General features: G+C 43.8%; 4 protein-coding genes across 7 annotated transcripts in view; 3 read left to right on the top strand and 1 right to left on the bottom strand.

Moving 5' to 3' along the window:
* The first annotated feature begins 64,889 nt into the window (after positions 1-64,889).
* gchfr (GTP cyclohydrolase I feedback regulator) lies at positions 64,890-67,558 on the top strand. Its single transcript, XM_076300043.1, has 3 exons — positions 64,890-65,043; positions 65,903-65,997; positions 66,341-67,558. The coding sequence occupies exons 1-3, from the start codon at positions 65,008-65,010 to the stop codon at positions 66,480-66,482; spliced, it is 273 nt and encodes a 90-aa protein (XP_076156158.1). The 5' UTR covers positions 64,890-65,007; the 3' UTR covers positions 66,483-67,558.
* Positions 67,559-70,656: 3,098 nt separating this feature from the next.
* On the bottom strand, positions 70,657-125,098 carry dnajc17 (DnaJ (Hsp40) homolog, subfamily C, member 17). The gene is made up of 11 exons (XM_076299738.1): positions 124,955-125,098; positions 114,718-114,787; positions 110,305-110,363; positions 109,962-110,049; positions 109,721-109,797; positions 107,219-107,333; positions 103,234-103,283; positions 100,291-100,368; positions 97,895-97,975; positions 96,588-96,719; positions 70,657-71,087 (listed from the first exon to the last, which is right to left on the bottom strand). The coding sequence occupies exons 1-11, from the start codon at positions 125,030-125,032 to the stop codon at positions 70,938-70,940; spliced, it is 978 nt and encodes a 325-aa protein (XP_076155853.1). The 5' UTR covers positions 125,033-125,098; the 3' UTR covers positions 70,657-70,937.
* On the top strand, positions 83,955-87,291 carry LOC143139141 (cdc42 effector protein 2). Its single transcript, XM_076299739.1, has 3 exons — positions 83,955-84,162; positions 84,598-84,728; positions 86,555-87,291. Exon 3 carries the CDS (start codon positions 86,678-86,680, stop codon positions 87,275-87,277), a length of 600 nt encoding a protein of 199 aa, XP_076155854.1. The 5' UTR covers positions 83,955-84,162; positions 84,598-84,728; positions 86,555-86,677; the 3' UTR covers positions 87,278-87,291.
* A 12,375-nt stretch (positions 125,099-137,473) lies between the features above and the next one.
* Positions 137,474-144,179, top strand: part of LOC143139139 (inverted formin-2-like) — an 18,015-nt gene continuing 11,309 nt past the window's right edge. For 3 of the 4 annotated variants that reach the window (XM_076299735.1, XM_076299733.1, XM_076299736.1), the window contains exons 1-4: positions 137,478-137,666; positions 142,568-142,992; positions 143,476-143,591; positions 143,947-144,106. In XM_076299735.1, the coding sequence (XP_076155850.1) occupies positions 142,593-142,992; positions 143,476-143,591; positions 143,947-144,106 (676 nt within the window). In that variant the 5' untranslated portion in view covers positions 137,478-137,666; positions 142,568-142,592. Of the gene's footprint in view, positions 137,667-142,567; positions 142,993-143,475; positions 143,592-143,946; positions 144,107-144,179 lie in introns of all 4 variants that reach the window. The other variant, XM_076299737.1, reaches the window with a different exon arrangement.

The raw sequence follows: 144,179 nt of genomic DNA, 5'->3' as shown, positions 1-144,179 counted from the left end.
CTTCTCACTGAAATAAAGAGTGAAAGACTACATACTAAAACACCACAAATGCATTCTTCAAGTTGCAGTTGCAGTAATGTGTATAGTAATTAACTGATGACTACAAATGCATACATTATGCCTTTACATACTAATTTCATTGTGTAACTTCACACTTCTTTTGCCACAATCCCCGCCAACCCTATATGGCCTCAAAAATGGCCAGCGTTTTTCCACACAGATACAAGCGGTCTCAGTACTTTATCAAAATAGCAGACTGAGGTATGCATCACTATGTAGCTGAGGCGGAATCACAAGGGGACCTATCTGATAAGGAGTGCAGGGGAAGCTAATGGCTTGGTGGCTGGTGTCAATCCTCATCCAGCCCCTTGCATCCAATCTGTCATAATCTAAAACAGTTGTGCCCAGGATTCAGATCAAGATGTCTTCACATTCCTGTCCCAAACTTTGTCAGTTAATACATGTCAAGTATTAACACACAAACACACACACACACACACACTGTTACGGTAGGCTACTGCAGGACTCAAGGCTAGGAGCTGCACTGAGACACCACGCAATTCCTGGTTCCCATCCCATACCCCAGGGGGAGCTGGCTGCCTCTTTAGGGCATGTCATTATAAGTTATGTGGAGAGGGAACTCTCGTTCTCTTGCGGCTGCCCGCTTCCAGTGGCGCGAGTTCCAAACCAGCGTCGTGCCCATCGGACGTGGCCTCCGGAATCCTACGAGAACTGAAGAATCTTAGCATCCACCTTCCTGAACGTACAGTCTCTCGCTTGTGCTGACCGGCACTGGTGCCAGGCTTGACCTGATCTGGAGGTAAGCTTTCTCTCCCCTGGGATACACACACACCCACCCCATAGCATCTTACATTCATACCTCCATGTTAAATTACATGCATAAAGTTAGGGTCTCCGGATGCTAGGACGGATTGATAGCCCCTACACTAGCGTCAAGTCAAGTCAGTTTTATTTATAAAGCGCATTTAACATGCACAGAGTGCAACCCAAAGAACTCCACAAACAAGACACACATACAAGACAGACAAAAAAACAAATTAACAAATAAAAAGTAAAAAGAAAATCAATTTCAAAAGAAAAAAAATCATGTTAAATTAGTCCAATTTCCAAACCAGCGGAAAAAGGGCAATGGTGACCCGCGTGAAAACTGCGCACAGCTGTGTTCACAACCGATGCAACGCCAACAAAGTTCTTTATAACTGACCGACCCGGAGAATTCACTGGCAGTCTGGAGAGCACTGGACAAGATAATCTGAAGTCGTGATGGACGATCCTGCCGATTATCAGCTCGGTGGTCCTAGACAGCCACAGTCTGTTGTTTCATGGTTATTGACGCTGTCATCAGAGTTCCATAGCACTCAATCCAGACTCCAGGCACCTAACGGTAGATGATAGCATGGAAGCTCGCATGTCAGTTGCAGCCCGGTGGTCGTGGCAGTTGCAGATCTCTCGCAGATTAACGTTAGGCCCTTGCCCTGAGCAATCCCTCCATCCAGACATTGAATGTGCAGCGTCACGGATGGATGAGGGACTTCAGAGACACTAGGCAGGCTAGCCAAGGCGCTCATCAGCCCAATGGAAGCTAAAGTACTGTAGTTAACATTAACGTTAACTTGACGTTGACGGTGTCAGCCGAGTTTGTTAATCAGAAAAAAAAGGACTAAGAATAACACAAAAATGATCGAATATAACATAAATAAAGAGTGATTACATGAAAAATAAATACAACAAAATTAACAGAACATTACATAAAATTATGAACATTACATAAAAACAAACAAAAACATGATGCCAGGCGGAGCGGCGTGTCTCGCCATCTTCCCCATAACCTAGCCCAGTGTGGCCCATAGTTAAAATCTTTCTTAGATAGTACCTAGCGTCTACAAGACTGTAACACACACACACACACACACACACACACACACACACACACACACACACACACAAACAAACATATGATTGCAGTGTGTCTTTTGAGCTAACACTGAACACTTGGTCTTTTGTTACGGTCAAAATTCACCAGCAAGAAATCAGTGTCAGTTCAATCATGGATTGCCCCATGACAGAGGGGGGCAATATGGTGATTGAGGCAGTGGAGGGAGCAGGGGAGCAGGACGAAAAACAGGATAAGAGAGTTGGAAAGAGAGAAAGAGAGAGAGCAAGCAAGGGGAAAGGCAGGAGGTGGGAGAGAGTAGAAGACAGAGACAGAGGGGATAAGTGAGAGGAAGAGAGATGGAGAGAGAGAGAGAGAGGGGATAAGTGAGAGGAAGAGAGATGGAGAGAGAGAGAGAGCCCTCTGCTTGACCCTCTCCTGCACTGTGATCCCACGTGCAAGGTAATGAGAGCATTAAATCCGTAATGTTTCGCCTGTAGATCTTGTTCAAAGATATCCCCCCTGGAAGCAGGGCCGGTTCTCCCTATACGCACACTACGCAAGTTGCGTAGGGCCCCGCAAGTAAATGAAGGCCCCCTCCCCCGTCTCCCCTTCAGTCAAGCTAGTAACAGACCGGTATAGCCTACAGTTATAGCGACAGTGTCTCACTCAGACTACATTAAGAAGATGAACATGAAACCGAATTACCATTCATGGCATGAGCAACGGAAGAAGAGACTTCACGAGAATACACAGCGGGAACAACAGTCGGGTAAACTTGTGTTCGATCCGTGGTTTGATAGTAGCCTATATCTCTCCAGCGCGTGTTACTTTCCTACTGTAGCCTAGGCCTACCTAACAGGGTAGTGAATCCCCTGATCTGTCTGCGGCTTGCTTGCCAGTTATATATAACGGCATTAAATGCGTTCATAATAATGTGCAGCTCGGGATGAAACTATCAGTTTTTCAGCAGAAAACGTCGAAACTAATCGGCGATTTCACTCTTCCCATACATCTTTAAAAGAAATAAATGGTTTTACAATATTTCAGTCAAGCTTTAGTTGTTTAGATAGCCTACAACTGAACGCATGCAAAATGGAAAGTAGCCTAGCCTTATTTATTAACTTTGCTGTGCTGCATACTGGATAATAGACGCACAACGTAAATTAGGCATATATGAAGTATTAAAATGATTGTTTAAAATAGTCTATGTTTGAAAAAATATTTAAGGGAATCAGGGGGAGCCAGTTCAGTAGGCCTAGCCTATGTCTGCCTTTGGGAAGTAGCCTACAGACACAGGTGAACAGGCAGCCACAGCCAGTATAAGCACAACCAGACACTTACAAAAAAAATAACTGCATTAAACTGCAGATTTCCGAAACCACATCAAAACCATATCAAAACCACATTTTTGGAGGAAATATTTGCAGTTCTTATGCAGTATTTTGGACACAACAAAACAGCATTGTACTGCATAGTAGCCTACTGTACCAAAATGCAGTATTTTGGACATGAAAATACTAGGCTACTGCACTATAGCTTACTGTAGTATAACTGAACTGTACTTAGAAAAAACTGCAGTATTTTGTAATGGGATATGTACAGCAAGCATCAAAAGCAAGCAGCCCAGACCCTAAATCTAAAACATTTATAGCTGTGAAGGTGATTCACACACAATTATTATTCATTCTCCTAGTCCTTTATGGGGAAAATGATTGTATTGGGAGCACTGAGGTGTCAGATGCGACTGTTAAAAAATGGTTACAATTTGGCCCTCAGAGTTTAGGTTGGAGGGCCCCTTAGGAAGATTTTGCTTAGGGCCCCATGGAGGTCTGAACCGGCACTGCCTGGAAGGCCAGTGATGTCACCACCAGCTCACAGTCACTTAGGAGCTCAAAGTGCAGCCAGCTGCGGTCAGCGGACAGAGTGAAGAGGGGAAGAGATAAAAAGAGAGAGAGAGTAAGGAGGACAGAGGGAGATAGGGAAGCTGAGAGAGAGAGGGGCTGTGACAAGGCAGTTGTGACCACATAAGTCCCCTAAAAGCTCCAGATGTGTTCAAGTTCATCAGTCTTCTGCCGTCAGTGCAAGTAAGCCTCCGCATCACATACCCAGAGGCGCACCTTGTCAACAGGCAAACCAAGCAACTGCTTGGAGCCCCGAGCCGTTAGGGGGCCCCCGACCTGGTCTCAGCGCGTTTGCCGGTGGGACAAGCGAGATTTTGCGTGCTCCTGTCCTGTTGTAGGCTACAAACAGTACATCTGTACATGTAGGCCCTATGCTATGGCCTTATAAACAGCGGATCTGTGTTCAAAAGAGTTCAAAGAATCCACACATATTTAGGCTAGCCTACTGTGGTAAACGTCAATCGAGGGTGCAGTGATGACGGATCAACATCGGATTTTGACATTTACTCAATGAAGTTATAAGCTAATGTTAATTGGCAGAAAGATTGAACATGGTTTGCTACATCTATACGACAATATACTTCAGCTAGCTAGCGACAGTTACAACTAGTTAAGCAAGGAGATGGTTAACCCAATTCTCTTTGGTGCCAATATTTTGACCCTTTGATGCATCGTTTATTGTCCTCAAACTACTGTCTGCCTTCCTCCTAGTCATGAAGATAATAAACACTAACGCCTTATGCAGTTCTGAACTCGGCTGAATGGGCGTTAGGGCCTATACTTAAAAAATTTTTTTAAAATTCCTGTCGGCTCAGTCGACATGAAATTAAAATATCATTGACACACCTCGAGTTTAAGGCTACGTTTATACGGTGACGATGAAAAGAGAAGACGCAGAAGTGGCGTCTCGTCTTCATTTTTTTATTCGCGTTTAGACGAGCATTCTCAGGGGGAAATCTTTGTTTATATGATAAGACGCAAGAGTATTCGATGGGATATGCATTCCAGACCGCTGGGTGGTGGTGTGATAGAACCCTGGTACGTCACGCGCAGACATTCTAATTTGACAGTTTAGCCAGAGAGGTAGGCTAATCAAGGATCTTTGGTTTAGCCGTTTAGACGGAGACGCAACCCGGGTCGTCTTCAAAACTCTACACTCTGGAAGGAGTCTTCAGATTTTTGCGTCTTCAAGCCCCGATGTGTAAACGAAAGGCACTTATGATAAAATATTTTGTTGTCTTCCTTAGCAATCATTCTCGTATAGACCCTTTCAAGAGAGTTCCATTATCAGCATCATAGTTGGCCCCACAAGACTTCCTTTTTAACATTCCATATTTTATCTTAATGCAGAGGAAGTAGATTGGGGCCCAAATAGAACATTCAAGCATTGTTTTTGTTTTTATTGTTGAAAGGGTCTATAAACGGCCCCTAAACTATAATCTACGACATGGGTCGGCAACAGGCGGCCAAAGCTGCCGCCACTGATATTGTTTGGCCCAGTCAAATTATTCTGGCAGTTTTTTTATCTTTTATTTTACGATATCGATTTACAAATAGCCTATTCACCAATCAGACTGTGAGTTGGTGCTTAATCAAATATGAGAAAGAACACCAGAATGCACTGGATCCTGCTAGCTGTGCATAGACCTCGGCCAGCGCCTTTGTGCTTGTTTGGAGCAAATAGCTGCGTTTTGTAGTGTGGTATAATATTATTTATTGTGACAGTGTTTCATATCCTACACAGGTTTTGCATTTGTGAAACTGGGTAAGATGAACGCAAATTTTTCTTTCCATTCCTGTTTATAGGCCCAGCTATTTTTCTCCCAGCTCCAACTCCTTTAGCTCGCTTCTCACTCTGCATGCTAATCTTGTAAGCAAACAATAAACATTGTCAGGAGATAGGTCAACCAAGTAGCTTATTTAAGAATAAAAGATAGACTTTATCCAAAGAAGTTTTCCATGTTTGGAACATTTGGAATTTAAAAAAAAGGGTTTTATTTAATACATTTTCCGTTGGTATCAGATTATTTATAGCCTAACATAATGGTGATGAACACCGTTCGGTAGGGCCCCCTTGAAATTTTTGCTTGGGGCCCCCACAGACTCTAGAATCGCCTCTGCACATACCGTCCAGATTTCAACATCAGGAACAATCCCACAGGCCAGTTTTCCACCTGATGTGTTCCTGGTGTGTTAAGCGTCCGAGGTACTGAGTATCAATTAAACAGATTGGCCTCGAAATGTTGTCGTCATTTCGATGCAACTAGCTCTGTTTAAGTCCATCAGCTAATCTCTGCAGCTGTCATCTTGTTCTCTTTGTACAAAGTGTGTGTGTGTGTGTGTGTGTGTGTGTGTGTGTGTGTGTGTGTGTGTGTGTGTGTGTGTGTGTTTGTTTGTGTGTGTGTGTGTGTGTGTGTGCGCACAGAGGCCTTCCTCTTTTGAGCTGGGACAACTTCTGGCAACCGCGGACTGCCTCTTGGACAAGCACGGGATACAATACACAAGGAGTTGGACCAGGCGCAAAAGAACTACCAAGCGAGCCAGCACAGTACGAGCGGAGATTCATGACAAACCTCAGAATTGGCCCGAGCACAGACAGACCTTGGACATATCACAGCAAGCGCGATCCCGACCTACTCTGGCTCCAAAAATCATACACGGTCCAACTTAGAGCTCAGCACTATATTTGGGCAAATGGAGTCTTTATGTTTCTGTTTACATTCCTGTCTACTTTTTCTCATATTAAACATTGTACATTTTTCACTTCGCTATGTGGTTATTTTAACATTATGATACTGTACGTGTTTTTTCAATTCTCTGTTCTTAATCACAAGTGTTTTTTTTTTTTTTTTAAATGGGCTTACTGATGACAGATGGCTGTTGAGATTTTATATGAGAGCTAGTTAGAACATAATTTTTCTTTCATGAGCATAGTGATCCAGACAGAATATGCTGCGTTTGTAAAAAGTTTGATGAATGGTGACTGTGCCCCGGATACCTAGCAAAGTCACGCCAGAACGAATCTTAAATAAACAAGTTGTGCCAAACATTGAATAAAGTGAGCAAGGAAATGAGAGCAGTGAGGCTTTAGCTTTTCTCTCAAAAGCAGACTGGAGAGAACCTGAAGAATCTGGTCCACACCAGCACTTGGCAGGCTCTTCTCCTGACTCTTAATGGAAGACTAGTAAAAAACCTGTGCCCTCAGAATGCACATAGCTCAAACACTTTGCATGGTTGGCAGTCAATACGATGATGGCACAGAGCATTCTGCCAGGCCAGTTCCCTCCCATCCTCTAGGGCTCAGAATGGAATGAATTCTGGAACCCATGGGCTGGCATTTTTTAGCATAGTAATACAAGACAAGATGATTCGATGTGTTAGATACTTGCACATGTGCAGCTGAACTAAAAGTCTCCTACAGTATATGCTCATTCTAACTATGTGTGCCTTTAACCATATGGAACGCCATGGATTTCAACAGCACAGGCTTAAGCTGGTTGTTTAAATAAGAAAGTAAGGCAGTGATATAGCAACAATCCAAGTTTCAGGACAATCTTGCAAGTAGACCTGAACAGCCTCAAGACTGAATGTACTGTAAGGAGTCATTTGATCTGTGGGCGACCAGTGCGAGGGATTTAGAAGAAAGATAGAAAGAAGATATTTCTAGAATATTCCCCTGACATGTTTGCTTCTTCTGAGTGGCCTATGCGAGGGTATTAGTGGTTTCACATGTGCGTGTGTGAGTGTGTGTGTGTGGACACCTGTGTCAGATATCAACAGGAAGGAGGTCAGGCCAACTGTCGAAGTTGAGCAGAACATACATGAAAACAGTCATAACAGTGGGTCCTACAGGCCAGCCGACACAGGGAGCTGCCTTTGCACACATGAGGGCCTGCTGCCAAGCCAAACAGCCCATGGGTAGCAGGGCGGGGGGCAAAGGACACGGCCGCACTTACTGCACCTTCTGCATACCGTAGGGGCACTTCCACACTCCAAGGGGCCACAAGAAAGAGAGGGGAGGGCAAAGGGACAGAGAGAAAGAGTGAGATGGAGAGAAAGATGTGGAAGAAAGAAAAGGGGGGGGTGAAATGGAGGGAGAGGTGGGTAAGAAGGAAAGAGAGGGATGAGAGAGAGTGGGATAGAAAGATATAGAGAGAGGGATAGAAGTTGAGCAAAGCTAAATAAGGGGAGAAAGGAAAACCGTTCAGTAATGGATTGCCCCATGACAGAGGGAGACTCTTTGGTGAGTAATAGCAGACTGGGGACAGAGGTGGAGAGGAACGGTCCTCCAGTGTAAAGAATGACCCCCCCCCCCCCCACCCTTCCCTAGGGTGCTTGGCAGGGTCCAGTTACGTACAGACACTAGCACACCTGTGTCATGGCTCTGGCCTCGTGACCCACCAACCACACACACTCACTCACTCTCTCTTCTCTTTCTCTGTCTTTCTCTATCTTGCCCAAAATAACCCTCCTCTTGTACAGTCTAGGGTTGCCACATGTAGGCCTACTGGATTTCCTTCTCTTTTTTGCTTTTTGTTGATTGGCAGCAAAAATAGGGTTTACCTTATTACTGTATACCCAGAGCCATATAAAGGTACCTTTATATGGCTCTGATTATACCTAGCAACTGCCGCGCAACCACAGCTATGACATCAGACCCCACTTTGTAGTTACATGCGCCTGTCTAGCCTAGTTGCTAGGCTAATATAGCCTAGAAAGGGACAGCAGCAGGGAAAGGAGTCCAAAGCGAGTGCTAGTGTCTGCGTCAACGAGTGCATCAGGCAAACATAGGTAAGAGACTATAGGAAATGTTTCAACAACTGCTACACAGTAACGCCGCTCTCACCACGCACAAGGGCACGAAGGGACAGGGAGGGGGCACCAAAATGTAGCAATAGCTTTACTGCAAACTGCTTTTCTCTCTTCGAGAATGTTTACGATGTCAAAATGCACCAACTCCGTGTTACATGAAAGGATGATCATGCAGCTACGACGGAGTATTAGGGCCACACATGAAGAAAAAAAATATTTTTGCCATGGCGAGATTAAAGTCGACATGTTGACTTTAAAGTCGACATGTCGACATTAAACTCGACATTTCGAGAATAAAGTTGAAATATCCTATCTAGTTTAATCTCGACGTGTCGACTTTAAAGTCGACATGCCGACATTAAACTCGAAATACAGTTTAAAGTGGAAATGAAGCAGTGAGAACTGTGACCATTTTTTGGTTGCTTTTTCATTTTTGAAGATACATGGATTTTCATTAAACCCGATATTCAAGTAGTTTCACTGGAAAATGACATGTCAATAACGACTTTCGTCCTAGCAGCAGACACTCTCCATGTGTGCCATGTCAGTGGACATAGGGACACAACCCCCACATAAGCACCACCGATGGTTTTCTGTGCGCTCAAATACACCTCTCTCTCGATCATCTATTTCTCCTCCATAGTCAGACTCTGTGGGGGGCACTAAAACTCCCACTGCTCTTACTGGCTCAAATTGGATGCCTGTCCTCATTGGTGGGTCTATCCCATTCGTCCATATCCATTTTGTTGAGGCAGTAAGCTAACTGTGAGGCTATGACAGCCGCTGTGTAAACAGCATAGAATGTTGTACCAACCATTCTTGTGATGTCATCATTTTCTGAAAACAAAGATGGCGGCGCACAGCTGAAATTAATGCAACTTGTTTGTGCTTTATTCTGAATAACGGGTCATATTTCTGACTTTATTTGTATTTATGGTATATTTAAATATTTAACTAGTGCTATAGATATCTGTTTTATTTGACTGCTTCATTTCCACTTTAAACATAGCGTACAGTTTAAGCTATGTAGCCTACACTAACACACAATATGTGACATGAATAATAGGCCTACTTCAAATAGGTGTTATTTCAGATAGATTGCAGATATTCAGATAGATTGCGTCTTCTGTTAGGCTAACTCATTGCCGCCATCGTGAAGCGCTGTATCTCGCGGATATGGAAATACCATTTATATAGCTAGAATAATACATGTTTCCAATGATATAATGTTTCTATAGTACAAAATGTTATTTCACTCTGTTTTACGTGGGTAAGGCCACCGCACATCCAAATAACTGCCCTTCATGACCCACAGGCCGTCATACCCAGACAGCAAACGGACTACGAAACGCATCCGCTGCGGAGGTACGGTGAACTCCGGAACGGATCCAGAAATCGGATCCGAAACTGTGTCCACTTGCACACCGCGGCGTATCCGGCGCGAATCCGGCTCGCAGATCCGATCAGACACCGCGGCGGTCCCATTGCGTATCCGTACATAAATGTATACATCCGCCCCAGTTTCGCTTTGGATCCGCGAATGAGCCACAGATCCGATCCGGGTCCGTTTTGGACCCGGTCATATGAGAGGCATCCGCCGTGGAATCATTTCGGACCCGCTAATCATCTGCCCCGGATACGTTTAGGATCCGTTCATGAAGCAGTTCTGGCCCATATCCCTGGCATATTTCATGGCCAAAAACTAGCTACTACTACAGAAATATATAACTTAACCTATCTGGCCAACACCTAGACTGCACTACAAAAAATAGGTTTTAATGTAAAGTTTAATGTAAAGTATTGTACCAACCAATATGACAAATAATGACTTAACATTCAGTTCAAGACATGAAGTCAAAATCTATCATGTGAAGCACGTTGTGATTTTTCAGCCAAATGCCTTCATTGTGAAACAGCAAGTATGAAAATAGGGGTTTTACTAGCAGTAGGCTACATCAATTCAGCTCTGCTACACTACAATAGCCTACAAGTTATCCATCAGTTACAAACTGTAAATCCTTTATGCAATTGCTAACTGTCCGATTGTGGAAACTTGTCTCAATGCTCCTCACCGCACCTCAATGCTCAATGAAAGAGGTCATCGTAGACACTAAATACATTGAACAGGTATTAGAGGTAAAATGAAATGCAACCATAAAGTGTCAAACTTTTTTTTATTATTTAATGAATATTAAGAACATGTTCCAAAACACAGATAACCTTCATACCAGACCATTGTTTTTCTTAGTGGGAAATAATAAGCAAGTGAAGCACTCGGTTCGCAGAGCGTAAAAATAATTTTAGAAGACTAATCCGATGTTTTTAAACATACTGTACACCATCACGTCTGGTGTAACCAGTTCCATTGACTACAGTGGAAGCCAATTGTTGCAACAGATGCTCTGCAAACTGAATGCTTCAGTAATGTGTGCAGTGTAGCCTTCCTGTAAGTGTGATGAGGAGTTATGGAATTGACCACATTTTGGCAAAGACCTGTTCCCTTAAAATACTAAAAAGGCATCAGAAAAGCAGTTCCCAGACACAACTACTTGTTAGTTACACAGTCCAGCATTTGGGGGTATTAGAAATGAGGTATTTATCAAAGCTGACAAAAGCATTTTATATGTTGAGATTTACCTGCAATTCATCCTGAACCGGTATCAGCAGTTGCAGAGGTCTGTAGTTATTTCTCTTCTAAAATAAAAATATGTGCATTTCATTAGAGAACTTTTGAAGTAGGTGGATTTTATTACAAAAGACAAGCATATTTTTGTATGTTGAGATTTACATTCAATTCATCCTGAACTGATAAAGGCAGTTACAAAAGCATGTGGTTATTTTATTATTATTATTATTTATTTTTTTTAAGTGTGGACCAAAAGTCAAATAAATCAAATGTAAAACTGTATAGCTTACTTTACTGGTTTGGGGGTCTACTGGCCTGCCAGCCGGCAGGCCAGGATGAGAAAGGGTAGACCCCCAAACCAGACTGGAGCCACTGGTGAATAACCTGTAACACAGATGTAGAACATAAATATACATTACTTTTATCATCAGAAAGAAACTGTCAAATATGTAACATTACTAATCTTACACTCCATTAAAAAATTAGCTTTATATCGGGATTCAGAGAGTGTGATGCTGATCATTTTAGCTCATAGTTCCATTGAAAATCGTCTGGTCTGTGACAAGGCAATGATACTTGACCGGTAGAAAGACCTACGCTCCACAATGAAGCATGTAAAGATGTGAAAAAGTAGTTATAAGAGGCAAAAACACATTAAGGAATGTGCATTTACATCAAGTCAAATACTGCCCCTTCTCATTAAATCTTACTCCAAGAAACATTCATCATCATTCAATGAACTCGTTGACGGCGGTATGTCTACATAAAACAAATGGCTTCGGGATTTAGAAACTAGCTGGTGTGTAATTGGGCAGCTAATATGAGCTAGCACTAGAATCTACAGCCATCAAGCTGGCCATTAACGTTACGTTATAACTAGGGCTGTCAAAATAACTGATTAATTTCGATTAATTATTTTGAGAAAAAATAACTGATTAAAAAAATGAGTGCAGATTAATCAATTCCGTATGACCTTTGACCCCGAGCCGTTCTAGTCAGTAAAAATTAGACTGTAAAATGAAGGAGAGAGAAGAAAACGTGCTGCCTGGATCATTGATTGGAACATTACTCTTTAAAAAATGGCCTGATGGTGTTTTTTGAATTTGCAAATCACCGGAGTTCATCAACTCTATAGTCGCACATTAATGCAAATAAATAAGTGTTGACATTGAGGGGAGTGTTAATTTATTTTCATTGTGTCCCCTAGGTTATATCTGTGGCCTGAAATGCCTTGTATGTGAAAAAAAAACTTCTTCCCGAAGCACTTTTGAATTTATTTCCTCAGCATATTAGGTCATATCATAGATTATTATGGCAATAATTTGAACAGTGAAAATAATAATAAACGAGTTTTTGAACTTTAATGTCACTAATGCTGATTATTCAATGATTCATTTGAATTGAAATATGTAAAATACTTTCACAGCAAAAAATATATATGCGATTAATTTAGATTAATTAATCACAGAGTATGTAATTAATTAGATTATTTTTTTTAATCGATTGACAGCCCTAGTTATAACACATTTCTAATCGGATTATATCAGCAAGCAAAGCTAGATAAGTAAATTACTTGTGTTATGGAAGTACATTTTCACTGGATAGACTAGGTAACTTCAAAAATAAAGCACATAGGAGCATACTTACAGTGAGCCTTCAGACGCTGCCGTCTTCCACTCCATCAGCGAGAAAACTCCATTATTGCGGCGCGTAGACGCTTGCAGACGCCTAGCCCTCTCTCCCGTCGCCGCTTGTGGGCGTGTATAGGCTAAAGCAGGGGTCTCCAACCTTTTTGGGAATGAGGGCTACCTGAAGACCCGAAATCATATGGAGGGCTACTCATTTGAAATCATACGGAGGGCTACTCATTTGAAATCATATGGAGGGCTACTCATTTGAAACAAACATACCGTCACCCCTTTTTTGCAAGGGTAGTCCTCCTAAATAATAGGCCTATGAGATTTGTACTTTTAAATTATTAATATTGTGTAGGCCTATGCAACACTACCAACATTTTTGTTCAGTTTGTTCATTTCAAAGTTTGCATGGGGAATCTAATCTATTTTTTTTAACAAAAAAAAAACAATCGTTTTGTGCAATTAATAATTTGGGTTAAGTTTTGTACCCAATTTATACCCACCCACCATTATGAATTCAGGGGTTGTTTAAGTTCTGATTTCAGTGGACAATTCAGTTACATTTCAATAGTAATCCCCCACACCACCCTAACATATGAAAATTGCATACCTGAAATCTCTCCATGATCTGACAAAAAAGGTAATGCAGTCATGCATGCCACAACATTTTCAGTGCTATTATACAGCAGTAGCCTACGGAGGAGAAAAGGCCTGTCAGCTAAAGCAATTGTTTTTCAGTTCTTGAACAATCATGCAAGAACCGTATTTGACGAACATGGAATGGCCACAGAACTTTTGCAAAGATATGCTTCCATTGGCTACACCAGACGAGCTAGTTTTTCCCCCTTTACTGCCTATGCGTGCGAGCAGCGTGTATGCGCTCCGCTTCTGTTGTTGGGACCACTGGGCTAAAGTGTATGGTGTAACGTTTTATTTTTTGTAATTACACAATGCCAGCTAACGTAGGCTACTAAAGTGGAGATAGCCTACTACTGTCATATTTTATTGAAACACTCACAAATATCACTGACATGTTCCTCCAAAGCACATTCTGTCTTGGTTCAAGTCGCCAACAAGGTTTTTTTGATAGGGTGCAGTGGCGAACTTGTTCTAAACTTAACTTTACGCCACTATATAGCTTAATATTTACTTTCTGGCAGGCTATTGTTCCGGACCGGAAGACTAGAGCAAAGGACAGAACTTGTTTACCGAAGATGTACTTTCATTGGCTAACCGCCTCGCGTTAACCGCTCTCACTTGAATAAAGTTCAGCCGAGCCCAACTATTTGACGCGCCGCCTCTGTTCGAATGGCCGCGCCGCCTTCCCAAGGTGCATTGCGGAAGCGTAAACCACGCCTTGCCGCTCTCCATAGGAAATGAATGGGCTATGTGCTTTGGGCGGGCTTTGACGTGATAATGGACACGAGTCGTCACGGTACCGATCCACTTGCACGACACGACATACGCATGGGGTCACGCTGCCTCCCCGCGTTCAGTCGTGTGTGGGCGTTTTATTTAAAATGTCAGTTACCAGCTCATTCAGTTCGTTTTAACGTATCAAGTGTTTTTCCACAAATGGACCACGATTTTAGGCATGTACTTAACAGTATACAACACATTAATAGCCTAAACAAACTTTGCAAGCCATTTTGAAATCTTGTTTTATTTAAACTACTCAATGCAATCTCAAATCCTCACCAGAAACACCAACAGTCAATATATTCATCCAAATCCTAGTTTTGTTTGTTTTATGGACTACTAGGTGGTCGTGGAAGAGATCGTTAAAACATTATTTGTCTTGTAAGCGGAACAAAAGTTTCACAGGCACCGTGGTGGTAGAACAAAGGACCTACAACCTCGTCCTTTCATTGGAGAGTCGCCTCGCGTTCAACGGATTCATTTGCATAAAGATGGGCTTCGCCCAGCTTTTTGACGCACAACATATTTTCAAATGCAGCGCTGCCTTCCCGGAATACTTTGCGGGCGCGTTAAAGTCGCTTGACGTCACCCATAGGACTAGAGTGGAATGCGACACGACAAAATGAGGTGAAGTGCTAGTGGATCTGTACTGTTAGCCATCCTGCAGTAGACCATCAGAGTAGGGCTGCCAAGTCCTCCAGCCCCAATTGCACGGAACCCCAGGGGAGGAGGGGTGCGAGCTGGAGAACAGGCCCACACTGATGGAGACGAGCTGGAGAACAGGCCCATACTGATGGGGGCGAGCTGAAGGTACGGGTAGGTGGAGGTTTTTAGAAAAAAAAATTGCAATCCGGTACAATGCTTTTCTGCTTCTTCTCTTTGCTCTCAGCACTTCAACACTCAGTATCACAACAAATTGTCAGAAGATTATCATTTAAAGGAGAATAATTCAAAAATAATTTGACAAGCCGAGATGGGCTATGAGACATACGTTCACACTCGGTATCATGTTTCAAAACACTTTAGGTCAAAATCACACCGGAATTCTCCTTTAATGTACAAGACCATCAGGATATGGATTAACGATTGGACTTAAATGTTTACCATGCTTAACACACCACCATAGATAATAAATAACACAATAAAACAATAAGCCCTCCATAAATGTAAATAATACAGTGTAAATGTAAACATTAAAGCAGCAATAGTTTAGTGGTGCTTAGCGCTGTTTAATCACAGTTGTAAATTGCTTTGCATATGAATATGTCTACCAGCCCACAAACTGAATCAATTGACATGTTGGTAAATGGGTGGTGGGTGGGAGCAGGGGAGAGGACAGTGCGTGCAGAGCAGAGCAGGGAGTAGAGAAGGCACGGGATGGTGGTGACAGGGGAAAAGCCTGTAAGTGCCCTACATGAAAACAAAGAAGGAAAAGGCAGTTGGGACATGCAATATAATTTAAACAAGTTTAGCTTACTGTAGCATTAACTCATTTTCTCAGATCCACTAAACCCTTGCGGTCATCCGCTCCCACTGGGCTACCAGGCCACAAAGACAATTGGAGTAAGCGTCACAGCCATTAGCACCAAGTATGACTCAAACATAACTGAGTGACAGGCATATATTTCAGTTCAGCACTCTGCAATATTCACTAATTATACCCTGCAGATACGTAAGGCCCTTTACTGTATGCAGCTCTTGAGGAGGAATAAATATCAAATAGAGTGGTAGAGCAAACTTACTCTAGGCTAGACTTCTTTAGTTAATGACTTGCAATGATTTACAGTTTACCCCTCAATCTATGTGTAGAACCTTGTGGCCATGCCTTTATTTAATTTTTTATTTAATCAAATTCAGTACTTTTTAGCCACATCAAATGATTCTCAACCAAAAAAATACATTCATGGCAATATACTGTATTTTGCCATGCTTATTAGTTTTGACCTAGGGCCACAGCAGATATTCAGCAGTGATGCTAGAGTTCTATGTATCAGCACAGTAAGGCAGAGGACAGCACCAGGTGGATTGTTTATGTTTTTAAACCACTTACAGCAGTGTTTCCCAAAGGGTGGGTCGCAGGAGATTTTATTTGGGTCGCCAGCACAATTTATGTTGTGTTATAGGCCTAACTGATACCATTTGTCATTTGATACCAGGAAAGCTAACAGTTTTCTATTAGGATGTAGTTTGTTAACTACCACAGTCACAGTTTTGTCATAAAAGCTCCTGAAACTGGCGCATGAAACTGGCGGACGAACGCATCGCAGAGGGGGAGCCAGAGCATATCTACCTCTCAAAATGAAACCGTTCTGTGGGGCGCCTGCGATGTACCTCGCAGTTGCAAACTGCAAGGGACATGAATCCGCCTATTTGCACGAACATTAACAGATACCAGCTCCTCAGAAATATAGGAACAGCTATGCTGACAAATGCGCAACATGCGAGAATTTCCCCAAACTCTCGGATGCGCATTAAAACGTACCTTTTCAGTAGTCATTTCCAACTTTTCACGCTGATGGTGCTCAAAATGCAACACAACCGTGTTCAAAGCAGGATCTATCTATCTAGATCAGGGGTCTCAAACTCAAATGAGCTGGGGGCCACTTCTGCCAATGTCATCTTATTGGAGGGCCACGTCAGTGTTAAAGAATAATACAAAAAAGAACGGCTATTTCCTAAAATGCAATGTTTTTTTCAAATACTGTATTTTCAAACACAAAACTACAAACAGAAAGTGCAAGTATTTGTATCTATTTTTAGACACCTGTGCTAGCAACCTTGTAGCTTATAAAATAAAATAATGATAAAATAAATATTAATACAAATTATAAAAACAAACAAAAAAGCATAAAAACAGGTAGGCCTGTGTGTGTTTTACACCAAATAAAAATATTTTCCTCTCATAACTTTTTTAAACCTGCCAATAGGCGTCAGGGTTAAGAAAGCAACACCATTGGATTTGTATATCAAAATTTCAAAAGGCCATGGCTTGAAAGTGCTCAGAGATAAAGTCCTACTGTAAATGTAAAAATCTTTGAATATAAACAAAAGTTTATGAAGGGGGTACATTTACCCATCTAATTTGCCACTGGATGGCAAGCACCTCAAATGATGCACCTTTCAGTAAATACCGGATGAACATATTTGAGCAGGTTTACTTTCTTTTTTGTCAGATTACCACATAACAAATTAACAGGAAAACACCTAAGATGTAGGCCTATACCAACAATAGTAAACTATTACTAGCCTATAACCACAAGGCCTACAATAAACCTGGTCAAATCAGTATAGAAGGTGACTTTGTAGTTCTTCAGAGCCCTATTTATACTAGCTAGCCCTGCTGTCTGTACCACGTCCATTACGGACACGATCATCACGATTACCACTGCAACCTCCGAGCTTTGTTGGGCAGAGGGTCGAAATAAGCATGGCATGCTTAGTGGACACAGTCGTATACACGCAAAGACGCACTTCCATTCACAGACGCACCGTGACACTGTCAATAGACGATCGATCATAATCTCTAAAAGGATATTCTCCTTCAGAATCAGAATAGGTGAATAACATATAGCCTACCTAAGACTTCATCACACGTGAACGTTTTTCAACATTTGGTGTAAGCCTAAGCTTCAATTTGTGCAAAACTATGGCCTGCATCGCGTCATTACAAATGCACGTCTTCGTGTTTCTCGCCTGTAATAGAAGTATTTCCTGAAAACTTTGTGCAGCGATTTTGGGTTTGAATCAAGCTCTGGATGTCTAGCAACTACTGGAGGAGAGTAGCCTACAAATGACATTTGTCACCGTACTTGGATATATCGTCTATTTTAATCAGTGTCGTTGTTTGTCGCAATTAAAAATACCCTCAAGGGCCGGATTACATTATTATTTTGACATACGTCGCGGGCCGGATGCGTGTCGGATTTGGCCCGCAGCCCGGGAGTTTGAGACCCCTGATCTAGATCCTATAGCAATGTATGGTTGGGGGAGGCATAGAAAAGTTGGAGAACCTGTGGCCTAAAACAATATTGGTGGTTGCAGAGTAGATTTGAAGTGAAATGGGTCGCGATGGTCTGTCATTTTTAAAAAGTGGGTCCCCAGAAAAAAAGTTTGGGAAACACTGACTTACAGGAATGAATCCTCAAAGTGAAACCATGAATGCATTAAAAGAGAAGCCAGACAACCTTATCCTCCTGGGTGTGAATCATTATTTGTTTTTAGGCCAAATAAATGAGAAAGGTGGAGGGTATGTGAATGTGGAATTAGAATGTGAAATGAGAAAGGTGGAGGGGATGTGAATGTGGAATTAGAATGTGAAATGAGAAAGGTGGAGGGTACAGTGTGTGAATGTGATGTGTTGCTTGAATCTGCATGTGCTTCTCCCATTGAGGGGCTGAAGTTTAGGAAATGATTCATTTATAAAATGTGGCTGGACTTGAACTGGCATCTGTCTCAATGAGAAGCAGCTTCTAGGCCTGGGGTGATGCAAGCTAACTGAAAGAATGTGTATAAGTGTGTGTGTGTGTGTGTCTGTGAGAGAGAAAGAGAGAGTGTGTGTGTGTGTCTGTGTGTGTGAGAGGGGGGGCTAGAGACATAGGCTGTATGTTTGGTTTTACGTTGCCATTTTTTTCACTATGGTATTGTACGTTTTTGTATTATACTAATGTATTCCAGAGCAATATATAAATATATACATCACCCTCTCTCCAGCCTTACCTGGGGATTCAGAGCACCACAGAGGGAACAGAGAGATATAGATATGTTATTTTCCACTGGCCCTCAACGATCTGAGACAGAGACAAAGCGAAGTCCCTCTCATGTCTGCTGTCACATGCAATGTGTGTGCAAGAGAGATTCCTAAAGCCAGCCTAGACCCTCAGTGGAAAGCCTGCATGATTAGGAGATCCCCAGGCTCTGACAGCTGTTTGGATTGATGGCACTGAGGAATGTTAATATTAGCTGATGTCGTCATATGAAGGATGGGGAGTGGAGATGGCCTCCCACCCAGACAAGTGGAGTGTGGGGGAGAATGAGGGAGATAGAGCAAAGAGGGGAGGACAAGAATGCCTGAAATATGAAAGTGGAAGATAAACATATCCCTGCCATGTCCACCTCCTCCCCCTCCTCCTTCTCTTCTCCTCACACTTTGAGGTCAAAGAGGGGAGTTGAGTGTAAGCATCTCGCCTCTTGCTTGTAAAATGTCTGCACATTTGGTGTGAGATAAGTGTCGGTGTGGGTGTGCTTTGCGTGCTCTGATCCAGCCAATATTACATGAGCAGAAAATGCCTGTGACCTGCGCTGGCATATGTGTCATATCATAAAACACAAACAGAGGCTATGAATTTTCCACATTTTTTCCTGGAAGAGTGGAGAGCACGTTACTCAGTGCCATGCTGAGGCTTTTTTTCAAGTGTAGATGCAAGTGCTGTGGTATAATGACACACAGACACAACACGAAAACAATAAACAGTACAATGGGCCTGGCCAGGCACAAAACCACAAGGCAGACTTATACCTAAGCCTGACAGCGTCTCCAGGAAGACCCCCACCACACGAGCGCGCTCGGCCACAGACAGACAGTGTTGCGTGCGAGCAAGCCGCGTGGTGACTGTGCCCTGATTGTTCTTTTAGCGGAGATGGAGGCGAGCGAGAGCCGGCGAGCAGGCAACCCACAGAGACAAAATACCCGTCTGAGTCAGTCTGAGCGCTCCCGACCAGGCACGACTCATCCCCGCAAGGTCTAACTTTATGTGTCTGTTCGCAGAGAGGAATAGAGAGCGAGAGAGGGCTGTGGTGGTCAAACCGGGTGAAAGGGCGACAGTCAGAGACAGAAGACGCGAGACACAGCAACAGCCTGCAGCAGAGGAGACTGCACTTGAAAAGGGGAGCATAAGGACAGAATTCTGTGGTCTGAAGATTCTAAAAAAGAACCACTTAACTGGAACGAACGGGGGTTCTATACAAAACACTGTCAAAACATGTTTTTATGTATTTTTTTATAACCAGTTTCAGCCAGTACACTTGTCATCTATCATCTACATCTAGCTGTAGTCTTCATGGACCCTAAAATAAGGATCTAGCGCTCAAACAATGAGATAAAATATGTGGACAGCAGATAAGAGAACTCGGCATCTCTTCAGTGATTGTTGGGGGAACCAGCTGAAATACAACAAGCTTGCTCCAAAGTGAGCTAATTCAGAAGAATCCATGTAGGAATTAACACAAAGGATCCATATCTGTTCTCTCACTGTATGCACGCGCTAATCAAATGAAGATATGAATCAGACAGGGTCTGGGGAGGCTGGGAGTCCCTGCTGCTGCACTGCCTCCTCCCTGAGCTGGGTCTCTGTCTGGGCCAGCAGGTGAGTGGGCTGGAGGGGGGGGTTTACAGGACCCCTAAAGACACGTGGAAGCTATCAGCGCCAGTAGTCGCTATGACATCATCGTCGAATAAGTGACTTCCATCCTGACAAATTTACCCCCTTTCGCTTCAAGTTGCATACCAACCTAGCCTAAAGACCATTGTTACATTTAAGTTACATTTAATTCTCTTGACAAACAGCTCTTCAGTATTACAGTGTGGATTAAAAACTGGATCGTAACCTATTTACAGCCAAATGTTATCTCCACTTACAAGTGAGAAAAAGCAGGGGTGTTGGTGCTAATAATTCTCCCAATGAAATTTTAACTGACAATGGCCTTCTTTTGTTCCTTGGTAGGCCTATTTACAAATTTTCACCTCAGTGGTTTATGTGAAGCAGGCGCTTAACCTCTATCTAAGTGTGTGATAACTACAGCAACCTTTGTCTGAATGATGTCAGCAGCCATGGAAAAAAGTTGTTTGTTAGTGCTTTCTGAGCTGGCGAGCACATCCAGGATGTTCTCAGTGTCTGAGTAGTATTTTGAACATTAAAAGCGGTCCCCGTTAACACTCCCTTTCCAGAGGGGCGTAACGTAAGCACTCCAGCTGCCTCTCCGCAGCAGTCAGTGAGAAACAACATGTGCATTACCTCAAGTACTGGAAGCCATTGGAGAACGGCGCTCTCAACACGTAGATGTTGACTGTTCCGCTTTCTATGGTGGGCCTGACAGCCATGTTGCTGTGGTATCCTGTTCTGGCCAGTGGTGCGATGCACTCTGTGTGCAATTTGTGTGATGTGCATGTGAGGACATGTTAGTGTAAATGAATAAATGTGTGGGTGTGTGTGTGTATACACATTTGTTTTATTGTTTCGTGAGAGCATTTCCTATCAGCACAACATACGCTAAACAGATTAACTGTACCAGCACATTCATAAATAAACAATAACAGGAGGCTGCAATGTATCACAATCTATGATGTAATCCCTGGTCATTTCCTGAGGATCATGTAAATAAGTATGGCACAGCTTCTCCTCAGCTATTCCTCACCTGTCACCTCTTTTGCTTTTTGCTTTTGAACTAATATGCCATTTTTCAAGGCACACTATGCAAGATTTTCACCTTTATGAAGTCAGTTTGATGGGAAACGAACTTGTAATAGGCGAATCGTTCACCTAGCATACAGTAGCTATAGGCCCTACAGCGTAACGAGTCCCTACCGAGAAAACCAGCCATGCAACTTCCAAGAGTGGTGCCCCGCCAAAACTTGCGAGAATCTGAAACATTACCTTGTCAGTAGATATAGTTCTTTGGAGATAGTTTTTGCCTGTTGTTAATCCTTCACCTCTACAACAAAAGCATTTACATTGTGTACAGGGGGAATAAGTCGCGTATATAAATACATCGCGACTCTAGAGGGAGAAGAAACTATAACAAATTAAGAAACTATAACAAATGCTACTTTATGGTACTAATACTGTTACTACTACTAAAATACTATTTTCTTTAGAAAATCACTAGAAGGTTATAGAAAGCACACCATGGACCTAATACCCAAGGTCCACTGTAGAATTGTTAAATAATACTACAATATTAGTATTAGTATTGCTATTATTATTGTCTTGTTAACATAGAAATAGAAAGCCATACAGCAGACAAACCCATGTGCACACAACTACATATGCACTGGGAATCAAAGGATTGTTTGTGATGGAGCATTTAGACGAACACCAGCAGGAGCGTGCTGCTGGTTACCGTGCTGCTGCTGCGGCTCCTGCTGTCAGTCACTGGAGCACTGGTCAGAGCGGCCGAGCCTGGAAGCCTGGAGCGTTTCCTGCTGTCAGCAGATTGGTCCGCGGTTTCCGCACGCTGTAATTGAAGGGTTCCCGCTGCGCTGCGAGTGGACATCAGAAGACTGGCAGGGAGCCTGGGAGCCCAAAGGGGCTGGGTCCCCTGCCCTGTGAAGCAGCCATGCCTGCGAAATGTCACTCTGACCTAGTTATAGTGATTTGAATTGTTTCTTCGGATTACAATTCCAAGTGATTTCATGGAATCTGTTTATTTGGTGTTATGATGTTGGGATTTTGAAGACATTTTAATTAATGTGTGTTTGAGATGCAAGTGACAAAACTAGAAACCCTCCCAAAAACAGCATTACAATGGCTTGCATCATGTCATTGAGATTTTTGTTGCATCTTTTGGCAGAGATATTTGTTTGGTTGTGTAGATAAAAAAAAAGGAAAACTCACAGAAATGAATTTTCACAATACAGGACAACCAATCCCAGATCTTTCTCTGACATCGGCAGCAACAAGTGTTCTCAATAAAAGCATGTAAATTCGTTTTTCCTAGGCATCGAAAGCCACAAACGAAAAGGAAATGTTTACTTCCAAATAATTACTTGACCCAGTTCTGGACCACATTCCCCCCCCCCCCCCTCTCCCACACCCTCCTAAAAGAAGCACGCTGATTTGCTCTCAAATGCGTTTTGCTCTCGTCCTTTTTTCTCTCCCTCCAGCTTGATAGGTGGCTGCAGGAGAAGGAGGGCAAATAAGTGCCTTTGCTCATGCTTTCTGGGGGAAAGAGGAGCAAAGAAGCTTCACTGCGATGGCAGCCAGTGTTTTGCCTGGGCTTGAGACTTCCACATCACCTTCATGGCTTTTATATGCAGCACTAGCGGATGTGAAGCATGTGTGCTGTGCTCTGCTCAACAGGCGGAGGTACCCAGCAGCACCTTGGGCCAGCAGACTGTTGATAATTAATCAAAGGGAGTGCTGGCCGGGCCCTCAGCCCACTCTGGGAAAGTGGGTAGTCCATTGCTCGGAACTCTGGGAAGAGAACACCCTGCACCACACCAAACAAACACAAGCATGTATCTGTTCTCCTGTCTGTCTGTCTGCTTGTTTACTTGCCTGTCTGTAGGCCTGTGTCTTCTACATCATGTGACCTAATATAAGTTGGTGATTAAATTGTGGGCTTTGGCACTGATGTGGCTTTGTGTCCATCGCAGCTGTTTTCAACCTGCCCATCCCTCTTCTTCCCCAGCAGCCCCCTGACCCCCAACAGAAATGGCCCTGCGAGCTCAGAATGGATTTCCTCTCCAGCATCTGATTACCATGGACACTTTCATCTCATCCGGAATAAGAGTATTTCTGCCTTTCACCATGCTAGCTCATTAACTGCTAATTTGGAGCAAGCTTTCACCACAAATGTGCATCTGTTGATGTTTCCCTGAACAAAGATTGTGTTTGTGTGTATGCGTGCATGCGTGCGTGTATGCGTGCGTGCGTGCGTGTGGGAGAGAGAGAAGAGCCAGAGACAGAAGCGTAATAATAAACAGAGACAGCAAATATGAAAGAAAAAGAGAGAAAGAGCAACTGAGAGAAAGAAAGAAGAAAAGAGAGAGATGCAGAAATGGACAGCCAAAAACAGAGACATACACAGACAAACAGAAGACAGTTGGATAGGATGTCTAAAATCAAAGCCAACAGTGTTAGGAGCCAAAGCCAAGACAGAGTACAGGTAAGCGCCTGTAAGTTCCTAAAGTTCCTGGAGGCAGGCAACCACAGGGAAACACCATCAGGCGGGAGTGTGTGCAAGTGTCTGTGTTTGTGTGTGTGGTGGGGGGGGTTATGTAAGCTGTCCAGAGTAATTAGGAAAATAAGACAGAGAAATGAGGTCAAGGATAATACACCTCACAGAGGCCAAGCATACCAGGTACAAACAGATCCCACACTAGGCCACTGTGAGGATCAAGAGGAGCAGGGTCTACTGAGACTGCACACACACACACACACACTTAAATAGACACACACACACCTATGCACATACATATTTACACACACACACATTCTGCAAATGTATGTACACACACATACAAGGTATAGGTAGGTGTACTACAAGCATACAACCTCAAATCAGAAAAAGTTGGGACATTGTGTAAAATACGAATAAAAAAACAAAATGTAATAATCTGCAAATCTTGTAAAATACAGTATGTTCATTTTGAATTTGATACTACTATTTGATGATACGTTTAAAAAAAACAGCTGGAGCCGGGGCAACAAAATGCTGGAAAAGTTGTGTAATGATAAAGAAATCAAAAGGAGTAATATTTCACAACTAATTGGGGAAATTGGTAACATGATTGGGTATGAAAAAGAGCATCCCAGAGAGTTTCTTAGAAGTAAAGATATATAGGAACGTCAGCTATTGCCAACTGTCCCGTATTTCCAACCAATACGTGTATGTGTGTCACCTAATATTAATTTCTATACAAACCAAGATGGCGGATTCCTAAAGAAACGCAAGCACTCACACCATAAGTGTATCTAAATTAGCTATGCACCAAAAATGATATTTTACCGTGACTCGAAGAACTGTAAACAGTGTTGTAAGGCTGCATGTATCCGCTTGGAGCTCAGGTGGAATTTTGATTTGCGACGAGAATTTTTGGTCTAACCGTTGATCTGTTTCGACCTCACTCTGACCGTCACTACGGTCTAAAAAAGGAATGATCACCTTCGTTCTGCCTATCACCGAGACCATATGTCAACAAAGTCATGCCCATGACCTCCGGAAGCAGAACGACTCGAGCTTGTAAATAGCGGAGATTGCTCCCGGTTCAGTCTCTCACCTTGATCGCCTCATCTGAGACCTGTGATACGTGAGTACGTACTTTCACTGCTTTTTTGCTTGACTGTGTTTGTTAGTCTGCATGTGCAGTAACCTTGTGTGTTTTTCGGGAAACTTCGTTTGACTTTGTTTAACTTTGTTTAACTTGTTGACGCCTTTCCTGAGTTCGCCCCATACCGCACGGCGGAGGGGCTAGTGTGAGCCTGCTGCCTGCGTTCGCGCACTGCTGCGGGCCGCCGTTTCAGTGTTATTTTCCTTTTGTGTGTGCCAGGTTTCCGGGTTGTTGTTTGTTAACTACTGTGTACCTTAGCTGGCTGTTCGCGGCTAGTTGGGCTTGGTGTGAGCCTGCTGGGTGCGTTCGCGCACCGGCGTGGGCCACCGTTATTATTTCTGTTTACTGCTCTGGCAGCAGGAACCTGTATGTGCTCGGCCGCTTAGGCACTAATGTTACTGTGTGCTTCTTGTTAGCTTTGTTGTAAGTTTAGCTGTTTGTGTCTGCTAGGTGCAGTCTTGCACGAGGTGCGGGCTGCTGTGTGTCTTTTTTCCACTTGTCCACTGGTGTACGTCGGCGCGTGCGTTCGCGCACTGGTGGCCGCCTTCTTTGTGTATCTGTTGTGTACCCCGTCGCTGCTGTCCGCAGCTAGCTGGGCCAGTGTGAGCCTGCTAAGCGCGTCCGCACGCTGCTTCAGGCCACCCGTGTACTGTATTACACCACTGCTGTATCTCTTTACGGGCTGCTGCTTGCAGACCCAGTGCGTGGTACGGCCAAGGTAAGTGCCTTATTGTATTGTGTTGTATTGCATTGTGTTTTTCCGTGGTAGGCTATGGCGGCACACTACTGCAGTCTGTAGGGCCACGATGGCCCCCAATGACGGGCATAGAGAGTGTCCCGCTTGCCTTGGGGCCGCCCACCTCCTGGAGGATGTCGACAGCCCCTGCAGCGCAGCCTGTGACCTTCCTAGGGAGGAACGGCTCCGCCGGGCTGACCAGGCATGTGGCCACGTGCGTGGACGGGACAGGCGGCGCTCACCCGACCGACCATCCCACTCTCATAGGCATGGCCGTAAGCATACGCACAAGCATAAACGGCAACATGAGTCCCCTTCCAGGCATGATCAGGTGGAGGTCCCTGGACATGCTAAGCACTCGGGTCCAGCTGCCGTGACCGAGGGTAATGGCACGGAGTCGCTTCAGATTCTCTCAGCTCTCCAGGCTCTGGCTAGGCTTCCCTTGGGGGCGTCTGGGAAGGCGTCTCGCACAGCAGCCCACCACCCTGTATACCCGTGGCAGAGGATTACATGAAGGTGCTGCGGACGGCATGGGGTAAGTCGCTACATCGCCCCCAATTCAATCCAGGTTGCCGTCAGCTGGCAAAGGCTGCCTATCCGGCCGACTCAGGGCTAGGGGATATGCCACCGGTCGAGCAGTCCATCGCCGCCTGGATTTCCCTGGGGCCTGCCAATGCATCTCCCAATCCACGCTGCCCGCGTAAGGAGTGTGCCAAGACGGACCGTCTCATCAGTCACTGCTTTGACGCATCAGCACGGGCAGCCCGTATGGGCAACGCCCTGGCTATCACTCTGGCGGCTCTGTGAAAAACGATGAGCCCGGAGGACCATGATGCAAGGGCCCTGGTGGATGCCGCACTGTCAGCCCACTCCCAGCTGACGCGTGATGTGGGGAGTGCTATGGCCTCTGCGGTGCTGTGCCGTAGACAGGTGTGGCTTGCCCAAACCTCTCTCCCTGATGCCATCAGGACAGACCTGTTAGGTCTTCCCGTGGTGCCTGGGCATGTGTTCCATCCAGACTCCCAGGGGGTGCTGGACAGAGTGGAACAGGCTGGCGCTTCTAGAGAAACTAGTCAGTGTGTGTGCCACAGGCGGGCTCCGGTTCCCCACAGGGCAGCATCAGGTAAGTATGGGCAGTGGCAGCCCGCCTGAACACCACAGGTAAGTATCAACTATGCTGCCCCGCGGGACCGGCGCTTTCGTGCACCAGACCAGAGCTCAGCCCCAACTCCCTGGCCCAGGGGACAGCGAAGACCTCGACGGGGCGCAGGCAGAGGTGCAGGCCGCGGTGGCGGTCCTGCCTAGGGATCCGGGGCTGCCCGTTGATTGCCCTTCCCAGCTGTCCAGGACCTCCTGGGAAGGGATTGTGCCAGACTCTTGGGTTGTGGCCACGGTGACTCACGGTTACCGCCTACAGTTTCGACGGCGGTCCCCTACGTTTTCAGGGGTCAAGATGACGTCTGTGACAGACCCCCTTTTAAATTCCGTGCTTGTCAAGGAGGTCCAGGAGTTGCTTCTGAAAGGGGCCATCTCAGAAGTACCGCTGCACACACGGCACACTGGGTTTTATTCCAAATATTTTATTGTGCCCAAAAAAGACAGAGGTTACCGGCCGGTCCTCGACCTCAGGCCCTTGAACCAGTACCTCAAGGTGCTGCCATTCAAAATGGTCCACGTTGGAATAGTGATTCGTTCCATCCAGGAAGGGGAGTGGTTTACGTCTCTGGATCTAAAAGACTCGTACTTCCACGTCCCTATCTGCCCAGCACACAGGTCCTCCCATTTGGCCTTTCACTGGCCCCCAGAATTTTTACTCGCGTGGTGGCAGCCACACTAGCCCCCCTGCAGGTCCAGGGCCTAAAGATCCTACCGTACCTGGACGACTGGCTAATTTGTGCCCCATCTCAGGTGCAGGTGGTGCACGACACGACACGGTTCTGACCCATATCCAGGCCCTGGGTTTCACGGTCAACTGGAAAAAGAGCAACTTGCAGCCCCGCCAGCAGGCGGATTTCCTTGGTGTCCTCCTCGACTTGGTCAGCATGACATCGTCTCTCACTCCACGGAGGGCAGACAGCTTGACCGAGGCTCTAACAGGCTTTCGGCTGGGCAGACTGGTCACCGCCCACAAAGTCCAGAGGCTGTTGGGCATAATGGCCGCGGCAGCTGCGGTACTGCCATTGGGCCTGCTGAAGGCACGCCCCCTGCAGTGTTGGTTCAATGCCTTTCAGCTCCACCCGAGAGACGACAGGCATGTGAAGTTGCGGGTGTCTCCTGCTTGCATCCGAGCCCTGAGTCCTTGGAGGGACAGGAGGTTCTTACTCAAGGGTGTTCCACTGGGGGGCCTTCCTCACAAGAGGCAAGTCATCTCGACAGAAGCTTCTCTGACAGGCTGGGGAGCTGTCTGGGAAGGGCTGTCAGCGAGGGGCGTGTGGCCTCCCTCCTGGACGTCAGAGCACATCAACGTCCTCGAGCTGAAGGCCATCCATCTCGCCCTGCAGAGGTTCCTGCCAGGGTTGCGAAGCCAACATGTTCTGGTGAGGTCAGACGGCACCTCGGCGGTGTATCATGTCAATCACCAAGGCGGCACGAGGTCCTGGCGGTGCCTCCAGGTGGCGGAGGAGTTGCTGTCATGGGCATGGCCGCGTCTGGCTTCAGTGAGGGCAGTACACGTTCCAAGCGTGAACAGGGCGGCCGACATTCTCTCCAGGACCGGGCCACTCCCGGGGGAATGGAGATTGAACCCAGAGGTGGTCAGCCAGGTCTGAGCTCAGTATGGGACTGCACAAGTGGACCTGTTTGCGTCGGCAGAAACGACTCACTGCCCAGAGTGGTACTCTCTCGTGGGACAGGGAGGCAGTTTGGGCCTGGATGCTCTGTCACAAGACTGGACGACAGGCTTGTTGTACGCTTTTCCTCAATCCCCTCTTGTACCTCAGGTCCTGCGGAGGATCAGGGAGGGCCAACACACAGTTCTGCTGGTTGCTCCACGGTGGCCGGCGAGGCCTTGGTTCCCAGACCTTCTCCGGCTCCTGCAGGGTCAGCCATGGCAGTTACCCTGCCGGGCGGATCTTCTGTCACAAGCAGACGGGCAGATCTGGCATCCAAACCCAGGTGCCCTGCGCCTGTGGGTTTGGCCCCTGCAGAGTCCGTCATTGAACAGCTAGCTGAGTCTGTGCAGGAGACTCTGAACAACGCCAGGGCTCCTTCTACTAGAGCTTGCTATGCATTCAGGTGGAGGATCTTTTCGGATTGGTGTGCCAGCTTGGGTCTTGAGCCAGCGGTTTGCCCTGTGCCACAAGTTTTGCGCTTCTTGCAGTCCTATTTGGATCAAGGCAAGGCGGTCAGTACTGTGAAGGTTTATGCCTCGGCCATTTCAGCCTTTCACCGGGGTGCGGATAACAGGCCCTTGGGTAGGCATCCACTGATTGGTCAGTTTTTAAAAGGGGCCCGCCGGTTGCGTCCAGTTCGCACTTTGCGGGCACCAAACTGGGATTTGCCCACCGTTTTATTGTCTCTTACTGAAGGCCCGTATGAGCCCATTTTAGATGCAGATCTGCGATCTTTGTCTCTGAAAACTAGCTTTCTCCTGGCTCTTTGTTCGGCCAGGCGCGTCGGGGAGCTGTGCGCCCTCTCCGTCAGCGAAGACTGCCTGAGGTGGCAGGCAGAGGGCACTGGCGTGTCACTTTGGCCTAATCCAGCCATCCTGCCTAAGATTCTAAGTCAGCAGTCTATCAACCAGGTTCTGGAGCTGACCCAATTCCAGCCGTCTGCTGCCTCACAGGTAGAGCGCGACAAGTTGCTCACTCTGTGCCCAGTCAGGGCTTTGAGAGCTTATCTGGCCCGTACGCAGTCGTTGAGGAGGGAACACACTCAACTTTTTGTCTGTTATGGGGCGGCGAAGCAGGGACTACCGCTTTCCAAACAGGGCTGTCGCATTGGCTGGTTGAGGTTATTTCCCATGCCTACCGGGCTCTGGGAATGCCGGTCCCTTCGGGTACAAGGGCTCACTCCGCCAGGAGTATGGCTACGTCTTGGGCTGCCCTTAAGGGGGTACCAGCAAGCGATATCTGTGCAGCGGCTTCATGGGCGACGCCTTGCACTTTTACCAGGTTTTATAGGGTGGACGTCACTCGCCCAGCTCCGGTTGGCGACGCTGCCCTCATGTCCGTGACCGATCGAGGTTTTAATGGTTAGCTTAGAGCTCCTCGCGACTTTTTTGGTATGCGTCATCCCTGTTTTAGACCGTAGTGACGGTCAGAGTGAGGTCGAAACAGATCGTAAGTTACGCATGTAACTATGGATCTGTGAGACCGAGGGATGACCGTCACTATCCTTGTCGCTGAGGCGCTCAAGGTAGGAGACTGAACCGGGAGCAATCTCCGCTATTTACAAGCTCGAGTCGTTCTGCTTCCGGATGTCATGGGCATGACTTTGTTGACATATGGTCTCCGTGATGGGCAGAACGAAGGTGATCATTCCTTTTTTAGACCGTAGTGACGGTCATCCCTCGGTCTCACAGATCCATAGTTACTTGCGTAACTTACGATGTGCAGGGAGAAAGGTTGGAAATAAGCACCCACCAGCCCAGCACTAAACTCTGAGCGTGGTAAACAAAATTGGATATTTCAGGCAGTAAAAGCCCCGGTAAGAACCAAACTAGATTTTGTTCAAATCTACACACCTATGGCTACTGAAAAAAAAGTAAAAAAAGTATATGTTATTTTGAAGTATTAAAAAAACATAGCTGTTTTAGAATTTTCGAATGAAATGGTTGGTAATTGGCACGTTTATGATAGGAGTATTTATCACTCTGTGTAAACCTGTGTGGACAAATTTAATTTCAATGCTTCTTTATATGACATTATCAAGTATTTGGGGAGTTCATTATCACTCAACAGTACATAATACCATTAAAATATTCAGAGAGCCCAGAGAAATATTTGCAAACAAGGGATAGACCTGAAAAACAATATTGTATGCCCGTGGTCTTTTGGACCTCAGATGCCACTGCATTACAGTAAAACCAGACCTGTTTCTGTAAATCATTGTCTGGACTCAGAAAACAATTGTCTATGAATACTGTACTGTATGATACTCAATTCAGAAATGCTAGTGTAGTATAATTTTGAATATTTGTTTCTCATTTACTGAAATGTTTAGTTTAACCATGCATATGTGCTATGTGAAAATGGTTCTCTTAATCCAAAGTCTCCATCTGTGGAAATTACCAGAGAGTGAAAAGACTGTTTGCTGTAGGGTTCACCCCAAGGACACAAACAGAGCCTAGGCCAGCGGTCCCCAACCACCGGTACCGGGCCGCAGGACATTCCTAACCGGGCCGTAGCCTACGACAAAAGTTGTAAAAAAATGCATGCAAACTAAACTAAATTTAATTCGCAATAATGTCACGTTTTTACATGGCATAGGCCTATATGCAGTTGTTTGATTGCACGCAGGTTTGCATTTTGCAAGGTCTATTTTCTTACGTCTGTCTGTCCCGCCTTCAACACTTTTACATATTGCCTTCAGCGCTGCGCAGCCTCAGGTCAGCTCACTTCACTTGATTAGTTCTTGGCGAACGGTAGTGTCACATGAAGTTAGCTAAACTGCTAGAATGAGCAACAAAAAACAAGCATCTTTAGCAGGTCACTGGCCAGAGTGTTTGAGTTGCGAGAGCCGCTGCAGAGATTTCTTACAGAAAAGAAGTCACCGTTAGCTGCACATTTTAGTGATGAGGACTGGGTGTCAAAACTCGCTTACCTGTGTGACATATTCGGGTTGCTTAATGACCTCAACCTGTCACTCCAGGGGAGAATGACGACTGTCTTTAAACTGGCAGATAAAGTCGCTGCATTTAAAGCCAAGCTTGATTTGTGGGGACGACGAGTGGACCGGGGTGTATTTGATATGTTCCAAACAGTAGTGGGGGTTTTGGGAGACTGAGGCAGGGCCCTTTCTCTCGCAGCTGGTGCGCGATCACCTTGTTGCGCTTTCAAATGAGTTTGAGCGTTACTTCCCATCCTCCAAAGACCCACGGCAAACCAATGAGTGGGTCCGCAACCCATTTGTCAATATCCCGAATAGTCCTAACTTGTCAGCGCAGGAGGAAGAGCAGTTGATCGAAATTGCAAATGACGGTGGTCTTAAGAGTGTGTATAAGGAAACCTCTCTGGCGGGTTTTTGGATCAAAACCAAAGCAGATTATCCCGAGATAGCCATAAAAGCGCTGAAAACGTTTCCCACCACGTATCTATGCGAGGCCGGGTTTTCGGCAATGGATGCAACTAAGACCAAATTGCGCAATCGACTTGACATTTGAAACACACTGAGGGTGTCACTGTCTTCCATCACCCCCAGATGGAAGCTTCTTGTTGCAGGGAAACAAGCAGGGCTCCCACTGATTATATTCGTAATGCACGTTTAGTTCCCATGTTTTGTTCCTAGGGTTGTGAAGGGGCGGAACATTTCCGGTAAATTTCCGGAAACTTTCCATGGGAAGTTAAGCTGGGGAACTTTGGAAATATTCCAAATTGGAAACTTTCATGGAATTTATGGGAAATTATGGGAATTAAGGGGAATTCACAGGAATTAACTGGGAATTTTTGGTAATTCCTACTGTTTCATATACAGACATTAAAAAAATTTTTCGTAATAAGCAATATGATTTGTTTGTTCGTATTTTCGCTTAGCTTAGCATACAAAGCTAGCGGGAATCCCATTCTCTGCCTATGGTTTACTAGCGTGCTAAGATAGCAACACTGAAACCACTGAACTGCCCAAGATACACCACGCCACTCAACAACACTACATACCACCCTAACTAAACCTTCAGACAGATTAATCGTCCCATTACAGTTTATGCAAAATGACGTACACCCATTTGAATGAGGACAAAAGTGACGACAAGCCCATAACTGGGCAAATCTGTTTGCAGACTTCCCCCAGTTTCACAGTTATTCCCACACAAGATGACATTTTCACTGGGAATTTATTTTCCCCATGCACATGAACGCACCATATGTTTCCTTTATGTCTAGTAGCCTATGCTGATTGCTGTGTGCATGGGATTGACGTATGTGCAGGGTAGAAATTTGACTGAAATTGCATTAAATCAGGTTGTTTTAACTAATATTATGCTGCAAGATGGGGTTTTGTCCACTGCATTTAAGTTCCCTGTTATAGACTAAGTTGCCAGATTAAAAATTCCCAGTTTATTCCTGTTTATTCCCGTTAATTTCCGTATATTCCCGTTAATTCCCATGGAAAGTTTCCAACTTTGAAAATTCCTGGAATTTTGCAACCCTATTTGTTCCCATATTTTGTTAAGCATGTTCACACTTATAGATGTAGCTTCAAGTTGTTCAATATTCATAGTTCATATTGTTCAATTTTCACTTCTTCAAGTTTACGTTTTTCACAAGAGATCGTTACCTTCACTGTTCATACATAACTGGAGCTAGTTCTTTTCAAGTAATGCATGCACAACACATGAAACATGGAACCCCCGAACCCCCTTCACTATTTGACACTACCCTACATGGAGACATATCTCATGTTATAAATCAAGAAATAATTTCAGAAATTATGTTTTGTGCATATGGGTTAGCAGGCTACAATAAATTGCCTAACAGACAGCAGCCTAATTTCGAGGTATCACTAATATCTATTAAATAAATGTAAAGGACACAGAATAGTATGTAAACATATGCAAAGGGAATATAAATAAATTGTGTTACATATACTGTAGCCAGCTTAATTAATGTCAATTTAAAGATTATGATTAGCAGTTTCTATGGTTTTTCCATTGATAGTTAGAGGAAGCCACGGTGTTTAAACTATTGTTGCTTCTAGCCCACGTTACCTCCAGTTTCACTTGCTGTAGGGACACACACATTGCATGAGCGCTCATAAGCGTTCTATTGAGTTCTACATGCTGGAAATCTTAGCTCTCAGATGTATAACTCAAATGTGTCTAGACGCCGCCGTTTGTAAGATCAAAATAAGATGTTCTAAATGGAACGCGATCGTATTTTAGACATTAAGATATCCAGTAGATGTAGCACTACGACACACATTGACAGTGAAATGCAATTAACAGTCAAATAAGACGTTCTAAATGGAACGCGATGTAATTAAGCTGTTCAGATCTTTTCCAAGCGTCTTGGAGACGTATGTGTGCTGACTGGGCTATGTCTATATAGTTGATCACACCAAATTAATGAGTATTTCTGATTGGGGAAACTTTTAGCCTAGTTTATTTTTTTCTCAGTCCGCGGTCCCATACAATTCAATCTTGCTGCAAATGATCAGACGTGTGCAGCACCAGGCATAACTTAATTTCGCGGCTACGTGGACCAGTAGGTTAATTGTTGAGGAGGACCATAGTTTGAGATCAGCTGCAGATCATAGACAGAGAAAGCATAATGCTCTGAGAACAGTAGCCTGGTCTTTCTGCAGAAACAACAAGTGCCTTGGTGCGCGCACCACTGCTTTCACTTATTGACTCCCTGCATTTCTACATTGTGACAAAAACTGTCAGTCAGACAGTGAATTTTGGTTTACTAAATTAGCATAATGCGGTAACAATTATCATTTCAATTGTAGGCCTACCTGAAATCTGCTCACTGCAGACGTTATAATGCAGACCCAAGCAGCAGCACAGCCTTGAAAGACGCACACTTTGAATTTGATCAGAGCGGCTCTGGTTCTTCACTGGCTAACTTGATGTGATTGGCTGGATGACGGTTCAATCAAATCAACCGACCTATTTGTGTCTCTCTGTGTGTGCGTTATGGTAGATACGGTTCCAACTCTTTACGGGAGCGTTTATTTCCATATTTTACTTTCATTTTAATCTGACAAAAAGTGTGGGGGATAGAATCGTGTTCCAGCAAAGGTGTGTACGTTATAACACCCACATCCCCCACGCTTGCTACGCGCCTGATCGTGAATAAAGCTGTAGTCTCACACCAGTTGTCTGGAGTAATTTTGACCACACTAGTGTGAACTTTTTCATGCAACAGCCAAAATTGTATTTAGACATGGTACAGAAATACCACCGTCTTATCTGGGCCTGAGCTTGTCTAAAATGGATGAGGTAAAGTGGAAAAAGGTCATGTGGTTAGACCAATCAAAATGTGCAATTCTTTTTAGAAATCATGGACTCATCTGGGCTAAAGAGGAGAGGGCCTATCCAAGTATCCAACCTATCCAACTTGTTTCAGTGCTCAGTTCGAAACCCAACATCTATGACGGTGTGGAGGTGCAGTAGTGCCTGCAGCATGGGCATCTTGCACATCTGGCAATAAGGCACAATCGATTCTGAATGATATACATGTACATACATACTGCTATCCAGGCAATGTCTTTTCCAGCGAAGACCTTGAATATTTCAGGAAAACAATTGCAAAATGAATTTTGCACATATTTAAACAGTATTTCTCCATAGGAAGAGTCCAGGAGCTAAAATGGCCTGTCTGCAGTCCAAACCTGTCAAATTAGATGCATCAGAATACCCTATACTGCAACTGAAATCCTATATCGGCCAGGAATGGAACATTACATTCTCAAAACTCTAGCAACTGGTCTCCTCAGTTCCAAAACATGTACAAAATTGTGTTAAATGAAGAGGTGAAGCAGCACAGTGGTAAACATTCCTTGTTCCAACTTTCTTTGAAATGTCAAAAGTCAAAATTAACATATTTCCATGAACTATATATACGGGTCACACTTCATGTGTACACACATACACATCATTGGACAAACAAACCCAAATTCCAGTTGGGACACTTTGTCCTTTGTTAAAAGACTGCAGGGTTGACAAGATTTGTAAATCCCAACTGTGCACACAAAAACAAACAAAAATTAAAATAAAACTAGACTGCATTTCCGGCGGGAACTGCGAAAGTGTGCTTGCCCTGGTCCGGTCACCAACGTGAGCAGACAGTGACATACGCTATGCTGAACCTGGCTTGATCCAAGCATTCTAACAGTGCCTTTCAGTGTTGGAGCAGTGGCAATACCTCAAAAGCTCTATTCAACTATTGCCTTGCGGGGTGAATGCGGTTCGTTGGCTTTTACCTGTAGCCTGCCTTCGAATTTAGCTTCTATGACTAAAACCAAATCAATAAAATAAAACAACAGCAGTGATTGGCTGCAAAAATAAATAATGTCACGCACCTTGCACCTCTCAAACTGGGCTATCAGGAAATTATGAAATATGACTAAGGCATTAAAATGCTGCTTGTTTGTCAGGATACTTTTTCACTGATTTATTTTAGAAATATGAGCTATGAGTGTGAATGTTATATATTCCATCCCCTAATTCTGTTTTACTGGTTTATTTGACAAATAATCTATATGGATTTGCTATATAAAGACCTTATGTCTGTTTGGGATTGTTTTGAGAGCCTATTGATGTATCTCAGAATAAAGGAATGTCCACAACATTAGTGATGGGTTTTTTTTGTGTGTGAATGTATTTTACTTAACTCATTGAATGTAGCTGGATACTCATGAACGCATGTCTCTAATAGCCACAATAGGAGTAATTTTAGCAACACCGTATTTTGTGTGGCCCATAACAACCCAGTGGATCATGAAAATGTGCCAAAATTCACCTTGTTGTTGGTACATTAATCCCATTCAGATTGCCACTTATCTGAGATGTAAGAGTTCAGTATAGGTTTAAGGTCTGGGGCAGGGATTTGACATTCTGTGACTTCTTCATTGAGGGCTTGCTTAGCAGCACTGTCCGCTTTCTCATTTCCCCTCAGACCAACATGGCCTGGGACCCAGCAAAAAACTACACTCAAGTTCTGGTTCTTTAGACGTTCTAGTTGATCAAGCTCAGCTTTGGTTGTACTTTTTGCGTGACATTAAAGGCACAATGTGTCTTTTTTGTGAACTTTTGAAGTGTAATGCATTCAAAAATCAACTATACATATCAATAGAATGTGAAGAAATAACACTACTTACATTTTCTAATCGAAGAATATGCATAGCATTGCAGAGATCTCCTCCAGAATTAGCGTGCTAACCGACTAGCCCCGGGTCGTCCAGTCTTGCAATACCAGTTTATGTCTGAGGTGGCGACAGGGAGTAACATACCGGCCAAACAGTCTTCAGTGCAGCCCAGAGCAGTCGAGAAAGAGACAACGGAATTACGCACGCTCTGCTCCCACCCCCTCCTGCTCCTCCCCTCCCCCACGGAGTTCAAGTTCTACAGTGAAGTGTACTGCGAGAATGGCCGAAAGTTCTAGGAAGAGACCGAAGAGATCTCCATCGCCTCCAGCTAAAAAAAAACTCGATCTGAGGCGAAAAGAATCAGATGGGAAGCAAGCAAATACACGTTAATCTAGGGAGTGCTTTCCACCGATGGAGACAGCTTGGATAGCAAGGAGATGCAGTTCGATTCTGAACTTGCGACATTTCTTCTTGACTGGTAAGTAAACATCTGTTAAACATCATTCATAATTTTGATTAAGCAAAGGAGATATTGTAGAATTAGCTCTCGAGCCACTAGGTAATGTTTGTCAGCTGTACATCGCGGTAAATTGACTTCGTTCGACCGCCATTGCTAACGTTACCAACCTAGCAATAGCGTCCTTGCTGCATATGCTAAGCAGTTTGCCAAATACTATTATTTGTACGTGACCAAGTTTTGTGTCCTACACAATACATAGTGTGTAATGTTCCAATATGCAATACATTTTGATATTGGTGAATGTTCACTGGCTTGTGGTCTCGCTAACGAATGATGTTGGCAGCATAAGATACTAAAATTACAACTAATGCTAGCTCTACACGATTAGGATAACTGTCAGATACGTTAGAATACTATCCTCTATCTCCGGTAACGTTATAAGTTGCTTAGATTGTGTCGGGCCTGTTGCAAAATAGCATCACCATTTTCCTTTGAAGCTCTTCAAACATGTCTTTATCACAATATACCCATGTGTGTGTTTGTATCTGTTTTCACAGGATCAGATCACCTCTTCATTTCCTGTGGCTCATCAACATGAAGCCTGACTCGTTAGCCCAACTTCTTCAGTTGAAGACTGCTAAGGACTATCCATGTGCCCAGCTGCTTCCCTCCTGCCTCATATAGTCCAAAAGTTACATTTCTATTCATGTTATTGCACTTGGTAGATGTAAAGTTTATTCATGTCTTGTAGTTTTATAATAAATACCAAGAATCAGGATTGGTGAAACATTGGTTGTGCCTGAAAGTGTTCTTTGATCAAGATTGGTATACTAACATCATGCTTTTCTCTCCTGTTCCTGACTTCTTAGAATCTATTTGTTGTTAAAGAGTTGTTTAAACTAATGTAATTTCAAGTGGTAGCTTTGGCTCTTGACATTTGTGCCCATAGTTTTAAATATGAACTCATGGCCTAAAGGTGCAAAGGAAAAGATGAACATACCATTTTAGTCATAATTCAGGTATTCTTTATGTTACATGAAATGTAGCCACTGTGCTCTTAGAAAGTTGTATTGTTAGTTGTAGAGGATGATTGTGTAAGGAATAACGTTCTGTAAGGCGGTCATTATCGTGGCATATCTCCCGACAGTGATGCAGCGCTGGCCGTGGCCTGCCGAGTTTCACTTTCCTTGACGTTCTCTGGTTATACTTAGCAACGGTCCGGTATTAAAAATGATCAGACCGTAGGACGTTGGGAAGTCCCATCGGAGTGAATGGAGCATTCTACAGCATTATAAAGAGCCGTGTAATAAATGGTAATAATAATGACCTCTAATAGTAAACAGAACAATTGGCTGTAACCACTGACTACATGGAGCATTTTAGTTACTGGCTACGTAGCAAGAACACCTGTGTTGCTGCCAGACTCTCACGGTGACTGTTCTCCAAACGCCTCTGCTGGTCAGCGCGCTCTCTGGCTGTTCTGACAGCTCGAGCCGTCCCTGTACTGTTCTCTCCAGGTCTGGGACTGACACTAGACACCCAGGCCTTTTCTTCTTTGCCTGGCCCTTACGTTTGCCCACTCTTGTCTGACTCGATGCAGGGGGGATGTAATCTTCGTCGTCAGTCTCCACCCGAAAAAAATACCTTATTACTATTTTCAGTTTTATCCATCCATACAATCGCTACTCAGGGATTAAAGTGAAAAAAAATCGTTTGACTGAACTTTTTTCAGGCCATAAGTCATACGTTGTTCATATCTACCTATAGAGATAGCACCCCTTTTGCGGTCGCGACCTATTGGTTTTTAATGTACAAAAAGATGCAAACAGCAAAGTAAAGGGAGTATTCGCCTTATTCACACAGCGGCCATTGTTTAAACCAAAACGAGGCTACAGGGTACACTTACTATATAATTAATGCCACCTACAGGTGAATGCATAGAAGATAACAATCCTATGGTTTGTGTACCCTGTAGCCTCGTTTTAGCCGCCAATGGCCGCCATGTGAATAAGGCGAATTGAGAGTGTTCTTGATTGAGATTGAGTTTTCCTGATGAACAAAAATATATTTTAGTACCATCCCTGACCATTGCTGATTAGCCATTGCTGTTCTTTTCTACTGCAGCAATATTGTAGAAAGGCTTTAACACACTCTTATTTAATTACTTCAGGCCAAAAGTGTTTAAAGGGGAGATTTTTTTCTTGTTAATATGCAATTCAACACCAAGTAAAATCTATAAAATCAAGTTTGCAAGACTTCCCATTTCCTCATCAAAGTAACAAATCAGAACATTCTAGATATTGTTCATATTTCCATTTGTTGCCTCATCCGCATTTAATGATAACATGGTAATTTTGAGTTTTACAGACAACTCAGTTTTCCAATGAGCAGCAATACTGTGTGTGCTCATGCAGGAGGTCTGCGCATTTGTAACGACAATCTGGAGACGGCGCTTTTGTCTTCAGCAACAGATTGTATAAGGTTGACAAGAGGTTGCGATATGGTTAAGGACAGGTCGTGTTGCGCTATGAAAGAACATGCGTAGCCTACTTTCTAAACGTAAAAACGGTCAGCCATAGATAAACGTAGCCTACCTCTGTCGTGGTGGCTAGTTGCACCAGGTAGGGAAGATGTCCTGAAGTGCACGAACGTTAACCTTATGGCGGTCTTCTGATTGGTGGCGTGCTAAAACGTTTTCCTATTGCATCCATAAACAATTTTCTTGCAGCGAACCGCGCAAAAGCAAACTCCTGGCACTTTAATTTCTTTACACCATGGCTTGTTAGTTCTCCCCCGTTTCCAACAGCTGCCCATCTGTTTGTGCTATAAATTAATAATATTTTATAGCAAAGTTTTAAGTTGACTATTTTAATTGTATGGTTATTTTTTGTCAACATACACTCACAACCTATTGTGTATGTCATAACAGACGGGATAATAAATTGCATAGGCTACGGTTTATATTGCGTCGCTTTACACATAATGTTAAGTTGCATTGATTAAAAACTGTAACAATAATAGTAGCCTACATCGGGTGGCATAGCAGGCTATCTGTTCAAGTCATAGGTGACACCCAAAATGAATGACCTCCCCTGACAAGAGTTCGCGATAGTAAGTGTCTACATTGATGCACGGAAAGAACACCGCCTCCGAATTCGCACATAGAGCTCACAATATCATATCCAAAAAAGTTAAACGGATTGGCCAACCTCATCAGCTGTCTCGATTGTGTCACTATAATCCAACTTTTAGACCGTTATAGTCCTCCATACGTGTTCTTTTTTTTAAGCAAACGCCCGAGACAAGTGTGTAGCTACAACATACAAAGCGAAACTCATGGCTGACGTAGGCCGTATAGTCTTGAGCGGTCACGGATTGAGACACAGAAAGTTCTCAAGAACATTAGGTCTTTAAACATTTACCTAATATTTGTAGTTGCCTTAAAAAAGGAAAAGCAAAGGTGACAGTCCCCCCCCCCCTCCTTTTTTTTTCTCATCGGATCTGCATCGATCTCAAATATGACATTTCTAAAATCAAATTGACGGAAATCCGTCCTATGACGGAGAACTTTAATCCTTGCGCTACTACACGCAGGCTAGGCCTAGCCTTTGCTAAGACTCGCTTGCCAAATGCCGCTAGCAAATTTGTATTTATTTCTCAAATGTCTCATTACCAACAATACCAGTGTGAAAAGCAAAACGTTAATAAAAACTGTTATATGTAGTGATCGGGTAAGGGTGAGCCGCTTGAAGAAGACATTTTCCGGTTTTTTTTTCTAGGCGGCGACCATAGTAGTCCATGGGCCAGATGAGATGTCGGTACCACTCAAGGTGGCAAAGGTTGCTTATACTTTTTGTCTGTAGTTTGCATTTTTGTATGATAACACTAATTTAGCTGTGACTCCAGAAGGGTTATCAGCTGTTAAAGTTACCCTCCCCCATTGAAAAAACATTTTTGATGCAGGTGCCTATCTTGCTATTGGCCTTTGTTAAAGACATATTTGTATATTTGATTTTATGTTTGGTATCATTTTAAAGAGGACAACCTGGGCTTTCATTCAAGTCCTTTTGTGAACACTTTGGACAAATACAGCCGACCCTGGAGCTCTTCAAACTCTTAATCACACAAATTTTCCTGCCATTTCCGCCTAAATCATCTTTTTTCTTTTAATCCTGTGGCATCGGGGAGCATCAGAGATACAAAATAAAAACACTGCAATACTGGCATGACTCTAGGGATTCAGAAAATGTATGATTTACCCATATTATCTCATTCTGAGGTGGTGATTTTCAGCTTTATATCAGGCATGGCGTTTTTTTCGAAGAAAGACAGTTTTGCCAACCTCTGAGGTTTCCTTTGCTATTGGACTCTGACTTTAATTTATACTCAACCATCTTCTGGGCTTTGTGATTTTGTAGTTAATTTCGCTATTGCTGGTCCTGTCAGTACAGTCTGACCACTTCTATTTGATCTGAGCTTCAGACAGTGACAAATGTATGCTTGTTTGTGTGAGGCCAAAACAAGGGTTGAGACCAGACCAGGGTCAAACCGGAAACCAAATCTGATCGGGCCAATGGGGGGCTATCAGAATCAGTTCGTGCCTGCCTCTCCTCACTCTCTTCAACATCGCTGGGATCAATGTCTTCGGGGGGAAAGCATACAGCAAGGCCTTCGGCCATTCGTGTGGGTGAGCATCCACTCCCAGCAGAGCATCGCTCTCGTTCAGGGAAAACCACTTCACACAGTGTATCGTGTCGCGCGAGGCAAAGAGATCGACATGAGCTTTCCCAAAGCGCTGCCACACCCCCTCCACCACCTGTGGGTGAAGACGCCACTCCCAATGTGATAGGGTAGCCTGGTCCTACCATACTCTTGTACATATTCAGGGTTGCCAACTTTGGGTGTTTGGCTGGAGTGAGATTTTGTGAAGTCATAGTGCGTGTGCGTTAAATTTTTCCCTAAACCTAATTTAAAAAATGTCTGTCCCCAGACTTTTTTGCTATGTACAGTATAACCCATGATTTAAGTTTCTTCAAAATGTACAATTATTGATTGCACTTGAAAACAAGACCAGTGTTTTAACCCTGTGGCATGGAAGGATTATAAGCCACTGGGCCCCTGGGCACAGACATGAAAAGGGCCCACCTGAAAGGTAGTAGCTTAGTAGAAAAAAATGAAAAATAACTCCTTAAATGATGACTTCTGGCGAGTTTTGTGGAAAGAAATTGACAGATTGAGATTTATGAATGTGTGTATGAGTGTACGTATGTATCAGGGATGGAAATAGCCTAAAATATTTTTTTCCACCTACCATTGTGGCTGGTGGATTCCAAAGTCTACCAGCCACTAGAGATACAGTATGAACATTTGATGAAAAATCATGACCAAAATGATCACGGTTATTGGTATTGCAATATGATTAAAATGTGGTGACTTTTCTTCTAAACCTACCATCAATGTTGGACAGAACTCATAATTGGCATGCCCTTCATGCCCAGTAGCAACAAATCTAAAGGTCAACAGAACAGCTATAGTGTCATAAAAGTCGTGTGGCTCCTTTAAGACCCAATCCACTGGTGTGAGTTCTGGAGCCATCCAACTTTATCTAACTCTATACTATCCTACATCATCTGATTTTAATATTATGTTTAGGCTACAGTATATTTAACATTTATTTTCTATTTGGCCTGTTATGAAATTATGCATTGACCAATATAAGCACACTTTTTAAGACACTTAAATACATGCATGCTTAGCATTTTGTGAAAACAAATCATTATGGCTACATCGACAAACTCTTAGCCATGAGCTATATATCCTCTGATTTTAATATTTACATATGTAGGTATTTAAGCACAGCTCAGTTTTAAGACACTTAAAGCCCAAAATTGCTACCATTTCAAAACCGGATTACTCTGGAACGGCTTATTGTACAGGGGATTGCATTACACCTTTGTGTTCGGTAAAGTCTGCTGTTTATTCTGGTTTACGGTTTGTCATGTGTGGAACGAAAAGTTTGTGAGATATTCCTCCTATAGGAATTGAAATGAGCGCAGAGCTATAGTAGCCTAATATGATTATTTCTTTAAAGTTAATTTATTTTTCTCGCGAACCGTTTATCGCAGCAAATAGCGGCTATAGCACCTTATAAAAGATGAGAAAAAGTTATTTCATGTGATGTCTGTGAGGCTACTTCGCGAGTAGTTCCTAGAGAAGAATGGGCGGCCACACTTTATGTCGGTCTGCCTCATGTCTAAAGCAGCATGTTCCGTGAAGGTGCCGCGGACCGGATTAAAATAGCCTAGTCAGCGAATCAACAATCAGAGAAAACTGCGCTGAGAACGTTGTAGGCGGATATTAGACCTACCTGCTGTTGGTCTAGACATATGTATGCCTCGTATCCTGTCATTTAGAAACAATGCTGTGGTCTAGTCTAGTCATCAACAAAAAATGAACGGATTGCAAAAAAAAAAAGAATGGATTTGGCGTGACATTTCTTGAGTGTGCGTGAGAGCGTGAGATTGGTGCTGAAAGCGTGAGTGTCACGCCAGATGCGTGAGAGTTGGCAACCCTGACATATTTCATAATGTACAGAGAGTCTGGCCACTTCCCATTGCTAAGCATTAACTTCCTTGAATGCGGGTACTCTGTTGAAGTTCAAAACTATTGGATCTGCCCAGAGCCACTCTGGATCTGCCATAACCAATCGCTAACATTTGGTCGTAACGTATGTCATGCTCAAACTAGCCCACAACCTCAACATCATCGTTCTCAGCTACTCCGTCTGTTTGCTGATTGGACCTGCAAAAAAACCTGTGAATATACCGCAGACCCAGACGTCTTACTGAAGGGAAATGAAAATTGAGCGGAAGTATGTAGGAGGGCGGAGCCAGTGAGCATATCTGCCGCCCTGTTCTGTTCTCCCGGAACATTAACTGCGCGGACTGAGAGGTGACACCTAGCCCATAACAGCAACCTTTTTGCCAGACCGCATAGCTGAGGGGAGCGAATGCCGCCTTGGCGATTGATATAGGCTACCGTCGCTGTATTGTCTGACCTCACCAATATATCACGCCCTGCGATAAGTCGGCGAAAATGCTTGAGTGCTAGATGAACCGTTAAAAGTTCCAGAGCATTAATGTGAGGCCGCTGCAGCTGCTCTCTCCATGTCCCTCGAACCGCTCGCCCCTTGCACACCGCTCCCCAACCTAGGAGGGAGGCATCCGCCCTGCTGCGGGAAACTATTCCTCTGATCTTGGCTGCTGCTGCTGCGGGTGCTGCCTGCGCCTCTCTGTCTCTGCCGATGTACCGCCATCGGAGCTAGTGGGGAGGCGGGAAGGGTGATCGTCTTCCGCCGGGGCAGGAATGTCTTGTCTATTCTGCGGCATCTCAAAATGCTCCCTCATACTCTCCATCGTCGGCCCGAACAATCCGGAGGGGGAGATAGGCGCATCCAGCAATGGAGTCTTCTCCCTGGCGGGTAGCTGGGACAGCGTGAGCCACAGATTGCGTATCAGCCCCACCAAATGGCCCATTGCTCTGCCCTGTGCCAGGGCTGCGCACGTCGAGGCCTGCAAGGCCAAGTCCAGAGCTCTCCTCCATTCAGGGAGTGGAGTCGGGGCTTTGTCATCCTCCACAGCCAGCCTCATGCTCTCCCCGGTGTAGACCTGGAGGAAGGCTGTGGTATTGAGGGCATGGCTGATGCTCCCTGAGGGGCGAGGTAGGCAGCTGCAGGGCAGAGAAGGGCCCGAAGCCCTGGACGGGTGATCGCGCTGAATAGGGTTTCCCCCAAGAGCGCATCGTCCCCTACACTCTCCTCCCTGGTTCTGCTCCAGCGAGCTACTCTCGGACGCCACGAAGGACACCTGGTCATCATCATGAGACCCCAGAGAGCTTCCTGGAGATGCCGCAGCAAGTGGGGGACTCTGCAGCCAGCCCAACTGGCAAATTCACCTCCCCCTGCTCGACCAGCAGCCAGTCAGGAAGCGCGAGTGGCTCCCCGAGAGAGGCGGGCTGGGAGGGGGGCCGTTGGCTTCCATCTCCTCAAGCAAGCGAGCCCGGAAGAAGACAGCCTTCGGCCCCAGCCTCTCGCAGTGCGAGCAGAATTGTGGGACCGCCAACTCTGTCCGGGCATTAATTATACCCAGACAGTTTATGCAAATGGAATGTGGGTCCAGGGCGGGGATGAACTGCCCACACCCCTGGACACACCACTTCATTTGGGCGGCCTCAGACATACTTTATTTTATTATTATTATTTTTACTTTTTATTTTTGATCGATTATTTTCAGAGAAAATGTTTATTCTGTCTTCCATCAGTTGTTTCAGATCTTATTCTTCCGTTCTCAGACCAGTGGCAATAGACGTCCCTGAAGAATGAAAAAGGACTTTCAGACATAACCTCCAGAGTATAAGGTTTGTCAAACCGAGGTCTGACCCTTCGGCTGATTCAGATATGATGCTAACCTGCGGACCTTATACTGACCTATGTGTGAACGACATACACGCACATTACAGAATCTCTGTGTGGTTGTCGAGTGAGGACTGGGGGCTTGCAGAGTTCGCAAGAGGCGTGTTATGACGCAGAATATATGCGGCCGCTGTCACAGCTGTTGTTTTTGTTTACAAAATCTATGCATTATGTAGGCTAAAGAAGAAAAATCTATTGTGCGTAGGCTAATACTTGAAGTAGTCACGTAAGCAGTGATGGGCAGTAACGCATTAGAAGTAACGCGTTACTGTAATCCAATTACTTTTTTCAAGTAACTAGTAAAGTAAGGGATTACAATTGCAAAAACAGTAATTAGATTACTTTTACTTTCCTGCAAGCAGCCTGCGTTACTGCGTTACTAAACCGTGATTTTGCCATAGACAGTAAAAGAATTTGGGATTTTGCCATATGGATTTTGTGAGACTAACTTGTGACAATGATGTAGGCTATAGCTGCGCGATATAGATGTAAACAACAGACACGTGTGCAAGACATGGAGTGCAGGAGAGAGCGCAAACATGGAGCATTTAATTCATTACAGTTCAGACATTACGAAAAAAACATTAACGCTGTACACTCTTCGTGGGAAGAAAAATGTTGTCTACAGCAAAAAATTCCACCTCAAATCTGAGCAAGCACCTAGCAAGCCGGCACAGGAATGTGAAACTCATTGAGACACCCCCAGATCCCGACATGACTGCTGCAGCAACAGGTGAAAATAGAGGACGTTGCGGGTTCCCTGTAGTCTACTGGCCCGTTATAACAGGAGCCAAGGCATTATAATATTCTGGCTGCATTCACTGTGATTTGGAAAATGGGCAAAAATATAATGTGGTCTTTGTCTTTTTGTAATGGGGCTGGTGAGTGTTGAAGTCTTCAATAATTCGTTTCCCTTAAACCAGCGTTTCTCTACTGGGTTGCGGAGACATGCCAGGTGGGGTGCGAAAAACAGGAGTTTTTTTTATTTATTTTTTTATCTGTAGCCTAGGCCCAGGTAGCACCCGATGCGCAATGGACGCACTGTGTTATTCAAAGGGAAGCGCTCGTGTCAAGGCAGCGTGAGCGCATGTTTGAATCTGCAAGCACGTTCACTAATGAACATTTCTTGAAGCTGGCCTATCTTTGCGATATATTTGGAAAGCTCAATGAGTTAAATCTCCAGTTACAAGGCAAAGACAAGCACCTACCTCACCTAGCAGATAAGATTACTGCATTCACCAAAAAACTTGAGGTATGGGACAGGCACCTCGATCGCAACAGTATGCCTTTGAGAATCTGAGTGAAATCGCTGAAACGTCTGCTTCGGGAGCCACTCTTGTGATCCCATGTATTAAACAGTAGGCCTACATCACATCCCTGCAAAGTTTATTTCAAAAATATTTCCCAACCAGCAGTGCTCAGTATGACTGGATTATGGATCCATTTAATGCAGCATGTTGGTATTTCATTGAATATATTGTACAATGCTGTAAAATATTGGCCTATGCTTCCTAATAGGTTGCTGGAAAACAGAAATATGTGTGTTTAATTTACAATGGCACATTATGTATTTATTTATTATTATATCTGCAGCACCAGCTGATTTTAACTCTGCTGAAGAGGATATATTTAGAACTTGTCATTATTTCAATACATTTGACAATTTTAAGCTTGACCTACCACTTTCTTAGAGCGATGAGGGACAGGTGGGGCTCGAAAAGGCCCCCTTGATCAAAGTGGGGAATGAAAGAAAAAGTTTGAGAACCACTGCCTTAAACTAAGCATTTACATGAAGCACAGTAGCCCATGCCGATTGAAACACATTCCACTCAGATAGGTGCTACCAGGCTCATATAGGCTATCACTTTTAATTGCAAACAGAAAATGTCTAGCTAGCTGTTTATACCAACTTAATATCATGACTATTGCTAATATAGTGCCAAATGTGGAGTTTGTGGACTAGCCATAGGCTTATATTTGAATGGAGCTGATCATTATGAGAGTTGTATAGATGCTCTTAAAGTGACAGCGCACCATTTATAAATGAGTTAAACTGCATCAAATTAGTAGTATTTCTTAAGAAATATTTTAAACTAACAGTTCTGCTTTGGGCACCAAAATAGCCAGCAGCGGCACTGCACACACACAGTTCAAACACATACTCTTCTTGACATTAGAACAGCCTAAATGTGGCATGCAACATCATTTTCTGTTTTGGTAAATGCATTACTCCTCTCTGCACTGCAACTGTTAAAAGATGTAAATGTTAAGAGACTTTGGTTTTAATTAGGGGTGGGCGATATGGCCTAAAATTCATATTGCGGTATAATTTGGGACACAGACGGTAAACGGTATATATTGCAGTGTAATTTGGTGTGTGAATTTCAATATAGGTCTAGCAGGTTCTTGCATAAAATAGTCAAGATTGTTACTTATTTAAACATTTATTGGCTATAAAAATGATCAAAGTTTTATTTAGCCTATTCACTGCAGTAGACCGGCATCACTGTATGAAACATTACAAAAACATGAAACATGACATATTACATAGAACTGTAAATCATCTGATCATCTTATATTTACAGATATCTAGGCTATATATAACATTTATTTTATATTTGGCCTGTAATAAAATCATGTATTGAACAATTTAACCACAGCTCAGCTTTAAGAAACTCAAATAGCCTAGATGCATGCTTAGCATTTTGTGATCATTAGGCTAAGGCTACTTTCACAAACTAAGTCAGCTGTCCTCTGATTTACCAATATCTAGGCGATATTTGTAACATTTATTTTGTATTTGGCCCGTTATGAAATCATGTGGAACAATTTAAACACATTGTAAAACTTAAAGCCGAAATTTGGAGACATCCATGCATGTCGAAATTTACTGCAAATTCAAAACTGGATTACTCTGGAACGGCTAACTGTACAGGGGACTGATTTACACCTTTGTGTTCGGTAAGGTCTGCTGTTTATTTTGATATTAGGTTTGTCGTGTGTTAAAAGAAGGGTTCGTGAAGTATTCCACCGAGATGAATGGGTTGGGAGATCATGGGACGCAAAACCTTCAGTAGAATGTATGATTAAATTGAATTATTATTTTTATTTACTTTTCTCGCGAACCGTTCAACTAAGCAATTATCGGGTAACATCGTTTAAAAGCTGAGAAAAAGCTCTTTCGTGTGATACTTGTGATGTCTGTGTGATGAATAGGCTACTTCGCGAGTAGTTCAACTGAGATGAATGGAATTTGGACGCACTTTCTTTCTTGCGCTGTCACTTTCTCCACTGCGTAAAATACTCAATTTTGCGCTGTGAATGCTTAGATTATTTTGACAGGCCACACAGGCTAAATAAAAATCGCTATTAGTAGGACGCAAAGCAGAATATTGAAAAAGGGGGCACCAAGGCCACCGTGGCCTGTAAACCTCTGATTTTCAAAGGGGCCTCACGGCCAACGCAAGAGGCAACGACGTGGCCGCCGTGAAATTCCTACCCTGTTTGGGGGTTTATGTCTGTATTTCTCCTAAGTTATAAGTCTAAAGTTAGCGTCTTTATCGTGACATGTTTCCCTTTTAGTTCTCCCTCGTGTGTGATCCTTTTTGTGTGGGGGGCTGCGTCCACCCCTGTATGTGTAGCGTGTGTGTGTACTTGACCTGCTCCGTGTGTATTGCTCTCGTTCTCAGCTAATAAACCTTTTGATTGGACAACTGTCTGTATCGCTATCAAATCGTTACAATACCTTCACCGCTCGCAGCCATTTTTCCACACCTGTGGCCTCCTCGTGGTTGCTGCTAGGGATGTGACACTCGAAGCTGACTTTTTGAAACAGTGTCGAGCTTCCGAAACGCAAGTGTTTCGAAGTGTGGTTCAAAACGCCCATGTCACGTGACCATGGCTTAGTGAGGCTTCGTGGTGTTTCAATTTGGTTTGGACAGGTGCACAGCCTTACCCCGCGAGCCAATTACCCGAGTAAACACCTGTTTGATCTAAATTACAAAGTCCCAGAATGCTTAAAAGTCATTCAAACACATCCTATCTTTGTGGGTTTTTTGTGAGGAGAGAGATTTTGAGAGATATAGCGACATAGAGACATATAGAGATATAGCGATTTATAGTGCATTCTTGTGATTGATAGGTTAGTGATATAGATTAGTTGACAGGCTAGAGACAGACAGTGAGCGATAGTTTAGATAGTCTAGTGACGTTAATATTTAGATAGTAGCAGAAGTAAAAAAAATATATGACTGATGCCTTTATTTCAAGAACAGCTGACCCTTTGAAATACTGGCAGGAGAGGAGAGTGGTTTATCCAAACCTAACTGTGATGGCCAAAAAATATTTGTGCATGCCAGCAACAAGTGTGCCTTGTGAAAGAATTTTTTCCAAGGCTGGGGAGGTTTATTCAAAAACAAGAAACAGATTGAATGCCAAGACGGCAGAACAACTGTTATTCCTAAATAAAAATGTATGTTGACATACAAAAAATGTGTTGTTTATTTTTCCCATGTTGTACCTGTTTAGTCTAACCTGCTTCACATGTATCCTTTATTTCCCTACAACATGTTCCCAAAAAAAACCCTGGGCCATAAGCATAGCCTACATTTTAAAACCATTGTAGCATTTTCCTCTCCAGCATATTCCAAAGGATAATGTACTAGGAAACTGAAATAACAAAACATCTAACTGGCAGATATAAAAATATTCTAGTTATTGAAGGCATATAATCTGACATTTCTAAGCACCAGCAGGGAATCAAACACCGGACGCTCTGGCCGAATGCAAGTGTGTTAACCACTCAACCACGTGGCTGTGGACGAAATCTTGCGTTCCATGTTGGCTATTTATATTCTTCGTCTGAAGCAGTCGTGCTTCACGGTCAAAATGTGATGGTGACATCTAGTGGCTAGTTTTGCTAACATGGAGTTACGGGTGTCGGATTGTTTCGAAACCTCGACACATTCCGGCGCAATTGCTTCGAACGTTTCGTTGTTTCACAAAGCCTCGTTCTGCCCATCCCTAGTTGCTGCCGGTCCCGGCAGGCCAAGCGTGTTGCAATTTGATGACATAATGACCTATCGCAATATGCCGGTATAACAAAAATCTCTTATCGCATACCGCTTATACCGTTTATATCGCCCAGCCCTAGTTTTAATATTTTTTTTGCTGTATTTTATTTACATCTATTCGAATTAAGGAATACACACCAAAAAGTTAAGATTGAAACTAATAAAACCAAGTTTTAAAAAAGCGTATTCAGGTTGTGTATAGCTAGTGTTTTTTTGTAAAGTAGCCTAACTAAGTAAAGTAATTAGTAAAGTAACTAATTACTTTTGAAAATAAGTAATCAGTAAAGTAACTAGATTACTTTCTTGGATAAGTAATCAGTAATCAGTAACTAATTACTTTTTCCAAGTAACTTGACCAACACTGCACGTAAGTGCGCATAGGCCTACTTGAAGCTGACCTACAGTATTTGTATGTGTGCTTCAAATAAACACATTTATCTGTTTTCAACGTTATGTAGCAGAATTACTTGGCTATGGAACCCAAATCTTGTTTGCGCTGGAGAGAGCATGCACAAACTTGTAGGCTTTATGGTACCAGCCAATTCAGTAACTCAAGACTTCAAGGCCAACGTTTTTAAACAACAAACAAAATACTAACATAACGGTGAAGTGGTTCGTTTTTTCCTGGTTTATTTTTCCAAAAGCATCTCCCCTGTCCCAATGGCAGGTGCCTTTTGTGGGATAAGCACCTGCTAACAACAGTCCATCATACGTGTGCCTGCATTTCGTTGAGTGGCAGCCTAAATGATAATCTGCCATTCATTACATTACATTACATTACATTACATTTGGCTGACGCTTTTTTAGCCAAAGCGACTAACAACATGGTAAACAGTTTAAGTTTTAGAGCAATTCTCAACAATTTTAGGACAATTTAAAAAACATTAGAGTACAGTAAGAATAAGTGCATCAGTGAGTGCTGTTTTTAACAGTTACTTGTCAGTTTAAGACGGCTGGTGAGTGCTAGGATCAGTAAGACTTGTTGTAAGTGTTGCTATGAGAGGAGATGTTCTCTAAAGAGCTGGGTCTTCAGGAGTTTTCTGAAAATGGAGAAGGATGTCCCTGCCCTTGTAGGAACTGGCAGTGCGTTCCACCAACGAGGAACAACAGATGAGAAAAGTTTGGATTGGCTTGAGCGTACCGGTGGTAGAGCTAGACGTCGTTCGTCAGAGGAGCGCAGCGGTCTGGAGGTAGTGTAAGTCTGTATGATAGCATTCAAGTAGGTGGGAGCAGAACCGGAGACTACTTTGTAGGCAAGCGTTAGAGCCTTGAATTTGATGCGGGCCGCCATAGGTAGCCAGTGTAGCTGGATGAGCAGCGGGGTAACATGTGCCCTTTTGGGTTGTAGACCAGGCGCGCCGCCGCGTTCTGGATCATCATTCACATGCCATTTATGTGCTCCTGCAAACTAGTCAAATACTGTATGTGTCTATTGCATTTACGTAAAGTGCTTAGAATAAAGTTGGGTTTTCTTCTTTTCATTTTCTCTAGCTAGGCATTATTCATTCTCAACAAATATCGGGCTCAGCAGTGAGGTCATGAGAAGGCTATCAATTAACAGAAAACCGACTGTGTTGGCTAACAATTTATTAAATACTCTTATATTATACTGTAATACTGTTATTGTCATCAATGATGTTGTTGTACTACCTTTTCAGCGCCTTCTGCTTATGATGATTTGGTCTTTTGAATTCCTTTGGCCTTGCGATGCGGTTGTAGGCCTACATCAATGTGTCTCTTGCGGTTCCCTTCATGTATTCTATCACAACGCTGTCTGCCCTCATGTAGCTCCGCGATGTCTTCGTCTTTCCAGGTCGGAGATTTTCTGGACAGCATTATGCCACTCCATCATGGTCATGACCCTGGCATTTAAGTGCTCCCGCCACATGGACGCACAAAATAAACGTCATTGACACGTCCTCACGTGGTGAGAATCTTAACCGCATGTTCTCTGCTTCGTTCAGACATAGCTCATTTACATAATGTGCGGAGGAAATACTAGGAGGGGAGCAGTAGAACAGTCGGCTAAGTTCGGACTTCCATATGACCGTTTATGTTCTTCAGATATACCGTTTAACATCCGCAGAATGCTAACCATGTTAACCACTTAGCTAACTTAGCTAATCATTTTTAGCAGTTTTGCTAAAAATGCTAACAATGTTAGCAATGTTAACCATGCTAACTAACTACAGTGGGTAAGAGGCATAGTTGATGACAAGTAACAGTTACAATGGCTGAACAGTTAAAAAGTTCAGTAGTTTAAAGGGTTAAATTGTTTAACAGTGAAATGTTGTAGTGAGGACTTTTATTTTGAAACAGTTTTTGGCAGAGGAAGCAGTTGAACAGGGTGTGTAGTCTTAAAGGTCCAGTATGTAGGAAATAATGGCAAATAAACTGTAACCATTCCAAAAATGATCACCATATGTTGTCAGAGAGTAAGGAAACACGATGAATTGAAATAATGGCTTATTTGACAACACTACTCTAACCCGTAAAACCCCTAAAACCCATGAAAAAAAATGAGTTACGGGGCGGAATCTCTTGGAATTTTCGTTTATGTTTTGAACGATTAATTGTAGAATAGTGTATTAACTAGAAAAGCATTTCCTGAAGGAAATACAGTGCATGAAAATGCAAAAATATGATGAGTTCATATGGTTGAATTATTTGCTTGGTATATAAGGTTTACTATAGTTGGAATGACTGAACAGTTAAATAGGTTGATAATTGAAATGGTTAAATTATTTAGGCAGATAGTTGACGATAACTAACAGTTGGAATGGCTCCAATGTTTGCTAGTAGTTATGCTAACTATGTTAAAGATAATAATGGTAACCAAGTAACTATGCTAACTAGCATGCTAACAATATTAAAATGTTAACTATGCTAACCATATGACTTAGCTAACCTAGCTAATAATTTTTATTAGTTATGATAACTATGCTAATTAACATGCTAACATGCTAATTATGTTAACCATGTGACTTAGCTAACTTCGCTTATCATTTTTAACAGTAATGCTAACTAGCATGCTAACATGCTAGCATGCTAACATGCTAACCATGTGACTTAGCTAACTTAGCTAATCATTTTTAGCAGTTTTGCTAAAAAATGCTAACTAGCATGTTAACATGCTAGCATGCTAACTATGCTAACCATATGACTTAGCTAACTTAGCTAATCATTTTTAGCAGTTTTGCAAAAAATGCTAACTAGCATGCTAACATGTTAGCATGCTAACTATGCTAACCATGTGACTTAGCTAACTTAGCTAATCATTTTTAGCAGTTTTGCAAAAAATGCTAACTAGCATGCTAACATGTTAGCATGCTAACTATGCTAACCATGTGACTTAGCTAACTTAGCTAATCGTTTTTAACAGTTTTGCTAAAAATGCTAACTAGCATGCTAACTAGCATGCTAACATGCTAACTATGCTAACCAAGTTACTTAGCTATCTTAGCTAACTAGCTACAGTGGGTAGGAGTCATAGTTGATGACAAGTAACAGTTACAATGGCTGAACAGATAAAAGTTCAGTAGTTTAAAGGGTTAAATTGTTTAACAGTGAAATATTGTAGTGAGGACTTTTATTTTGAAACAGTTTTTGGCAGAGGAAGCAGTTGAACAGGATGTGTAGTCTTAATAGGGCCAGTTTGTATGCTTAAAGCCTGAGACTGGCAGTTGATGCAGCTGGCCCGAACACCTGCCATAGGATTCTAATTGCTTAACGGCTCTATTGTGATGTCATCAGCCCATGTTAAGTCTATGGGGAAATTTTGAACAGTTTTTAATTAATAGTTTAAAAAGTATAAAAGTTACATGTCCTAAGTAAGACCTACGTAACATAGTTTGAATGAAGTTTCTACGTTAAGCGGTTGAAGCTGCATTAATTGCGTTAGAAGAAGAAGAATAAGAAGCCTAGGAAGAACAGTACAGTGCATTTTCATGCACTGTAATAATGGGCTAGCGCGTCCTCCTATTTGGGTTGCCAAATTAGCAAAGGCCAACTGTCAACAGCTGTCAGTTGTAGTTATGAACGCCTACGAGAGGCAGGTACATTTCCAAAATTAAAACAAGAAACAAATTAAGTGGACATCGGAGGAGCTTCCTGAGATGGTGACATCTTCGTCAAATGAAGAATATCAAGTCTGACGCAGAGCTGGCCATATTTCTCCACAACAGGTAGCCTAGGCTAAACTTCATCTGCATCGCTAACTTCAGCTAAATGTTCAGCTATGTTAGCCTACGTTGGTTAGAGGTATTTTTTGTTTTCACTGTTTCCGTAATGTGTAGCTGGGTCATGGTTGGAGAAACGTTTAAGCAGCTGCAGGTCAACTAACGTTAGCTAAGTCTTCATTAAATCTGGCAACCCAGAAGAGGCTCGCGTCTGGTAGTCTTGAGAACGTTCACCAGTGTTTTGATTTTGGCCTACAGAACGTTCGGTAACAATCCTACAAATCGCACCTTTAATAGAGCCAGTTTGTATGCTTAAAGCCTGAGACTGGCAGTTGATCCAGGTGGCCGGAACACCTGGCCTAGGATTCTAATTGCTTAAGGGCTCTATTGTGATGTCATCAGCCAATGTTAAGTCTATGGGGAAATTTTTAGTAGTTTTTAATTAATAGTTTAAAAAGTATAAACGTTACAAAGATGAAACATACATTGCCTGGGTGTCCTAAGTAAGATCTACGTGACAACGTTTGAATGAAGTTTCTACATTAAACGGTTGAAGCTGCATTAAACGCGTTAGAAGAAGAAGAAGAAGAAGAAGAAGAAGCCTAGGAAGAACAGTACAGTGCATTTTCATGCACTGTAACTACAAATGTAATGCCAGAGGAATTACAATAGTGGATGGAAAGCTGCTGGCTTAATGTTGGTGGGGAGATTCCTGATACAAACCCTCGTACCAAAAAACCTTGTGTGTCAAGGCGTTCTTGAGATATAACACTCAAGTGTTTTTGACCTTGACATTTGACCTCCAACATCAATTCTCCTCATCTTTGAGTCCAAACAAACACTCATACCAAATTTCAGGCATGTATGTCAAGACATTCTTGAGATATCACGCTCAGAGCAGAGCGGTAGAAAAACAGAGTGGCGACACTCCCATAGACTTCCATAGGAAACAATGGCGGCGCTTTTTCAGGGCTACTTCGGCGTTATGCAGAGCTCAAAAGTTCCTAACTTCCTAGACATTCACGGCTTTAGCCCCATTCACTTCCATTGCTTTCTGCCTGATATTGTCAGTGGTAAGTAGACGAAGGTACAACGTTTTTTCAATTGGCATATGCATTTCCTATACCAACTGCACTAGTAGATAGCAGCTACTGGTATTGTTCTTTGAGGTTTTTGTGCTGCTTGTTTAACTGATATTTATTGCTTAAATGTTGTCCGAAATTTTAAGCCAAAAGTTAGCCTGCTAACCTTGATGTGGAGAGAGGCTAGCTTAAAGATAATGTTCCTACGTCAATAATGAATTTTGTAGTAGGGCAACTTTAGATGATAGGTTGGTTGTCAACAGGTTATGTTTAATGCTATAGTTTTCAAACCTGATTACGTTAGCTTACTGGCTTACGTTAGCTAGCAGTCAGCTCATTCACATACATAGTGTTAACGTTAGACATGCTATGAGGGGGAACACAAACTTTATCTTGATAAAATACATTTCATACAGCATGGTAACTCTATATTCAGATGTGCTAGTTATCAATGGGTTTGTGATTAACGCTCTTCAGGTGAAAAATGGATGAAATGAATGTGATTATTGTCTTTAAACCTGATATAGATTAGCTTGCTAGATGGCGAGTTTTATGGCGTTATGAACTGAACCGTGGGCTGAATATGACATAAAGTAGGCTAGCGTCCACGACTCGTGAACGAGGGGATTTCAGTTATGAATTTCAGGGGAAGCAGTAGGAGCAAAACCTAGACTATTATAAGTTATTGTTGTTGTTACTGGTGCGTGGCTCTTGTGTCCTTTGCCAGCCCAGTCCTGTCACTGTTCCAAACGGGACAGTGGCACAAGCAGTAGGCGAGTGTGGTCGTGGGACAGTATAGCGTCTGTATAGTACCCCACAGTAGGAGTTTTTGCTCCAACTGATAGTTTTCAGTAATTTTACATTTCGTGTTGGTGTTCTTGGTGTAATAATTTTGATTGCTTTATAGGGCTGTAACGATATACGATTCGAAACCGAAATCGCGACATTCATATCCACGATACTGTGTGGCGGTGTGAAAAGGCAGAATCGCGACACACCCTTTCTAGTGTTTCACGCAGTGCTTTGCAGCTTACGCGGCCGCAAAAGCAACCACATCTCCCGCTTTACTTATCGGTAGCCTACGTTGTCCAAAAACAAATAAATAAATAAATAATAATTTCATACCTCTCCTTGCGTTCATTGTAGACTATGTGTGCAACCAAACAGTATAGAAGTAAACCCCCTCTCCTTGCCCCGCTCTCTCTCGCTCCCTCCCTCTCTCTCCCTCCCTCTCCTGCTCAATGAACACGCGCGACTTAAATAAAACATTTAAGCAAGGACGCATAGAAGACGACTAGCTAAATTACTATTAAATCCGCTTAGCATCATCAGCATGCTGCACATATATTTTTTAAACTCTTGCATTGAAGTTGACTGATCATCTCAATACCAACGTTTCCCAAAAGGGCCTGTCCCAAGGAGAACAAGTATTACCTTGAAACTTAAACACACATGGGGAAACTGAACAGTCCAATCAGTAGACTATGATAGCATAGTTGGCTAGCTTAGCCTACTTTGTTTACAATATTTCCAGGCTTCAACCAGACAGCTGAATTAAAGACGTAGAGTTGTAATAAAAAAAATAGTAGGCCTAGGCTATAGGCTAATCTGCATAAAGTGTGCTGTCATAAAATCAGTCATTCAGAAAAATATTTTTATATCAGGATATAAAATATTAGATATATTGTAATCCTCTGGTGTTCTAAGGGAGGCTATTAAAATGTTATTTAATAAAAAATAAAAAAGCCCCCCCCCCAAAAAAAAAAAAAAAGAAAAATCGAGATTCGTATCGAACCGTGGGTCAAAAATCGTGATACAAACCGAATCGTGAGGTTGGTGTATCGTTACAGCCCTATTGCTTTATCTGCCAAGTAATTTGTCAAATACATAGCGAAGTTTGCATGGAAGAGACTGACGTGACAAGATGGCATTGCCTTTCATTAGGTCAGTGATCTTTGTAAGTAGGACAAATGTCTTTTTTTGGATAACTGAAAAGTGTAGTCAGGTTAATAGGGCATAGATCATCATTCTTCATGTTATTGTTGTAGTTTTTTGGACTTGTGGCACCCCCAACCAGCCTTGCAAATGGTTGGCTGTGTATGGGTATGTAAAACTCTTGCTGGCCTCTTGCTGGAGATGGCCTCTTGCTTAGGTTTCTGCTACTTACTTAATGTGTTGTCCCAAGTATAATAAACTTTATTACAGGCTCAAGGCCCACAGAAGACAATACTGTACACAGATCAATAAAACATCACACATTCATATATACACATTCTATACAGCAACAACAGAAGAATAGAGCTAATAAAGGCACAGATACCAGTGTTCCCATATTTTTGACATGTACCTCACAGAGCTACGACTTGGATCTACTATCTGAACAATAAGCTCATTCATGGATCAGTCCAGCCTGTTCATAAACTTGAAAGTGAGATTTCTCACCAAAGCCAAGCAAAGAAAGTAGTTAAACCCAGCCTACAGAACAGCTGGTTTGCCCTGGTACTTCTTGGTTTCTTCAAGAGAATCCTGAGACAGTCATTATAGGCTACTTTTAGCTTAAGCAGGCTCTCCTTCTTATATCTAACCCAGAGAGGAGCTGTGTAAAGAGGGGAGCAGTAAGTTCGAAACAGGTTGATTTTAACATCTGTAGTGCAGTGATGGAATTTTCTAGCCAGCATGTTGGCTTGGACATATAGCACTCTCCTTTGTCTGCTCATGTCAGCATCATCCTCCAGTGTATCTGTTAGGATGTGCCCCAGATATTTTGTGGTATTAGCTACTCCCAGCTCTTCTCCAGATAGATAGAAAGAAGGGAATTTAATGTTTAAATCATCTTTTGTTCTACATATCATAACCACACTTTTCTTTGCATTATATTTAATATCAAATTCTACCCCATAATCAGAACAGATATTAAGTAGCTGTTGGAACCCACTGCTGCTTGGTGATAGAATGGTTAGGTCGTCTGCATATAAGAAATGATTAATCAACATTTCTCCAACCATACAGCCGGTCAGTAGCACTGCTTCGGAGTGGGTAAGACTGTTTTTAGTGGCAGGCTAGCACATACCGTTGACTTGCGCTAGCCTAGCACCTGCAAACTCTGCAATTAGAAGGACTGGATGAAACGTGTTGAAAACGGTCTCCACTGATAAATATCACACTTGCTTACTTGGAAATGAGGTCCTATGTCCAAAATCCTGAACCACCCCTTTAAGAATAATAAAAATCTTTCCATTGAAATTAAATTCTAATCCAATGGCCCAGTCCACGTTGAAACGCACAACTTTCACCATAGAGTCATATTTTACATTCCACAAGATCGCCACACCTCCAGCAATCCTACCTTTTACGATCTTGGTGCTGAGGTCAGTAGTTGATTCACCAGCACCATGGAAGTCGGGGTGCAGTCCAGACTCCATACACTGAGTGTTACCTGCTCTGTTCTCTCCCTCTATTCTCCACTGTGCCTGTTCTTCTTATCCAGGACCAAGGATGCAGAGGACAAGAAGGGTGTGTGATATATGACTGGAATGGTCAGATAAGATCATTTTTTATGTTTGAGGTCCACACGATGGGGCCCTTACACAAACGGAGTTGTGTTGATCCAGCATCTTCCACACCTCCCATAACACTCCCGACTCCAGTCTAATGTTGCATCCTCCTTACCATGTCCCTCTTATAGGTGTACAGAGTACACTGAGGGCTACCCATCCCTTCCACATTGTGTCTTTTGTGTAGTTCACACACAAGTGTTGTTCAAACTTGAAACTGAAATCTTTTTATTTTTTGGAAACCTAAATGAGTGTCAGACCTCCTTTTTATGTTGCAGTGTCACCATACCTTCCTCCCAGTCTTTTTTGCATTTGTTCCTGTTCTTGTTTTAAACACACATTGAAAACTTAATACTTTGAAAACATGTATCAGTCATCCTTTTCATAGTCTCACCAGCCGGCTGAAATATAAGTTATAAGTATTTTATTGAAATAGTTGATTGCTTATTGAGTTACAAGTGTGTTATTGAAACAGTGGGTGTCTTATCTTGCAGTATTAATCAAAATTTTCACATTTAAGTTGTTATTGATTCTTATTTAGCCTATGTGTTTTTGACATGTTTATGGCTTAGTCTTAAAATGTTACCAAGGCTGTGTGGTGGCCACCTTTATGCTATTTCTCTAAAAGAACTGAACAGATTTAATGCATTGATCAAACTTTTAGGCTATTAGGCTACTGAATGCCAATATTTATATATTTGATAGACGTTTATTGCTAGTTTTACAATGATCAAAGTTGTGTGGTAGATTTGGGGGGGGGCACCTTCATCTTCATCTCACCAAACGAACTGAAAAGGACACTGGATCTAATGTCCACACACAAAAAGGATACAAAATGCATAGCCTACGTTTTGACAATGTAAGTAAAGTATAGCGTGATACAGGCAAATGTAGGAATCCAATAACCGCTCATGTCCAAAGAACATATTTTAGATCGATGTTGCAAACTAATTATATTCGCAATGTATAATTGACACTATAATGCAAGCATGCTAACACGTAATAACACTAGTTTTTGGTTTGTTGTAATGTTTCCCGTTCAATAACGCACTCGCTGCTGTCTTTCCCATTGAAATAACACGACACGCAAAGAGCTGTTTGGAACTGTTGGAGCGTACGTGAACCACGTGACCGCATGGCGACGACTTCAAAGAGTGTTGCAACTCTCTTGTTCTATGGCTCTGGCTCAGAGTATTCATGGACTTGACCTTTGACCTCTAACATCAACTCACTTCATGTTTGAGTCCATACAAACACTTGTACCAAATTTGAAGCATGCGTCAAGCCGTTCTGAAGATATAATGCGCAAAGCATTAGATATGGATGTGACTTATTTTGACACACGGGAAACACATAAACAGGATGTGTAGTTTTAGGGAGCACCAGATTGTATGCATTAGAAGCTGAAATAGTTGAATTCACAGGTGACACATGTGCCAGTGTTCTGATTAGCCCGGGAACTACTCTGGGAGCTTTTAAGCGCAGCTGCCTTTAGGCCATTATGACATCACAGCCATTGAAGTGTATGGGGGAAAAAATGAGCTTTTTAACATTTTTAATCCCCTATTTCTCAAAAAGTATAAACTTTAAAAAAAATCTGAAATAATAACTCTCTTGTCCAACAGAACGGTTATTTCAACATGTCTGTATGTTAAGCGGTTAGAGTCGCATTAATTCTTGAAAAAGGTAAAAAGAAGAAAGGTTATAAGAAGAAGCCAGGAGATTTCAAGATAGTGGATTCCATCCACTATAATAATAAGAAGAAGCCAGGAGATTTCAAGATAGTGGATTCCATCCACTATAATAATTAATTAGCAAATGTGTTATAAATAGGCTACTTTTTTTGCATCATAGCAGATCAAATGTTCATAATAATATAATAACATCCGACATATACAAACTCTTTACACACTCTCTCTCTCACACACACACACACAAACAATAGGCTCCAATCTGTATACAGTACATGTTGATAGCTCAGCTGTGTTTTTGGTCAATGTGGACCACAGTGGTCTACAGACAATGAGCTCCAATGACTCTGCAGTGACAGATACCAAGTGGTTGCTGTGGTTAAAACCATATTGCTGATTTTTATCAAGTCATTGGATGTGGTTTATTTCTGTAATTTTGATAGTCACAAAAGACCAACCTCATGAAAATGATTAATACACTTAGTGCAGCAGATTAATGGCATATTTCAAGAGAATCGTTCAAATTGGTATAGAAGCATGAAATTTGGCACAGATACTCTCTAAGGGTCACTTTTTTGGGAAAAAGACGCTGGCCACCCAAAAATTCAACATGGCGGCCATTTTTATAAGATGGCCGCTATTTCTGTCAAATGTCATTATGTCAATCGTTCAAACAGTGATGTAGGCATAACATTTTGTGAAAATACTCTCTTAAGAATGTTTTTTTTTTGGAAAATGTCCTTGTCCCTCAAAAATTCAAAATGACAACCATTTTTCAAGATGGCCACCATTTCTCTTGAATCCTTACATCAATTTTTCAAATGGTGATGCTATAGATGTAGTTAGATAGCCGCACCTGAATTGACAGGTTGTGCCAGCACGGGAGAGCCGAGCCAAGGGTAAGCGGGGCAATACATGACTTGTTCATGTATGCTTACCTGGAAGGTTTACAGATCACACGGGACTTAAATGGCACTGGATGAATGATCTGGCTAGGTGTAGGTGACCCAAACCTAGTTGTATCCCATACTTGAATGTGTAATATGTCTATGATTGAGGTGGTAAAAGGATAACCCCTCGGCCTTAATCAGACAACAATCCCCCAAAATGGCAAATGAAAATCCCATGTCAGCCAAGAGATCAACTGATTGAATGAAATGTTGGCCACAAAGAAACCCCTCCTATCACCACCTACCCATCATGTTTCTCAACATGATGGCTATAAAATGATTGCCACCAACATTTCACTCTTTCACAATAGTGACCTAGAGATCCTTGAGAAGTTTGTGATCCTGCTATATGATTGATCAAGCACAGCTGTCAGTGTAGATGAGGCTAGACTTGACATGTTTGCCCGAAAGCAGAGGCCATATGAAGCCATTCCTCCAACAAGGGCAGCTCTGCTACAACACACTAAACGTGCTGCATATCAGACAGGCTGCATATGGGGTCAAGCAACCCAGTGTCAGTCAGAAGCAGAGTCCTGCTGACTGGAGATGAAAAAAGCTTGGTGAACAATGGGGGGTCTTCTGGACAGCAAATGCCCCAGTTGCACAAAGTTCTGAACAGCTAGCCAAGTGTGGCTGCAAATCAGAGTGCCGTGGAGGATGCAAATGTTTTAGATTGGGTTTCACTTGCACAGAACTGTGCAATTGCAAATGTGAATAAAAAAGTAAGTTTGCAGTGGGCGAGAGCCGATTTCCTGATTCTGGACCATGATGTATATGAACACCTTCCTGGATATGTTGCCCCCAATACAACACTTGCTGACTGCCAAGCAGGGAGGCATTGGCTACCATTTTTTACAGTCTTTATTATGACTCGACAGGGCACAACCTCTCAAGCTCAGGCTGGACACTAACCACAAGGCCTTTGAGCTGGTAAAAATGTGAATTTATGTTATTTTTTCAATCCTTCCTTTTAACTCAGTCCCAACAGTCCCCTATTAAAGCAACACTCACTTTGAAAAATGCCTTGAATTTTTGTGTGGCCTTTAGAATATTTTTGCTGACATGCATGTGTGCATCAGTGTACATACTACCGAAATGACGGCCATCTTGGAAAAGGTCTCCATCTTGAATTTTTTATTGGCCATCCAGTTTTTTTTTTCAAAAAGTGGCCTTAACAGAATATTTGTGGCATATTTTCTGTATCACTTTTTGGAAACCATGGCAATGAACATAGGACAGGAATGGCAGCCATCTTGAAGAATGGTTTCCATCCTGAATTTTTGAGTGACACATACCTTTTCCCAAAAGAGTGTTCCTTGAAGAGTATTTCAAGAGTACTTCATCTTGAAAAATGGCCTCCATATTGAATTTTCGAGTGGCCAGCGCCTTTTTCCAAAATAGTGGCCCTTAGAGAGTATATGTGCCAAATTTCATGCTTCTATACCAAAGTGAACGATTTTTTTTACTAATCTACTGCACTAACCACTCTGAAGAGGAGATGACCGATCTCCACAAAGGAAATAAAGTCACAGTGATCACAGTAAGGTTGAGCTCTGTACAGTAGCTTGAGCCTCTCAGCCATAAAGGCTGTTACGCAATACAATATGAAAATGACAATGTTTTCTTCATCTTCGACCACTACCATAAAAGATTATAAAGTGTATTGTTGGAAATTATTTAATTCCATTTAATTTGTGAAGATTTACTTGCATTAAAGGTAAAGCAGTACTACAGATAATATGTACAGTGTAATATCAACAACTAATTTGAAAGTGGATCCACCCTCAGTTTTCTACTATAACAGGCTAACTATATTAACACCCCTTATGTGTGTGAAATGGATTGTCACTATGTGAGAGTAGTAATTGAGGCACATCAAATAGCTGAGAAAATGAGCAGTCCTCAGTGTTAAGCATCTAACAAATCCAAACTAGCCTCACATTCATGTCATGGGGTGAAACCAGTGGGTTCCAAAGGCATTTCCAAACCAAAACATTAAAGAGGAAATCAGAGATGGACTGATAAACCATGGCAATGCTGGTGACTTTACCCTGACTGCCACAAAATGTGTCTGATAACATCCCTTTTTCGTGTGTTTTGCCATGGACAGCAAAGGGGGGTTAGCCTAACAATTAATTTTGAATCAGATTATAATTCTGAAAAACACTTCCTTCTCATCACAAACTAGGACAACAACTTAACAACTACAACAAACTAGGCTACCTCAAGGTACAATATTTCAATAAACTACCGCAAGGTACAGTCTTTGGGTAGCCTTAAAACATAGGCTACCACAACCTTCATTATAAGCCAGTTATGTTGACGGATGCTATCACCGTCCTGTGATTGGTCAGTTTCGATGGGTGTTTCCGCATTCCACCCAGGAGCTTTCAACATAGGCGCCTATGCACAACCTGAAGAAAACACAGTCGCGTCTGAGAAAAATAACTGCCACTTGATTAACCACTCCCCGGGGGACTATCTGGCACATTACTTGATGGTACAGGATGCCGTACGTTCTCATCAGTACCCAGATTCGACTGGTGCGTATCTCTGCACGCTTCTGTTAGAAGCATACATGCTGACGCAAGTAAACCTGTCACTCACTGACATGCTTATACAGTAGGAGTCCCGTTATGGCCGTTAACGGGCTATAGTCTACGTTTTAAAGACGCTACAAGGTGTCACAGAAGTGATGTGGGTCGTTTGTAAATCTTACGAGAACATTTTTAACACTGCTAGTGGACGCCTTGATTAAAATGTTTGGAATTATTAGTGCTATCTGAAAACACGCATGTTGAAACACGTTGCACATTTGTAGCATTCTTTCCCAATTTAATTTGGGGACTGTCAGATAACTTAGGCTACTTTGTGGTGTTCATAAGTCCTATCTTGTATGCAGATGGGTCTGCTGCGAGAACCAGAATTTCAGGAGGGTTATGCAATGTTTATGACCGCCTGCCAAAGAAACTCGTAGTGTGATAGGCAACTAGTGTTACTGTGAAGAGTGACTCGACTTGGACTTTGAGACCAACGTTGCTATCTTTTGGCATCCCCAAAAATTTTTTCACAACCCGAATAAAGACTATCCTGGTGTAGCCTAGGTACAAAGAGAGAACTGGGAGACTGGATTTTGTCTCATGCCCTTTCTTGATTCTGTTTGAAACAACATATTGTCATCATATACTAGGCCTACCAATATTGTAAAGTTTAAAGAGCAGATAAGCTTTATTGAGAATATAAATATCTCTAATTATATATCTTCATTTAGGTTGTATGTTCATGTGACCTATGTTAAGGTTATTATTATTATGGCTTTATGTTGTATGTAATAATATTATGAAATTAGCATAAGTATGGATTGTTTTCAGATGATTGGCTTTATTGTCATGTGTGTTTTAGGAGACCGGTCCAACCATGGTTGGAGATGAGTACTCCGATCCAGCAATAATGACTTACCTTGGGGCCAGGAAAACAACAATGCTTGGAAACAATTTGTAAGTGTTAAATAGTTGTCTGGTTCAGTTAGCTGAAAAAACAAAACAATATGAGAGCCCCGAGTACTTAGTCCAGCTGTCAGCTGTGCATTTCTATATTGTCCGCTTGCCTCAATGGATTCCAGCGTTCTCTGGTTACTATGATTTAATTTCTTTTGAAAGAACAAGCAATATGTTAAAAACAATTTAAATACCTTGTGGCTTACCATAGCAAAGCCAAAAAGTATCACAAAAAATAGCCTTCTGCCCATGTCAGATCTGCTCTCCTTCCAGTGCATGTCTAGTACATTTGTGGTACATCAGATAACTACCATGTTTGTTTGTGTGTGTGTTTATTTAACAGCTCAGAGTATCATGTGGATGACCCTCCCAGGTTGGTTTTAGACAAGCTGGAGAAGCTGGGCTACCATGTTGTGTCCATGACAGGCGTGGGCCAAACCCTGGTTTGGTGTTTGCACAAAGAGACCATTGAGTCTCACACATAGGGGCACTGCTAGAAAATTTGGGCCCTATGACAGACAATAATTCTGGGCCCCCAGATAATATACAGTATTATTTTGTGTGTGTGTGTGTGTGGGGGGGGGGGGGGCTCTATGGGGTACCCTGGTCAGTGCTGGGCCCTTAGAATGCCCCCCCTCCCCACGTGTCACATGGCACATGTCCTCATGATCGATCGAGTGACTGCAAAGCCCTGTGCTGCACTTTACCTGATCCTATGGTCCCAGGATCCTATGGTGCCATCTTTATTTTTATTTTTATTTTTAATTATGTTGAATTATGTGTTAAAATACCTTTATTTTATCTCAAGTTATGATTAGCTAGTTAGAATATCAAACAAAGACAAAAGCACCCATTCCAGTCAGAGCCGTATAAAGGTTATACGGCTCTGATTCCAGTGAACACATAGTACGTAAGTACAGGTTATAGTAAGAACATTCTCAAACATTCCTGAACATTCCAGTAAGAACATTCTCAAACATTCCTTAACATTCAAGTAAGAACATTCTCAAACATTCCTGAACATCCATATCCTTACCCAGAGCCTTATAGATATCTATAAGGCTCTGTCCTTACTGTGTAAACTGACTGTATAAATGGTCAACAAGATCAGTGTCTCTTGTTAGTAATGATTACAGAATCATACTTGCTGTTTCATCTTTGAATGTCTATGCAACGCTGAGCGGGGAGGATCTGTTAGAACAACAAAATTGTACTTGTTGGCTTTCATCTTAAATCATTCTTTATACTACACTACTACTTGGAATCCAGAAATGTAGTTAATATATGCAGTATCCTGACATCTTTGTTTAAGTCTGTAACCATGTGCTCGCAACATCCACTCATTCACTACACAGAGCACTGCATTGTCAATAACTCTATTGTGTTGATGCACTATGCAGTACACTATAAAGCCTAGTGAATGACTGGATGTTCCAAATGCAGACTTTGCTTTTTTTTTCTTGAAGCTTATTTTACTGTAGGGAGATTTGTACATTGTGTATCATATTGTACTGGTACTGCCGATTGGATTCCGAAATAAAATAACTATTGTCATAATGAGGACCAGTTCTGTTTTTTACTCTCTCTCTCATATTAAGCAAAAGCAGCCTCCATTGTGCCAGTACAACAGCAAATGGAAAAGAGAAAACATTTATGTGAGAGGTGGAAATGACTGCAAACAATTTGTTCTGTCAGAGGCTCACAGGCATCTTGTGATGGGAAAATGAGCAACGACGACAAGATTAATGATATAGCTTGTGGCAGTTTGGATTAGCAATTGAAATCATCTGCCGTGGACCATACTGTTTTATAAAAAACGTACACAGACGCTGTGTTATTCTTTGTGTCTGTTGACAAACATGTCACTGCAGTGATTAGCATTCACCAAAATGCAGTTACATCCAGTCATTTAGCATTTAGCCCTGTCAAGCTTGACAGGGTCGTGCAACAGCTTTGCATTTGAAGTGGATGGGCAGCAAGTGGAATTTTGGCCTCTGCAGCTCGTGCTGTACTGTATAGAGAAGAGAGATAGGCCTTGTCATAGTTCAGATATAACAGAGTATAAAGTGTAATGGTTACATATCGTATCATTTAGGACTTCCTCAACCATTTGTTTTTTTCTGAGAATGGGACAGTACAGGTGTTTGGCCAGTCTTCACTGACCTGGATGTTGAATTTGGTCAGCATACCTGCATGCTGCCAATACCTAACACACAGCCTTCCATATCAGATATTAGACGAGACTGTGTGTGTGTGTTTGTGTGTGTTACAAGTTTGATGACTTTTTCATTACACACTCATTTGTAGTATGTGGTTTGCAAGGTGACCTGAGGAGAAGAACTGCCCTTGCCATGGCTACTGCACACAAATTCCAGCGCCGACTATTTTCATAACTTTAACATCAAACAACAAGAGTGTTTTTTATATCACTATACAGTTTGGGTTGGGAGGGTGATGCAAGTGTAAACACCTTTTGACTAACAAAACCACTGACCTGCGTGTGTGTTTGTCAGAGAGAGAATCCTCAGTATGCTTGTGTACTGTATGTATGTGTTCGTGAGTGTGTGTATGTGCGTGACAGAGTATTTATGACAGCAAGAAAAGAGCAGAGATAGGGTTAATGGAGGATCATGATTACAATAGTTTAATTGGATAGCTGATGATGGAGGAACAGAAGTCTTTCAGGCTCTATTCCGTGCCTTCCCTTCACTCAGGGTCTTAAGGGGTAATGCGGTCTGCTAAATTGCTTCCCTGTTTGTCTGTCACTCTGCCAATCTTGTTCCCTGTTAGTCTGCCCCTCTACTCCAGGAGGATATGTTCTCCTAGATATCTGGAGCTATAATTATATTTCCTGTGTTGCAATTTGGACAGACATGGTGTGTTAAAAGTTTTTTTTAAATATTATTTTCCCTACGTTTTCCAGGGAAGTGAAAAGAGCAGCGTGTGTAAAGAGAACCATGTGATGGAGAAAATGTTGCCCAGAGAGAGAGACAGAGAGAGAGGAAAGAGAGAGAGAGAGGAGGGATGGAGTGGAGGGTGGAGGAAGAAAAGGGGCCGGCGTCTTCCTGCCATAGCCGAGCATTGTGTAACACAGTCGTGTGGGAGCAGGGAGAGCGTCGCCACACGACTGAGATGGATCACTTGGGGTTTTTGGATTAGGCGATTAACTTGGGCGCCTAAATCACATAATGACAGCAGGAAATGGTCCCATAGACTCCTAGATAGAGACACTATTGTGGCATGGTGCTCTGGGGGACACCATAATGATTATGTTCTGTTTTGTGGACATCATGGAGGGAGATGTAACAAAACTATTCAGCTGTCCCCCAAAGATCAAACAAACCTCGCTGCAGTCCCAAGAGGATCTGTGGATCGGTAAAGCAAGAGTTGTAACCAAATAATAACAGGGATCCATCACTTATTCCCACTGTTTTACATCTCATCATGGATTGTATCAAATCAATCATACTTTATGAACAGTTTGTCACAATTATAACCCCACGGATAAGTACAGTTATACGAGTCAAACTGATCATTAAATTTGCATTATGAAAATTCACACCTCATTTTGCATTTCCTGTTTTATACAACATGTCATGCCAGAAGACTTATTTGAATATGACCACTTGTGTTGTGTCCATAGGCAGGTGGGAACTAGGCTCATAGCAGTATGAATGTATGACCTAGAAATTTTCAATGAGCCTGCAAGCAATTGTAGACACTGGTTTTGGTCCATAAGTCACAGATTGGGCCACAACCATGTCAGTCAAAATGGTGGAAACAGATAAATGGCTGGGTCAGGCAGAAGGGTGGAGAGGCATTGGCAAGTGGGGAGGGTGAGTCTGCTGTCGAGTCTCCAGCTATTCTCATGACTGAAGGTGCAAGGCTTTTCAATATGTGTGAAGTGCACAATTCAATGTAATCTGCTGAAATTCACCATATATATTCAAAAAATATATTATGTGTATCTATACAAGAGCAAATAACTTCTATGGGCCAGTGATTGCCACAAGGGCAGTAGTTTAAGAACACAAGACTAATAAGCCACATTTTGTTTGCTGGCTCGAATTTCCGTAAGACCCTCATTGCAGTTTGGTTCTGGGAGCCTGTGACATCCGGGAATTTCAGAGCAATCACCATGTCCTCCACAGTCACAGCGTGTAGTGTTTGGGCCACGCTCAGCTTTCATTGTGTAGACAACTCTGGTCCCTTCAGACCCATATTTACCCTACCCCACAGTGACAGCAGCACCATGTCTAGTGGGCACGGAGCTGGAACTGATGCTTTAAGAACAAGACTGGGAGGATTTCTCCACAAAAAACATTTTTCCAGAAGGGTCTAGGTCAGCGGTTTGGCCGCTGTGAGGATGGGGAATATTTTGGAGATGCATGTGAATGCTGTTGTTTTTTTTATTATTTTTTTTATTTTGCTTGGGGGATAAACTCATTGCATGTGTTTGGGGTGTATCTGGCATTAATGTGTAAACATATCGCTCCATTCGTTAAAAATATTGTTTTGCAAAATCCGATCAGTTGTGGCGGCCATGTTTTTTTTTTAGAGCTATTCCTTTTGCTTAGGGCATTGGTAGATGCTTGGCAACAGGATACCCTGACAGTGTCGCCTGCTATAATCATAGGTCAGAATAACACAATACAGAGATTTCTAGAAAAAAACAAGATTTATTTCATTCCCCAAACTTAAATTACACAATAAAAATATGCATTTAAATTGGCCACAAACTAAGCAGCATGACTTTATGAAACTAAAGCCATTGGTACAACAGTCTCCAATATTTATTCAACAATTTGCCATGTCCAAGACATCAGCTCCGATCAAATCACCACACATACTGATTGGACCAACATGGTCACGTCAACCAATGAAGCACCTTGTCACTGGTTTAGGTGTCCTAAGTGGGCCAATGGGATCCAGTGTTAGGGTCAGGCCTTAGGTTTGGCATGGGCAGTCACTGCCTCCTCATCCTCCTCATCTTCCCTCTGCATCTCCTCAATGAGCTTCTGTCGCTCTGCAGCCTGCCGCATTCTCATCAGCACCAGGCTCTCGTAGTCACGACCAGAGGTCAGGGAGGCCTGCAGGAGGAGACAGGACACACACACATAAACAGGGATGTTGCAAACATACATTACACATACATCCATACAGATGTGCCTAAATACATAGGAACACACACACACACACACACACACACACACACACACACACACACACACACACACACACACACACACACACACACACACACACACACACACACACAAGGATGTCACATACACACACAGATGTTCATATACATGGTACCACACACAAACACACACACACAAAAAGGAATACAGGCACACAAACACAAACACAGACCGTCGGTGACCGCATCACATTCTTATCAGCATTGTTAGTTAACATTTGCATAGAAGGCATGACTAAAACTGTACTCTATGCAAATGTCAAAACAATGAAATCATCTCTGTACATAGGGTAGGAAAGCTCCTCTAACTCAAGCAACATGCCATCACAGGGCAAACAGGCGCGAGTCTGTGAATGTTTGTCTTAGCAACCCCCACACACAAAAGGTCAAAAAAATATTTCTTAAGGAGGCTCCACTCTTAAATATGCATAACGGCAACATGAGAGAGAGAGAGAGAGAAGAGAAGAAAGCAGAACTCAGTGTGGGAGTGCTGTGCGCGAGGCTCTGACTGGCTAAGGCTGCCGTGTCTGAGAGATTGCGGGACGTCTGACAAGGCCGCTGGCTCCAAGACGTTGCCATGTCTGGTCTCTGCGCTGCGGAGCCGCTCGTGGTCACGGTGCCAGAGCCAGCTGGAGCCACACACACGGGTCCTCGGCCTCAGAGAACCGCCCGGGTTCAAAACCTGACGTCACTGATGCTCTGCAAATACCACACGTCTGATGCTGACGGTTAGTTGTTAGGTGCTTGTCTGCCACGGCTAATTGGATGCATGTTTGAAAATGAAAATGTGTATTTAGAAAGCTGGAACAAATTCATGCACTTTCAGTGCTGGAGTTGAACTTTGAAATGGCACCATGATTTCACGTTTTGCACAGTGCCTAAGTGACACTGCCGCCAGCTCAGCAGACATACAGACAGCAACAGGGGACAGCAGACAGACAGCCTGGGCTAAACAAATGCATTTTAGGGGAGTTAAAATGAAATGAAACCTTTGCTGAAATGATCATTAACTTATATTTATTTTTTATGTTTGTTTACATTCATGTCTATCTATGTATTATTTTGTACAGCACATACTGTACGTGTGTGCTCTGTGGGCTTGGAGGCCTCCCGTTGGTATTGTTAGCAAGTTGCCCTCACTTAGCCACAAGAACAGAAATTGTAGTTACCGCCACGAGCATTAAACAATGCCATGCCAATAGAATTCTTGACTGGCTGTCAAAGTCAATCTCGAATGAAGAGGACAGTTTTGGCCCAAACTCTCTCAGAAGTTAAAGGCAGGCAGACAATATGCCACTTGAGAAGTACAGAGTGATCACAGCAACTATAACACAAGAGTCAAAAGTGTAATGCTCGCCTTTCTGAAGTGCCTTTCAATCACTGTAAAACTAAAGCCAAGCCAAGCAAGCACATAGTCCAGGGCTGCAGAAATCCACATTGTTTTGTTACACACAGCCTCATTGGCCTAGCTATCTGGTATAGATAGTTGTGATTGTTCTGTATTTTATTTTAGTAAATACCAGTTGTTTTTTGTGTACTCCAGGCACTTAAGACTGCACTGTATGGATAAGGCTGATGGCAGTCAGATAGCTGGGACCGGGTACCTTCCTGCAGTTCCTGGCCTTTCTGAGTGCCATTGGATCAGTGTAAAACTAAGAGCAAGCCCAGTAGAGGCAGGGCAGCAGGGGCTCCAGGCTCTCCAGCGCAGTAGCGGGAGGCTGGATAAACAGGCCCGGAGGCCCAGCAGCAGGCTCCCTTGCCTGGGCTTAAGTCCCCGCACTCCAGCCCCTCCGCCCCAGAGGGTGGGCCGAGGGGCCAAGCTGTCTGCAGAACAAACCGTTGTTTTAGGGGATTAGGAGGAGGAAGCCTGCTGTGCCAAGGATGTGTCCACCTAACAAGACCACGAGGGCAGAGAGGGGAGGTGGAGGGGTTTGTTTGTCTCTCTGTCTCTCTCTCTCTCTCTCTGTAAAAAGTGAGTGAAGGAGTAACCAAGATACAGACAAAGAGAAAGATGATGTGTCCGTGAGCTTTTACATGCATGCACACTTGTGTGAGTGTGTGAGTATGTGTGTCTTAGGGGTAAGCAAAAATAGCAAAAGACAAGCAATTCTGTGAGGTAAACCATCTGGAAGAGATGATGAAGGCTCCATCAACCACCCATGTGAACAGAGAGAGGGAGGGAGGGAGGGAGGAAAAAAGTAAGAGCAAGGGAAAGAAAGAGAAGGGAGGGGAGGAGAGAAGAGGAGCAGAGCGGAGCGGAACTGTATGGGGTGATGCGTCTGTGATTACCATGGCAGCGAAAAAATGAGCTCAGGTTGCCCTGGTCCAAACATGTAACCATGAAATATCACGCAAGCTCAATTAAGCAAATAAACAACTGTTGCATCTTCAATTAAACCAAAAGAGAGAGAGAGAGACAAACAAGTGTGCTGTTGGCCCTGTGAGACAGCACCCCTGCCCCATCCACGCCTCCGGCTTACCATACCTCAGCTCCAGCATGCCCTCTACTGGTCAAACATATATAACAGCCAAGTACGAGCCTAGAGCCTGAAGCGCCTACACACCTAAAGTGCATTGTTCTCAAGGGTGAGTAATATGACATTGGATTTTATTGTAGTATTTTTAGTAAGGCACAAGCTTAAGAGAGGCTCCCAACTCAATAGACATCTAAGGTAAGACTACGTCAATCTGGGCTGGCCAAAATGCATAATGTCTATTTAATCACAGGCAGATCTGTACACATAATCCTACCATATATAGATGAATCACTTTACAGTACTTATAGGTAGTATGTGATTTAAACTGTACGTCTGTTTGTTCATCTGTCTTCCTCAGAGACTGATGTAGTCTTAAAAGAATGATGAGGTAACCAAGTTGTGTGCTGTCTAGCCCAGGTGTTACTAAGCATGATGACGTTGCTGCTCAAACGTTAAGGGGTGTTTCCTGGTCTTCAAGATGTGTGTAAGTTCACGTAAGTTTGTGTATGTGTGTGTGTGGATGAATCACAATAACTCACACACTAACTCTGCGCATGGAAGCATGTGTTCCAAGGCGACGAGGTGATCTGTTATGGTGTCTGGTCTGGTGTGTGTTTGGTCTGTGAATCACATCAGATCTCAGTGAGCAGAGGTGAGCACACGGGGTCGGTGGGAGGAGGATTGGAGCAGATGGCAAACCGCAGCAGACGGCCTACTAACTCAGAGAGAGAGAGGGAGAGAGAGGGAGGGAGAGAGAGAGAGAGAGAGACCAAGAGAGAGAGACCAAGAGAGAGAGTCCTGCGGGAACGACAGGAACAGAGCCAAAGGAATGACATCACCCTCCTCCTCTGGGACAGCATGGGGGAAGCGTAAACAAGGCTGATGTCACTCACGCACGTATGCACGCAAGCACACATACTGTACAAAGCTAGCTACAGGATCTGAAATGATATATCATCAGTCATCACTGCAGAGGCCATGAGTCTTGCACACACACAACGTTTAGAGAGAGTTTATCCACTGCAGGTATTGCAGCTGTTGTCCACTTATTTGTTTCACACAGCCTCACTGTATATATTCTGTACTGTAAATACCAGGTGTATTTAGGTGTATTACAAGTAGCTAGACTACATCACATGGATAAGATTGATGGCTGTAGGATATCTAGGAGGGCATGTGCATGGATAAGATTGATGGCTGTAGGATATCTAGGAGGGCATGTGCATGGATAAGATTGATGGCTGTAGGATATCTAGGAGGGCATGTGCATGGATAAGATTGATGGCTGTAGGATATCTAGGAGGGCATGTGCATGGATAAGATTGATGGCTGTAGGATATCTAGGAGGGCATGTGCATGGATAAGATTGATGGCTGTAGGATATCTAGGAGGGCATGTGCATGGATAAGATTGATGGCTGTAGGATATCTAGGAGGGCATGTGCATGGATAAGATTGATGGCTGTAGGATATCTAGGAGGGCATGTGCATGCATGCATGAGTGTGAGCAGTGCGTGTTTCTGTGTATGTCAGAGGGCTGCCATTATTTGTTATTTGTCATGGACTGCAACTTCAGACTGAAACGGAGTTCCTAAACTTTCCTGTATGGAACACTCCCATGGACTACAGAACCCTATGATATCAGTCAAGTTACTGACATACTAATGTGAACTTTCATCGATGGCTGACATCATGCAATCCTATTATCCTTGGGTCTATTTCCCCCTAGAAAGTGCAACAACTCAAAGACTGTCCTTCTCAATTTGTAAGCGGCAGTTTAAAGCAAAAGGGGTGGGGAAGTCTGTAAGTCCGCACTTAAAGAAGCCTTGCATCCCAACATGCATTTGTCCCCACTGTCTCGGGGCCAGCCCTACGCTGTGAGGCAGATGGAGTTAGAGACTGCACCGAGAGACAAGCCTGGAATCCCACGACGGCTCATTGAGCTGTCCAAAAAAGAACGGAACTCATCACGCAACACTCAACCACATGTGCACAGTGTGGGAGTGTGGGTGTGTGTGTGTGTGTGAGTGAGTGAATGAGTGAATGAGTGAGTGAATGAATGTGTGAGTGTGTGTATACACCTATGTTTGTGTCTATTCTCCAGTTCTCAAACTGACAAACAAATGTGTCAGAGAGAAATGATGTAGAAGATGATGAAAAGAAATGAGTGCCGGCGCTGATGATTTCCCTGCTCTTGGCTAGAGCTATGAAGTCCTCGGAACAGAGTGACCATTCCAAGGCAACAAAACCTGCAATTGTACATAGCTTTCACAATTTGTTTTGTTGTTTTTATTGTCTTTTTTTCTCTTGTAGAGACAATTACCAACATCACTATTTTATTACTCACAACTAAATCCTCTATGTATCTTTGTGATGGAACAACACAGACTTGTCATGCCTGTGTTCATCTGACTGAAATCCAAACTTCCTGACTCAGGTTGTGGTCAACCACATGCCATCCTGGCAGGGAATTACCATGGAAACAGCCAATACCACACCACCACCCAGGAACTAACACCTCAGAGGAAATAATACATAAGCTGGTCTTTACGGGCAGCTTTGCTCTGGTCTCTAACAGTCTGTTTCAGCTTCGCGCTCTCTGAAGTTTAATCTTCAATATTTCTTCCCCCCTCCCCCCAATCTCTCTCTCTCTCTCACGCACGCACGCACGCACGAACACACACACCATCTCTCCTTTCTGTCAGTAAGATGTGGCAGGGGTGATTAATGGGGCCCAAACACTTATTTAGAGATCATTAAGAGCGCGCTACGTCCGTGCGAGACACGTGCCCAGTGCTCTCTGCTAATTCAAACAAACACACGCAAGCAGAGTTGGAGGGCCAGAGTGCAAAGAAATTCAAAACTTCACCAGAGAACAAAGTCAGAAAAAATATCACTTTCTATTCTTCAAACAAGCGTGTTATGGGTGGGAGAAAACAATACACACACAAGTGGAGATAGATGTGTAAATATTCTGGGCCAGCAAGCAGGGAGGTGAGTGTGTGCATGTATTTGTCTGCTTGTGTGTGTGTGTGTGTGTGTGTGTGTGTGTGTGTGTGTGTGTGTGTGTGTGTGTGTGTGTGTGTGTGTGTGTGTGTGTGTGTGTGTGTGTGTGTGTGTGTGTGTGTGTGTGTGTGTGTGTGTGTGTGTGTGTGTGTGTGTGTGTGTGTGTGTGTGTGTGTGTGTGTGTGTGTGTGTGTGTGACAAGTGGAAGTAGATCTGTGAGCATTCAGAGCCAGGGAATGGAGAGATGTGTCCATGTGGGTATGTGCTTGTGTCTGTGTCTGTCTGTGTGCATGTGTGTGCGCGTGTGTGTGTTTGGAGGAAATGACAAAATGGAGACAGATTCTGAGCACTTAGAGCCAGGGAAAGGATAGAACAGTGTGTGTGTGTGTGTGTGTGTGTGTGTGTGTGACAGAGAGAATGAGAGAGCGAGAGAATAGCCAAGGTCTGGAAGGCTCCCCTTCCTGAGTCTGCATCGAGCTCTTTATCGCACAGATCCTGGAGCCAACTTCCTCTGCTTTGTTAATGACAAAGATGCAGGAGCTGTTGAGTGTATCAAACAGAACACCTGGCTCCAGTGCCTCATCTATGAAAAGGCTAAAGCACACAATCACATGTGGAGAACGAGATCAGAAGGGAACCTTGAATGAAAGGAACAGAAAAGAACAATAGAGAAAAAGAGAAAGAAGCAAGGACGGGAGGGAGGACAGAGGGAGAGAAAGAAAGAGGGAAAACAAAAAAAAGACAGGACGTGAAACGTTCACTTAAGTCTCCTTATCACCAGTAAAACAGTAACACCCTCTTTACACTCATCAATTCCCCATACTCCAAGCCTCTGATCATGGTATATTTGAAATATTGTTTAGAATCACTGAATCAATCAATTCAATTCTTCCCAGCGGTGAAATGTTTTTGGACCGGAGCAAAAGCAGCAGGACAGAGAGCCAGCATCCTGGACCTTCTGGCCTCTCCAGCAAATAAACAGAAAGAAAGCGATGGAGGTAAAAGAGAGAGAGAAAGAGATATGTTGCAGTACCCTGTGTTACCAAGCGCTCTTTATCATGGTTGATGCGACACTGGGCTCTCTACCTTTGAGACCGGTCACTGAGGGGTGGCCAAGTCGCAGGCCAGAACAGATATTTGGTTTCCACGAACACATCTGTGTCCGACACGCAGCAGGAAAGGGACTGAAGTGGACCGTGGGCCCAGAAACAGAAATTACACTGACAGCTTGTGATAGTCGGACTCCACACGAAATAAGTTCCAAGTTGGCAAGAAACTGTAATCAAAAGGTTATTAAGAGCCAATCAGATGGGAGTGTCAGAATGCCATACATGCTTGCCCTATCTGTATACAAATAAAACTTTATCATTGTGAGTAAAAAAAAAACCCTCTCATGCCAAACAATGTCCTATTCCCACACTCAAGTATTATGTGCAGTGCCACTTTAGAAATGCCATTTCAGCCCAAGAGGCATTAAGAAAGCCTGATAGGGCTGTTTACAATCTCATTCACAAGCACTTGGTTCCTGGAAGTAATCTGTGGCACTGTGTTAAAGTGGCAAGTGTGGCTGTGTTGGCACAGCGAGATTATCTGGCATCTTATCACATTAATATGTTTGTCAAATATCTCTGGGAGTGAAAGAGTCTCCGCCACTCCCACCCCTCCCCCAATCCCCCACCCCTCCCCCACTATGTTTGCTTCCAGGACCCTCAAAGAAGCCCAAATCTTGAGGCCCTTGATTTAATAATTACAAATTGCAGCGTGCCAGAGGACATCAGGCAACGCACATTTTCAGACCAATTTCCCCGAATTCCCACAACTTGTGAGGTATAAACTCGCACACAAACACACACACAGACACACACAAAAAGACACATAAATTCCCCGTTCAGATCTATGTGATTGAAGTATAAGTAGGCAAACTCTTTTTAAGGAAAGTCAGTAATCAAGCATGTCCAGAAAAAAATGATGCATTAAAATTTTACTTGGCTTTCTTTAAGATATTATACACCCACTAATACTCAAAGTCTACAGAGTATAATTATGGCAAATAACATTATGCAGATAACACTTAAATAAATAATTGAAATGCAAATATTAAATGATCAATCATGATTAATCAACCTTTTTGGCAAATATGTATTTCCCATGCTGTTAAAGGGTAATTTCAGAAAAGGTTAAACAATGCCAGAACTTTTTCAGAGCTTCTTAAACATCCCTCCAAATGTGGAAAACAAAATAGCATTTCATATCTCGTTCTCATAAAATCAATATGTATGGACCCTTGCTGAATAGGCTTGTTAGCATATGAGTCTGTGCCAATAGCCCAGCATGTTCAGTAAAGTAGTAGTCATGAGGCTACTCTCTTAACATAAAGAGTAACATATAGCATTACAGCTTGATGAGGCTCACTAATGGAAACTGGTATATTAAGTAAGGGATAACGGCCACCGAGGTGTCCTGTTATACGGAATTAATGGACGAGGGCGAGGGGCAAAGAACTCCCCGACGCGCAGCGAGTCCATTAATTCCGTATAACAGGACACACCTCGAAGGCTGTTATCCCGCTCATCACCCGGTTGCCACTGTAAAGCAAAGGACACACGCTTGTTGTACAACTTTTCTTTGGCCCTACAGTATAACAGCGATAGCATGGACAGTTAGCTTGTTTACAGTTGATTCCATTGTTGCGAAGCCTGCCTTCAGGCTCAACCGTTGTCCTACTATCGTTGTTATAGTTACTATTCATAAGCATTGATATAGAACGGCGATTAAACTTTTTTTTTACCAGATCTACTTCATAGGTGTCCCGTTATTCAGAATTAAAAGCCACCCCGCCAGCCATTCAGAAAAGAGTATTTCTTCTCTCCGGGTGATAATTAAGTATAGTTAAGAGCTTCTGTGTTTAACTCCGTTTTAGCTGTAACTCCAATTAGCTTCACTATCTCTGCTATCAGTTCTTTCAACAACTGACGTCAGAAGGTTACTCTTTTATCATAGCAGATGTCTTGGTGTTTCTCATGCTGTTTCATAACATCAGTGACATGATAAGGCCTCTTAGGAACTTTGCTCAAGCCGTGGAAGTTAAGCGTGAAGTCATAATGCATCACATTGCGCTACGGCTTTCATATAGGTCACACAGGTGTTCTGCTCGACAGGTGAGTTTCAGTTGGACCCCCGCCATGGCGCCTTCAATGTGACTCACTGTGAAGCAGACGCACAGTGGCTCACTGCACAGAAGCTCTTGGTAGTCCAAACAGCAGTAAATCACCAGCGAGACTCCAGTTTCTCCCCCTCGGCCTCAGACCCCCACGCAAAGGCTGCACAGAGGACGAGCTCACGCATGTTTAGGGCTGAGTCACATCGCCCACTCGCACCCCAACTCACCAACTCAGCACACAGAGAAGGAGGTGCACAATGAGCACGAACACTCAGACACAAACAAAAAGCCTCAGCCTCGCCGCTCACAAAAGGCCACTCCACGCCGGGTCTGGAAACACTTTCTCGGGCGACGGTGAAGAAAACATGCTGCATTCTGTGGGGCTCTGGGATGAAGACGCGCGCGCACGCACACACACTGACCGCAGCGCAGCAACCCCAGCAGCGGTCTGCCCGACCAGCCTCAGGAACACAATGAACCAGTCGCCTGCTCGCTCTCATCAGCCAAGGCCAAAGCAATCAATCCAGAGACAGAGAGACATACCAAAAACAACATAAAAGCAACCCCCACCTTGTACCTCTGGTCATATGACCTCTCGGTAGGCCACAGCACCACGGATTACAGCGAGCATTTCCATTGCCCCTTTGATTATCTCCTATTATGAAACCAGAGCTGCAGAACTGCTAGCTTGACAAAAAGAGATGACTGGAGTTCTACACAGAAAAGAGAGGAACGGAAAGGAGAGTTAAAAAAATAATAATGATAATACTACAAAAATAAAAAACGTATTTCTATGTTGTTCTGAGAGCCGCAGGTTTCAGGGCTTGAGTAAATGTTTTGATGGGGCTGGTGTTAGTTCATTTGCGTGAGTAATTGCTTGTGCTGAGGCGCACCAGATCCTTTTGTGAAGAGGGAAGATTTTTGTTTGTTGGACCCGTTTGAAAGGAGCTCATCAGGAAGACAGCAATCAGAGGGGATGGGCCCCCGTCTCGGCCCTTTGCGCTCGACTCCATTAACCTCGGCCAGGCCTGACAGGAAGAGGTTCTGCTGTGGACCGGACTTGACCAAGCTGGCCCAGATAGACGGAGGAAGGGAGAGAGGGAGAGAGAGAGAGAGAGAGAGAGAGAGAGAGAGAGAGAGAGAGAAAGAGAGAGAGCGAGAGAGAGCGAGCGAGAGCGAGCGAGCGAGAGAGAGAGAGAGCGAGAGAGAGAGAGAGCGAGAGAGACGACTCCTGATGTGCTTTTCTCTGCAAAAGGAACATTGTGTGTTTGGTAATGCAAAAATGAATTCCACAGGCAAACCACACACACACAGATAAAGCACAAACCACACACAAAGGAAATGCATGCATATACACACACGCAGACTCATAAACACATGCGCATGAAGAAACAGAAAGACACGGACAAATAAGGACATACAGAGAAATATTTAGACACACACACACAATTCAGAAACTCAGAGAGAAGCACACACTCTAGGACACACTAGCACTAAGGTAACACTAAAAGTAAAACTAGTAAAACAAACACACAAGACAGACACACACGTACACACACAAACAGCTGTGTTCCACCCGTTTGCTCCAGATGTATAGCACCGTCCCACGGGAAAGGTGGGGGAATGGGACTCTGTGGTGACGCTGAGCAGAGCTGAGTGGATGGAGCAACGCTGCCAGACAGCTGGGGCCAGGGCTGAGGCTGGGGCTATAGTAGGGGCTGGGGCTGGGGATATGGTAGGGGCTGGGGATATGGTAGGGGCTGGGGATATGGTAGGGGCTGGGGCTATGGTAGGGGCTGAGGCTATGGTAGGGGCTGAGGCTGGGGATATGGTAGGGGCTGAGGCTGGGGCTATGGTAGGGGCTGGGGCTATGGTAGGGGCTGTGGTAGGGGCTGAGGCTGTGGTAGGGGCTGGGGCTGTGGTAGGGGCTGGGGCTGGGGATATGGTAGGGGCTGGGGCTATGGTAGGGGCTGTGGTAGGGGCTGGGGATATGGTAGGGGCTGGGGCTATGGTAGGGGCTGAGGCTGGGGATATATTGTAGGGGCTGAGGCTATGGTAGGGGCTGAGGCTGGGGATATGGTAGGGGCTGAGGCTATGGTAGGGGCTGAGGCTGGGGATATGGTAGGGGCTGAGGCTATGGTAGGGGCTGAGGCTGGGGATATGGTAGGGGCTGGGGCTGGGGCTGGGCCACCCGCTCGCCTGCCGTCTCCCTCCCTGGGCCTGGGACAGGACAGCACCCAGCCTCTCCCAAACACCGCAGTCCCACTGTCTGCATCTGCACACTGCCTCCTAACTGACAAACATGCTACACTACAATCCAAGTGTCTTCCAAATGTTCTCTACACTACACTAAGCAGCACCTTGTATTTGTGCAGATAAATTGTATGTTATAAAATTACATTATATTAAGTAAATAGCATAGGGACATTAAAGAAAGGATTGCTTGGAGAACCCTGTGTAATAGAAGATTCAGAGAAGAACCTTTTTGGGCTCCCAAGAAGAACCAATCAGGGGAGTAGATTGGGAACATTTCTGGGGGAAATACAAGGTTGTAAGGCTCCACTAACTCAATGATTATGAAGCTCTTGCTTAGACCTATCATATTGTTCTCTAAATCCAGGGTGGAGAGAGAAAGAGAAACTGTGACATTGAGATACCTGCAAGTCAAACTGAAAAATGCTGCCGCATTGTGTTGTTTTATCTTGGCTTAAAAAATTAAGGTATGATTGGCTTACATTCATACATACCTGAAATAGTGTACAACAGAAGTAAATATTCATCTTGGCATAGTTTTGGAGAAAACCCTGGCAGAAATTCATAAAACATACATTTCTACATTCATCAAATTCTAAATGAAGCTGTCAATGTTTAAGTCAGGTACTACACTACAAACACTGACAAAATATTTTAAAACTACACAGGGCAACTATCAACTATCAAAACTATCAGGGCAACACGAACCCCCAACTAAATTTGTACTCTATCTATTTATTTGTAGAAGAAATAAGAAGCAGCACATTTAGGCAAAAATCCTGCAGCTTCACCTGCAATGGCACTCTGAGAAATCCATACTGTAAACCACCACTGGGTAAATACTTCTGCACCAATCACCATTTCAAACACACTTGGGGTTATTTCACCACACATATCATGCCAAGGAATGTGGAGACAAAGAGTGGAGGAGAAGGAGGGGGGGAAAAACGACCAACAAACACTTATGGCTGGAGGCGTGAGAACTTCAGGATGGCTACAGTCCTTTCTGATGAAGAGTTGCGCAACTCAGCCAGGCCTGTATGTGCTTGCCACAGTGCCACATGCTGCGTATGCTGCTGTTGTTGGAAGGCCAAATGCATCAACTAGTCATTTCACTCAATTCAATTCCATTTGATTCACTTCCATCCAAATCCATCAATTCTATTTCAATTCAAAGTCGCTTAACTGGCCTCCACTTCTAGTGAGACAGTAAAATGTTTCAGTACAGTAGAGATGCCTTTTGTCCCTAGTCTCTCTGTCTCTCTCGTGCGCGTGGTTACTGGGAGCGGCGTGGCTTTGGTGGGCGGTGGGGATGAAGGGCTTCAAATCCACAGGAAATCAGGAGCGTGAGGACAATGACACAGAGATTAGGAATCAGTTAACCCCCCGCACTGACCCCCCCCCCCACACACACACACACACACACACACACACACACACACACAGGAAGAGGAATGTGCTGTGTGCTTCCACACAAGAGCTGTTTCCCAGGAAAGAGGGACAGGGACACATATGAGAGAGAGAAAGAGAGAGAGAGAGAGAGAGAGAGAGAGAGAGATAGATAAGAAAGAGTAAGAGTGGCAGAGTAGACAGAGACAAAGAACAGAGAGAGAGAGAGACAGAGAGAGAGAGGGTGAAAGGGTGACAGAGTGTGGAATAAGAAGGGCTGGGAGTAGAGGCAGGGGGAGAGAGACAGAATGGGATAATGGGAATGAACAGAGTCTGTGAGGGCAAAAAGGGTAAGATCACCAGATTTATAGCATCTGACTGGAGGGCGTGTGACCTCACCAAGGGTAAACAGACCTGTTGCCCCGGGCTAGAGGTAGAGGGAACGAAAGAAGAAGGTGTGTGTGAGAGAGAGAGAGAGAGGCAGGAAAAAAAGAAAACTCCACCTGCTTTGTACACATATATTCATTCATCTCAACCTCACCTAGGCAACCTAACCGCCATACCTGGCTGGACTCAAACACTAAGGAAGCACAGGAGACTCAACACGGGAGATAGCGAGATCCAGGCACAAGATTAACACCACAGGAGCCTGAAGCCTGGACTAAAGGCAATTGACAGGTGAGTCATTCTCTGACCCAGGTGATCTAATAGATCATTAAACAGGGAAAATGTATGGATCTTTTTCTGGGTCAGTGATTAACTTTGGGGCTTTGTTACACAAACTGAATGCAGCCTAATTGACGTTTTTTTTACAGATATTGGCTTTAAACTAAAAATGGTGAAAGCAAAATGGTTTGGCAATGGTTAGCCATGGCTTCTAGCTGACATACTTAAATGGAGTCTTTAATTTTACGGCATAATGCTGCCAAAGCAACTTAGTGCTCCAGTTAAGTAAATGATTGATCCTTCAAGCATGCATCTGGAGTTTACTCGAGTTAAAAGGAGTGTTTGTAGAGCAAGACTCCAGCATTGTCTTGCATAGCATAGAAAGTCGTCCCCTTTTTTCTTTCATTCTTTAGTTCTCTCATTCTCTCTCTACGTCTTGTTTTGCAGTGGAGCAAGTCCTGTCATGTCAGGTGTGTTATCATCGGAGAGAGCAGTTATCTGTCTCAGCATTGCTTCCTGACTGGGGATCTGGGCAAGCGAGCAAACAGAGAACGGATGGTGCATCAGACACCAGCCAGGTAAGACCATACCTACCTACCTGTTCTAAGCTTCTGACATTGTGTACAATTCTATCTCGTCTATAGAGAGTCATTTTGTCAAAACAACAGTTATGACAACTGTAGTAGAAACAATCAAAGGGCAAGAGATTCAGGTAGCACAGGTATCTGATGACACACTAGAAGGTGTCATAAGAAAAAGGTGCAGCGAGTATAATTGCGTTTTTTTTTTTTTTGGAGGGCACTTTTAGAAGAAACAGGTAGAATGGGTTTACATCAGAGCTTATAAGATTTTAGCTAACTTAGGGCTCGAAGGCAAAATGTTCCTTAATTCTGATCCTTACTCCAGAGAGAGAGAGAGAGAGAGAGAGAGAGAGAGAGAGAGAGAGAGACAGACAGACAGAGAGAGAGAGATTGAGCTCCACCTTCCCTCTGTAGCGTTACATGTTGCAAAAGGAATGCTGTTGTGTCCACACACTCGCACCTCCCGCTGCTGTTGAAGTGCCGATAAAAACCTTTATTGGCCAACAAAACATGTTTTCTGTAGTGCCTTACAAATTTAAAGAGTGAGTGTTTCGAGTCACGAACACAGATCTTACATCGCCTGAGCCTGATGAGGCACTATTAAGGAAAGAAAAATAAATAAATAAATAAATAAAACAGGACAGTCCACTTGACAAGCCAACCATGATGAGGTCTGTCTTAAACAAATTCAGAGTAATGAATGGGAGCAAATTGCCAGCGCTGGTCTGAAAGCCCTAGACACTAAAAGGAAATAGTCAAGTGAAATGACAGCGATTTATTTGCACTGTACAACATGACGGCGCTCGCCAGATTATGATCCCATCCAGCAAACGTCTTCAGAGGGCATTTAAATAAGGATGATTACTGTAGTACAATAGATCTTAATTGATGGCTCTGCATGCCAAAGCTGATGAGAAAGAATGCGAGAGAAGTTGGGAGAAAACGTGAAGGAGTCGTTCAAGGCTGTCAACACTACATTAACTGCGGCCCCAGTAGAGGCCCATCTCTAACGGACTGGAGCCAGATAAGGGCCAGATCTGCTTCTAGCCTCTGCCATTACACTGGGATCTATTGAACTGCTAAGGTCTCTCAATAGCAGTTTCAATAGTGGTCCGTCTCAAACGGATCAGGGCCAGATGTGGTTCTAGTTTGCACCAGTACACAGACATACACTAGGCCCTGCTCCAACGGCTGCTGGTCTCCACAGCTCCAATTGCGGCTGGTCCAATGCCCCCAGTCACTTCCTGGGCACTGCTTGTTCTGTTTCTGGCTGGTGAGGAACAAGCAGACAAACATACCGTAAGTGTGTTGAAATCATAGTGCCTGTGTTTGTGGAGCTGCCATGTATCCCTGATGGGAAAAACCTGTTCTGCGCAAATCTGGGCAATGAACGAGAACAGGGATTCTAAAAGCCAATGCATGTCAGGTTTCAACACAACAGATAACTGGATAAATGAAAAGATAAATCATTTTTTTAAATATTAGTATTCATCAGAAAGCACTTCGTTAAAAGCCGCTTTACAAAAAGCATCTGTTTTAGAGCTATTGTGAATAACTGCACCGTGAACAGGTGCACTGTTCAAACAAAAAAGTTTACCCCCATTTCAAAGGGGGCTCAACTTGAGGCCAAAGTCTGCATCTGGTGCTAGGAAAATCGCACGAATGTGCATTCGGTGTCTACAGAAAACAGTCGTGTTTGTCCAAGATGACAATTAGCTCTTCAATTTCAGGGTATTGCTGACAGATATCAATGTCAAAACCTGGAGCGGTCCAATCATTTTCATAATTTCTGCTAATGTCTTTCTCTTTTCTTTCCTTGTTAGATAAGAAGACAAGACCATTTCAATGAGAATGCTTTCGATTTAAACCGTAGCAGAAAACACTGACTCCATCACACGGTGATAACGAGATTGAGAAATATTCCAGCGTTAAATCGACCTCACAGGATGCCCTTGAAGACCTCGCTGTACCGCAAGCCTGCCTCGGCTCGCTGGCCCCGACGGCTGTCCAAGCGTCGGGACGTCATCTCCGTCAACATGATCAGCCTCCCGCTGGGCGACTTCCGGCACCTCTCCCACATCGGCTCAGACGGCCAGGGTGACCGGTTCGGAGACCTGTCCTTCCTGAAGCACGGACACAGCCTGCTGCTCCAGAGTTCCCAGAGCGAGCAGAACCTCTTCCTGGCCTGCTCGCCGCCGCCGCCACCAAAGCCCCCGCGCCTCAACCTGGACGAGGCCGAGGGCCAGGAGAGCCCCGACTGGCCGGCCCAGCGGCAGAGCTCGGCGCATTGGCGGAAGAAATGCAGCTCCCTCCCACTGCTCGACAGCGAGGAGGGCGACATGGTCGAGGACGAGCCACCCGGGTCTGACCGGACCAGCACCAGCACCAGCCCAGGACATGGAAGCCTGAACTCAGGGAGAGACTACAGCCAGGCTCCCATGGACATTTCACAGCCAGATGAGATCGACTCGGCATTCTCCTTCAGTCTTGACCTCGGCCCATCCATTTTGGATGATGTGCTTCAGGTGATGAACAAGCATCATTAGTAAAGAAATGGAGCCTGGACCGAACCCATAACTTAAATAAATGTAGTCTATTTAGATGACCTCTCCCTGAGGCCTGTCAGACCTGGAATTTTCAAGTGTCTTTGAACAACTAATATTGTTATATCACAACACTCTCCTATGGCTATCACAGTGGCCACTGGATGCTTTGGGTAAATATAGTGATGAACAGTTCCACTTTGGACGGAGGAAAATATTGACTTCAAGAAGCTTCCCAAGACTTTTCTGTCACATAGGCTTTTTTGTGGTACTATCCCTAATAGGATGTTGCTGATCAGGAATAAATGCCGCATGTGACAAGAGAGCCCATTGCACCCGTGGTGGCTTACAGAAGCATCAGCAGGACTTGCTATCCTCACATCATCTCGGATCGCTGGACCTCCACCGGAACACAGTGCGGATAGATGGATATCAGCCCTGATTCGTATCTTAAGCTCATAGCTGCTGACACAAGAGGACCCACATGCACGCACGCGTGCTCCAGCGAACACACACACCACACACACACACACACACACACACACACACACACACACACACACACACACACACACACACACACACACACACACACACACACACACACACACACACACACACACACACACACACACACACACACACACACACACTCTTTCCCTCACACACAGCACCCACCCATTCCTCCTCTGTGTGAATGGGAGGTCATCTGAAAAGTAGACAGCAATAAAACTCAGACCCCCGCCAGTATTGTGCAACTTACTATTGAGTTTCTTCCTGGAAGTGTGGAATTAGGCAACAGCCATTCTACAAATTCATAACTTTCAGCCAACACTTTAACCTGTGACCTTATGTTACATTTGGGTACTGGGCTTTCTACAGTATCAAAGAGCCTTGATTTTGGATTTCAATTATACACTGAAAGGTAAGGGTTAACACAGTTTGATCATACTGTATCTTCACATTGTCCTTGATACGGTGGAGGAACAAAAAGTTAATATTCTCCAGGTACTGCCTCTGTTACTGAATTATACCTAGTTAATAATTTAGCAGCTTCCTCAAGACTAAAATGGACCTTTTAGAAAACCATGTCTTGGTGAACTTGATTTGTTTGCTGTACTCCCACTGGTGCTAGGTACTGTACTGGTTTAGTGGGCACACACACATTAAAATGTTTTTCTATTTTAATATTTGGGGTTTTCATGTTGTAGCGGACTCCTTTTTCAAGTGTGAGTGTTTTCAAGGTCTCCATAAACACTGGTGTGATAACTAGTTATGTTAACAACACTAATTATTACTGAAACAAGACCTTCTCCTGGGCAAGCTCAGCTGGGAAAGTACAACAGCATCTATATCAAGTTCTTGGCCACCTTTTTAATTTGCAGAGAAGTGGCAAGTCAGTCCAATGTCCACACAAAGTCTTTTTTTTAAAGTGCTGGCCCTTGCCATGCTTTTAACGTTTCCTGGGGCAACAGCAGTGGGCAGCAGCCAAAGCTAAGTTACAGGCTCCTCTCTCCGCGTCCCTGCCACCGCTATTTTCTTAGCTGTAAATGTGCGCCGCGCTCCTAACGAGCGCTGGGGAGGCAACGCGATACTTCCACATGTGCTGGGCTAAGAGGGCCGCAGTGGCTGTCCACCACTAGCTAGCCAGGCTCCAGATGAGGGGGGTTTTAAACGCTACCTGCTGAACAAACACGACCTCAACACCCCACGCCGAGGCTGACCGGCCTGCCAGGAGCACCGGCCAGAGAAAACGAGAGACAGCACGGCAGGGGGTCTATGGGAGGGGAAGGGAACTGGGAATGAGAAATAATGGGAAACAAGACCCCAGGAAGAAGGAGAGAGAGAGAAAGAAATAATGAGAGAGGGAAAAAGACAGAAAGGAAGAATTGGAAATGATGGAAGAAGAGAGAATGAATAGAGAGCAAGAGAGAGAGAGAGAGAGAGAGAGAGAGAGAGAGAGAAGCAACTGAATGGGGCTGAGGGCTATCTGAACTGTTACAAAAAACGATATGTTTTTAATATTTGTTGGTAGAGCTGGGACGGTAACAACATTACCGCAATACCGCGGTCACGTGACGCGTACTGCGGGTCTGAGCTTGCCACCATCACCGGAAAAAATAGCAAATGTGTGTACATAGTGTGTAATGTCGTGATGCGTTATGTGAGGGACCATCTTATGACATGGATTCAAGTAAGCATTCAGGAAGCAAACCTGGCTTTCCGCGTGTGTGTTGGGGAGCGCAATGTTCCAACATTCCATTTGTATTTACTATGCGAGAGTAGGAGAGAACCGGTAGCCTAGAAATCTAGACGCGCCCCTAGCGGCAGCAAATTACATTTGCTGCCAGGGCTAGTCTAGCAACTCTCCGTTGACTTGTGAGCTCTAGAAATCGAAACTAAATCTTGCATTGAAATCGTGTATAGAGTCGTTTGTTGGGCTTAACATAATGATTGATGGCAGAGTTGCAACGGTTTGTCTTGAATTCCCTGCTACTTGAAAACAAATATCCTATTGCGTCCTATTGCGTGCAGAGGGAATTTGAAAGACAACTGATTATCCCGACCCTCGGACTGAGCACTGCGAACGGTGAGTGCCCAGACCCTACATTATAATGTGGGTCTGGCTCGCCAGGCTAGACAACCGGCACAATCGTAACACTTTTCTATTCTCTCCGTTCAAACTCGTTTTACACAAATACGTTAGACTTTAAATGAGTCATACAGTACATGTTTACTCCATGAAAGTTGAAACAGAATTAAAAAAATATGTTCTAGTTTGTTAAGAATAGCAACATGTACTGTAGCCTACCTTTGTTACAACCTGACGCAGCCATTAAAAGATGCGATAGCCTACACTTCTAACAGTAGCATAAGCGTCATAAATGTAACAGTTCTAAAATCGTGATAGTCTTGTTGTTAAACTGATTATTTCTTTCATGTCTGAAGCATTTGGTCCAGTGATCTTTGAAGTTGCTATGGCTGTCTTAAGTTTAATTTGGTGTGATTGCAGCACAACATTCATAATCCATAACTCACAATCAGAACAGTTTTTTTACCGAAAAATCGTGGTCATTTCTTACTATTCAACCACAAGAAAAAATCCATACCGTTCCAACCCTATTTGTTGGATCTTTAAATTAATGTGCAAACTTTTCTGTTTACTCTTAAGAGTGTTGGCAGTCATAAATAAATCCAGACATAAGGAGGATATTGAGATTAAATTGGACTAAAGTGGAATTGGGCATACTAAAATTATCTATACTAAAATTCTGCCTATAACTGTAGCTTAGTATTAGTAGGGTCAGTATTCTTTGAGTGTCCGTTGGATTTTCTTCATATGAAGTACATCCTTTATGTTGTGGGTGTGTACACCGCGGTAAGGAACGGTATGTTTCTCAAAGGCAGAGGCAAAAAAAATAAAGCCATTTAAATGACTGTGTCAGACACTACCAACATTGTGCATGTGAATCTTATTTTCACACAGCCAAAGGAGACACAGAGTCTAGTTAAACACTGGATGTTTTGGTTTGATATCAGTGAGACATAAGGAATGTTTGTAACTACAGGATATGCATGTCTAATCTGGTCTCGTTGATTTGAACTCTTTAGTTTTCACTATGATCAGCAAGCACAGGATGAGCGTAATGGATCAAGAAACGGCAAAAATACAAACAGATGGGGAGAGATGGGGCTCACTGTGCAAATGACACTAAACTTTAAGATTAAGCATAGGATTAAAAACAAACATGAAACATGAAACCCCTAAAAAGTCAAATCTTACAAAATAATAGATCATACAACAGCCAAGCATGAAATTGAACACATTACAACAAAGAAATTACTCGACTTAGGCCCCAGATACTTAGACTTGCTGTGAAAACACTATATAAAAGCACTATAGCAGATAGCAGCTGACATTGGAGAGAATCTGGCCCAGGTCTGGCTTCAGTCCAGAGCTACGCCAGATCAGGCTGCCATTAGGGATCCAATCCAAACCACAGATTCCACACTCAGGGCAAATTAGCCTGTCAAACTCGTCCTGAGAACCGATTTCTCTCTAGCCAGCTCTCATAGCATAAAGCTGCCACCAGATCTTTACACTTCATGACACATGTTGCCTCTTTCTGGGGTTTGAAAGCCATGTGACAGACAGACAGATACACACCGACAGACACAGACAGACAGCACCACTGGAATAAGAGCCTTCTGCCATCTCGACTCTGACTGGGAAACACGGGGGGGGGGGGGGGGGATAAATCTATCCACAGGGACACAGTGTGTTCCATGACATATCTACGGTAATTACCCATGAGTACACTTCACATCCGTCTACCACAGAAGATTGTCCTTGGACTCCCCCACACGCCATGCACGCTCAGGGCTCCTCCGCACATGCACTCACGTATTCTACGATAGACCTGCCGAGCTGCCCGAACACTCACAACTTATGTGAGAAGAAAGAGACAGTAATTGGAAGACAAATTATCTTGGCACTGAAAAGACCGAGTCCAGACTGCAAGGTACCCCCCCACCCCCTTCATCACCGACATCTGCAACCACTTTTCCTTTCCCCAAAAATTCCAGACCTGCTATCAAGCCAAATACTAGAGACTTGCCAAATGTAGAGAAGTATACATCCCCCCCCCCTTCCCAAAGATTCTTTTTCTGAAATATCATTTTGACAACAGAAACATTCCTATCTCTGGCGTAATGGTGTCTGGCAGTCAAGCTTGATGCTACTGAAAGTATGCAATACTCTTTCACAGGGGGTTTGCTGAGTAAACGGCTGTCCATGAAACTGATATTGTTTGTAGTGCTCTGGATTGTGTCAGAACAAATTAAGGGGCAACTAACTAAGGATTACCTTCGGGTTTTCTCGCACATTCACACAAGTTCAGGGCCAAGTCTGCTAACAGTGTTATGGCTCGCCTGTGACAACTTTGACGTCTTGGAGGAAGGAAACTATGTGCACAAGTGACACTCCGTTTAGAACAACTTCTTTCAGAGCTGATTTGCCAAGAATGCAGCTTGGAGAAGCGCACAGAAGCAAAAAATTTACACCACTCGATGCACTGGATTCTAGGACTTTACAGAGCAACATAAAAAGAGAAGAAAACAGATTACTAGCAAAGATTCTCCTTTCCATATGTGCATTCATAAGCTGTTCCAATCCCCCCATTAACACTAGGATTCAATGCCATTAATCATCATTGGGCATTCTCAAGACCATGTCTCCTTTGGCTTTTGTCTTAACATGAAACTACTGCCTCACAGATCTTCCCAAGAATTCAAGTTACCCCTCAGAAACAAAAAAAGTTAGCTGCCTCCTCGGCTTTTTCCATTTTCCTATGTGATACACTGGGTAAGATTATGTTGAGCACACTGTAGAATGCTTCGGTTAAAGATTAAGTCTATAGATATGGAAGAGGAGAAAGCTCCTTAAAATAGAAAGCTACATCTGGATTATGTTGCATTTGGCCAATGACCTTCGACAGCGGGAAGGAAAAAGTTACACGGTTCCAATTGTACCAGGTTAGCAATTTATCTTTACGGGAGGCCATCCCAGAACCCTACAAAGAACGACTCACACCACATATCTCTGTGTGTTCTCTGAGGCAGATACTTCAGTGTGTCGACCTTGAGTACGCTAGACGTGCAAAGGGGATGATGGATACAGACAGAGGGATGGCTTAATGTGCAATTCTAGGAAAAGGAAGAACAGCAAGCTATCACATCAATCTGTCTGCAGTGTGTGGTTTCAACAATGCCTGGTCACAGATGTGCGGATACATAGGGTAGAGGGTTACTACACAACCTTGAATATCACTAATAAAGAGTAAGATTGCTCCGTTTTTTCAGAGTAAATCTCACTGCTGTAGACAGGATTACTATCACTTCTATGAACTTATGACTTAATCGGACTGTGGTTTTTATTGGTAAAGATAAGTCAGAGAGAGTGAAAATCAACGCAAGCAGGGTAAACCCGATATGACACGTCCTGTGGAAAGCGGCCCAAGACATCATTTTGCAAGCTCAGCTAGCCGTGCGTTTTGGCTGACGGCGAACCTCACTCAAATCGAGCTGCCTTGTTATTCGCACGCCACATAAACCTTCTAATTTCACAAGCTCTCGAGGTTCAGAATTTATTACAGGGCTCTGCAGCGATGCACAACAACACACAAACTGCGAAGGCTGAAATCAAATCCTTTCCAAATATCAGGAATTTATTATTATTGTGGACCTTCGAGAGCTGTTAGACACCGGGGCCCCATGACTCAGCCTGCATTCGCAACATAAATAACCGAATGGTTTTGAGAAGTTCTGTTTCTTTAAAGATGCATTCATGGACGCAGAAAGACCTGGACAGAGGGTTCTTTATTTAAGACACATTCTTACAGATGTACACATACTGTGTTTTACATGTGGGGGGCCAGGAAATGGGCGGCGGGTTCTGTAGAATGCAGAGTGGGAGGCTGAAATGAGGTTGGAAGCTGTGAGAATGGATCTGCAATATGAGTTAAGCCTTTTTATCTTGCAATTTATGATCAGCACATAAATTAAAAAGACTACATTAAAACGCAAAGCTGGAGGGCGTATAGAATGTATTGCCATTGCTCTACAACCGACACACACATATGCACTCAAGCAAGCCCCGTCAGGTTTCTGTTTGCCACAAATCCCATGATCCTCTGGGGCGGGACACCTCCTGGTGGAATGTCAGGCCCAGCTGCAGCAAGTCCCAGGGCACAGAGACCTCATAAATCAGGAATATAAACTACATGTGTCGCAGCACAGAGAGACGACCACCTTATGCCCCCCTCCCCCTTCCACGGGTGCAGTGGAGGCCAGGCCAGAGTAGACCCAGAGAGGTCAGGCAAGCTCAGGCTCAGCCCAGGCTCTGGGGCCCAGGCCAGGGGTCACTGGGGGACCCAGCTGTGCTCCAGCTCCCTGGCCGCCACCAGAGTCAGGCTTGTATTATTAAAACAGAGCAGGGGTAGAACTGAGGTAATGCTCGCATCTCGACTATACTGTGGGGTCCAGATCCTTGTTACCCCAGTGAAGAGGGGAGAAATTGACGGATGGATCCAAAATGTCTTGGTTGAACGTTGTGTCAACTCAGCGGGAATCGCTAAGGGAGTGGAGTTGGGGAGGCCAGGCAAGCTAGAGACCTACGCAGTGGACCTCCATAGTGGCCTCCACTGTATGAATGTGGGGCTACACTACTAGCACTGACCTTCTCTTCACCCCCAGTAATGTGACATAGGCCTCCTCGGGGATGATAATCCACCGCTAGAGGATGAACTGAAAATTGGTGATGCTGTAATGATGTTGATTTTTTCATTGTCCCTACCCCCCCTTAATTCTGTGATGAAGCAATCTGAGGGGTAATGACAGTTGTTATAAGTGGTGTTTGGGGGTTTTGGGGGGGGGGGGGGGGGGTCGCTAGAATTGCTCATTGTTCATTTCTGCTCTGACAAGTGTTCTCCCAATAGTGTTCTTGATCAAATAAGAAATAAAAGGAAGCGTGCAAGAAATAAAACAATGGTCGTTGTACAACTCTTTTGGGAAAAGCGTGTGTGAATTGGCCAGATTAAGTCACATAGTTGGGGCGGCCCAACAGGCGACCCACAGAGTGTTGCAGAGCATGACCTTTACACACAGCCTCAGTTTCAACTAGGCAAAGTGAAAGGAACAAAAAATAAATAAAAATCAGGAAATGACTTCATAATGACTATTACAGACATAATTTGTCTTGTCCCCGTTTTCTTTTCATTGTTTAGACATATTCAAGTGCTTCCCTTGGTGCCATTAGGCTTTTAAAATGTGTTTAAAAATCAAGAGACATTCACATATCGAACTAGATAAAGTGTCACAAATGGCTAAGAGCATGCTTTTTTTTTGGAATTATAATAGAGGCAAAATTGGCCAAGCAAATCCTCACTGGTGCAACACGTCATTTGTAATATAGTTCAGACAAAGAGTTTGACTTGATCCTTATTTAGTCTTGCACAATTTCTGATGATCTAATATCCTCCTCGGGTCAAATGCTTGCCAAACACCATGTATAGACAGTATTCCTCACAGACTCCTGTTTGGGTCTGCTCCATCCGCGATGAATGAAATATCCCAGATGCTGTCTCAATATAGGCTGCGCCACATGCAGTCGCTAGAGCAATGAGTAGGGTGAAGGGAACAATGAGAGAAAGAAAAGAATGGCTGGTCTCGCAAGACAGTGGGCGAGCCATGGGCCCTTTCTAGAGTAGACACAATGTAGGAGAAATGGTGTCATATTTGTACAATTATATGTATGTCTAAAGCAGATGCATGTATGTGCTGAATTGAGTAGCACAAAGACGGTAGACCTTTTCCCCTCAGCATAGCTAAGGCCACTCTTTAGGTAGACCGGCCAAGGTGGAAACAGCTCATTGGAGCCTTGAGAGGAATAAGAGAAGTGCCTCTCTGGGCATGATATCAATAGCACATTGTCATTGTCAGTAAGTTATCTAGACGTTTGTTTACTGGAAAAATCGCAGGTGTGAGCTCACATATACGATTAAAAGATAACGATGCAAGAACAGAAAACTAGCATCACTAATGCTAACTAGTGACTGAGCGTATGAGATGGGGGAGGAAGAGCACAGGAGGCAGGACAGGAGGGGGGCAAGTACCTCTCTTCAGCGGCTGAGCCAACGAGCCGAGAGCATCTCGTGCCAGTCGCCCATTACATCTCCCTGGTGCTCCCCTGCTCTGGTTGGGTCGAATCATTCCGGAGCGTTCTTGAGAATTCCTATGGTCTCCTGGGTCAGCCCATAACAGGCGACGAGCGGCTCGTTTCTGTCGGACTCGGAGTGTGCGCAGAGGCCCAGTCCAAGCCAAACAAACTCAAGCCCCCCTTTTCCCCAAACACTTTGCTCGAGAAACCCGACGAGGGCAAAGCGAGCGGTCCGAGCCGATACATTTTGCATGACGATACAAAAAATAAAATCTCAAAAGTTAACATACTTTGTCTTTAGAGGTATGGTGTTTAGAAAATGGTGTTTAGATTGGGGTTGCGAAAAATCCAGGCGTTATCCATTAACTGGACTCTTAAAACATAATTTAAAGCATACATTCAAATTGACATGTAACATGTCATTTTGAAGGTTGAGAGAAATTCAGAGAACTAAAAAGGACACCAGCATATCCAGGAGGTCAAAACAATGACCAAGCCCTCTGACACCCTGTTAACTACAATTCTTGTTTTTGTTTTAGGTTAAGGTTAAAAGTGCAAGTGCAATTACGCACACAAAGACTATCCCCTCAGCCTTACCTGTGAGTGTGTGAACATACTGCCGGGGTCTGACTTGTGTATGGTTATGGGTGGGGGTTCAGGCTGCCCTTCCAGCCAGGAGATTTTCAGCGGGTTTCCCATCAGGCCACTCTCATTCTTAAACGCCAAGTCCTGAGATGGAGCACATTTAACACAAAATAAAAAAATAAAAAAATGTGTCATTAACCCAGTTACGTTGGGAACATGTGAGGTGTAAATCTTACACACTACAACAGCAGAGATGCTTCCCGCTGTCTCGGTACCTCTTCCTCATTCTTTTTGTTATTTACAGAGGTTTTTCTTCTCGCTCTCTCACCCCATATATTACTGCAGGGCTGCCCAGGCGGTCGGCACCCTCGCGTCACACAGCCTTTTGGGTGTAAATGTTTTTCACATGCAACAAATGCAACACATATGGCCGCTGTGCCGCTGCTCAAAGCATCTTCCTCCAGCGCTCATCCACAGCCCACCCCCACTTGTTCTCACCCAGGCCTTATTTATGTTTGTGTTTGTGTGCGTGTGTTATCCATGGCTTATGACAAGACACATGTGTGTGTGGAGAACATCAGGCTTTTGAGTGAGTCTCAAAAGCATCCCCACCCCCTCAAATGCCTCCTCCACCAACCCGTCCCCAAATCCCCCTCAAATGCCTCCTCCACCAACCCGTCCCCAAAACCCCCTCAATTTCCACGGGCTGTCTGGGCCCGTCAGGCACGTTCTCAGGAGAGCAACCGCACTTGAGAACCACAACAGAACATCACAAGAGCGCAGTGAGGAGCGCTTCTCTGAGCTGAGCCAAGCGGGGCAGGATGGAGGACACAGAGAGGGGCAGGCAGCCCAGACGACACGAGACAATAACAAGGCGAGGACTCTGGTCCCCATTAGGAGTGTGGCTCTTCTGGCTCTGTCCCTGCTAGTCTGCACTAGCAGCTGAACAGCCATGCTTGCTACACTTCTGCATCCTTTCAACACTAGCATCTGGTGAAGACATGTCCACATTGTTGATGTGCGGTGTAAAACATTTTGCATTTTGGTGGGATGGTAATGAGGAAGCATTCCTAGATGCAGCTCCGGTGTCTGAGGTGTTTAAATGTGCAGATAAAATCTGCCCAGAAAAATCAGAAAGGAGACGTTTTAAACAATTAATCATACTGGTCTCAAAAACTTTACAAGCTTGTGCTCTACTTGCTTTCCCTTAATTATTTTAATTCCCTGAAGAGTACCATGAGAATGTAGCCACTGGGGAGCATTCTTTTGCTGGATTCGAAGAGAAATTAGGAAAAGAGTAAGAAGGCGTGGGTACGTACAGCCGCTTTGGCAGATGCAAACTCCACCACAGCACTCCCTTTCTTCTTACTCGATATGAGAACATTCAGCACATCACCGTACTGTTGGAGAGGAGAGGGAGAGGAGGAGAGAGGCAGAGGGAGAAAGAGAAAGAGACACAGAATAGGATAGAGAGGGGATGTCATTTAATATGTTTCCTGTTACTAAGAGGACATTCATATACAGCACATTAACACAGAGACAAACACAGAGACAGTGTAAAACCTGCACGCAATCAAAACAGGTACTTCCTGCTTTCTAAATGTACACAATTGTATCTCCTAAATCTTTATTCACTGTAAATTTCACAACGCTGTTTACAGTTAGCCAACTGCATATTCGCAAACTGAGCCCTACAAAGTGGTTTCTACACTACAAACTGCGTGGAAGGTTCCTAGAGAAATAAACGTTAACTTGAGTTAAAAAAAAATAACAAATGCATATAGGCCTGAGTGATACGACTCGTGGGGACATAAATCTCAATGACGGCTCCAAGGCTCTGAGCCCATGAGAGCCATCAACCCCAGCAAAGGTTCACAGACAAAAATTGTCCGCTGTTTCTGCTGCTGCCGAATGCAAAAAAACCTGGGAGTGCTCAGAGTAATGTTTTGCCCGTAAGTCGGACAGACTGCACTCTGGACTTCCTCAGCTATCTCCATTCTGCACAGTAGATGTGAGAACACGCTGTAAAACTAGTTTCTGGTGCCGAGCCGAAATTAGCCCCCATGGCCTCGGGCCAGACGAACTGCTAGTAGGACTTGGCTCGGGGAGAGCATGGGAGGAGAGGTGCATTGTGGGTCACTCACTGACCCCCGACACAGGGAGGGAGGTTGGCTGGGTGGATGGGAGGGTACTGAGTGACAGGGGTTGGATGGGGGCAGTTTCTAACTTGGACTGAATGTACCGAGTAAAATTGCTCCCCCACCACACACACACACACACACACACACACACACACACACACACACACACACACACACCTCTCTCTGAGAAAGAGCAGTGGAAAGGCCTCGAGTTTCAGGAAGGACGGCCACTGAGTCGGCCAACACTGACGGGGTCTCATTAGTCAGCCTGTCACCTAGATCCAGACAGGGCGAAGGGGGGTACGAGGATGATGACGGTGCTTATTAAAAACTGTATCTCCGCTCATTTGTCTGGGAAAACTAAAGGAACGGGCAAGTATTTTTCAGAACAAACAATCGAATCGGGAACATTTTGGCAACAGTGACAGTGCTGAGTCCCAGCAGAGAGTTATTTCATATGTCCAAGTATTTCGTGGTCTAGTTAAAAAAATTTTTTTTAAATGCATCCTGGAGGGTCAGAAGTGATACGGAGGCCAAAATACACACACAGTGACTGCTCCCACTGGAAGGCCAAGCCGTTCCATCAGCAGGACCTCACCTGACATCTCTTGCCATTTGGCCTTTCCAGTGACATCTTGCATTTTTCTAGACAGAGTGGGGCTATTTTCTTCCTCTTGCATCAGTTTAATAGTAAGTCAGGGGAGAGTAAAAAAATAAATAAATGGGAGAAACACTTAATTTTCCCACAATCCTTTGACCCAGTCTCCTGTATCCATACCGACGAGCCACCCTGCTGGAGTAGCGTGCGGAGGAAGGATTGAGCCCTTGACCTTCGCAGAGCACGTTTGACGTCAGTGACACTTAAACATACCTCCCCACCACCAGTCCAGAACACCCCCCCCCCCCCAAAAAAAAAACTGTCCGCATTGTTTCCCTCCTCATGAAAAACCTGCAGCCGCTCCGCTCAATGGCCTGGAGCCTGGCCGAGCGAGGGAGAGGAGAAGAGGAGGAGAGGAGGACAGGGGAAGGTGCGCGCTAGTGCGGCGTTGCATGAGAAGAGCACATTTCCTGGTGGCTCCCCTGGCACCGGTAAAACACACGCCCCGACAGGGAGAGAGGGGGGCACTAACGATGGCGTGCACCACTTTTAACAGGGCACCACATTGCCCTTAGCACTTTCGCTGCTACAAAACTTAATGAAGCTTGCATGAGGGGGGAAAATTAGAAAAAGAAAGAAAAAAAAAACTAAACACCAAGCTGGGGCTAGTGATGTCATACAGGCCACAAAACTGTGCTCACCGGACACCGAGCGAGTCTCATTATGGATGTGTGCTTGGGGGAAAAACATGGTCTTCCAAATACAGACAGACACACTCTCACACTCTCACGGCACGGAGATGGACGGTTTCTGTGAGACTAATTTCATTAGCCCGACTTCTAGAAACAACACTGGGATGATTGCCTTACTGCGCGAGGTAAGGTCAAACAAGTCTGACTCACAAACTGTCCGTGGGACGATCAGTCACAGTGTTATTAGAGGCTGAATATCTCTTCCAGACTCGGCGGTCACTCACCTTTTTGAGTAGGCTAAACAGAAACTCCTGTGAATAGCCCCCATTATTCTCATCTTCTTTTTTACTCTTCCACTTGAGCTGAAGAGAGAGAGGTCAAACATAAGACAACATCAGCAAAGATGGAAAGACCATCAACAGTCAAGATCCCCAAAGCAAAAGAGTTCCAAATGAAACCCTCATCATTCAACTACTTTTGTTTTCTAATCACCAAGAGTTCTTAAAGCTCTTATTCTAAATCAAATAAAACTCATTTTGAAGTATTCCCAATGACTTAAAAAAAAAACGTGTCAATGCAAAGACATCACAAAGCTTGTTTAATCATTGGGATAATTTAGCTCTTTTTCACATTCAGTCTGTCTAAAGCTCTGGGCCCACATTCATAAGTCAGGTGACCTGAACAGGCCCTGTAACAAGCTAATCAAGGCCTGCTGACTCAGCCAAACAGAAGTGAAGCATCCCCAAGTCTAGAGTTGTACCTTAGAAAGAAGCAGCAATTCTCAATTCATTTTAAAGTAAGACTATGTCTATTGTTCATGGCATCCCATAAATAAATGACTTGCTGCATGAGGGCCCTTGTAGACAATAAGCTAATCAAGGCCTACTGACTCAGCCAAACAGAAGTGAAGTATCCTGGACTCTGGGATTTTACCTTAGAAAGAAACAGCAATTCTCAATTCCTTGCCTTGTTGGCACCATTAGACATGGACAATAGACAAGAGGCTGTGTCTAAGCATACACACTGGGCCTACAGTCCATGGGTGAGATGAGGGAAGGGAAGGGAAGCTTGTTCTCTTCAGCTAGTCGTCCTTTCTCTCCGCTAGCTCTCCCTAACTCTCTCACTCGTCCTTCCATTCAAAATACTTGGAGCTCACCCATCACCACCTGGGAGTCCTGCAGTCAATTTACATGCAGCTTTACGTGCGGCGGTCAGAAAGCCGGCTAAAATTAACAGGCGGGATGAGGAGGCCCGGGGAACAGTGGTTGGGAGGGGGGTACTTGGAGTGTTGACAGGACTGACAGCACCACTTCACCTGCCAAGTGGCACCCACCTCTTGGTCTATTCCTAATGAAGGTGTAACACAAAACAGACACATCCGTTCAGCACAGACTAGACAAGGGAGAGTAGTGGGGTGGAGGCGTGAATGAGCACTGTACTGTTTTGAATGCGGAAGGGGAATGGAGACGTGATCAAAATACTCACGCGAACATGCTTTAAAATCATGAGCTTCTAACATGTAATGTCTATAATTTAGTTGAGTGGGTTCATGCTTCTTATCGCACAAACCATCTCAACAGTGCAACAAACACTGAGAGGGAGAGAGGGAGGGGGAGAGAGAGGGAGAGAGAGAAAGAGAGAGACAGACAGAGAGAGAGAGAGAGAGAGAGAGAGAATTATGGAAAGAGAGAGCAAGAGTGTGGGAGCAGGAGAAGAGTGAAGGCCTAGTCCAGGCCCAAAGTTCTGCTAACTGTCAAGAACAAAAAAAGAAAAAGAACATTTCTGGGAATAGCCCATAATTGAAATGTCTTTCTGCGAACAGTTATTTGAAATATGTGCTCTCCCATTTCCCAAGCAGTGCCTCTTCTACCCAACGATAACCTCCTCTCCCATTAATCTTCTAACGAGGCAGATCAGAATTTGGGCTGTGCCCAAGGAGCAGGCCCTTGAAAGCTGTCGGCCCGCGGTGCGTATTAATACTAGTCTAAACATCGCTTAAGTGCTTTTTCAGAGCCTCGAAACGGTATTCTTTGGCCGGCTCCCGGAGCTCTTCGGTACACTGATGTCAACAGATTTTCAATTGCACACCCACGATAGAGGATAGGGAAGGATTTTTCTTGGTCAAACAAAAGCAAATAGCCTTACACGAAAACTAATAGAGCCTTAATAGGCCGATCGTCTTACTGCCGGGGGCCAGTGGAGACGACCAGCCCAGGTCGACCCAAGGTTTTCCCAACCATCACTCCTCTGGCTGGAGATACACTTCCAATCCATTTAATTTAGGCTGGACAGAGAGGGTCATGTAAATATCAAAGACAGCGGCACGGGGAGTTCTTGGCGAAGCAAGAGAAGCAATCAACACCAGAGCTGCTAAAGGCACCGCACATTCAGGCACAGCACTGTTCCATTAACCAACACAAAAAGATCAAAACAAGTATGTCCGTACTGGGGAACGACAGATTTCGGATGGTAATCATGGCGCAGTTGCCGTTCAAATACGGTTAAAGACCGAGCATCTTAGGCAGACGTGACCGGGGTTGGCAGTCCTTGCATTTTCTAGGCCCGGCCCCCAGACAGACACATCCCTTGAGGAGGGCGGACTGGAATATCATTCACACAGAATCCCACGTAACACACGCACGGGACTTCCCAGGTTGCAGATGACTGTTTATTTTCCGTAAATGAGCACACAAACGTCAGCGCGCCTCACTGGGGAACAGAGAGAACTTGATGGGTATCAGACATGCTAATGAGATTAAATACATAAACACATTAGCTAACACACCACCGGCCCCTTCACCCAAGCCCTTCAATAAGTCAAAACTGAATAATTGCCAAAGGAAATATAATAGTGTTCCATTTTATGCAGTTAAAACTCTCTTGACAATTGACCAGAGCTGGAAAGAGCAAATGGCCGGGATCTCAGGGCGAAGATTCATTTTATGGGTGAGGAGGAGGACGACAACGACGACGAGGAGGAAGATGAAGGGGAGTCTGCGTATTCATTTTACTGTAAACATTATATCCAAAGGCTTTAGGATTTGTCTATGAAAATGGCTTTCGTATGAAATACCTCAGAGCAACAGAATCTCCTCCTCTGTTACTGACCGCTAAACCACCTTTTCCATGAGACCTCGGAGAAGAGGGCCAACTGCTCTTAAAAGAGATACAAAGGTGAACTGTTTTTTTTTCTTAAAGAGACCATGAAGAGGGAGGTGAATTCTTACTTTTAGTTTCGGGGTTGCACTGCCACCTCCCTGGTTTCCAGCACCACCATCTAGGGAAACACCAGAAAGAGAGAGAGAGTAAGAAAATAATAGAGCAATACATTTTGTAACACATGTGACTAGTGAGTAACAAAACTATAACAGTGACAATTGACAAAGACGGCAAGAGAAAAAAAAAGTATACTTGAATTAAGAAAGTGGTCAAATGCACACATCTGTCCAAGGTATTGGTACTGACGACAAGATGCTAACAGAGGAAGACAGGCAGCACAGTAGGGGGCTTGGCAATTAAAAGAACTTAAATGTGCTATGTTGGGTACTATGCAGTACTTTTTTCTGTTTTTGAGTCATACAGAGATAAACAGAAAGGCACTACAACCAAAGACTTTGGTGATGGTGGAAAGGTAGGAATGATACCCCTGACTGTGTGGCACAGGGCGCGCACGCACACGCACACGCACGCGCACGCGCACACGCACACGCACACAATTAATTTCGCCCTCTATCCCAGAGCTGCCCTTTCTCTGCATCCACTCTTCACATGTCCCTTGGCCCAGGCGAAGCTCAAAGAGCGCCCCTCAAAGAGCGGGGGGGGGGGGGTGCAGAGGAGATGGGGACACCCTTAGCCCCCCCGGCCCCAACCCCTGCTAGCGTGCGAGTGTGCTGGTGTCTGGGTGAGGTCGAGCCGTTCCTTTGCGTGCCTCCCCGTGTGGCTGCATGCCGACGCGCCAGGGGTCCTGGCCAGGACGCGCGATCTCTCCAACGCTCGTCTCGCTTTCCCTCCTTACTCCCACACTCCACCTCTACCCCTCTGCCTTTCTCTCACTCCCTCAGTATCTCTTTCCTTGGTCACGCTTTCCACCTCTTTTTTGCTCTTTCTTACTCCTTTCTTTACATGCATTTTTCTCTCTCTCTCTCTTTCATTCTTTCTGTTTTGCCCTCAATATCTCTTCCATCATTCCTTGTCTCTTCTCTTTACATGTTTTTTTCCCTCAATGTTTCCATTATTCTGTTGTTTTCCATCTTTCTTTCTCTCTTCCACACACACACACACACACACACACACACTCCTCTATTATAATAGACACTCTATTATTACTGCTGCCATGGCTCTGAACCACGAGCAGCCATTTTCTTTCTCCCCAAGCCAGTACTTTACCTCTAAACACTAAATAACATACAGACATCTCATCTGGGGTATGTCAAAGCACATTTCATCCAAGGACAAGTGGACAGAGGAAACACAGGACAGCACAAACAAACCATACAGTTGGGAAAACCTCTTACTCAAAAATGACAACGTAAAACCGTGAAATGAGAACAAGCTCCCAGGTTTTACAACCAGGCCCAACATTTCAGTGGTTTAGTTGAAAGAAGAAGAAAAAACATTATTTACTTTGAACCAGAAGGTAGAGCCTATTACTTTTTTGTCCTAACTCTGTAAAATCTGCCATTTTCAACATAAAATAACACTGCAAACATTTCACGTTTTCACAATGTGTCCCCCACCTTGAGTCACTTTACAGCAGGAATCACTAAATGGCGGACCGGCGGAGTCCAGGACCGTGACGTGATCCTATCCGGACCCAGACCATAATAGCCTAATTTAGATTTTCACATAAGATTTCAAAGCTGCGCTAAATGTTTCGTTGTTTAGGATAACAGAATTTACTTCAGGAGCTTCAGGAACCATAATTTCGCTTGCTGCTACTCAGCCAGTGAAATCTGTGAATTCTGATAAAGTCGACTCAGTGAGTAAAGTAGCCTACTATGGAGAAGAGACTGATAGCCTGAAACGAGCGAGGAGAGGAGACGGGACGAGAAACAATCAGATGGATATCTAAGTTAACGATAAGTAAGTTATTTTCAAATCATCGATTGCTCAAAGAGGAGAAAGCTAGACAGCGAGAACAGAGCCTTATATAACGATACGGGGGCAATACCACGCAAAACTGTCACGTCCGTAACGTCAACTAAATATGGATGTGACAGTTTTGCGCAGAATTGCCCTGGACCACTTCTATATATTCTGAGACAGGCGATTTTCAAAAGCGCCAATTTGAAGCACCTCTACTAGCATATATTTTGAGCAAGCATAGGGTAGGCTAGGCCCATTCAACAGTGAACTGAGACCACAGAATATTTTACGATTTAAGAAGGCAATATGATTTATCCACCACAATCGAGTTAAGCCTACATGCATTCACTGCCCAACAACGTGATGTTCCTGGGTTTCCAGGATTTCGGGTCAACATAAAAAAAACTAAAAAAATTAAATTAAACTTGCTGATTAATGGGTTCAAGGAACCAGCTGTGGAATATTTATCCTTGTCTCAGCTCAAATTTTATTTTAAGTTCACATTAAGATCTTAAAAATAGCCAAGGCTACTCAGTTTTTCTCCCCAATTACTCTTATCTTGTCTTATTTCTCCTCATTTCGAATGTTGCCTTTTAGGCTACTTATTTTATTTCACATTAAACATTAGGCCTACAATCTTCTATTTCTTGAATTTCCCCTTGGGGATCAATAAAGTATCTATCTATCTATCTATCTATCTACAACTAGGCTCCATCCATCTCCTCATTATATATATATATATATATATATATATATATATATATTATACATACATACATATACATAGCCTAAACACGCACGTTAAACATTATGATGCTCCGGACCTTTGCGTGAGGAAATTTTCCGTAACTGGACCTCGCTGAAGATTAATTGAATACCCCTGCTTTACAGTAATCCAGTCAAAATATACATTATTCAAGGGGAAGTCCAGCCCGACTTATTCACTTTTCACTGGTTACACACCTGTAAGCAATGAATGACTCTTTTCCAATTCCAAGTCAAGTCAAGCTTCTGGTATGTGAGGCCTTCACTTCACTGGAGCTCTTAGTCTAATTAGATGCCTTTTCACTGCTATCGAGCGTGTGAGAGCAGACAGGCCCAGTGGTGGTGGGTGTTTATGGGTAGAAGTAGTGAGATGAGGTCACACATGGCTTCCTGACAGGCTTGACCAACTCATCGCATAACAAGGATAAATCAGAGTAAGGAAGACATGATGGAATGGAAGGCAACAAGGAGGTCTTCAACAGGATGCACACTTTAAATAATGACTTTTGTTACCAGTGATTGTTGTGAAGTTAATTTCATTATGTAGCACACCCATAAAATTGTTAATAGCAACAAGTAATATGTTCCTGACTTTGTTTTCTTGAACAGGTTATTGAACCCATATTAAAAATGCATTAGGTCAAACCACTGACCTCAACATGAAAGCAGCAGGCAGTATTTCAATAACAAATCACAATTCTTGCCACAAACGATTATTTAATTGTCACAGTGATTCTTTTACTTTATAATTACATGTGGTATTATCTAACCCAAACAGACTGCTGGAAGTAATTTGCATCCACATTTGTTGGAATAATTCACACACTTTACTCTTTCTTGCCTAGTAATCTGGTTTTGAAACTACAAAGTGTTGTGTTGTTGCTGCATAACAATATACTGTTATACTACTTTGAAAACAAAATGTAAGGCTTGAGGTAGTATGTATAGTATAGTATAGTATATATACTTTTTTGATCCCGTGAGGGAAATTTGGTCTCTGCATTTAACCCAATCGGTGAATTAGTGAAACACAAACAGCACACAGTGAACACACAGTGAGGTGAAGCACACACTAATCCCGGCGCAGTGAGCTGCCTGCTTCAACGGCGGTGCTCGGGGAGCAGTGAGGGGTTAGGTGCCTTGCTCAAGGGCACTTCAGCCGCGGCCCACTGGTACTAAACCATACTAAACATACATTCTACTATGTGATGTTGTAACTATAGCAGACACAGCTGTTCTTACATCCCTATTTTCACCAATTCACATTTCAATACCAGATTCAGTTCTTCACTACCAGGTGTGTGTGCGTGTGCGCGTGTGCGTGGGTGTGTGTGCGTGTGCGTGCGTGTGTGTGTGTGTTACCTATGTGAGAGCCATCTGTGTGAAGTCTGGCTGCTTTCTCACGCTCAATCTGCTCTTGAATAAGTTTCTGCTCCTCCTGGAGCTGTCTGGAACCCTCCTCTCGCAACCGTGTGATCTACAAGCAGAGAAAACACACATACACACACACACACAATTAACCCTTAGAACCCGATTGACGCAAAGTGCGTCAAAAAACACACCCCTTCTTCTCTGTTACATTGCTCTGGAACGGTTCATCGCAGCGAGATGAAACCTTTATTGCACGACAGAGCAGAAGTGGGGCTTTCCAACGAGACTACACACTTGTCTGTACGATCAAGTATGAAAATTAAAAAAAATCATGAAATTAAATCAAATTTCATCATATTTACAGTCTATACTTCTCTGCGTTCACCTGCACACACATTACTCTAGTTTGAATTACTCGCGAACCCGTGATCGCATCGATATGGCAAGCATATCAGATGAAAGAGGGGGCACAGGGCTATCCATTGGTACCATGTTTATCGATCCTTCGGGCTTATAAAACCAGACGAAGTGACTGCAAAATAATAACGTCATGTACACAAACCAACGCTGCACACTCATTACTCTCGTTTGAATTACTCGCGGACCCGTGATCGCATGAAAGAGGAGACTCAGAGCTATCATTTGATACCAAGTACATCCTTCTGGGTTATAAAACAGACGAAGTGACAGCAAAATAATAACTTCATATAGCTGGACTTACCCCACGTTTTTGTCTGTTCTTGTGGCAAAGCATGTTTATAATCCAATGCTATCATATGTTTCTCTATGGCAAAGCATGTTCATATTCCGGTTTTGAGATCCTAGCAAATTCCTGCATGGCATCCAATTCAAGGCATACATTGCATCCCAATTTGTTCAACAAATAAACACCTTTTTTGCCTTTACTTTGTTCATGGCAATGCAGTAAAAAGTTGAGAATTATTATGACAGCATACACACAGGCACGCAGGCTAACACGTAACCTCGGGTCAAGTCAGGTCAGATCAGTTCGTGTCACAGATATGGAGCTCAGAAAGGTCACTATAAAAAATGGCATTTATTTCCGTAAATCACACAGCAAATATTTCTGTAAATTGCTCAGCCCCAGAGTATCCCTCCAACATGGCAATTATATTGCCCGATTCAGGACAGTTTGCCCTACAACCACATGAAATGCATGTAGAGCTGTGAGCTTGCTGTGGTGAGATACATGTCGAAATATAAGAATTTTTATAATACACTTTTTAAATTTTAATTCTTTAAAAATCAAAATAAAATCAATGCTAGTATTAATACATGAAATGATGGCAGGTCTGGATAGCATATACTCTCCTGAAAAAAACAATATATAATATATGTGTGTGGCACTTACAATGACCAGAATAAATCCTTATGAATAAAGGTAGTGAAAATGCCCTAAAAACAGCTTAGGGTTCTAAGGGTTAAAAGTGAATCCTCAACATCACACAAAATATACTTCCACGAACACATTAACTAACACTTCCTTTGCATTCCTTTGATGTACATACATGGAAGTGGTGCACACAGAGAGAAGATCATGTGTTCAGAGCCATACATGGAAAATGAATGCATCAAGCATGACATCATATAAACAAGTAAACAGCGCGTGAGTTTGTTGCGTGTCAAACGCTGACCGCAAGAGGAGACAGGTGGGTGCAGTGTGTGCCTGAGGGAGGATCATTAATCAATAGTCCAAGTAGGGCTATTCAAATAAAAACACTGCCACCTACTGGAGAACACTGGGCCTGCTTCCAGCACACAGACACGTTTGTACACAGACACACGCAGGCCACACACATCTACACTCACACACAGACACACAGAAACACATTTAGTGAAAACCTATGACTCACCATAGAAGTACTGCAAGTTTTCTCCTTTCTTTACGAGTATGGCTTATTAGGCGTTTGCACCCTAATCTAATAGGATTATTCCTAATTGTGATATGGCAGGAGAGGCCCAGTAATCAGGTAACTGGCCCTTTGTTCTGGGCCCAAGAGTGTGCTGGGTTTAGGTGTCAATGGGTGTAAAATAAGTTCGGGGCACGCAAAAAAGATAAGGTTCTGGGCACAGCGATCAAGAGGAGCAGACCGCTTTTTACTCCATATCTTCATTAAAAAAGCTTTATGACGTACAAAATATTTCAAGGAGCATTTAAGAATATTTGAGGAGTTATTAGGGTGGAGCAGAGTTGTAACAGGCTCCACTTCAAGGGCACGCTGAACCAAACACGTATTGGAGGAGCTGCTCAAACACCTATGGTGCTGAACTCCAATGTGCACATGTTTACACAGGTGCTCTCTGCTAATGTAGCAATGTTTGTGAGGAAATGTGTTTGAATGTATGTATGTGTGTGTGTGTGTGTGTGTGTGTGTGTGTGTGTGTGTGTGTGTGTGTGTGTGTGTGTGTGTGTGTGTGTGTGTGTGTGTGTGTAAGTAAAAGAGAGAGCCATGTTCTGTGGGTGGGTCATACCTCCTCTTCCAGTGTTCGTGTGATTTTGACCTCTTCTGCATTATGGGCTTCAGCTCGTCTCTCACGAGCCTCCAAATCTGTGAAGCAGAAACACACAATCACACACAGATTGAAAAGTACATATAGCACCCCCCCCCTTCCCCAAAACAACAAAAACAATTCCCTATAGGCAGAACAGAACAGAAAGGACCTTGCATTATGTGCAGTGTTTCTAGCTGGTGGCTATGCATCTAAGTCATACCGAGTTTGATTTTCTTGCGTTTGTCATCAAGTCTTTGTGTCCTCTCCACTGCTCGCTTCTTGGCAGCACGGACTTTATCATAGGCAGCCTGTGGATGGACAGATGAAGAGTGGAGGAGAGAAGAAGAGAAGTAACAGAGGACGGGAGAAAAGGAAAGGAGGGATGAAAGGATGGACGAAAGATAAGATCATCACAGATGAGGAGATAGGGAGGGAGCAGTGAGAGATGTATAGAGTAGATGACAGCAGAGTGTTAGACTGGGCTGGTATGGGTTCACCTCCAGTCACCGCCATCTCTACAGCAAGCACACAAGATCAAAAAGGACAGTAAACTGGAAACTCACTCGAGCCGCAGCATCCGTCAGGACCTCTAAAGCCTGGGAGAGCTGGTGGAAGAGATCCGCTGCAGAGAGAGAGAGAGAGAGAGAGAGAGAAAGAAAGAAAGAAAGAAAGAAAGAAAGAAAGAAAGAAAGAAAGAAAGAAAAAGAAAGAGACAGAAAGAGAGACAGATTGAGAAGACAAGTGGAAAGTGACAGAAAGAAAAGAATGTGACAAGAAGGTTAGTAGAGGAGAAGAGAGATAGAAAGAGAAAGAGAAGAGGAGAGAAGAGAACGTTACATTCAGATCACAGTTGCAGACAGGCCACATCAACAGCACACTCTGCAGACATGCAAGCCTCTGGTGCTAATAACACAAACATGAACCAAACACTCTGGCTATGGAGGGCTAAGCAGTAATATTGTCTAAGATGGACCAGAGAGCTGCGGTAGCGAGACTCTCGCTCACGTCCAGGCCCCATGAAACCGCCGCCTCGGTCTGCACACAAACTCATCTCACTGGGGATCAGACATGTCAGGGTGAAATTGAACCCTCTACAACAAAAAGCAATGAAACAAAACAAAATAAGGGAGAGAGAATGGAAGGACACACCACAGGGAGGAGGTGGTGGTGATAGCAAATTTGAAACAGGTTTGTATAAGAGCGCATTTCAGCAAGTCAATTGGAGTTTACTGAAGGAGAAAAAAAAGTCAGGCCTATGGACTGGTCCAAACAAAGACTGATAAACAAAAAAGAACCCTGATCATGAAAGAGTGCCAGGGGCTTTACCATGACTGGGGTCATGGAAGGTGGCAGAATTGATTGTCTGTTTAAGTTGTAATCTGTATATTTATGACCGCCGCTGCGCTGCGCTGCGTCATATAGGTTTAGTCAGATTTTTTATTTTATTTTTTTCGCATGGATTTTCCGTCAAGGATTCCCGGGACACTGAAAGACCGGGGTTCACAAAACTTGGTGGGCATGTAGCCCCACATGGATAGCATGGAACCATCGTTGATCTGTAGCCCCCCTGCTGGACTGGACCCCCCGAAAGGAGGGTAGGGCAGACACAGTTTTCTGTGAATATCTCGAGAACCGTAGGGCCTATGAGGACCACCTTTTTTTTGTATGTTGGTCTTAAGGGGCCATGTCAACCCATCCCATTACCACTTATTTCATGTATAGCACCACCTAGTTAAAAATTAAAAAGCAAAAAATTAGGTGTTTTAATCACAATATCTCTGGCTGACATGGTCAAAACTGCACAAAATTAAAAGCGTAGGATCATTATGACACCCTCCGAATGCATGGCAAGTTTCGTGGACTATCGTTCATGGGGGGCCATACAATAAATTAATTTATGTGTACATTTAGTGACCGTACACCAACAGAGTTTTCTGTGAATATCTTGAGAACCGTAGGGCCTAGGATGACCAATTTTTTGAGTATGTTTGCCTCCAGGGGTCATGTTAACCCATTCCATATGCACACATGTGCATAAACAGATACACACGCACACACATACATTCACAGTAATCATACGTATGACACATACTCAGACAGTAGACATATGTACGCATGCATGCACATGCACACACACAGGCACATACACAGGCAAACACACAAGCACATGCACGCACGCACACACACACACATAAACATGTACACGCACACATGCACACAATTCAAGAATTTCTCAGAATTATGAACAGGTAAGATGGGGGTGGGGTTGTATAAAATGTATTTTACATGTGAAATCTATGAACTAATCATGTTTTGGTACTTGTTGTCTAGCAGATACCAGTGAGAATTGAGTGTGCATAATGCAATTCAGTAAGACAGTTAGAATCATATTTGCCTTTCAGTGTGACTTATTTTTGTGGAAAAAATGTGCTGGACTGAGCGGCGGTCATATTTTGTACCGCTCTGCGGTACATCTAGTTTTGCATGTTTTAACATGTGTGTAAATCTGGAGGTTGCGTGCATGCTTCTGTTTATGCGTGCATGTGAAGTCTATGTATAGGACAGGAGCATGCAGATCTGGCAGTAGAAGCTCTGCTAGCACATGTGGAAGTCTACGTGTGTGTGTGTGTGTGTGTGTGTGTGTGTGTGTGTGTGTGTGTGTGTGTGTGTGCGTGCGGGGGGGAATTATCGGACACATGTCCTGCATTAGCCGTGGGTGCCTACAGACTCACGAAAGCCGCTTCCTCCAACAGCACCCCCACACACACACACTCACACTTTTCCCACGTAAACCTGGGGCCTTGAACACATCTACACCCCCCCCCCGCCCCCCAACACACACACACACACACTACCCCATAAGACCCAGGACAGCAATCAGGGCTACCACGCAATGCCTCCTTTACCAAAACATTTACACGCACAGTCACACACGTATACACACACACACACACACAATCGCACACCAGAACTTCCAGCCAGTCCCACCCTCACACAAACACCACACACACACAAGCATACACCAAAATGTCCTCCCAGTCCCACCCTCACACAAGCACCTCTCCTCCACTGGCCAGGTGTTGAGCCCTTAATGACTGGACCATGGTGCTGGGGCTCTGTGTGGTGGGTACACTCAGCGGTAACAAGCCTCTCACTCGGCACCCCAGCTCCAGTTACTCCCCAGGAGAGGGACAGAGACAGAGGCCCCAAAGAGAGAGGGAATGAAGGAACGAGAGAGAGAGAGAGAGAGAGAGAGAGAGAGAGAGAGAGAGAGAGAGAGAGAGAGAGAGAGAGAGAGAGAGAGAGAGAGCCCAGGCCCCCTGTGGAGTGGCCCGTGTCGGGTTGCAGGTACTGGCGCGCTCGTAATGGGCTTGTGTGAGGGCAGCAGGAGGGGTCGTGTGCAGAGTGCCGTCTACTGGGGGTTCACCGGGGTGGGGAGGTGTGATGTGCGTGTGAGTGCGTGTGTGTCTGTCTCTGTGTGTGCGTGTGCGTGTGCGTGTGCGTGTGCGTGTGTGTTTCTGCACGAGGCGTACGCACGCAAGGGGGTGTCTCTCGTGTAATGTGACCCTCCTTCAAAACACACCACTACCACCACCACCACCACCACCATCACAAACACACACACACACACACACACACACACACACACACACACACACACACACACACACACTTACACGCACCCCCCCCCCTCCTCCCTTACGTTCAAAGAAGAGGGTTTTCTACTCGTTTGCGTGTGAGCAGCAGGACAGCCATACATGTGTGCATGCATGTTTGTGTGTGTGTGTGTGTGCGTGTGCGCGCGTGTGTGTGTGCGTGTGTGTGTGTGTGTGCGCGTGTGTGTGAGTGAGTGAGTGAGTGAGTGAGCGTGAGTGAGTGAGTGGGTGAGTGAGACTAGAGAGAGAGAGCGAGCATATACAATATTACCCTGGCTCTGTTTTCATTTCTGGGAAACGGAGCTGCTTTATTCCACTCAGTCCCCGATTATCCCTCGTTTCCCCCCTTTCTTCTCTTCTTCGCCCCCCTCCCTCGCTCCCTCCCTCGCTCCCTCCTGACTTAATCAGGATTCGTGTGCAGCATCCAGCGACCACAGAGCAACCCCCACTCCAAAACATGCCACGCAACAGCTCCTCCTCCAAGGTACACATTTTTTGTTCCAGTGGTGTCCTTTTGGATTTTTCCTGCTGCTGAACTGCACTTCTAACGTTGATTAAATACATGTTTTTTTTTGGGGGGGGGGCATGGAGAAAAAAAGGAAGCTACAACGGGGTTTGGTATGAGTTAGTCCCCGTCACGCTGTCTGTCTGTCTGTCTGTCTGTCTGGACCACTGACCACCGGTGCCAGAGGCTGCAGGGGGGAGGCTGATGGCTCAGACCCATTTGCTGGACAGGTCCAGATGCTTTAATGAGCAAAAAGCACTTGGTCCGAATGCAACAGGCATCTCCAGTGACACTGCCCCTGCTGAGGTCATGATAATGATCTAGTGACTAGGATTAGAATGGTCATGATGATGAGGATGGTGATGCTGAGCCTGGGCTGGCGTCCCTGCTAAAGGAAAGGGCACACTGGCCCCGAGTGCTGTGAGACAGCATGAGGACCACAGGGTCAGGCAAAGGATGGGGCACAACTGCCGAGATGGAAGTAATCTGCGTAGGACATCCAACCAGGTTCCGCCAAGGTCAGGTCAAGATCCCAAAAGATCAGACACAGAACAGACCCAGAACAATTCCAGAATGAACCTTGAGCTGGCTTAGCAAATTAGCCTATAGGACAATGAATGCTGAGCAAATATGATAACCTGTAAGCTCTAAAACAGCTACCCTCATTATCAGTTGTGAGCACAACTGCTCTGACTGACAACTCAGGCACAAGGAGTTAGCCACTGGTCAGAAAGTCATGTCCATCTACAGTATGCAGCAGATACATGAGGTAGTAGAGCATTGTACAGCTACCTGATAGGAGGTCCAATACTCACCTGCTTTAGGGTTGTCAGGGTTCTTGTCTGGATGGCACTTCAGAGCTTTTTGTCTGTACGCTTTTTTAATCTGTTGGGTAAGGCGGAGAGAAGAAGAGGCAGCACGAAAGAGAGAGAGAGAGAGAGAGAGAGAAAGAGAGCATAAAGGGGGGTGGGGGGGGTGAGAGAACAATTAAACTTACATGTGGGCACACCGTTATTAATTACAGGTATGGGGATGCATGTATTTATAAGATAACCAAACAAACAGTTTTAACTGTATGCTAAGGTTTAAAATCCATTCTTCAAGTGGACCGGGGAAAAAAATGCATTTGTTTATAGGTCCCTTTCAAGGTAAATTGCAGCCACCGCATAAAGCCCCGACTCTTATAAACAACATCTCTAAGCACTTCACTAAAGACTCAGTGAAACGCACTTTTACACAGTCTGGCAACAAACACATGCTTCAGCAATGTAAACATTGCAGGGATTACTTATTTCACCAGACCAATGAACCACTCAAGCAGTACCGACGCTCTCAGGTACTCCCCTTATGTCACCGACAGTCCCATGAAGCATTTCTTTGCATGTTACATGTTGCATGTAAGGTTGTGTATGTGACAAATAAAATGACAATTCGACATTTGACTTGGGATGGCCTCAGTCGCCCTCGTTTGGTAACAACTGAAGGGGAGCTGAGCAGGCCTGGGTGGCTGCTCTGTGGTCAGGCTGATCTCTCAACGCAGCATCACGGAGGTCACGGAGTTCACAAAACCCATTAGCCCAACAGTAATGAACAATGAAACCAATTTCATTCCAAAACCTTGGAGGTGAGTGTGTGGTGTCTTGTGGAAGGGGTTGTCCCCCTCTAGATCCATGCGTGTGTGTGCCTTCATACAGTGTCCTAAAACCAGCAGGCCATCGACCCCAGTGACGGGGCGACTCGCGAAAGGTCCCCGCGTCAAATTCTTTTTCGCCGCCTCTTGTCAAGGCCGTCTCTTATCGTGTCATCGCCTCTGCCAGGGGCTCCGTCTGTTTCGCCAGCACGCCGGGTCGCTGTGTGTGCTTCTTGGCAAACGGCGCAAACAGCGATATCATTTCAAAACCTCCATTGTGCTCCATGTCTTTCTTGGCCTAAGCCATAACAACGCAGGAATGTTGGGGGGTAAAACAAGGAGCAAGTCAAAGAGAAAGTCAAAATGATGCTCCCTCTCCCCCTTATAAAACACACACACACACCCACACACGCTTTACATGCCAAACGGAACAATAGAGCAGGAAAAAGCCCACCGCAAGATGACCATATTGAGGGGTCAGGAGGACAGGATGGTTCAGAGAGATTCTCTGTGTCACCTAAGAGTTACTTAGTTAGGAGCCCCGCAAACTGGTTTCTGTTTAGAAAAGCACTAGGACATAGTATACATGCTCAATTGTGTGCCTCAGTCTCTATTAGATAATAGCAGGCTTGTAATGAGAGCTCATTTCAGAGACCAAACTTCGTTCAATTTACTCTTGTAAACTGTATGGTATTCTTCCTAATTTTTTGGTAAAAGAAAAAAGGGATTACCCTGTTTACCAGTTAAGTCCCCAGTTTTTATCCTGTGCTATTCTTCCGGAATGTGAACCGCACATTCTATGGGAGTTAATGACAGCGTGGTTTTCATTACGACCCCTGCCTACTAACCTGCAGAAAAGCCAGCATCTCTGTGTATGTGTGTGTGTGTGTGTGTGTGTAGTGGTGTTCATATGTGTGTGTCCTGCATCTGTGCGTCTCTGTCTTTTCCTTCAGGAGAGAAAGACAGAAAACAAGACAGAAAAACATATGTGAACCTCACTCTCACTGTAGTCAGAAGCGTACCCATCACAGCTACACACTCTCACTGTAGTCAGAAGCGTACCCATCACAGCTACACACTCTCACTGTAGTCAGAAGCGTACCCATCACAGCTACACACTCTCACTGTAGTCAGAAGCTCACCCATCACAGCTACACACTCTCACTGTAGTCAGAAGCTCACCCATCACAGCTACAGACTCAATCACTGGCCTTGTGGTCAGCACAGTTCTCTAAGATTTAGCAAAAAAGTCTTCAGCACAGCATGGCCCCAGCAGCCTTACACTTCCACATTTTTCCACAATTTGACCATTTGCCAAAGTTATTTGTTGGCAAAAGGCACCAATGCAAATGCTACAAAAGAGAGAGTGGAGAAGAGATCTTCCCTAGCTGCTGAATCCCAGCTGATCAGCCCATTTCACAAGATGGGGGCGCTGTGTAAATCAACTTCCTGTGGAACAGCACAGTCCCATAGACAGCAAAAGAAAAGTCCACAGGAAAGACAAAAGCAGGAAGACGTTTTACCCTGCCAATTAAGGCATCATTAACATCAACGAGGCCGGACACCTGGGGGGGCCTCATGTACAAAGCTTGCGTACGCACAAAAATGCTGCGTACGCCATTTCTCACACTCACATCCGGATGTACGAAGACTGACTTGAACGTGAGAATGTGCGGTCCTCCACGCAAACTTCATGTCTGGCGTACGCACATTTCCAATGTGTATCGTCAGTTGGCGACACTTAGAGGCAATGCAGCGCAACAACATTAGTTGATCGCGAGCCTTTATTTGCACAGTATATTGTGAAATGTGGGTTATTAAAAATGATAACACTTCGAAAATAGGCCTATGTTTCTAAATCTGGACATGCAACATGCACAAATTCTACTAAGTTATGCAACAACCTATCTATGATGACAACTGTAGACTTATTAGAGGATAAGAATTAAAAGGGAATGTGAAACAGCCTACACAGCCCCGATATTTGGTTACGCGATTGTTGATGACTGGCTTATCAAACATTTCAGATTCTGAAGAGCTTTCCACAAAACCTGTGATAAATGGGGTCGGCTTCACGCATTTGCCCATGCCTTAACATTTGCCGAGTGTTTTCCCTTCATATCTCCAATAGTTTTTATTTTAAAAGAAATACATAAGGGACAGGATCATGCATGTGAATAGATAGGCTGACTAATAAGTGCGAATATAAGATATTTCCCTGATTGACTGCATGGCTACTTTGACTTTCCTTGAGTAAGCATTCGCATTATTGTCACACTTGTGTGCAAATATAGGGATATGATCCAGAAATCGTAATGTTGTGGCGAGGTGGCCTGGATCAACTGAGTTTATTCCATTCGGGTGCACGATGCGTGGTACTTGGACACGATTTATTTAATGATTTTTTAATAAATGTAGTTATGTTGTCATGGTCCAAATGCATTCAACCCAGTTATGCGAACCCTGTCACCTACTTGCAGACTGACCAATAATTCTGCCACGGTCTCAGCCTAGCCACTGCCACGCTCTGCCACTACTGTTTTTGTTTTGTTATTAATTAATTACAGATGATAAAGACATAAGATTCTTGCCATTTCGTCAGATAAGCACTTCTACCTCGCATTCGCTGGAAATAAACTTTTTTATTCATTTGATGATTTCAATTATTAAACTTTGCAAATTGCAACAGGTTTGAGTATTAATGGATCCACAGATGAGTTTTCATTGTTATTGCGGGATAGGCCATTTTGTCTTCGCAGAGGTCTGCGCTCTCGAATGACCTTCTAGTTAGCATATTAAAATGAGTGTGATTGAGGGAGGAGAGAGGGTGGAGTGTAATGCTCGTGCATGTACGCTTAATTTCACGTTAATTGGGATGTACAAAGAAAAGCTGCGTGGAATGCTGCGTACGCACAGTTTCATACATCAGGATTTTTTTGTGCGTACGCTACTTTTCAGGTTTGCGCGTACGCAATGTTTTAGTATGAAATCCACGCAAGTCTTTGTACATGAGGCCCCTGGACACTGTGAAATAGGCTTATTTGGCTTATCAAAAGTAGTAGAATTACACCACATGCCAATAAGAGCCATAAAGAGCAGGGACAGATTTACAGTGCAGGGAGTGTTGCGCATGAAAAACTTCTGATTTACTTTTTATACCCCAAGTGACTTCAAGCAGAATACAACCAGAGTAAACAGCTGTTCAAAGGAATGAGCAATGGCAAAAAAAGGTTTCAAAGAAACCCAGAAGAACACACTCTCCTGCAAGACAAATAGTTCTCTAAGAATCATTGCATAACCAATGGCCAGTGAATATCTAAAGGGTGTCCTGCCAGCCTAGCCCCTGCTGGGGGTTGAAAGTGAAGGTTTACTGGCTGCCAGATGCATCAATGAGAGGAAAAGGAAAGAGGAGGAGGAAGAGGAGAGGAGGAGGAGGAGAGGAGGAGGAGAGGGGGGGGGGGCTGAATCTGGCAGCATAGGGAGCACGTGCGGCCGTACCCTAATAATGGCTGGGCTATGGTTCAGCTGCGGGGCTTTCCGAAGCTAAACATCATTAGGGGGCTGCAGCGCTCCGTCAGCCAGGCTGCCTGGCACCACCGAGGGCCTCGGGAGTCCACACTGACACGCACGCACATGGCACCAGGCCAGACACACACACACACACACACACACACACACACACACACACACACACACACACACACACACACACACACACACACACACACACACACACACACACACACACACACAAACACACACACACACACACACACACACACACACACACAAACAAACATACAGGCACACATACACAGCACAAATACAGAGAAATGCCTGCACACACATACAGACTCACAGAGAGACAGAGACAGATACACACACACACACACACACAAACATACAGGCACACACACACAGCACAAATACAGAGAAATGCCTGCACACACGCACACACACGCACACACACACACAGCACAAATACAGAGAAATGCCTGCACGTACGCACGCAAGCACGCACACACACACACAGACTCACAGAGACAGACAGACAGACACACACACACAAATACACACTATAGAGAATGTGCTGACCTCTCAGATTCTCCACTGTTCTCATTTCTCATCCTGATTTCCATTCTAGGATTCTCAGATTTAACTGCAGACACGTACACACACGCAGACAGACTCACCATCCTGACTCTTACATAATAGCTGAGATCCTCAGGTCAAAGGGATCACTTCAGCACTCGGGGCATGCCTACACTGTGTGTTTGTGTGTGTGTGTGTGTGTGTGTATGTGTGTGGGCAAACCTTGACCCTTGGCTTCCCACCTCAGAGACAGATAAACACTGACACAATTTCTTGCATTACAGCCGGGAATGCAATCCCACGCAAGAGGCGTTGATGTCAAACATCTGTGTTTCAGACTGATGGACAGTGTGCATGGCTGAATAAACTAATGAATGAATGGAAAAGGAAGAAGAGAGAGAGAAATTCCCTCTCAAAGATAGACAGATAGATAGACAGACAGACAGACAGACAGACAGGCAGACACTCCCAAGGGGGGATACAAATAATTGTTGAGTGTATGTATGAGATCCTTGTGTCCATTTCTCTCTCAGTGTCTGTCGTTATCTGTATCTTTGCATGACCACAACTGTTAGCGTGTATTAATATGCACATGCCAGATTTTTCACAAGGTCTTCAAATATGTGGTATGTCTGTATGTGAGATAAATACTAATAGTGCTAACCAAGTCACATAGCCTAAATGGCGTAGCCTATTATTTTATAGAACATTTCTTTTCAAAAACAGGCTTAAAAGCTGCCATGTAACCACAACAGATGTCCCTCTGGTAGTGTAGTATTGGGAAACTTACAGTAATGTCAGTGTAGGTGCATACAATATTCACATCAGTAGTTAAAGATGCCAAACAGTCCAAGAGTTTCAATAACTACAATGACTAAATCTGACTATGCTGCTAGGCGATATCAATCAACACACTCACACGCAGGCTTCCAGTAGGCTACCCACATTCTCAACAGGAGGCCTAATGACTTCCATCAGTGATTTAAGAGTTATTACTTCAACTGAGGCTTATTTCATTATTTTCCATTTACCTTGTTTACCAATTTGCTCACTTTGCTTACTGAATGATTTGGTGGGTTTTATATATCTGGCGTGCATTATTCAATGCCTACTCAAAGACTGCTAGGGAAATGGCCCTCCTTTGCCACCTGCTGAATGGAACATTTCACTGGTATGCATTAATGCCCCTTGGGACACCACAGAAAAATGCATCTCCATCACTGTTGCCCTCATAACAGGCCTCGAGGGATGCACTGTGTGCATTTCATGGCAAGCTATCTGGCCATAATGTTTACAATGCCAATGCCGCCCACCCGTGAGACAAACAAACCAGGGTAGTCCATGGCACGCCAAGCCGAGCCAAGCCTGTGCCAGCCAGGGTCAGAGCCGCTCCACACACGCCTGGCCAGGTGTAATGCAATCTGTGCCCAGTATGCCATGCCACCCTCATCATCCAGACTGGATTGGCCTGAAGCACCCTCACCCAACCATGCGCGCACACAAATGTCCTCCGCTGATATTCTCATGCACAAATGACACTGACAAATACAAATACAAACACACACACACACACATACACACAGGGAGGGAGAGAGAAAAGATCCACACAGAAGCAAACATACAGATATATGCATCCACACAGACACATTCACTCCCTCTCCCACACTTTCCCATTCTTTCACAGAGACACACACACACACACACACACACACACACACACACACACACACACACACACACACACACACACACACACACACACACACACACACACACACACACACACACACACACACACACACACACACACACACACACATCTTTAGCTCATTAGGCTCTTTAGCGTGTGCACCTCCCGGTGCTGTTGGTGGGCTCAGCGCAGCGAGAGCCACATGGGTGGCTGATTGGCTGCTGGGGCGTCTGAGAGGCCAACCAAGCCCAATCTGCCACCAGACACAGACTTTATCAGACCGGAGAGGAAACACACACCACAGACCACAGCCAGGGACACACAGGAGAGAAGAGGAGGGAGGGAGGGAGAGAGAGAGAGAAGAGAAGAAGAACAGAGAGCTGAAGGAATGAAGAGGGAGAATGGACAGAAAGAGGATGAACATGGCGACAAGGAAAGACATAGAGTGAGAGAATGAGAGAGAGAATATTGTAGGCACCAGAGGAGTCGTGGAGACAGAGGAGAAAATAAGCAAAGAATCAAGTCACTCACAGACAGACAGACAGCTGCATGTTTAACCTAGTCACAGGATGACTTTTGCCCCCAACACTCCACCCACCTCCACTGGTTCAGCAGCAGTTTAGCATGCACACTAGGCTTGGGAATCGGTTCCAGGTATCGGTTAGGAATCGGTTCCAAACGTTCCGATCCATCGGAATCGTACACATCCACACGTTAACGATTCCACTAACGATTCCAATACAAAGCTTTGTTTAAACACGCCCGCCCACATACACACACTTACCTCAACTAATGCTAGCAGATGGTGAAAAGAGACACAAGACACTTGAGGATTGGAGCGGGGCGGGGAATAACTGCCCTATTCAGTGATGCAAAATTGTGAGATCGAGGGTAGGATGTGGATATGTCTGGACATGCCTCTGCTTAACTCAATCCTTCCGTCCACCCTTACCAGATAGAAGGGTCCGGACACAGACGAGAAAGCACCCACTCCTGCTATACACCGTCATGGCTGACTACATCCAACAGGCCACTGAGCTGGCAAAGTTCTGTTGGTTAGCTTTTTTGCTAGTTTCATCCTCTAAAATGCCACATAAATGCCACGGGCAGCCGTGGCCTACTGGTTAGCGCTTCAGACTTGTAACCGGAGGGTTGCCGGTTCGAACCCCAACCAGTAGGCACGGCTGAAGTGCCCTTGAGCAAGGCACCTAACCCTTCACTGCTCCCCGAGCAAGGCACCTAACCCCTCACTGCGTCGGGATTAGTGTGCGCTTCACCTCACTGTGTGTTCACTGTGTGCTGAGTGTGTTTCACTAATTCACGGATTGGGATAAATGCAGAGACCAAATTTCCCTCACAGGATCAAAAGAGTACTTATACTTAAATCCAGGGGAACTTCACATAAATTAAAAACACAACTAATTTGAATAAAAATTAGCTTTTTCCCTCATTTGAGTGGTCTCTGATGTGACCGCTCACTGCCAGCCTCCCAGACACCACTTCCCAGTGTGACTTGTGCTCTCAACCCAAAGCTGAGTTCCAAACTTCCAAACCGACAGCATGGGCTCAGCATCACCAGCAAACCTGAACCAAATGAGGGAGAGCCCAGCAGTGTTAAGTGCAGCTCTCAGCTGGATTAACATATTCTAACATATAAGGCTTTCCAACAGAGGACAAATTACTAGCAGTCCTGTTACGCTTTCTCCAACTGCCAGAGAAAGAAGGGGAAAGAAAAAAGGAAGGGGAAAAAAAGAAAAACCGAGAAAAGACAAGAAACCCAAGTGACTAAAAACTATTGCGAGCAAATAAGCTTGGGGTGTTAATGTGTTGACATTTGTCTGGAACAACCAAGGCCGTGTGACAGTTTGGTCGTCTCTGACCTTCCGTTCCGTGTCACTTTGCGCTCACGTTAGGCCAGTGGTGTGGTGAGCTACGGCACTAAACTAGCCCATCGTCTGTGACCATCGCTAGACCTCACACTGGTTGGCAGTCTCACCCGGCAAGCCTGGCTAATCCACCATTTTCCTCAGCATGCTCTTTCATGGCAGTGCTCAGAGGATTTTGAGAGCCATTTAAGAAATTAACTCCCCACCACTTACTCCTTCTCTGCCACCCCACTTTAAATTTTGGCTGTCGTGGTCGGCTTCGTGCCATTCCGAACCGTGAATTCCAAGTAGGAAAGTTGGAGGGGGAGTGTGCCGGGTTGGGAATGAACAGATTAAGGAACCGTGTCCATTTCCGACCACTTTCCCCCCTCAATGAGCCCAACATGCAGCAGCTTTGAGCATGGGGGGGGGGGGGGTATCATCTTCATCTGTTCCCCTGGGAAAACCATCCTGTGGTTTCTCTGCACATCATTTGTATTCATACTCAGCTGTGTTTGGTACATAATGTTTGGGACAAACTTTGGCTCTCTGCTCATGCAAGCCACATGATATTATCCACTACCAGAGGACTCAATAGCTGAGAAGATTTAAACAATTGCAAGAAGACGCTAAGACTAATTACAACAAACACTTTCACAGTGTGTGACATCCTCTTAGTTTCACTCTCTCATTACAGTGGGGTATTCCATTGTGGTTTAGTGACAAATCTAGAATTTAAATGATAATGCTCTCTGAATGAATTCACTTTGTAATGTCTTCCTATAGGAAATGCTTAACCTATCACACTATTGTGGCAAGTGGCTAACACAAAACTTCCAATTCCATTAGCACTCCATGAAAATCTTTTACAACTTAAGTGGCATCTTGTTGATGCCTGCACTTGCTGATTTTGAAAAATTGATTTTCACACTGGAACAACACTGCCATCTTGTGTCCATCTATGGGGCACTATATACACACTGCCTAAAGCTCCTTGCATCTATTCAAATCCTGCCTGATGTTTTGTCTCGTCTGAGGTATGACATCCGATTACTCTGAAAGAAGCGCTGTTATGTGCATAAAGTTAAAAAGCCATAATTCCTGAAGCAATATACAGTGGTAGTAGGTGAAGAAATATACAGTGGTAGTAGGTGGGAAGTCTTTTATTTGGCACAGTTGACACTGACCTGATGAAACCCATGAAGACAACAGTGCCAGTCAGTCTGGAGCAAAGCATCCAATCCCATTTATTCAAGTGATTTTGAATAAAATACAAAGTGGTGCTCTTGTGCCTGTAAGAGTGAGGCTTTGTCTTGACAGGCAACGCAAAAAAAATGTAAGGAAAGGGTACTGTTTCTGTTTTATAAATAGGCTAATTTCATCCTCAAAATCAACTTGGAATGATTTCTAAACTGCAATTCATTAGCTAGGATACTATTTCGTACTTCGTGTCACAATGTGCGTTAACCTCAGAGAACATGTCATGAATTTAGAAACAGTAGGCTATATTTATAAGAGTGCCAGAGGTGTCATTAAGCTCTCTTGCCAAGGGGTCGCTGAATGCACTGAGAACTGACGTGAACTGCCACATGTTTCTGAATACAACTAGCTTTGTATTTAGCACATTACATTAGCAAGCATTGTGAGGCCTACAATACATACATCTGCTATACCTCTGCATCTATGACAGATGCAAGCAGCTAACATAGCTAAAACGCCGATATTACGTGGAAGTTTATCTCCAATTTGGACATAATGAAGTCAAAATCACTCACGTCTTTTGAGGACGCTGTCTCATCAACTTCAAGTAGGCCATACAGGTCCATTTGCAAAAGTTCTTTAGTTGCTGCCATGTCTAATATCGTAAAAAAGTTAATATACAAAGAATATTTGAGCGCTTACAACGTTTTGGTTTTGACCTTTCAACTAGGATGCAGTCGCGTCATTTCCTGTGACATGCAGGCAGGGAATTGTAGTTCTTCACGAAGTGAATGGGTCTGCTTTTAACCTATTTTAGTCTATGGTTTTAACCGGGCTATATCAACTCCTTAGGCTCACCAAATTGTCAGTGTCAACTCAGATTAAAATATGTACCTGACCATGAAAAAAACCCATCTGTAATCATTGAATGTGTAAATAAAACTTTTTAACTAGGCTATTTTTAAACCTGGCATCAAGTTGTCCTTTTGCGAATTAGACCTGAGGGGTATTTCACAAAGGCAGAATTAAGACATCCAAGATAAGTGATAAAGCGAGGTTTGACATAGCGTTGTCTGGTCATCCTAGCTAAACTCGTTTCACTAACGCCAATCCAAGATGAGTAGGAGCAACTATGTCTAGGTGTAAGTAATTCAGAATGTGTGCGCGTTCTCGTTTCTGCTCCAAAATGCCCACGGTTGGAATAAAAAAGACGCGGAAAATAGCGTCATTCACACAAAGTGAACAACCGCTTTTGATATACTTTAACAATTAAGTAAAGTTGTCATTTTTGGAATGGGGAATCATGGCTATTTCTGTAAAACAGCGGGAGTAGGCGTGGTATACCAACTGAATGCAAATTTACGTATGCACCCACGTGTGAGTGCTTTCTTGTCTCGGAACGCAACGTCATTAATAAAATCTATTCTATCAACGTCTATCAATAAAATAAGCAAACCAAGAGTACCTAGGCCTATGTTAATAATTATAAGGCTATCACAATTAAAATAATAACTATATGGTAGTAGGCAGACAATCTGTTTTGTTTTGCGAGCAAATTTAGCAAATAGTTTATAAATGGAATAAAGCTCCTTAAAAATTAGCACGGAGGTCTGATGTGAATGACAGCTAGCTGAACCAATAAGACGACATAATTACCATTAGAATTAACTTAGCTTGGCTGTTAGATAGATAGATAGATAGATAGATAGATAAATACTTTATTGATCCCCAAGGGGAAATTCAGGGGGTCTCAGTAGCATACAGACATCACACACAACATGCACTTACAGCAAATGGTAAATATAAGTATAAGTATAAACATATAACCGGTCGGGACCAGGCTAGGTGCAGAGAATAAATCCCCATGGTAATTTATGTGCTATCTCTTTTGTGAAACCAAGTCATGGCTAAATTCATCCAGGATAACCTAAAAATCCCAACTTAATCCCTTATCTAGGTTTTGTGAAATACCCCTCTGCATGCAAATGTGTCTATATAAGATATCCACATAAAACTACACAGTCATTAAGATAAGCTATTGTCCCTCTTCCTGCCAGGCATGGGGTGATAACAGAAAAGCATGCAAATAGAATAAGACCGAACAAGTCTGGGCATGTACTGTAGGCTACCCTACCCTTCAACGGGCTTATTGAAAAGTAGTCATTAACAAATAAAAAAAAATAATGATTTTGGTCCTATAAAGTGAAATAGGCCTAGCTAGCTATGTTAATTAAGGCACCTTAAACGAATATGCCAACTTTTTGGGAAATTAGTTTATTCGCTGTCTAGGCTCTAGAGTTCCAGAGGATTCCTTCTCATGTGCACGCAATAACACAGAGAGCGGTAGCCTATTTTAGCATTGGATCTAACTCTGGGGTAGATGACAAATAAAGTAATTCCCCAAAAAGTGGGATTAAGCCTAGTTCTAGACTTTGAGGTTTAATTTTAGATTTGGACTGTACTGTGTAAACCACCCTGGATGTAGGCTTCTTTCAATTTTGTGTGACATAGTCCTACCAAACAGCCTAGGCCTATATACAAGTAGGAGCAAAGCTTGTGTATAACAGTTACCTGCATTGATCAGGGGACCATTTCCATTCATCTCATTACAATTTGTTTAACTTCATAATTAAAACTCATGTATGACAAATACATTTTTCTCATTAATTTTAGAGCATGCTTTGTCTGAATTCAATATTGTGTTTCCCCCTGCTGTTTCCCTTAACATTCAAATCTAGTTTAAAGTTTTTGTGTGTTTAACAAAGATGATTAAATGATAGGCTATCTTTCATCATGTCACCCATAACAAAATGGCTTTTTGAGTGTCTATGTAGTCACTATGTGGGCTAGGGCACAAGGGAGGAATAGGCCTATAGGTTAATCTATGCCTTCTTATATTTTTTCTTTTGTGCGGAGTATTTTAGGTAATTTTTCCATTTCTGAAACATTGCTTCAGTGCATAGACATGTCATTGTTTGTATTTTGTATTTACTGTTTTTAAGTGTACATTTTTACATAATAGGGATGGATTACTGCACGGGCCTACCGGGCCCAGGCCCAGGGGCCCAAGGGGTCAGGGGGCCCTTAAGCCCCCGTCCCACATATGCAGGGTGCGATTTGTGTAAAAACCAGAGGGGGGGGATGATTTTGAATAAGTTTGTAACCCCCCCCCCCACCCCCCCCAAAAAAAAATGAACGAACGATTCATAGCCTAGTAATGTCATTGCTAATAATACCCTATATTATTTTTGCCACCTTTATAACATTTTAGTTTTAGTTTACCGTGGTGTATGACTTTAAACAGCGAGTGTGCTTGGTATGATGATCAGCTCCTCTAATGCAGGGTAGGACTACGTTTTGACAAGCATACAAATTCACCTTGTTCTTGCCCCATCTGAAATGACTTCTCTACTTTTGCTGCCTCCATCCTTTCTGTATTTGTTGTGTAAAAAAACGTTGTATATGATGGCACTGAAGTCTTAAGTTAGTAAATTGGCTAACAGTGTTAGTTGGTAACCAAATAGCCTACACATTGCGCTACACGCTGCGTAGGCTAGGTGCATTCTCTCTCCTGCTGATTTGCGTTCAGTAGCCAAGTGCGTAACATTGCAAAAGTTGAAAAAATAAATGTGTTTATTGTAGCCTATACAGAAAATAAATAGCCTATCATACTGTCAGTTAATTGCCTACAGTGAGGTGAAGAGTTTGGAGAGTAAAGGGCAACTTGAAGTTTTATGAAAATAATTTACGAACCAGAACAGACCATGAAGCTTCTATTTCTTGCAGCTGTTAAAACACCCACTATCAGCGGTCCCCAACCACCGGGCCGCGGCCCGGTACCAGGCCGTGGGACATTCCTAACCGGGCCGTAGCCTACGACATGAGTTTTTTAAAAAATGCATGCAAACTAAACTAAATGTAATTCGCAATAATGTCACGTTTTTACATTGCATAGGCCTATATGCAGTTGTTTCATTGCACGCATGTTTGCATTTTACAAGGTCTATTTTCTTACGTCTGTCTGCAGGGGCGTAGCACCAAATTCTGGGCCCTATGCACAAGTGGTGGCCATGGGCCCCCCCCCAACCAACCAACCAACCACCGGCTGTAAGTAGGCCTGTCAAACTCGATTCCTTTTAAGGATCCGGGTTATTCTGAGTCACTCACTAAACTGATCCGGGTTGAACGAGTCACTTGAGTCAGTATTGCTAAATCGCAAAGAAATTCAGTCCTACGTTCAAGCAGTGCAGTGGGGTGCTTCATTTCGTTAAGTGCCTTCTCATGTTGGATGTGGATCCTCCATGATTTGAAACCAGGTTTTTGCAGTACTTGCATTTAGCCTAAGAGTTTTGCTCTCCTGGTCAAAGTGCATCCACACATTGTTCATCTTTTTGGTGCTCATGTTCAGAAACTTTGATCTTATTGACAGGGAGGGTAGCCTATATTATAATAATTAATTATTTGTTGTTGTTTTGTTAACAATAGAAAATTTGCCTAGGTCTAATGCTACTCTGCTACAATGTTTATTACCACTACTATATACTAATAGTAGGCTACTAGGAATCTATTCTAATAGGTATTATAGGCAGCTAATACTAGGCAACTAATATTATTAGCCTATTAATCATAGCTATATATATATATATATATATATATATATATATATATATATATATCATGTTAGGTAGCCTAATATAATATCATATATAATATAATATAATATAATATAATATAATATAATATAAAATAGCCTAATATAATAGCATCATAACCTCCACCCACTCACGGAAAGAAAGCAGTTTGAGCCAGACTGTTTATTTATTGTCTTAACCTAGCCTAAGCAATTGACTTTCAATGTAGACATAGAAACAGGAACGTAGAAATGCCCTGCAGTGAATAAATTATTATTATTGTTATTATTATTACTACTACTACTACTACTACTACTATTCTCATTAGGCCTATTATTATTATCACCTTGACACGAGTAGAAACTAGGCTACTTGCTCGTCTACAGATCCACTCATGACAATGTAGCCGGCTGATTCGACTGACTCGCACTCATAACAACATAAAGCGCTTTCAGACATACGTGTAAGACCGGAGGTTCTGCCGATGTTAAACGGTGGGGCCGTATATCTGAACGACATAACCGGTCATATGGAAGTCCGAATTCACCCGGTGTTTATACTACCCCCGACCTAGTATTTCCTCCGGACATTATGTAAATGTGCTGTGTCTGAACGAGGAGTAGAACATTCGGTTAAAATCACACCTAGTGAGAGGGCGTGTTGGTGACGTTTCTTTCATGCGTCCATGTGGTTAGATCTGACTTAAATGCCAGTGTTATGATGGAGTGGCATAGTGCTGTCCAGAAAATCTCCAACCTGGAAAGATGCAGACATCACGGAGCTACTGTCCATGAGGGCATACAACATTTTGATAGAACACCTGAAGGGAACGTTAGAGACACGTTAGGCTACAACTGCATGGCAAGGAGAAACGAATTCAGAAGACTGAATCATCATAAGCAGAAGGCGCTGAAAAGGCAGTAGCCTATAGCGACGTCGTTGACGACAATAACAGGAGTATTTAATAAATTGTTAGCCAACACGGTTTTCTGTTCATTGATAGCCTTCATGACCTGCTGAGCTCGCTGATATTTGCTGAGCATATATGCCTAGAGAAAATGAAAACGAAGAAAACCCAACTTTGTTCCAAGCTCCTTACGTAAATGCTACACATGGGGAGAGGATGCTTTTGGAAAAAATAAACCATGAAAAAACGAACAACTTCACTGTTATTAATGTTAGTATTTTGTTTGTTGCTTAAAAACGTTGTATGATCTTGAAGTCTTGAGTTAGCCTACTGAATTGGCTGGTAGCCTACCATAAAGTTTGTGCATGCTCTCTCTCTCCAACGCAAACCAGATTTGGGGTTCTATAGCCTAGCTAATTCTGGTACATAACATTGAAAACAGATAAATGTGTTTATTTGAAGCACACATACAAATACTGTAGGCTAGGTCAATTTCAAGTGCCCACTTACGTGACTAGCCTACTTCAAGTATTAGCCTTTGCACAATAGATTTCTTCTTCTTTAGCCTACATAATGATAGGCTATATTTTGTAAACAAGAAGCAGCTGTGACAGGCAGCGGCCGCATATAATCTGCGTCATGTCTCAGCATCTTGTGAACTCTACAAGCCCCCACCCCTCACTCGACAACCACACGGAGATTCTGTAATGTGCGTGTATGTCGTTCACACATACGTCCGTGTAAGGTCAGTATTAGGTCCGCAGTTTAGCATCATATCTGAATCATCCGAAGGGTAGGACCTCCGTTTGACAAACCTCCTCATATACTCCGGAGGTTATATCTGAAAGCGCTTATAATGTAACCGGTCCGCCCGGCTGATCCAAATGACCCAGGTAGGCTAGCCTACTCAAGGAACTCCATACAGAGCTTGCAATGTTTCGGACATTGCAACTGTCTTCGCGACCTAATTGCATTTTAAAGTAGGCTATGGGTGCAGAATATATGTTATTTCAGAAGTGAAAGCATGGCTTTTGTTGTGGATTTTCTTTTAACCTTGACGAGGAGTTACTCGTTCCTCTAAAGATCCACTCATGACAACGTAGCCGGCTGATTCGTCTGACTCGCACTCATAACAACAACGTAACTGGCCCGCTTGGCTGATCCGACTGGCTAGCCTACTCTCCATACAGAGCTTGCAATGTTTCGGACTGTCTTCGCGAGCTAATTGAATTTTAAAGTAGGCTATGCGTACAGAATATATGTTATTTCAGAAGTGAACGCATGGCTTTTGTTGTGGATTTTCTTTTAACCTCGAGGAGGAGTTACTCACTCCTCTAAAGATCCACAATGACAACGTAGCCGGCTGATTCGGCTGACTTGCACTCATAACAACGTAACCGGCCCGCCCTGCTGATCCAACTGACCCGGCTAGCCATACAGACCCGGCTAGCCATACAGAGCTTGCAATGTTTCGGACTGTCTTCGCGACCTAATTGCATTTAAAAGTAGGCTATGCCTACGTGTAGAACATTGTATGTTATTTCAGAAGTAAAAGAATGGCTTTTGTTGTGGATTTGCTTTTCCCCTTGACGAGGAGTTACTCGCTCGTCTACAGATCCACTCATGACAAAGTAGCCGGCTGATTCGGCTGACTCGCACTCATAACAACATAACGTAACCGCCCGGCCCAGCGATCCGATTAACCCGGGTATACAAATCAGCTCCATTAAGAGCGTGCAATGTTTCGGACTGTCTGCGCGACCTAATTGCATTTTAATATGCTACATCTATACACCAAATCTAAAGTATGCCTAGGCTACATGCAGAACATTGAATGTTATTTAAGAGGTGAAGAATGGCTTTTGTTGTGGAATTGCTTTTCACTTTGAGGAGGATACTCGCTCGTCTACAGCCACTCATGACAACGTAGCCGTAGCCGACTCGTACTCAATGTAGCCTAACCGGCCGGCTGATCCGACTAACCCGGCTCTGCGGGAAGTTAACCAGTTATCTCAGACTGCCTGCTCACTCAGTCGCTTGAGTTGATTTGTGGAGTTGTGGTTATCCTACCTACGAAATTGTTACATTTTTGGCAGCTATGATGGCTAGTAGGCTAGCTAATGTTGCAAGAGGTTTGTGTGTGGCGCTGTTTATCGTTTTAGATTGAATTGTAGTAGGACTCAACTGATCCGAGTTAATGATACTAGAGACTCGCGACTCATGGGTTAATTTAAAGATACGGGTGAAAGATCCGAGTGAATCACGACTCAAACAGGCGTAGCTGTAAGCATGAAGCATGAGGTTCACAACTAACTAGGCCTACTATCTAATCACACATTGAATTAATCTAACAACTCTTATATGTACTGTATAACAGAAAATAATCGTATTACCCAAGACTTCACTGAATTTCTTATGTTTAAAGAATGTTTAAAAGCTAGAACATGAAATGAATGAAAACACTTTTGGCTGAGAGAACAGCTATCTATACAAATTGAACACTTTTGGCTGAGAGAACAGCTATCTATAGCTGAGTGTGATGCGTTTCACAAGTTAGCTTTGCTACTAATTTGACAGCCTTTCCTCATGAACCTATATAACATTGAGCCTACTAAGTTAAGCTATGTAAGGGATAACGGCCGCCGAGGTGTCCTGTTATACGGAATTAATGGACGAGGGCGAGGGGCAAAAACTCCCCGACGCGCAGCGGAACTGGACACACCTCGAAGGCCGTTATCCCGCTTATCACCCGGTTGCCACTGTAAACACGCGGTTCTGTTTAAAAAGAAGCTCACTAGTTCAGCTTGTTGTACAACAGCATGGACAGTTAGCTTGTTTACAGTTGATTCCATTGTTGGGAAGCCTGCAACCAAAAGATTCTAGAGCGCTGCAACCGTCCTCCTACTATGGTTGTTATAGTTACCATTCATAAGCATTGATATGGAACGGTGTCCTGTTATTTAGAATTAAAGGCCACCTGCCAGCCAATCAGAAAAGAGTATTTCTTCTCTCCGGGTGATAATAGCTCATAATAATTTTCGGATTAGTAGGCTATTGAAATGTTGTGGTAGGCTATAAACCAGGCATCATGTTATTTCTAATTTTGTGTTAATGCTGTTTTAGCACTGATAATCGCGGATTCGCGGTGGTATTGAAGTGTTTTGTAACCTTCAGGAGTTCATTTCATTTGTAGACTATTGCTTTCACATTGGGCTCACCTTTCTTGGGAAAGAAGGCTGTTAACACTTGTTTTCCCTCATTTCTTTTTTTCTTGCCTCTCTTTTCTTTTCTGGGAACCGGATTTGGCTTTCTTAGACACCGTGACAGTCTGCATTGCCGCTTCGGCAGAATGAAGGCTAGGCCTACTTCAAAAATGCACCTAGCAGGGGAAGGCGGACTGAACCATTTCGTGCAAGGGAGAGGGTGCCTGCCCTCAAACAATGTTGGCTTGGACACAATTTAATACATCAATCAACTGATGCATTTACCCGAAATATTTGCATCTATATTAGTTAATAACATTTATTAAGATCTTTAAATTAAGGAAATTATTTATTATTAAGGAAAATAAAATTCAACTCCTTAGGGGCCCTCCCCCCACTTGGGGCCCGGGTAATTTATTCCCACTTGTCCCCCCACTACGACGCCCTTGTCTGTCTGTCCCGCCTTCAACACTTTACATATTGCCTTCAGCGCTGCGCAGCCTCAGGTCAGCTCACTTCACTTGATCAGTTCTTGGCGAATGGTAGTGTCACACGAAGTTAGCTAAACTGCTAGAATGAGCAACAAAAAACAAGCATCTTTAGCACTGGCCAGAGTGTTTGAGTTGCGAGAGCCGCTGCGGAGATTTCTTACAGAAAAAAAAGTCACCGTTAGCTGCAAATTTTAGTGATGAGGACTGGGTGTCAAAACTCGCTTACCTGTGTGGCATATTCGGGTTGCTTAATGACCTCAACCTGTCACTCCAGGGGAGAATGACGACTGTCTTTAAACTGGCAGATAAAGTCACTGTAGGCTATAAAGCCAAGCTTGATTTGTGGGGACGAATGGGAACGGGGTGTATTTGATATGTTCCAAACAGTAGTGGGGGTTTTGGGAGAGACTGAGGCAGGGCCCTTTCTCTCGCAGCTGGTGCGCGATCACCTTGTTGCGCTTTCAGTTTGAGCGTTAGGCTACTTCCCATCCTCCAAAGATCCACGGCAAACCAAGTGGGTCCGCAACCCATTTGTCAATATCCAGAATAGTCCTAACTTGTCAGCGCAGGAGGAAGAGCAGTTGATCGAAATTGCAAATGACGGTGGTCTTAAGAGTGTGTATAAGAAAACCTCTCTGGCGGGTTTCTGGATCAAAACCAAAGCAGAATATCCCGAGATAGCCGTAAAAGCGCTGAAAACGTTGCTATCATTTTCCACCACGTATCTATGCGAGGCCGGGTTTTCTGCAATGACTGCAACTAAGACCAAATTGCGCAATCGACTGGACATTTCAAACACACTGAGGGTGTCACTGTCTTCCATCACCCCCAGATGGAACCTTCTTGTTGCAGGGAAACAAGCACAGGCTCCCACTGATTATATTCGTAATGCACGTTTAGTTCCCATGTTTTGTTCCCATATTTTGTTAAGCATGTTCACACTTGATAGATGTAGCTTCAAGTTGTTCAATTTTCATAGTTCATAGGCCTATTGTTAATTTTTTCTTCAAGTTCACATTTTTAAGAGTTCGTTACCTTCACTGTTCATACATATCTGGAGCTAGTTCTTTTCAAGTAATGCATGCACAACACATATGGAACATGGAACCCCCAACCCACTAAAACATATGCTTCACTGAATCCTTCTCGTTTTCTTTCATTTGTCCAGCTAACTTTTCCATTGAACCTAGCCATTTATGATGGATTACACACTCGACATTCTGAAATGTCCTGCACGATCAAGGCCAAATTAAGGCCTAGTCCACACGTACCAAACCGATCTTTTTTTCCTCCGTCTTCCCTGGAACCTTATCAAGAATATTTGCGTCCAAACGGATCCATCTCAACACGACTCAACACGTTACTTCATACCCCAGGCCTATAGGTAGCACTGTTTCTTTACCGAAATTGACCAAAACTTGCAAAACTTGCGCTTTAAAAACAGACAGAATAGGCTACGACGAAATGGCTAGTGCAAGGAAACCAGAATTGTTTGTGTGGACTGATGTTGAACTGTCAACTGTAGTCAACTGTAAAACTAATAAACTTTATTTTACGGTTTGTGAAGGGTGCAGTCCCGTCCTTTATTTTGCTAACGCAGGTAGGCCTACTAATCACCTTTACTTTTTTTGGTTGTAGGATAGTCCGTGATTCACATTAGTTTTGGCTATCACCGCAATTAGGCTACTAAACGCAAGGCTTAGCCAAGTTCTAGGCTATTTTGTTGCCACATTTATAATATTGCTATAAAACCTTCGTTAGTAAGTCAATACTTTTGCCTGCATCAAATCGTGCATTCGCATTCAGTGTGCTACCATCGGCTTAACGTGAGTTCTATTGTTAGGCATTGTTAGTCCAGGGCAGCTGAGGTGTGGCGATGGCATCATCGATACGCAAGCAGGATGTGCGGTTTCGCTGTCTAAACGAACTCAAACGGGCTACGGTTTCAGATTTCTCCACTCTGGGACCAGGTTTCAGAAAAGTGCGGTTTCGGGCAGTGCGTTTACAGGATTCGTTTGGACGCTCGGCCAAGACGAAGCAAAACCTCTGCTAACCTAAGGGCCCGTCCACACGGAGACGCTTTTTAGGTTAAAAGCAGAAGTGATGTCATTGCCACACCTCAGCTGCCCTGGACTTGCACTTGTAGTATTGCCTAACAATACTAGTTTTCATACATGACATTACCTACGATTACACTCCGTAAGATAAATATCACAACTGGTGCTGCGCAGCGCCGATAGCTTATGACTTGGTGGACTGAACACTGTTTTCCCCGGTGTTTTTTTATGCATTCTAGCTACTGTCAGTGACGCGAGAGAACTTAAGTTATTAGGAAAGTGCGGTGTAAGTTTAGGCTACATTAATTTGTGCGTAGTGCCAGTGTCATTCATTTATTTTACATGTCTTACAACATATATACATCACAGTCGAGTGAAATCAGATATAAGCATACAAAGACGCTTAGAACTCACGTTAAGCCGATGGTAGCACACTGAATGCGAATTCGCGATTTGATGCAGGCAAAAGTATTGACTGTTACTAACGAAGGTTTTATAGCAATAGTATAAATGTGGCGACAGAATAGCCTAGAACTAACCCTTGCGTTTAGTAGCCTAATTGCGGTGATGGCCAAAACTAATGTGAATCACGGACTATCCTACAACCAAAGAAAGTAACCTAAAGGTGATTAGTAGGCCTACCTGCATTAGCCAAATAAAGGACGGGAATGCACCCTTCACAAACCGTAAAATAAAGTTTATTAGTTTTACAGTTGACTAGTTGACAGTTCACCATCAGTCCACACAAACAATTCTGGTTACCTTGCACTAGCCATTTGGTCGTAGCCTATTCTGTCTGTTTGTAAAGAGCAAATTTTGGTCAATTTCTGTAAAGAAACAATGCCACCTATAGGCCTGGGGTATGAAGTAACGTGTTGAGTCGTGTTGAGATGGATCCGTTTGGACGCAAATATTCTTGATGCGGTTTCAGGGAAGACGGAGGAAAAAAAGATCGGTTTCGTACGTGTGGACAGGGCCTAAGTTATCGCGCAGCCACTGTGTCAGCAGCATCAGTGCTGACAGTGACAGTGCGTTTCTGATGTCAGATTATTATGTAGGCTAGCCTACTAGACTGTTCTCACGTTGCAGCGCTTTACTTATATGAAGTAGCATTAATCAATATGAGGGGCAGAGGGGGATAAATGTTGTCCCCCCCGACGATAAAAATAATTTAGCAGAGGTAGGGATAGGAAAACCAGAGGGGGGGGAATCCTCACCATCCCCCCCTACAAACCGCACCCTGCACATACAGTATGCGACAATTAGTGGGGGTCCCTTAATACATCTGGGCCCAGGGGCCCGAAAGTTCATAATCCGTCCATATAGGCCTAAAGTTTTGTCATGAAGACAAGACAATTTAGGCTATTTGAGGTGGTGCGTGGTAAAAAAAAAAACAAGGCAAGAGAGGAAACATCAAAATATTTATGGGAATTGTCAACTCTCAAATGTTTTTGTTTAGTCACAAAGATGGACTTTCTCTTAATTTATCTGCATCTTTGATTTCATTCACAATGCATCTAGTGCATGTGGTGGTAAATTGTTTTGAAAAGGCCAACTCATTTGGAGGGTCTAGTTCGACGAAGTCATGCAATGTGAAATTCTTCGGGGATTTGCTCAATTGCACTTTCCAACTGCACATAAAAACAGAAATAAATCATTTTGGTGGCTATGGCGTAAAAGGTGTCTGTAGCCTACTTAGTTTCTCTTCCCCTGTCTGAAGTGGGAATTCTTAGCGGACGGGCGACCTGTGTCCAGTCAAGAGAGGGAGGGGTTATTCCAACAGCATCGTCGTCTCGTAGGCTATTAGAGCGTGAACTCCCGGGAACTGAATGATTACCATCACTCTGGGCTCTCTCAGCAGATGTGTCGGTGGGGATGTAGGCTACGTTTGTATTTCAGCGCTTTAAAGAAAAGTGACGGAAGAGCGGACTAACAGGCAACACTGAATAACCTACTTTAACGGGATATTTGCAGCGCTCACTCATGGCATAACAGCAGGTAGGCTAAAAGCAAAGTAGTCTACACATATCAAGTAGGCTACATCAGCAGCTTTTCTTTTGCAGGCTTTCAGGTTAAATAAGCGGTCATTTTTGCATGACCGCAGTGAATTTTGCGGTGACCATCTGCGATTGAGCTGTCGGTGCGTCCTGTGTAACTCGCCATGTTTAGATGGCACAGATTTCCGTTATTTCTGCACGGACAGGTGTGTAGAAGCTCAAATCAATGAATTGGGCAGGCATGGAAAAACGAGTTTTGATGTATAGGCTAGCCACACGTTTCATTTTAAATATTAATGTTGATAGAGTTGCAACTCTGTAGAGATCTCTAGGCTAAATTAAGACCAAACCTGTTTATCCTGTTGAGCGCCTGTAATCAGTGTGTTCAGTCCCGTCTGATCGAGGTAACAGAGCCTGTTAGGTTACGTCAGATTTAGATTGACATACCTGCCAGGTTTCCACCAGATCTACAGATCATAGTTTTCCCTGCCTTTTTAGGCTAAGGAGCGTGGGCAGCGTAGAGGTGATGGGACCCCATCGCAAAATGAACGCCCGTTGTTATACGAAATGCAATGGATGGAACTCCAAACCTCATGCATAACATGGCTTATGTAATATTGCAAAATGTGTTTTTTGCTCCCCTGTGACCCCGCCATCTACATGCAACAACTCGGCTGCCACATGTGACAATGAGAAGCTCAAACATGTGATTGTTTTTGTGATTATTCAGCATTTTGTGCTCATCATTGACACTGAAGGCAAATCACAAGACACAACAAGCTTTTGTCACCATCACAGGCTTGATGGGATTGCCCTGATGAAGCAATACGATATATTATGACTTGTGAGGTGAAATGCAAATGAAGATGTAGTGGTAATCTTGAAAGAATATGGAGCAGGAAGCAATAGCAGGGTCAGGGAAAATGCCATTTTAGTGGTGGTGTCAGCAAACAGAAAGTCACTGGGTTGTTGGTGCATTTTATAACTCACAAGTAATATATTGGATTTAACATTACAAATGTCTATGTGCTTGTGATGATGGTCGATGATGGTCAACAGAAAAAAGATAATGTCTTTCTGCCCCATACGCAGGATCAAAGGAAGCCTGTTTCGTTTAATTCTGTGCCAAATCACAGATCTCACATTCCAATGCAAGTTCACTTGCTGTGGGAAGTTCCACAAACATGTCAGCAATATTAGCTGGACATCTTAGCTTACATCTTAACTCTGAACAACACCGGGAAATTTCCCAGCTTTTCTGTCATTAAGATGTTAATTGTTATGGTCCACACCAACATTAAGCAATTTATTATTTTTTTTAAATATAGGCTGCCTCCCTTGAGAATACGCTCCTGCAGTAGAGGGTAAACTGTGACTAGGGCAAATACTTGGGAGCGAGGGAGTGTTTTTATTGAGGTCAGGATATTAAAGATAGTTTTGGGAATGTTCAGGAATAGCAAACAAACTACGTGTCTCTCGACTGCTAAGTAGGAGATCTTTGTTATCATAATTTTATACAGCTGTTGGTTCGTCACATCTCCAGACCATTATTATTGGCTTGGTTTCTCAGAAGAGAAAAGGGTTGGTTTTCAGATAGGGCAAATGTTGTGTCCTTGTTAGGAACGGTTCACTTTATTCCAGAAATGTAGCTCTTAGCCTTAACAAGGCTCTCCAAGAAAAGGAAATTTAAGCAACAGAAACAATACTTGTTATGGTGACACATTTCCTGGTTCAGGAACTGTCTTTCCTTCCTCTCAGTTAAGCCCCTGATGTGTTGGAAATTGGAGAAAGGTCTCAAATATACTCTACAACTTTAAAGAGTTCACACATCACTGTTTCTGCATTATAGACATGCCTATTGCACAGTCCACCAATTCTCTCATGGCTATCAAAGTGATAAACATGTGTGGTAAATACCTCAAATGGGAGCCCCTGCAGATAACCCTGCTAAGAGACTATTGTTCAGTCAGACAAAAAGAGTTGCGCAGTCACACTGTTCTAGAGACATTCCCGTCATTCTTCTGCTAAGTAATCAAAGGAGGTGGTTGCCTGCAGCCCCTGCAGAATAAGGGCTTTGGTGGCCGAGCAAGCAGCTTGCACCAAGCACATGCAGGCAGAAGCGAGAATACAAGAGAGGTCCTGACTCCTGAAAGCATTGGCATCCCTCCAGGAAATACTAGAGTAAGACACAGCCTTTGTGATTAGTCGGGGAGCTCCCTGTTTATTCATTGATGGGCCTCAGTAAGGAAAGGAAACAGGACTCTGATTTGTGGGTTTGTTTTTGTGGACATTGCGGACAACTGCGGACCATTATTGTCCATGCCTGGTTCTGGTATTAGTTGTCTATCGCCAGTTCTCACTCACATCTTCACTTTTCCTTCTAGATTTTGCACCAGATAGAAAACCCACTTGTAAATCAGTGAGTTTATTTGTCAAAAATGTCTGTGCATTTTTGCTAAATGGAGCCGTTGACATTCAGGGATTCCGATGGCTGGACATTTTGTGTAAAGGAAAACATATTCTTATATAATTCTGTTTTTTTTGGTGGCTTCTATTTACAGACAATGGGTGTTTCTGAGGCCACTGGGTGAAGGGGGTGTTTCACAGGGGGTGTCTCTGAGTTGGACTGGATGAAAAGACATCCAGTTTCTCAAATGGCTGTACAGAAAAGCACTAATGCTCCACCATGTGTGTGTGTGTGTGTGAGAGAGAGAGAGAGAGAGAGAGAGAGAGAGAGAGAGAGAGAGAGTGTCTGAGTGGCTGCATGTGTATTTTTGTTTATCCATGTGTGGGTGGGTGGGTGTGTAGCAATACCCCACAGGAACAAAAACTCCTTATATGGTGGGAACTCTATTTGCATTATAACATTTCAGTAGCTGGTGTACACAATGGCCAGGGTACAGTTCAGAATATTTTATTGCATGCCACTGTCCATACAGTAGACAATAGCTACCTACAATAAAACTGGTGGCTCTGATGTGGCACATCTTCAGACATATGTGCCACACACACAAGCGCACACAAACACAGACACTCTTATCTTACTCTTACTCTCACTTACTCTTATCACTCTTTCTCTCTATCACTCTCTCTCTCTCTCTCTCTCTCTCTCTCTCTCTCTTCCTCACACACACACACACACACACACACAAACCTGTGTTGCATATCAAGTCTATACAGCAAGTGTCCCAGGCCCCAGTCCAGCGATCGTGCTTTTGCATCCATCAGTTTGATCCATCAGTTGTGATGCAGAATGTAACATTTGCCTTGTTTTCCATTTGTTGTAGATGAGCTGACAGGGTGTCTCTCTGTCTCTCTCCTATTTACAGTGGATTAGGCCAGTGGATGTTTGGCAGCAGCATCAGTCGGGGCCGGGGGGCGGATGGGGGGGACTGCTGACTTATCTCACATTCACCAAATTGTGTTGAGTTGTCATTTCCCCTGAATGTGCCGCTGTATGATAGCAGACTGGTTTGTCCACTGTGCTTGAATAGGAGAAGTGAAGAGTTGATGTGGTTCATTGGTTCTTCCTCATGAGAAATGTCCTGCTCATGAGGATTTTAGAGGGTCAACTTCTTGCCATCGAGAATTCATAACATCAGCATATGATGATTCATGAAAATGAATACATTTAATTTAGTATAGCGTCTAGTCCAGAGTGATTTAAATTTATTACGCCTAAATATGCCTTGATAATGCACATGTATCTTTATTTGGGACTAGAGGTAGTACTACTTCTTTTTAAGTGAACAATTTGTGGAAGTGAACTTATATGGCCCCTTTTACAACAGACATTGTGTGAAACACAATTTATGCAGTGTTTGTCTGTCCACTAATCTATGTTAGTTTAGCCACTGGGTTTTAATCATGGTAATTGCAAAATAGTGCTAAGGTAGTATAGAGTTCACTAATTACTCCCATAATTGTGCATCAGTAATTATATTATTTTAGCCAGGCTAACACCAGACCAATTCTCAAATCGCAGTTGAAATTGAGAATTGTTCTTGGGGTACTTTGTTCACTTCTGATTTCCAAGGGGCAGAGGTGAAATCAGAGGTAAAATTGAACCTAAATTGTACAAACATTTTTCATGAAATGCAGTTTCAAGAGATCTTTGTTGTAAACAAAGGGTGTAAATGCAGTTTACTCAATGCTAGAAAAAATACATATCTGTGTCATTTAACACCGACACCATCAGTGCAGCAATCAGTAGTTTTCAACACACTGCTTACCACGCTCCTTAGTCTGTCATCAGTTATAAAGCTTGCCCCAGTTTTGATTGGTTCCTTCAACATGGACCAGATGGACCTGCAGAGCAAATTCAAATGCAAGTGATTCGCCAGGCCTCACCCACGCTAACATTATCCTGAATATTGCAACATACTGCTCCTAATTAAAAACTACATTGATTTTGCCTCCTGTATAATGTTAAATAATAAAATACATTTAATAAACACCATCACTGTACAGTGGAGTTTTGTTATATGTATATACTTATATTTACCCTTTCTGCTGTAAGTGCATGTTGCGTGTGATGTCTGTATGCTACTGAGACCTTGAATTTCCCCTTGGTGATCAATAAAGTATCTATCTATCTGTCTATCTATCTATCTATCTATCATTTGCAGAAGTGCATGTAGGTCTCAAGCAGTCATTTCTGCAGACAGTTGAGTAACCTCCCTCTTCAGATTCCTCACATATTGAGGAATTGAATATCAATCCCCCTGTCTAGAGCTGAAAGAGATCGCAATATGAAATTTCAATATCGCAAATGACTAGATACATTCTGACATTGGCAAAACAGAGTGTGTACATGGAAAAGTAACCTACTCTAACCTTTAATAACATCTAAACTATCAATGTCCCTGGGTCATTTCACAGTTTGTCTCTTGTGTTCTGCAGAATCAGACCTTCCATCATCATCATCATGTCAGTGAGTTCTGAGAACGGCAAGATGAAATGGGCGGCTGTCCGGGGCCGCCTGGGGTCCTCCCAGGACTCCGAGTCATCCCAGGAGGGCAACCTGGAGAGTGCCGACCCGGAGCTGTGCATTCGCCTGCTGCAGGTGCCCACCGTGGTCAACTACTCGGGCCTGAAGAAGCGTCTGGAGGGCAGCGACCACACCTGGATGGTCCAATTCCTAGACCTGAGCGGCTTGGACCTGCTGCTGGAGGCTCTGGACAGGCTGTCGGGTCGAGGCTGCTCCCGCATCGCCGACGCCCTCCTCCAGCTCACCTGCGTCAATTGTGTGCGTGCTGTCATGAACTCCTCCACGGGGATACACTTCATCATTGGGAATGAGGGCTACATCCGCAAGCTGTCTCAAGGTGAGATTGTGCTTCTCTAAGCTCTTACTCTGTGTGAGATAGGAGGTTTTTTGTCTTGTGGTTTCATCTTGTTAAGGTGTCCCTCTTCATTTTAAAAGCCCCCCCCCACCCCCCCCATTGTCCCTCAGTGGACATAAGTAGTTGTTAGATAGATCCTGTGTGAACTAAATAAGATAGTACTAAATAATAGAGAGAGAGAAAGTGATCATGTTTTCCCCTTTTTAAACCTACTATAATGTATCACATTACTTGATGAGACTGTCTAGGATACCGTGATGGCTGGAATCTGAGTTGCTCAATGGTTTTGTTGCCTCTCTGCCCTTATCACTTGATAAAAGTTCAAAGTTCAGATTGCATCCCCAAATCCATTATACCTGAGTCACACAGAGGCAGAGAAGTCACACGATTCAGCTCAGCTCAGGACCTAGTACAGCCATGGGAACTACAGAAAGTGACGATGACAGTGGTGATGGTCTGTTTCAGCTCTGGATACCTCCAATACTATGGTGAAGAAGCAGGTGTTTGAACTGCTGGCTGCTCTCAGTATGTTCTCCACAGATGGGTACCGCCTGGCCCTGGATGCTTTGGACCACTATAAGGCAAGTGTACTGAACGAGAAGGCATTTGGACCTAACAGGAAAGGAAAATAAAGAATTTATGATTAGATTCTTGAGAAAATGTGTCTGCACCTCCTATTATGTTAGTGGGTGACTGTTATTCAAGACAACATTTCTTGATCAATCATGTTTTCAAACACATATTCTCTTTGGCAATGTATTGCAAAGTATACATTTAAGTTGTAGGTAGCCTACTGTCCATAACAGTGTACTGATGCTTTATATTAAATATAACTACATGCAATTAAATATAAGGAGGGCAGAAATGTTGCCACTGTGTCCAAGAGTATTGCACAGTATGAAGCATGTGTTGATTAATGCTTATACTCTTTGGCAGGGTGTGAAGACCCAACAATATCGTTTCAGCGTGATCATGAATGAGCTGCAGTCCACCGACAATGTGCCATATATGGTTACTCTGCTCAGTGTCATCAATGCTGTCATCTTTGGGACAGAAGACCTGCGTCAGAGGGATAAAATGCGCAAAGAATTCATAGGTAGGCTGTGTGAAGCACCTAGCGGCAAGTTTCAGCCAGTGCTCTCACCTCTGTGCTCCAGGAAATGTATTGT

This window comes from Alosa pseudoharengus, unplaced genomic scaffold (assembly GCF_046254945.1).
Source record: "Alosa pseudoharengus isolate Yale_2024_CS ecotype anadromous, Long Island Sound unplaced genomic scaffold, YU_APseudo_1.1 YU_APseudo_1.1_scf_22, whole genome shotgun sequence".
Lineage (NCBI taxonomy): Eukaryota > Metazoa > Chordata > Actinopteri > Clupeiformes > Clupeidae > Alosa > Alosa pseudoharengus.
This window is presented reverse-complemented; position numbering and strand designations above follow the sequence as displayed.

Excerpts from the sequence above, each read along its gene's own strand:
- gchfr (XM_076300043.1), top strand. The coding sequence starts at position 65,008 with ATGCCGTACGTTCTCATCAGTACCCAGATTCGACTG. Across the intron at positions 65,044-65,902 it reads TCAGTACCCAGATTCGACTG|GAGACCGGTCCAACCATGGT; the intron begins GTGCGTATCTCT and ends TGTGTGTTTTAG. Across the intron at positions 65,998-66,340 it reads ACAATGCTTGGAAACAATTT|CTCAGAGTATCATGTGGATG; the intron begins GTAAGTGTTAAA and ends TTTATTTAACAG.
- LOC143139141 (XM_076299739.1), top strand. The coding sequence starts at position 86,678 with ATGCCCTTGAAGACCTCGCTGTACCGCAAGCCTGCCTCGGCTCGCTGG.
- dnajc17 (XM_076299738.1), bottom strand. The coding sequence starts at position 125,032 with ATGGCAGCAACTAAAGAACTTTTGCAAATGGACCTGTATGGCCTACTT. Across the intron at positions 114,788-124,954 it reads AGACAGCGTCCTCAAAAGAC|ATTAAAAAAGCGTACAGACA; the intron begins GTGAGTGATTTT and ends CTTACCCAACAG. Across the intron at positions 96,720-97,894 it reads TTGCATCTGCCAAAGCGGCT|GACTTGGCGTTTAAGAATGA; the intron begins GTACGTACCCAC and ends GCTCCATCTCAG.